At 44.1% G+C, this 144179-nt stretch overlaps 3 protein-coding genes across 10 annotated transcripts in view; 1 reads left to right on the top strand and 2 right to left on the bottom strand.

Moving 5' to 3' along the window:
- Positions 1 to 27409: 27409 nt before the first annotated feature.
- On the bottom strand, positions 27410 to 62723 carry LOC130297228 (oocyte zinc finger protein XlCOF7.1-like). 2 transcript variants are annotated; one of them, XM_056549439.1, is made up of 8 exons: positions 62563 to 62723; positions 49918 to 50044; positions 49155 to 49283; positions 47095 to 47221; positions 46944 to 47011; positions 46326 to 46653; positions 46155 to 46208; positions 27410 to 29443 (listed from the first exon to the last, which is right to left on the bottom strand). In XM_056549439.1, the coding sequence occupies exons 2-8, from the start codon at positions 50011 to 50013 to the stop codon at positions 28893 to 28895; spliced, it is 1353 nt and encodes a 450-aa protein (XP_056405414.1). In that variant the 5' UTR covers positions 50014 to 50044; positions 62563 to 62723; the 3' UTR covers positions 27410 to 28892. The 2 variants fall into 2 exon arrangements, with proteins under 2 accessions (XP_056405414.1, XP_056405424.1); XM_056549449.1 differs by lacking the exon at positions 46155 to 46208 and having other exon boundaries at positions 27412 to 29443; positions 62563 to 62721.
- A 215-nt stretch (positions 62724 to 62938) lies between these two features.
- On the top strand, positions 62939 to 115018 carry LOC130296575 (oocyte zinc finger protein XlCOF6-like). Of its 6 annotated transcripts, XM_056548284.1 has the most exons (7): positions 62939 to 63049; positions 68451 to 68556; positions 69111 to 69208; positions 69407 to 69533; positions 69617 to 69684; positions 73439 to 74006; positions 78771 to 80419. In XM_056548284.1, exons 4-7 carry the CDS (start codon positions 69446 to 69448, stop codon positions 80369 to 80371), a joined length of 2325 nt encoding a protein of 774 aa, XP_056404259.1. In that variant the 5' UTR covers positions 62939 to 63049; positions 68451 to 68556; positions 69111 to 69208; positions 69407 to 69445; the 3' UTR covers positions 80372 to 80419. The 6 variants fall into 6 exon arrangements, with proteins under 6 accessions (XP_056404259.1, XP_056404241.1, XP_056404278.1 ...); XM_056548266.1 differs by lacking the exon at positions 69111 to 69208; XM_056548303.1 differs by lacking the exons at positions 68451 to 68556; positions 69111 to 69208; positions 78771 to 80419 and adding an exon at positions 113725 to 115018 and having other exon boundaries at positions 62940 to 63049.
- Positions 115019 to 140993: 25975 nt separating this feature from the next.
- LOC130297039 (zinc finger protein OZF-like) overlaps positions 140994 to 144179 on the bottom strand; it is a 9414-nt gene continuing 6228 nt past the window's right edge. The window contains exon 7 of one of the 2 annotated variants that reach the window (XM_056549230.1): positions 140994 to 142286. In XM_056549230.1, the coding sequence (XP_056405205.1) occupies positions 141286 to 142286 (1001 nt within the window). In that variant the 3' untranslated portion in view covers positions 140994 to 141285. The remainder of the gene's footprint in view (positions 142287 to 144179) is intronic. The other variant, XM_056549219.1, reaches the window with a different exon arrangement.

The following is a 144179-nucleotide window of genomic DNA, read 5'->3' as shown; positions in this document are numbered from 1 at the left end:
TAATACAAAAAAGCGAAAAAAAAACTGATAAACAATAAACATATTTGTTATCGGTGCGTGCGTAAATGTCCGAACTATAAAAATATGTTAATGATTCCCTGCAGCGAACGGCATAAACGGAAAAAAAAAAATCAGCTTTTCGTCAAATCAAACTGCAAAAAAGCAATCAAAAAGTCACATATACGCAAACCTGGTACCAAAGCAAACTACAGATCATTGCGCAAAAAATGAGCCCTCAAACATCCCTGAATACGGAAAAATAAGAAAGTTAGAGGTCGTCAAAATAGGGCAATTTTAAACGTACTGATCTTGTAAAAAAAAGTTTGAGATTTTTTAAAAGTAGTACAATAATAGAAATGTATGTAACCATGGGTATCACTTTAATCATATTGACCCTGAGAATAAAGAAAACATGTCGTTTTTACCATAAAGTGTACGGTGCGAAAATGAACCCCCCCAAATTTGCTAAAGTATGATTTTTTTGGGGGGGGGGGGGGGGGGGGGGTTTATACATACATTTTAGGGTAAAATTAGTGATGTCACTACAAAGTGCAACTGGTCATGCAAACAACAAGTCCTCATATTTGTCTGGGAATGGAAATATAAAAGTTCAGAATTTTAGAAGGCGAGGAGGAAAAAACTAAAATGCAAAAATAAAATTGGCTGTGTCCTTAAAGGGGTTATCCAGGAAAAAACTTTTTTTTAATATTTCAACTGGTTCCAGAAAGTTAAACAGATTTGTAAATTATTTCTATTAAAAAATCTTAATCCTTTCAGTACTTATGAGCTTCTGAAGTTAAGGTTGTTCTTTTCTGTCTGAGTAATCTCTGATGACGTGTCTCGGGAAACGCCCAGTTTAGAAGCAAATCCCCATAGCAAACCTCTTCTAAATTGGGCGGTTCCCGAGACAGGTGTCATCAGAGATTACTCAGACAGAAAAGAACAACCTTAACTTCAGAAGCTCATAAGTACTGAAAGGATTAAGATTTTTTAATAGAAGTAATTTACAAATCTGTTTAACTTTCTGGAGCCAGTTGATATATAAAAAAAAAAAGTTTTTTCCTGGAATGCCCCTTTAAGGTCAAAATGGGCCTGGTCCTTACCTTAAGGACTGAGCGTTTTTCTGTTTTTGCACTTTCCTCCTCACCTTTTAAAAATCATAACCCTTTCAGTTTTCCACCTACAGACCCATATGAGGGCTTGTTTTTTGCAGCACCAATTGTATTTTGTAATGACATGATGGGTGTGGACACCTTGGTAATAGTGACCACAATATAATTACTTTTGGCTTAAAGTGTAGAAATCAAAGATATGTTTTTTTTTGTTTTTTTTTGGGGGGGGGGAGGAGTTGTTTTTAAATATCTATCTCATATTTATCTATCAAAAAGTAATGCAGCACTACTTATCCAAGTAAAAAAAAGCGCAACATTCCTCCAAATAATGTAGAAAAGAGGCGAATTTATTGGCTCACATAACAGCAATCTTTCTGTCCTACCATAGGACCATTTTCAAGCTTAGTGATACAATTCAGGAGGAGCTGAGGAAAGGAGCTATGGTGATCCGGAAACGCGTCCAGCCTCCCTATAACTAAGACTTTATCACTATCTAGTGAGGTCTGCTGCTGTTGAGCAATTGCCACTTCCTCGGATCTTATTAGACAGATTATACTCTGTCCATCTGCGAGCTCCTCGTGCTCAATTACTACACGAGGACGCCGAAGTTATCCTCATCTGCCACAGAGCAGAGATCCATCACCGTCAACTTGACCTACACGGATCTTTAACCCCTTAAGGACCAAGCCTTTTTCAGTTTTTGCACTTTCGTTTTTTCCTCCTTACATTTTAAAAATCATAACCCTTTCAATTTTGCACCTAAAATTCCATATGATGGCTTATTTTTTTGGCCACCAACTTTACTTTGTAATGACATCAGGCATTCTACCCAAAAATCTACGCCGAAACTAAAAAAAAATCATTGTGTGACAAAATTGAAGAAAAATGCCATTTTGTAACTTTTGGGGGCTTCCATTTCTACACAGTAAATTTTTTGGAGGTAAAAATGACACCTTCTTTTTATTCTGTAGGTCCTTACAATTAAAATGATACCCTACCCTATGATACCCTAGGTTTGATTTTGTCGTGCTTCTGGAAAAAATCATAACGACATGTACGTAAATTTATACGTTTAAAATTTCTATTTTCTGACCCCTATAACTTTTTTTTTATTTTTACACGAATGGGGCTAATTTTTTGTGCCATGATCTGAAGATTTTATCGATACCATTTTAGTTTTGATTGCTTTTATATATTTTTATGGTTCGGACATTTTTACGCACGCGGCGATACCACATAAAATGGGAAAGGGGGGCGGGTGATTCAGATTTTTATTAGGGAAGGGGTTAAATCACATTTATTAACTTTTTTATGCAGTGTTATAGCCCCCTCTAGTGGCTATAAAACTGCATGCACTGATCTTTTACACTGTTCAATGCATTGCCATAGGGATGCATTGATCAGTGTTTTCTGCGCTTGATTGCTCAAGCCTGGATTTCAGGCTCGGAGTAATCATATGCCGATCGGACAGCCGGGAGCAAGGTAAGACACCTCCAGCTGTCCTGTCAGCTGATCGGGATGCCGCGATTTCACCGCGGCCATCCGGAACAGCTCAGCTGAGCTAACCGGCAGCGTATTCTCTCGTTTTAGACGCCACGCGACTAAAGGGTAATACCGGACATCCGCCCGATCGTCGCTGTCCGGTATTAGCCGCGGGTCCTGGATGATGATAGCAACCGGGACCTCACAGATACAAAGCGTGCTCAGCTTCTGAGTGCGCTTCACAGATCGGGAGCGGCCACAGGACGTAAATATACGTCCGTGGTCGTTAAGGTGCGAAGGAGACAGCACTACAGCACCGCCACAGCACTACAGCACCGCCACAGCACTACAGCACCGCCACAGCACTACAGCACCGCCACAGCACTACAGAACCGCCACAGCACTACAGCACCGCCACAGCACTACAGCACCGCCACAGTACTACAGAACCGCCACAGCACTACAGCACCGCCACAGCACTACAGCACCGCCACAGTACTACAGAACCGCCACAGCACTACAGAACTGCCACAGCACTACAGAACTGCCACAGCACTACAGCACCGCCACAGCACTACAGCACCGCCACAGCACCGCCACAGTACTACAGCACCGCCACAGCACTACAGAACCACTACAGCACCGCCACAGCACTACAGAACTGCCACAGCACTACAGCACCGCCACAGCACTACAGCACCGCCACAGCACTACAGAACCACCACAGCACTACAGCACCGCCACAGCACTACAGCACCGCCCCAGCACTACAGCACCGCCACAGAACTACAGAACCGCCACATCAGTTGCGCTGACAACTCCAGGAGCTGTAAGTATTCGTTGCTATACCTGCACCAAGGCAGAACCGGCTTCATACAGCCCGGACTTGCGCCGCCGACTCTAGGAACTGCCAAAATCACTGCCGCGATCTACACCCCCGGCTCCACCGTTTTGTTATTCGCTCCTAAAAACCCAGTTACAGTTATTTCCTTGTGGGACATAGGTGCTTAGCACCACTGTAACATTTCTGCAGTTACATTGTTGCATTTACTTTTAAAATTAATTTTTTGCCGGATTAAAAACATCTGCAGGTCATTTTGCCGGATTACTGGACATTTAAACATTTTTTGCTCTAATTACAGACTATTGCGTCAATACTATACAGTCGTCCCTCAACATACGATGGGAATCCGTTCCAAATGGACCATCGTTTGTTGAAACCATCGTATGTTGAGGGATCTGTGCAATGTAAAGTATAGGACAGTGGTCTACAACCTGCGGACCTCCAGATGTTGCAAAACTACAACACCCAGCATGCCCGGACAGCCAACGGCTGTCCGGGCATGCTGGGAGTTGTAGTTTTGCAACATCTGGAGGTCCGCAGGTTGAAGACCACTGGTATTGGAGGTTGTACTCACCTGTCCCCGCCGCTCCGGACTGTCACCGCTGCCCTGGATGTCGTCGTCCATCGCTGTCGCCGCGTCCCCGTGGTGTCCCCGACGCTCCGGCAAGGCCTCTGCTTCCCCGGCATCTTCTCTTTCCGTCGCCGTCATCACGTCGCTACGCACTCCGCTCCTATTGGATGACGGGACAGCGTGCGCAGCGACGTGATGACGACGATGGAGAGCGCCGACGATGCAGGGGATCCCGAAGAGGACGCACCGGAGCCCCGAGGACAGGTAAGTGATCGTCAGCGGACCACACGGGGCACCGTAAACGGCTATCCGGTGGCAGCTGAAGCAGTCTGCACTGTCGGATAGCCGTTTATGCGATGGCCCCGACATACAAAAGCATCGTATGTTGATGCTGCCTTCAATATGACCTCTGAGAGGCCATCGCATGTTGAAATTATCGTATGTCGGGGCCATCGTAGGTCGGGGGGGGGGGTCACTGTATAGGGTTATAAGAATTGCATTTTAATTCAGCAGCAGTCCTCAATATATTGTATTCTATTTTTATGCTTCATATTTTAGAACTTCCTTATACGTCATCCTATAGCTTGAAGTAAGTCACAAGGGCCCTGCGGCTTTTCTAGACAGCTATATATATATATATATATATATATATACATACATATATAACATCGATATATTTTTAACAGCTCTGTGTATTGGGATTTTTTTAATAAATACAATTTTTTAATACATTTATTTACAATTATTGAGACTCAGTATCCATTTAACTTCGAGCACCGTCACTTTCTATTTGTCCATTTTAGTATATTTTCACCTTAAGGACCAGGCCAATTTTATTTTTACGTTTTCGTTTTTTCCTCCTCGCCTTCTAAAAATCGTAACTCTTTTATATTTTCATCCACAGACTAGTATGGGGCTTGTTTTTTGCGCGACCAGTTGTCCGTTGTAATGCCATCACTCACTTTACCATAAAATGTATGGCGCAACCAAAAAAATACTATTTGTGTGGGGAAATTAAAAAGAAAACAGCAATTTTGCTAATTTTGGAAGGTTTTGTTTTCACGCCGTACAATTTACGGTAAAAATGACATGTGCTCTTTATTCTTTGGGTCAATTCGATTAAAATGATTCCCATAATTACATACTTTTCTATTACTGCTGCGCTTAAAAAAAATCGCAAACTTTTTACCCAAATTAGTACATTTAAAATCCTATTTTGACGACCTATAACTTTTTCATTTTTCCGTATAAGCGGCGGTATGAGGGCTCATTTTTTGCGCCATGATCTGTATTTTTTATTGATACCACATTTGTGTGTATAAAACTTTTATACATTTTTTTAATAATTTTTTATTTAATAAAATGTGACAAAAAAAGCTGCAATTTTGCGTTTTTTATTTTTTTTTTTACGTTCACGCCGGTCACCATACGGGATCAATAACATTATATTTTGCAATACCAAATATGTATATTAATTTATTTTTTTACACTTTATGGGGGTAAAATGGAAAAAAAGGACATTTAAAATTTTTATTGGGGAGGGGATTTTTCAAATTTTTTCCATTTTTTTAAAACTTTTTTTTACTTTAATTTTACTCTTTAATAGTCCCCATCTATAGCTATCCTTTGATTGCTAATACTGTTCAGTGCTATGTATAGGACACAGCACTGATCAGTATTATCGGTGATCTGCTCGATCTCAGACCAGAGCAGAAGACCCCAGGAGACGGCCGGAACCTCCGGCTGCCATGCTGGATGATCGGATTGCCGCGGCAGCGATGTGGGTGATCCGATCATCCGTGCAAAGTACCGCACTGCCGCAGATGCTGTGATCTGTATAGATCATGGCATCTGAGGGGTTAATGGCAGACATCCGCGCGATTGCGGATATCCGCCATTACCAGCGGGACCCTGGCTGCTGATAGCAGCTGGGACCTGCCGCGCATGACACGAGCACCGGTCCGGTGATCGCGGTCATGGCGGAGCATAAATGTATGCCATGGTGCGTTAAGTAGCACGGCACCATGACGTACATTTTCGTCCATTGTCGTGAAGAGGTTAAAGGGGTACTCCGGTGGAAAACTTTTTTTTTTTTTTTTTTTTAAATCAACTGATGCCAGAAAGTTAAACAGATTTGTAAATTGCTTCTGTTAAAAAATCTTAATCCTTCCAGTACTTATTAGCTGCTGAATACTACAGAGGAAATTCTTTTTGGAACACAGAGCTCTCTGCTGACATCACAAGTGTTGTCACGCCCCCTCCCATAGACTTGCATTGAGGGGGCGGGGCATGTCATCATGAGGGGGCGGGGCTATGGCGTCGGGAGCTCCAGCGTTCGGAGCAGTTTGTTCCAAATGCTGAGCAGCGGAGTACCCCTTTAAGTGTGGGGCCACATTTATAGATGACATTTGACCCCTGTGTTAAATAGAGTTTCAAAAGTGGATCGGATAGCAGAATAGGCCAGTGATTTGTTTGTGTGCATTTGTGTAAGTGGTAACGCAATTCGGATTGATTGACAGTATTTGTTGGCCTTTGGCTTGGATACAGTTTTAGGGGGTAAACAATAGTTTTAAGTTTAGTAATCTTTTTTTTTTTTTTGGGGGGGGGGGGGTAACTTTTCTCCTGGAACCCCTGCTGTAGAATCTTTGCTTTGTAGTTTTTGGGGATTTTTATGCCATTTAGGCAGGTGGTAATAGTGTGGGATTGATGGATTAACCCATTAAGGACTCAGGGTTTTTCCGTTTTTGCACTTTCGTTTTTTCCTCCTTACCTTTTAAAAATCATAACCCTTTCAATTTTCCACCTAAAAATCCATATTATGGCTTATTTTTTGCGTCGCCAATTCTACTTTGCAGTGACATTAGTCATTTTACCCAAAAATGCACGGCGAAACAGAAAAAAAAATCATTGTGCGACAAAATCGAAAAAAAAACGCCATTTTGTAACTTTTGGGGGCTTTCATTTCTACGCAGTGCATATTTAGGTAAATATTACACCTTATCATCATTCTGTAGGTCCATACGGTTAAAATGATCCCCTACTTATATAGGTTTGATTTTGTCGCACTTCTGGAAAAAATCATAACTACATGCAGGAAAATTTATACGTTTAAAAATGTCATCTTCTGACCCCTATAACTTTTTTATTTTTCCACGTACAGGGCGGTATGAGGACTCATTTTTTGCGCCGTGATCTGAAGTTTTTATAGGTATGATTTTTGTTTTGATCGGACTTTTTGATCACTTTTTATTCATTTTTTAATGGTATAAAAAGTGACCAAAATACGCTTTTTTGGACTTTGGAATTTTTTTGCGCGTACGCCATTGACCGTACAGCTTAATTAATGATATATTTTTATAGTTCGGACATTTACGCACGCGGCGATACCACATATGTTTATTTTTTTTACACTGTTTTATTTTTTTTATGGGAAAAGGGGGGTGATTCAAACTTTTATTAGGGAAGGGGTTAAATGACCTTTATTAACACTTTTTTTTTACATTTTTTTTGCAGTGTTATAGGTCCCATAGGGACCTATAACACTGCACACACTGATCTCTTATACTGATCATTGTTATCCCATAGGGACCTCTAACACTGCACACACTGATCTCTTATACTGATCATTGTTATCCCATAGGGACCTCTAACACTGCACACACTGATCTCCTATGCTGATCACTGGCGTGTATTAACACGCCTGTGATCAGTGTTATCCGCACTTGACTGCTCCTGCCTGGATCTCAGGCACGGAGCAGTCATTCGTCGATCGGACACCGGGGAGGCAGGTAAGGGCCCTCCCGGTGTCCGATCAGCTGTTCGGGACGCCGCGATTTCACCGCGGCGGTCCCGAACAGCCCGACTGACCAGCCGGGTCACTTTCACTTTCACTTTAGAAGCGGCGGTCAGCTTTGACCGCCGCTTCTAAAGGGTTAATACCGCACATCGCCGCGATCGGCGATGTGTGGTATTAGCCGCGGGTCCCGGCCGTTGATTAGCGCCGGGACCGACGCGATATGATGCGGGATCGCGGCGCGATCCCGCTTCATATCGCGGGAGCCGGCGCAGGACGTAAATATACGTCCTGCGTCGTTAAGGGGTTAAAGGGGTATTCCAGGAAAAAACTTTGCATAGATATATATATATATATATATATATATATATATATATATATATATATATATATATATATATATATATATATATATCAACTGGCTCCAGAAAGTTAAACAGATTTGTAAATTACTTCTATTAAAAAATCTTAATCCTTCCATAATTATCAGCTGCTGAAGTTGAGTTGTTCTTTTCTGTCTGGCAACAGTGCTCTCTGCTGACATCTCTGCTTGTCTCGGAAACTGCACAGAGTAGAAGAGGTTTTCTATGGGGATTTTCTTCTACTCTGGACAGTTGGTGTGACGTCATTGCGCCGGCCGGCCGTGGATGGCGTCCCCGCGGTCCACACTGCATGAACGGAGCAGCATGTGAGATAGGTGAGGGAATGGTGGAGCGGGACAGCTGACAGCTCCCGCTCCACCATGCTATAGGACAGGAGGGGCAACAATCTCGGGTGGGGGGGGGGTAATTGCCTTGGATACGCCACTGGCCGGAGGCCGAGCGGTTTTAGTCTCTGCCTCCCATCCCGCTCCAGGCTCTCGCACTGCTGGCCCAAGACAGGTGTCATCAGAGAGCACTTAGACAGAAAAGAACAACTCAACTTCAGCAGCTCATAAGTACTGAAAGAAATAAGATTTTTTTAATAGAAGTAATTTACAAATCTAAAACAAAGATTAACCACACCTCTAGAATGCCACCCTTCTGGGTACACAATGAGTGATTTTTGGAGACAGATAGTTTTGAAAAAAATGCAAGAACTTATTAAAACAACAATTAGAATAACATGGGTATAAAAAAACCTATTGGTATAAAAATTCAGAGCAATATATCGATAATAGCTTATACTGTCATTGGGCCCTAATGACAGAATTAGAATAATATTTAGAAGCAACTACCGATTTTAAAGGGGTACTCCGGCGCTAAGACATCTTATCCCCTATCCAAAGGATAGGGGATAAGATTCCTGACCGCGGGGGTCCCGCCGCTGGGGACCTCCGTGATCTTGCGCGCCGCACCCCGTTAGAATCAGCCCCCGGAGTGTGCTCGCTCCGGGTCTAATTACTAGCGATCATAGGGACGGAGCATAGTGACGTCACGCCTCTGCCCCCGTGTGACGTCACAGCTCCGCCCCCTCAATGCAAGCCTATGGATAATCATTCTACAAATATGGCACGTTCAGAGAACACACATACAACAATTCAGACAATATATTTTGAGTCAAGACAGCACGCGAGATATGGAGCATTTAATCAGTTTTGGCATTAAGTCTTTCATTTGCGGTGCACACCAGTTGCTCTAGATGTCTAAGTGCTCGCGCGCGATGTTGTGCGCAGTTGGATATGTGCGCCCGGCCGGCACAAGCACATGAGTATGGCATACTTATCCCTCCGTCCTTCTAAGTACTTGCGCACGAGATCACGCGCAGCCGGAAGTGCGCCGGCACCCGATAGGCTGTAGCGCATGCGTATATCTGTCCACTACAGGACCTGGAAACCACTTATTTCGCGCAGGTTTTTCTGCGCGGAGTGCCGGGACCGGACCGGCAGAAATGGAGATGTTGATACGGGAATTTAGCTGTCAATCAGGGAATTTGACCCTGGATTGGCAGACTTGATATCTAGTGCTTGATATTTTGTGACTTTGATAAAGACTTTTCTTTTCCATCACTCCTGTGTTCACTCTTCTCCTCTCTTTCCTGCAGCAGCAAAGTCGTGTAAGCGTAACTAATTACTAAAGAAAACTTAATCCAAAAACAGACCTAATCCTACCTAAACAAAACTTATTTCTAAACAAAACTTACCAAAACCTACTTTTAAAAACAAAACTTCACACTATTTAAATAGAATTAACTTACTGAGGGCCAGGAAGAGTGGGAGGCCGCAGCTGCACCAATGGTATCAATGGTGGGCCACACACGGTCCATCATCGAAAGAATTGGTGCATTCTGGCGCCATCTTGTGGAAGGCTGCACATTTATTTTCTATTCTCTTTTGTTAGGCAAGAGAGTTCGTTCTTGTTAGGCAAGAGGTTCATTAATGTTCAGTTACTTGAAAAGAAAGCAGAAAAGAGAAAGAAGAAAGGCGCTCCCTGTGGAGTATAGCTGGCACGAGGGTGGGAAAAGAAAAATTTCCGTGCTCACGCTGCTAAGTTGTGTAGTGGCATACACAACAATGCTGATCGCGTGTGATTTAAGGATCACAATCCGGTAGTCTGCAGCCTTCCTGAAGAATTATGGAATAGAAAAGGACTTCAAAAGGACCAGGATTTTCAGCGCTGACCACGGAGGGATAGACGGAGCCCAGGTAAAGGAATCAAGGTTTAATAGCAACGCGTTTCACCGCGCTTGCGCAGTGAAACGCGTTGCTATTAAACCTTGATTCCTTTACCTGGGCTCCGTCTATCCCTCCGTAGTCAGCGCCGAAAATCCTGGTCTTTTTGAAGTCCTTTTCTATTCCTTGAAAAGAAAGCAGGGTACAGAAGACAAAAATTGAGGATTAAAGGGTACCTCTCATCAAATAAACGTTTGATATATTTTAGATCGATGAATGTTAAATAACTTTCCAATAGCATGTTAATGAAAAATATGCTTCTTTCTATTGTATTTTTCCCAATCAGTCCCGTCAGCAAGCATTTCTGACTCATGCTGGAGTCCTAAACACTCAGAGCTGCCAGCCTGCTTTGTTCACAGCCAAACAGGCTGTGAACAAAGCAGGCTGGCAGCTGTGAGTGTTCTCCTTTGTGAACAAAGCAGACTGGCAGTTCGTAGTGTTTAGGACTCCAGCATGAGTCTGAAATGCTTGCTGCCAGGACTGGTAGGGAGACCCCTAGTGGTGATTTCTTCAAAGTGGAAAATGTAATAGAAAGAGGCTTATTTTTTAATAACATGCAATTGTAAAGTTATTCTGCATACATTAAACTATAATATATCAAAAGTTTTTTTGATGAGAGGTACCCTTTAAGCAGGGGCAAGTACAGAGAGAAATAGAGGGCCAAGGATAGAAAGAATTGAATCAGGATGAAACACAGATGAGTGAGAAAAAGAAAACACGATTATACAGCGACAGATAGTGAAAAGGCTCAAGAGGTGAGTTATTTAGTAGGGAGGGGGTAGTTGCCAAAACAAACTGAAAAGTCACACAATTGCCGTAAAGTTCAATACTGCCTCCTTGCAAAATGAAAGTGAGATACATACTAGGAAGGAAAGTGGGAATGGTAATGGAAAAGTACTTTACTGGTCTAATTATATTGAAAATGTAATGTCCAAAAAACTGCCGAACAGTAGGTTGTCCATTCAAGTTGATGAATTAACAGATGGCTTATAAAGAAGGGACATCATGGAGTAGCTGTTTGAATTTACACAGATGCTGCTCCCTGAATTGGTGGGTCTATAAAAAGGCCAAAATGATCAACATCCCCCTTCAAACAAGTTCTCAATGCCACCATGGACATGGTCAACCTCATCAAACCACGTCCCCTCCAGTTTTTGCTTTTTCCTCCTTGCCTTCTAAAAATCATAATTATTTTGTATTTTCATCCACAGACTAGTATGAGGGCTTGTTTTTTGTACGACCAGTGAAAATTTTGGAAGGTTTCATTTTCACGCTGTACAATTTACGGTAAAAATGACATGTGCTCTTATTCTGTGGGTCAATACGATTAAAATGATACCTATGATAATATACTTTTCTGTCAGGCCCAAGGCCTGATTATGGAAACATACATGTGTTTTATAATCGTATCTGTGTATAAACTAAGACCTGGGGGTGAGAGGTCATTCAGCCTGTGGGTTTGTGTATTGCATTTTATTGGGGGTCTGGCTGTTTGGTATCTCCTTTGAAGTCATGCACTCTGGTCCCATCATATAATCAAACAGATAAGGGGTCAGGAAGAGAGATGCCCCACCTGGTGGGATCAGAGAGGAGGGGGGGAATGGAGTTTCCCTCCAAAGAAGCAGATAAGACTTAAAATGCTGGACTCAACTGTTGTTCAAGGCTGTGCCACAAGCTGACAAGACCATCCTAAGAACAGCTGGAACTCACTCTCATGGACTGCTATATCATCATGCTGTAAGAACTTCATCTTTTTGTTTTCTGAACTTGTCTTGCTAAACTCTTTTAGATATTTTTATACCTGTATGTCATTTGTTTCTGTATTTTTATATATTTAGCACTGTGATACCTTTTATCAGATTAAATGTTTAATTAATCAGCTCTGGTCTTTGATCTCTAAATATATGAGCTCACCTTTCTGAAGGAAGCTCTGGTGGAAACACGTTTATCTAAGGGTTAATTTGGTGACTTGCTGGGACTAGTAGTGTATACCCAGAGGTCTGGTACCATTCCCTCTCCCCCTCCCCCATCATCTTCACCTCAGGTACCATTCCCTCTCCCCCATCATCATCACCTCAGGTAGCATTCCCTCTCCCCCTCCCCCATCATCATCACCAACTCAGGTACCATTCCCTCTACCCCTCCCCCACTATCTTCATTATCATCACCTCAGGTACCATTCCCTCTTTCCCTCCCCCATCATCTTCATCAGTATCACCACCACCACCTCAGGCACCAGTAACTCCCCAAATCATCATCATTATTATCAGTATGACCACCTTAGGCACCATTAACCACCCCCAAATCATCATCATTATCAATATCACCCCCCCCCCCACCCCTTTCATCATTATTAGTATCATCACCACCTCAACATCAACCCTTCTGGCAATGAACGTACTTTGAAGGCGCCATTAACACCCCCGCCACCACTCATCATTATTAGTATGATCACCACCACCTTACCCCCAACCCCTCTGGCAAAGAATGTACTTTGGAGACTGTGGACGCCGGGCAGGAAGACTGGCAAGAGGCTAGACAATACTGCGGCTGCTCATGCAAGCGCTCCTCTATAGCGGGAAGTGTCCTGTGTCGTGGGCGGAACAACCACAGGCGACGCAACGCTCCGGCCTTTAAAGAGGTACTCCGGTGGAAAACTTTTTATTTTTATTTCTGGTGTCAGAAAGTTAAACAGATTTGTAAATGACTTCTATTAAAAAATCTTAATCCTTTCAGTACTTTTTAGCAGCTGTTTACTATGGAGGAAATTCTTTGTTTTTTAAATTTCTTTTTTTGTCTTGTCCACTGTGCTCTCTGCTGACACCTCTGTCCATGTCAGGAACTGTCCAGAGCAGGAGAAAATCCCCATAGCAAACCTATCCTGCTCTGGACAGTTCCTGACACGGACAGAGGTGTCAGAAAGTAAAGAATTTCCTCTGTAGCATACAGCTGCTAAAAAGTATTAAAAGGATTAAGATTTTTTAATAGAAGTAATTTACAAATCTGTTTAACTTTGTGGTACCAGTTCATTTAAAAAAAAAAAAAAGTTTTCCACCAGAGTACCCCTTTAACCCCTTAAGGACCGGGGTTTTTTCCGCTTTTGCATTTTCGTTTTTTGCTCCTTGCCTTTAAAAAATCATAACTCTTTCAATTTTGCACCTAAAAATCCATATGATGGCTTATTTTTTGCGCCACCAATTCTACTTTGTAACGACGTCAGTCATTTTGCCCAAAAATCTACGGTGAAACGGGAAAAAAAATCATTGTGAGACAAAATTGAAAAAAAAAAACGCCATTTTGTAACTTTTGGGGGCTTCCGTTTCTACGTAGTACATTTTTCGGTAAAAATGACACCTTACCTTTATTCTGTAGGTCCATATGATTAAAATGATACCCTACTTATACAGGTTTGAATTTGTCGCACTTCTGGAAAAAATCATAACTTCATGCAGAAAAATTTATACGTTTAAAATTGTCATCTTCTGACCCCTATAACTTTTTTATTTTTCCGTGTATGGGGCGGTATGAGGGCTCTTTTTTTGCGCCGTGATCTGAAGTTTTTAACGGTACCATTTTTGCATTGATAGGACTTATTGATCGCTTTTTATTCATTTTTTCATGATATAAAAAGTGACCAAAAATGCACTATTTTGGACTTTGGAATTTTTTTGCGCGCACGCCATTGACCGTGCGGTTTAATTAACGATATATTTTTATAATTCGGACATTTCCGCACGCGGCGATACCATTTATGTTTATTTTTATTTACACTGTGTTTTTTCTTTTATGGGAAAAGGGGGGTGATTCAAACTTTTAATAGGGAAGGGGTTAAATGATGTTTATTCACTTTTTTTTTGCACTTTTTTTTTGCAGTGTTATAGGTCCCATAGGGACCTATAACACTGCACACACTGATCTTCTATGTTGATCACTGGTTTCTCATAAGAAACCAGTGATCGATGATTCTGCCGCATGACTGCTCATGTCTGGATCTCAGGCACTGAGCAGTCATTCGGCGATCGGACAGCGAGGAGGCAGGTAGGGGCCCTCCCGCTGTCCTGTCAGCTGTTCGGGATGCCGCGATTTCACCGCGGCTATCCCGAACAGCCCACTGAGCTAGCCGGCATGCTTTCGGTTTCACTTTAGACGCGGCGTTCAACTTTGAACGCCGCGTCTAAAGGGTTAATAGCGCGCGGCACAGCGATCAATGCCGCGCGCTATTAGCCACGGGTCCCGGCCGTTGTTAGAGGCCGGGCCCGAAGCGCTATGATCGGGAGTGGACACGGGAGTGGACACATGACGTTCCAGTACGTCATGTGTCCTTAAGGGGTTAACCCCTACAAGACCCATGACGTAACGGTACGTCCCGACACCCTGGGTCTTAAGGACCAGGGACGTACATTTACGTCATGGGCAGTTTTAGTCCCCGCCGTGCGCTGGGCGGGGATCGGAGCGGGATGGCTGCTGAAATCATTCAGCAGGCATCCCGTGCAAATGCCCAGGGGGGTCATCAGACCCCCCCATGTCGGCGATCGCGGCAAATCGCAAGTGAATTCACACTTGCGATTTGCGCGATTCCGGGTCATTACGGGTCTATAGTGACCCGGTGACCCGGAATGTAAGGGGGATCGCGGGTGTCTAAGACACCCACGATCCCCCTGAAGCGATAGGAGTGAGGTGGCACGGGTGCCACCCCTCCTATCCCTGCTATTGGTGGTCTAGACGCGACCACCAATAGCAGATCGGGGGCGGGGGGGGTTACTTTCGTTTTCCCCGTCCTGCCCTCCCACAATAGGCAGGGCAGGACGGGGAAACGACGGGGACCGGCGCCGAAGATCCACTTACCGATCCGGGCGGGCGTCGGAGGCTGCAGGCGACGGAGATCGGCGGGCGGCGATGATGTGCGGCTGGATCCGACGGAAGCCGGTGAGTTGCCTAGCAACATCTGGAGGGTACAGTTTGAGACAATTATACAGTGGTCTCTAACTGTAGCCCTCCAGATGTTGCAAAACTACAACTCCCAGCATGCCCAGACTGCTGTTTGGGCATGCTGGAATATGTAGTTTTGCAACAGCTGGAGGGCTACAGTTTGAGACCACTATATAGTGGTCCCTAAACTGTAGCCCTCCAGATCTTGCAAAACTACAACTCCTAGCATGCTCAAACAACTGTTTGCTGTCAGGGCATGCTGGGAATTGTAGTTTTGCAACAGCTGGAGGTCCACAGTTTGGAGATCACTTTGCAGTGGTCTCTAAAACTGTAGCCCTCCAGATGCAAAACTGCAAATCCCAGCATGTCCAAACAGCAATCAGCTGTCTCGGCATGCTGGGAGTTGTAGTTGCGTACCTCCAGCTATTGCATAACTACATCTCGCAGCATGCCCTTCGGCGATCAGTACATGCTGGGAGTTGTAGTTTTGCAACAGCTGGAGGCACACTGGTTAGAAAATACTGAGTTAGGTAACAGAACCTAACTGAAGGTTTTCCAACCAGTGTGCCTCCAGCTGTTGCAAAAGTACAACTCCCAGCATGCACGGTCTGCCAGTACATGCTGGGAGTTGTAGTTTTGAAACAGCTGGAGGTTTGCCCCCCCCCCCCCCCCCCCATGTGAACGTACAGGGTACATTCACACGGGCAGGCTTACAGTAAGTTTCCTGCTTCAAGTTTGGGCTGCGGCAAATTTTTCGCCGTAGCTCAAACTTGTAGTGAGAAACTCACCGTAACACGCCAGTGCGAATGTACCCTAAAAACACTACACTACACTAACACATAATAAAGAGTAAAACACTACATATACACCCCCTTACACTGTCCCCCCAATAAAAATGAAAAACGTATTGTAAGGCAGTGTTTCCAAAACGGAGCCTCCAGCTGTTGCAAAACAACAACTCCCAGCATTTCCGGACAGCCACTGACTGTCCAGGCATGCTGGGAATTTAGCAACAGCTGGAGGCACCCTGTTTGGGAATCACTGGCGTATAATACCCCTATGTCCACCCCTGTGCAATCCCTAATTTAGTCCTCAAATGCGCATGGCGCTCTCTCACTTTGGAGCCCTGTCGTATTTCAAGGCAACAGTTTAGGGCCACATATGGGGTATCTCCGTACTCGGGAGAAATTGCACTACTAATTTTGGGGGGCTTTTTCTCCTTTTACCCCTTAGGAAAAGGAAAAGTTGGGGCTACACCAGCTTGTTAGTGTAAAAAAATAAAAAAAAATTACACTAACATGCCGGTGTTGCCCTTTACTTTTTATTTTCACAAGCGTTAAAAGGAAAAAAAAGACCCCCAAAATTTGTAACGCAATTTCTCCTGAGTACAGAAATACCCCATATGTGGGTGTAAAATGCTCTGTGGGTGCACAACAAGGCTCAGGAGTGAGAGCGCACCATGTACATTTGAGGTCTAAATTGGTGATTTGCACAGGGGTGGCTGATTTTACAGCGGTTCTGACATAAACCCCCCCAAAAAAATACCCACATGTGACCCCATTTTGGAAACTACACCCCTCACGTAATGTAATAAGGGGTACAGTGAGCATTTACACCCCACAGGTGTCTGACAGATTTTTGGAACAGTGGTCCGTGAATATGAAAAATTTTATTTTTCATTTGCACAGCCCACTGTTCCAAAGATCTGTCAAACGCCAGTGGGGTGTAAATACTCACTGCACCCCTTATTAAATTCTGTGAGGGGTGTAGTTTCCAAAATAGGGTCACATGTGGGGGGTTCCACTGTTCTGGCACCACGGGGGGCTTTGTAAACGCACATGGCCCCTGACTTCCATTCCAAACAATTTTTTTTCCCAAAAGCTCAACGGCGCTCCTTCTCTTCTGAGCATTGTAGTGCGCCAGCAGAGCACTTGACATCCACACATGGGGTATTTCCATACTCAGAAGAGATGGGGTTACAAATTTTGGGGGGTCTTTTCTGCTATTAACCCTTGCAAAAATGTGAAATTTGGGGGGAAACACACATTTTTGTGAAAATTTTTTTTTTTTTTCACATATGCAAAAGTCGTGAAACACCTGTGGGGTATTAAGGCTCACTTAATTCCTTGTTACGTTCCTCAAGGGGTCTAGTTTCCAAAATGGTATGCCATGTGTTTTTTTTTTTGCTGTTCTGGCACCATAGGGGCTTCCTAAATGCAACATGCCCCCCAAAAACCATTTCAGAAAAACGTACTCTCCAAAATCCCCTTGTCGCTCCTTCGCTTCTGAGCCCTCTACTGCGCCCGCCGAACACTTTACATAGACATATGAGGTATGTGCTTACTCGAGAGAAATTGGGCTACAAATACAAGTATACATTTTCTCCTTTTACCCCTTGTAAAAATAAAAAAATTGGGTCTACAAGAACATGCGAGTGTAAAAAATGAAGATTGTGAATTTTCTCCTTCACTTTGTTGCTATTCCTGTGAAACACCTAAAGGGTTAAAACGCTGACTGAATGTCATTTTGAATACTTTGGGGGGTGAAGTTTTTATAATGGGGTCATTTGTGGGGTATTTCTAATGGGAAGACCCTTCAAATCCACTTCAAACCTGAACTGGTCCCTGAAAAATAGTGAGTTGGAAAATTTTGTGAAAAATTTCAAAATTGCTGCTGAACTTTGAAGCCCTCTGGTGTCTTCCAAAAGTAAAAACTCATCAATTTTATGATGCAAACATAAAGTAGACATATTGTATATGTGAATCAAATTTTTTTTTATTTGGAATATCCATTTTCCTTACAAGCAGAGAGCTTCAAAGTTAGAAAAATGCAAATTTTTCAAATTTTTCATCAAATTTGGGGATTTTTCACCAAGAAAGGATGCAAGTTACCATAAAATGTTACCGTTATGTTAAAGTAGAATATGTCACGAAAAAACAATCTCGGAACCAGAATGATAACTAAAAGCATCCCAGAGTTATTAATGTTTAAAGTGACAGTGGTCAGATGTGCAAAAAACGCTCTGGTCCTGAGGTGTAAAATGGCCTGGTCCTTAAGGGGTTAATTCACCAATGGGTAAGCAGTATAAGGGGGTGGGGGGAACAATGGGGTGGGGGAGCAGGGAATGAGTTGATGCCGGAGGCGAGAGGGGAAAAAAAATCTGCCGCATAAAAAAAATAAAAAATAAAAAATTTGACTGTAAAATCCCGTGGCACCCCGGTTGGGAATCACGGGCTTAGACTTTGGTAAACGGCACTCTCCCCATTTTATATGTTTGCAAGAAACTCATATAACTGGTCAGAAGGTGTTGGGCCGTACGGGTACGTTCAGACAAGCGGATTTACAGCGTGTATTTCGCTGCGGTCCCGCCGCTGAAGGACCTCTGTATGCTGCCTTTACATGTGCAGAGCAGCAATACGCCGCTACAAGCAGACACACTGCAATGTGAGAGTCGCCGCGCGCATGTGCAGTATACTCGCACATCGTGGCAGCTCTTGGCCTAGCTCATTGAGCAGGGGGAGCGGCTGCGATGTGTGCGAGTACACCGCGCATACGCATCGACTCGCACATTGCTTCAGTGTGTCTGCACGTAGCGGCGTATTGCCGCACTGAGCAAATACATGTAAAGGTCCTTCAGAGGCGGATCCGCAGCATAAAATACGCTGTAAATCCGCTCGTCTGTACGTACCCTAAAAGAGCATGGATTGTCAGGGGTTATCACTCTTCCTATTCTACCTTTGCGAGAGAGGTTTCTAAGGTGCTGCCCCGGTGGTATCCTAGGTTGTGTTTGACAATTTTGGTAGATTCGTGATCTTGCACTGCTCCCTTCTATCTTTTGGTTTCACGTTGGTGTCTGTGTATGTTCCTCCTCCCTGTCAGGTTGATGTACTTGAAGTGATTACTGAAAAACTTGTCTCCTTTCCTTCTGACCCTGTTCTTTTTGTAACATAGTAACAGAGTCCATCGAGGCCAACCTAGGTGACTTCACTATGGTTCCTGATCCTGTGATTGATCGCACCAGTGCTGTGGACCCTGGCTCTCCTGTCCTCACCTCCTAGCTTGATGTGTGGATTTGGAAGTACTCTCAGGTCATAAATAATTTTCTAGGATTGACCTTGCCTTTGGTGGCGGTAACAGATGTTTTGTATACTAGTAGAGGGATCTCAGACCACTCTGCCTTAATACTTACCCTCAATTTAGGCCCCTGTGCTTCCTCTAGACTTTGGCGGATGCATCCTGGATGGCTTCAGGCTTAGGCCGTCTCCGAGGCCCTGGAGGTGGCGAACTTTGATTACTGGGCATATAACGCTAGTCATTTGGACACTCTGGTGCAGTGAGATACCTACAGGGCTATGATAAGGCAGTACATGTAGCTCAGGAGTGGGCCCTGCAGTCGGAGATTAGTGTTCTTGAGGTGGCGGTTATCCATCACACATCCCCTGCTAACAAACTATCTTGGGCTAAGGTGCAGAGAGCTTTGCTGATCTTTTAAAAGGCACGGGTGCAAAAGAAATATGTTGATCGGGAGACGGCCCTATTTGAGGACAATAAAGCAAAGTTGGTGGCTTACTTAGCGAAAGCAAGTTTCCCTAAGGCTTCAGTTCCTTGCATATGGGGTGTGGATGGATTGCTGATATCTGACTCTGTAAACATTAATAGGGTGTTCAGGGACTTCTATGTAACCTTAAAAGTCCATGAACAGGCCATGGTCCATGAACCATTTCTTGAGTTTGCCCCTCACACTCCTGAACCCTACTCATTACTCCTCCTTAGATGCTCTGTTCTCTGTGGAAGAAGTTGTCCAGGCCATTTGGGACTTGCCTCCGGGGAAGACCCCGGGTTTAGACTGAATGGTGGGGGACTGTTACAGGATGAATGAGAAAAGATAGATTCCCATTCTGTGGAATCCCTACCTAACAGGGCACTCTCCCTGACTCAATGAGGGAAGCCTTAATTGTAGCCCTCCTCAAGCCTTGTAAGAATACCGACCTATATCTCTGTTTAACATTGATATTAAAATTATGGCCAAGATTCTCGCTAATAGACTTAACAGAGTCATCACTTCCATCATTCATCCTGACCAGATTGGGTTCATGCCGGGCAAGGCAACGGACATTAATGTTCGCCGGCTATAGCTAAATATTGCTGTGGCTCATGATGATGCCTCTGCGGGCTACCCTGGACATTTACAAGGCTTTTGATTCTGTGGAGTGGCATTATCTCTGGAGTTTGCTGTGTATCCTTCACTTTGGTCCTAAGCACTTAGGTTCGACTCCTATATGACCAACCTAGGGCTCGGATTTGCAAGAATCTTGATGTCTCTGATGCGTTTGCTCTGGGCAGGTGACACATGAGGGATACCCATTATTCCCTCTCTTGTTTGCTCTGGCGGTCAAGCCCTTGGCTGTGGCTCTCCGTGACTCTTCGTCTATCCATAGTATATGTAGGGGTTTCCTGGTGGAGAAAATTTTCATGTATGCAGACGATACCCTGGTCGAACTGGTGGACGCTGAGGGTTCCCTGGGTTCATTGTTTAGCCTCCTTGATCAGTTTGGCCTATTTTTCGGGCCTAAAGGTCAACTGGGCCAAGTCGTCCTGGATGACACTCTCTGGTGGGTCTGCCCTTCCCTCCCACTTGGGTTGCAGTTGGTGGACAGGTTCTGGGGGTGGAGGTTTCTGCCCCCTTGGCGGAATTTGGAATTGTCCCTTTATCTAGAACCTCTCCTGTCCAGTACTGAAGCTTCCGTCCTGGTCTTCCCTGCCTTTCTCATTGGCGGGTAGGGTGAATATATTTATAATGATCTATCTCCCTAAATTCCTTTACTTGCTTCACTTTGCCAATATCCCTGCCAAACTCTTCTTTAAACAGCTAAACAGTGCTCTGAGATTCTTCTACTGGCAGGGTAAGCCTCCTACACTTGGTCAGGCTCTTCTCCAGGCACCAAAGCAGTATGGTGGGTTAGCGGCTCCCAATATGTATGACTACTTCCTTGCTTCTCAGCTGGTGTACGCTGACTGGTGGATTAACATGGACCTTGCTAATGTTGCTACGTCCCTGTCTGGGGCTTTCATGGGCTCGTATGAAACCCTCACTAACACATTGTACAGGTATTCTCCCTCCTCTTCTTTCCTGTGTCCTATTAAAACTGTTCCTTCTGTTTGATCTGCCTTGTCCTGGTGCTTCCCACAACCCGTTGTCTCTCCTAGAACCCTAAGGGCGAATGTACATTTCCCTCACCTTAGGGAGCTAGAGGCAGCTGGTTTCTGGGGCAATCATGGAGTCAAGTTTGCTAATAATTTGTTGGGAGAGGACCAATCATTTCTGTCCTTTGCTATGCACTCAAGAGTGCCTTTTATAGGTACCTCCAGCTGAGACATGCGGTACAAGCACACTTTGGCTCTTTAGAGGTTGCTCCTGGGCACCGCTGACCTTTCTAGGCCACTCATGCAGACATATACTTTGCTTCAGTCTGTAGGGCCCAATCCATTTGTAGTTGCCTATTTGAAGCGGGTGGAGGATGTGCCGGCTGTCTAATGACCAGTGGAAGGAGCTGGAGCAGACTCACTACTCTACAGCAGTCAGTGCCAATTCAATCTTGTTTCATGCTCCACCTATATTATACCCCTCTGAAATTGAAGCGGATTGTTGTCTCCTCTTCGGATGTAGGCTTTAGATGTGTGTTGGAGGTGGGGGATATTTCTTCATGTAGTTTGCAGCTGTCTGTTCGTTGTCTCTTCCTGGAGGGAGGTGATGCAATTTTTTGACGGAACATTTAGATTTCCCGTTCCTTCTGGTCTCTGAGGTCTGTTTACTAGGTCTTATTAATGAGGTGGAGTTAGGGTCTCACAGACACATTCTGATCGGTTTACTTCTATTCTGTGCCCGTAAGGTGGTGGTTATGACCTGGAAGGATAATAATACCCCTCCTCTTTCACGCTGGATTAACATGGTTGTATCAGACCCTGTACATTAGTCAAAGTGTCCCAAAAAGTTTGACAAGGTTTGGATGCCTTGGTTGGTTCTGGAGGCCTCAACAGATACTCCCAAATGATCTTAGCCTGTGTAACTCTGTATTGGGATCACTCTGTGGTGCTGGATGGAGGGGGGCTCTGTGGGGTGTTTGTTCTGTTGTTGTCAGGCTGGTTATGTGCCGGGGGCCTCTGTATCCTTCTATTGCCACTGCTAATATATGATTATCTTTGTATCCTGCCAGTGCTGACGGATTTATTGTGGATTTCCTTTTTATGGCATGTTATCATTGCTGTCTCATCACCTGGGTGTTTGCGGTTGTGGCTACATGGAGACTTGTTATGCTTTGTTATCTCTTTTCATTGAAAAAAAAATGCAAAAAAAAAAAAGCACAGACCTGAATCCCATTGAGAATCTACGGCAAGACTTGAAAATTGCCATTTACAGACGTTCTCCATCCAATTTTACAGAGCTTCAGCTTTTTTGGCAAGATGAACAGACAAACATTTCCATCTCCAGATATGAACTGAGAGAGACATCCCCCAAATGACTTGTAGCTGTAATTGCAGCAAAAGTTGGTTTTAGTATTGAGTGCATGCACAGTCTTTTGTGCCGGCAGAAATAACGGACATTAGTAAAAACGGACATACCTGAGGCAAAAGGATGGTCAAAACACGCCATTGACATGAATGGGATTTTTTGACTGCCATTTTCAGGACTTTTTGCCGGGAGTAATAACGGAGGTTTTTATAGGATGATACCTGTAGTTTGAAAGGGACCTTATACCTCACAATCAGTGTGGGTCTAAGGAGTGAGCCCCGATACGATTTTAACATTTGACATTTCTGGACAACATCAAAAGTTGTTTTAAGTAGAACTTGTTTACCGATTTTGCATCATCGCATACTTAATGGTCAAACATTTTTGATGTCATAACTTTTTTTTAATTCCTATTTTGAAGCAGCCGTGTGTAAGGTTATTTTTTGCAGGACAAGTCATTTTTTTTCTATAAAACTATTTAAGCTACATATAAATTATATTAAATTGTATTTTAGTGTTCTTTTATGGTTTCGTATTTTTTTGCATTTTTATTTTTTAAAAGCCTTCACTGTTCAGTAAAAAAAAAAAAAACACAACATCGTGTAAACTTTATTGTACAGGTAATACCAATGGATACATTACATAAAATACCTGGGTGGTACAGTAAGGCTGGTTGGAGACACACAGTATTTTGGTCAGTAATTTTAGGATACTGCTGTCTCAGCCTTCTGACTTTTTAATTAAATGTGACAGTAATTTTTATAGGTGCCATTTTTTTTGTTATTATTTCAATACCCCCTGCATGTTTACGATCTAGGAAGAGCTTCAAAGTGGCACAGGAATAACCTTGGCGCTGATCGGGATGAATGGAGCTGGAGTCGCAGTACTTGTCACAAAGATTTTATTTGGACCAGGATGCAACGCGTTTCACTGGGCATGTGCAGCGTTTTCAGGCATGAAAGGTAGGGCAAGCCCTCTAGTATATATACTTGAGGGTATTTACCCTTACAGCATAAGCTAACAAAAACTCCCAGTAAACACTTTACAACAGTAGTAAAAATCTATATAAATACATTGCACATACTAAATATTGCACTGAATTAACGGATCACAAATCCAATTACGCACAACATAAAAACACATCAAAAACGCTAGTCCTTGTTCACATTATACATTGTAGAAATTACATAAATAATACAGAAGTACAAATAATTACATTCCTTAAAATAAAAAACACAGAATAGTAATATCAACATAGAATGTGTCGGCAGATAGGAACCATTTGGCCTATCTAGTCTGCCCAATAATCTGAGTACTATGAACAAATAGTCCCTGGCCCTATTTTATATGAAGGATAGTCTTATGTCTATCTCTATCTTATATGAAGGATAGCCTTATACCTATCTTTATCTTATATGAAGGATAGCCTTATGCCTATCCCTATCTTATATGAAGGATAGCCTTATGTCTATATCTTATATGAAGGATAGCCATATACCTATACCTATCTTATATGAAGGATAGCCTTATACCTATCCCTATCTTATATGAAGAATAGCCTTATGTCTATCTCTATCTTATATGAAGAATAGCCTTATACCTATCCCTATCTTATATGAAGGATAGCCTTATGTCTATCCATATCTTATATGAAGTACAGCCTTATACCTATCCCTATCTTATATGAAGGATAGCCTTATGTCTATCCATATCTTATATGAAGTACAGCCTTATGCCTATCCCTATCTTATATGAAGGGTAGTCTTATACCAATACCTATCTTATATGAAGGATAGTCTTATGCTTATCCCTATCTTATATGAAGGATAGCCTTATGCCTTTCACTATCTTATATGAAGGATAGCCTTATGCTTATCCCATGCATGTTTAAACTCCTTCACTGTATTTGCAGTTACCACTTCTGCAGGAAGGCTATTCCATGTATCCACTACTCTCTCAGTCAAGTGATACTTCCTCATATTACTGCAGAAACCTTTGCCCCTCTAATTTAAAACTATGTCCTCTTGAGGTAGTTTTTCTTCTTTTAAATCTCCTCTCCTCCTTTACCATGTTGATTCCCTTTATGTATTTAAAAGTCTCTATCATATCCCCTCTGTCTCTTCTTTTTAACCTTTCCTGGTAAGTTTTATCCTGCAATCCATGTACTAGTTTAGTATCTTCTCTGAACTCTCTCTAGAGTATCTGTATCCTTCTGGAGATACGGCCTCCAGTACTGCGCACAAAACTCCAAGTGAGGTCTCACCAGTGTTCTGTACAGCGGCATGAGCACTTCTCTCTTTCTACTGCTTATACCTCTCCCTATACATCCAAGCATTCTGGTAGCCTTTCCGGATGCTCTATTACATTGTCTTCCTACCTTTAAGTCTTCTGAAATAATTACTCCTAAATTCCTCTCCTCAGATACTGAGGTCAGGACTGTGTGAAATATTCTATATTCTGCCCGAGGGTTTTTACGCCCCAGGTGCGTTATCTCGCACTTATCCACATTAAATTTCAGTTGCCAGAGTTCTGTCCATTCTTCTAGTTTTCCTAAATCCTTTTCCATTTGGCGGATCCCTCCAGGAACATCACCCCTGTTACATATCTTTGTGTCAACAATAGTACATCAGTGAACATTTTCAATGGTTTAATTTAAACTGTGCGGAACCAACGTCAACAACTTGTGAATCCAAAAGGATTCACGGTTAATTAGAAGTTGGTATCGGTTCGGCATATCCACAGGAATGGATTCCAAAATAGTTAAATTTAAGGAATCCATAGAATTATGATAGGTTACTGTAAAGTGTCTTGAGGCACTATGACTCATGAAACTATGTTTGATGTTCCATCTGCGTTTATTTATACGGGATCGCACCATCTGTACCGTGCGACCCACGTACTGCAAATTGAAATCACCAGATAAATAGATCACAGTGGAATATTTTGAACTTTATTGCACTTTAATCAAAAAAGCATTGGATATGTCCTTATTGGATAAGAGGGAGCACGTTTCTATCTATTAAAAATTATAATTTACCCAATTTAAATTTTTTGCCCAAGTTACGTAAAAGCTTAATAAACCTCCTGGTCATCCTATTATTTCAGGTGTTGGGTCCATGACTGCAAATCTTTCCCACTTTATTGATCTTTTTTTTTTTACAACCTTATGTTTTACAACTACCATCATACTTGAGAGATTCTGCCCAACTTATACCGGAAATTAGTTATCTTAGTTTACCCTTATGTTTTTCTTTTTTGACGCTAGACGTGTGCTCCAATATTGACACCACTCTCTACTTCAATATTGACACCACTTTAGGAGTTGCTGCTATTCATGATTGTTTGTATGAAGAGACTGTAGCCTTGGCAAGGAGCAATCTGAGTTTTTGATAGAGGCCATTTTATTCATTTTAGAACACTATTTTTTTCTTTTAATGAAGTATTATATAGACAGACCAAGGGCTGCGCCATGGGGACTTGTTTCGCCCCAAGTTATGCAAATTTATTCATGGGGCAATTCGCGTCTCAATACATGGCCCAGTCTCCATTTTTTAACAGTTTTTTTTTTTTTTCGCAGATTTACAGATGATTTGTTTCTTATATGGTGAGGCACTGAGGCACAAGCAGAACAATTTGTAGAGGAATTAAATCATAACTCATGGGGTCTACAGTTTACTATGCACTATTCGAGTAATTGTATACAATTTTTGGATCTGGAAATTTTTAAAACCATTACAGGGCAGATAGCAACCAAGACTTTTTTCAAGCAGGTCGACATTAATAGCTTCTTAAATTTTAATAGTGCACATTACCCCAGTTGGCTAGAGGGGGTAACCTACAGACAGTCCTTAGGGACAGATTTGTAGAAAAAGGTTATCTGAAATCTATCTTGACATCAGCTTACAAAAGAGTAAGAAATAAAAAACAATCAGATCTAGTAATCACGAAAAAAAACAAAAAATTAAAAATACACGAGAAACCAATAGATTCAGATTTCATTTTGTAACGAACTATAACAGCGAGGCTATGAATATTTTAAAAAATTCAACAAAAAAAATTGGTTTATATTTTAAGTGACACTATACTAAACCATATGATAACGCATACCCCTAATGCCACATTTAGGCATCCGAAAAATCTCAAAAACACCTTTGATGCTGCTGTTCAGACTGTCCCGTGTTATAAAAATTGGTGTCTTTGTTGTACTTTGATTACGAAGACATGGGGTTTTTCATCATTCCAGACATAAAAGAACTATGCAGTGAAAGGTAACGACCTGTGAGACTAATTATGCGATCTATTTGTTATCTGGTGATTGCAATTTGCAATATGTGGGTCGCACCGTACAGACGGTGCGATCCCGTATTAATAAACACAGATGGAACATCAAACATCGTTTCATGAGCCATAGTGCCTCGAGACACTTTACAGTAACCTATCATAATTCTATGGATTCCTTAAATTTAACGATTTTGAAATCCATTCCTGTGGATGTGCCGAACCGACAGCAACGTCTAACTAACCGTGAATTCTTTTGGATTCACAAGTTGTTGACGTTGGTTCCGCACGGTTTAAATGAAACCATTGAAAATGTTCGCTGATGTACTACTGCTGATATTACTATTCAGTTTTATATTTTTAGGAATGTTATTATTTGTACTTCTGTATATTTTTTAATGTCATTTTTAGAATGTATAATGTGAACAAGGACTAGCGTTTTTGATGCCTTTTTATGTTGTGTGTAATTGGATTTGTGATCCGTTAATTCAGTGCAATATATTGTATGTTCATTTGGCGATATGTGTGTGTGCAATGTATTCATTTAGATTTTTCTATTAATGTTGTAAAGTGTTTACTGAGAGTTTAATGGTTAACTTTTGCTTTAAGGGTTAATACCCTTCGGTATATATACTAGAGGGTTTGTCCTGTCATGCCTGAAGAAGCTGCACATGCTCAGCAAAACGCATTTATCCTGGTCCAAATAAAGTCTTTGTTTTAAGTACTACGACTCCTGCTCCATTCATCCCGATCAGCGCCAAGGTTATTCCTGTGCCACTTTGAAGCTCCTTCTAGATCGTATCTACCTACCAGGAAGGCCGCTGAAGGAACATCATGCCAATACAAACCTTATCGATTGTTGTGTATGCAGGTACACAAGTTGTAGTGGTAAGTGGCTGCTCACCCCTCCCCAACCCCTGGTTTATCATTATACCAGTGATACTCCACTATGGAGTGCCGTTGTGTTTAGGCCATGCTTATTTAGAATGATCTGTCATTCATTCCAGTCCCCAAACCTACTGTTATAATAGGATTCCCTTAGAGATTAGCCCTTCCCCTTACAGTAGCAGTAAACTAAGATAAGGCCACAGAGGGACATGATTTTGTATTACGTTCAATAAACACTACTGAAATATATTTAAAAAAAAATTAAAAACAAATTCTAAAAATTTTCCAGGCATATTAAGTTAGTTAAAAAATAACCACATCTGATGGAAGTGTCCCTTTAAGAAGATTAGTGAGAAATTATTTCTGCATTCTAGTCCTGAAAATATTTTCCTGTGCGAGTTATTTGATGTGTAAGAAGATTTGATTTCAGAGTAAAAAAATTTCCACATTCTGGGCATAAAAACAGTTTCAGTAGTGTAAATTCTCTGATTTACAATAAAACATTTCCTTCAGAGCATGTGTGAGTTCTTTGATGATTAGGAAGATTCGTTTTGATAGTAAAACATTTCCCACATTCTGAGCATTAAAAATTGCCTTCCGCTGTGTGAATTCTCTGATGTTCTGCTCAAAACACTTTCCATATTCTGGCTATGTTCCCGTGTGTGAAGCTTAACAAAGGTCGATTTTGCAGGAAAACATTTTCCACATTTATGGCATGAAAATGGCTTCTCCTCTGTTTGAATTCGCTGATGTTCAACAAGATTTAAATCCGTAGTAAAACACTTCCCACATTCTTGGCATGAAAATGGCATTGTTCAAGTGAATTTTCTGATGGTCAAAGAGGTGTGAGTTCGCTGGAAAACACTTCCCACATTTTGGGCGCAGAATTGGCTTTTTTCTTATGAGTTACCTGATGTCTGACAAGACTTGATTTCACGGTAAAACGTTTCCCGCATTCTGGGCATGAAAATGGCTTCTCCCCCGTGTGAGTTTTCTTATGTTCAACAAGATTTGATTTCAGAGAAAAGCATTTCCCACATTCTGCGCATTGAAATGGCTTCTCTCCTGTGTGAATTCTGAGATGTCTTACAAGACTGGATCTCACAGTAAAACTTTTCCCACACACTGGGCATGGAGTTGACTTCTTCTCTGTAGGAGCCTTGTTAGGTCGAACATCGCTCCTGTGACATTTATTTTGTATAACAGCCTGTGATGGATCAGTAGACAGGACGGGTATAACAGGATGAGATGACAGATCTTGGCTGTGAAGGGCTGAGGGTGTATCTGGGATGATGTAATAATCTTCATATGTATCTTGAGTGATATCATCCTCTGTTTTAAAACCTGAAGATATAAGATTCTCCTCTGATCTCCTGGTACAGTCATCTGCCAAGAATAAAACAGATTTTAATATTTTTGAGCAATATAAGCTTAAAGGATACTCCACCCCTAAACATCTTATACCCTACCCAAAGGATAGGGATAAGATGTCTGACCACAGTCCGGCTGCTGGGACCCCCGCAATCTCCAGCGCAGCACCCCAGTCATCTATTGGACAGAGCGAATTCCGCTCCATGCCGGGTTCCCGGTGATCACAGCTGTCACATCCCCTCCATTCATGTCTATGGGAGGAGGCGTGACGGCTATGTATTAGCAGTCATGCCGCCTCCAATAGACATGAATGGAGGGGGCGTGGTGTGACATCATGAACACAGAAGCACCAAGTTTCTGTGTTCAGAACGCCACGGTGCCGATCAGACATTTTATCCCTATCCTTCAGTACACGTTTAACAATTTTACACATATTTATAGTTTGTACTTTTTGCGCAACACCCTTAACTGTAACTTAAGATTTATACCAGAATGTTACACTACACTGAATATTCTCACCATCCTACCATCACTGCTATACTGCCTAATGGACCTGAAGAAGAAAGGACTTTGACTTTCAAAACGCGTTGTCCAAGCTTATATACAGATAAATATTTTGCTTATTGCACCCCCAATGCACTGTCCTAGACTTATTGGAGAAGCGCTACCAGCCCTGGTCAGTTTTTAGGGGCATTCCCTGCTAGGAACACCCCACACTTTTTCTACAAATCTTCTACCACTCCAGTACGGATCTGGTACTGGTGGGCCAGCCGATCCAACGACTACTACAACGTTGAATGCTTTAAACAGTGTTGTACCTGCCCGCACAACATATAAAAGTGAGCATACCTATTGTTCCACATTCTATTATACACCCGCCCGAGGGTAAGGTAATTATAGAGCGCCATCTATGGGTTTTCTTTTTCTACACTTCTACACTTTGTGAGACTATGGGGATACTTCCCCCCCCCCCCCCATCAAGGACATACAAGTCATAATTTTACCCTTAAACAAAACACCACCTTAGCCGTGTCCCAATATAGTTTTGGTTTCCACATACGAGCTGCATTGTACGCCGAGTACTCCGTCCACCACCCTTTCAATAAGGATCAGAAACTATCATCCCTTGCTAGAGCTATGGGAACTCTGCAAATGAAGTATGTATATCCCTCTAGGGAACACCTTAAACAAATGTGAACAGAAGAGGAGCCTGGTCAGAGACCACCAGGTCTTTCATCAAGTGTTGGAGTAATCTAAGTAACAGAGGAGCCAATACAAACACATAGTAGATTCGAGACCAGGGGTCATGGAAATAGTGGGGAAACTCGAGCAAGTCGGGATGAAACAGTTGCCACGAGGCAGTGATCTGTGTCTGTTCCACCCACCTTACTAAGAAATTGTCCCTATATCTCGTGTTAAAATCCCGTTATTTTAATATTTTGTAGGAAACTGAGCTTATTATTTGCAAATGTAAGCTCCCTTATGTCCTAACCAGCAGCGTGGGGTATATCTGAGAGGATCCCCCTAAACCACACTGGGATTTTTTTTTGGTCCTGCACATAGACGCGGTGGTCTGCCTCAAGACCACTATATATTTTTCACACTATGTTTTTATACATGTATTAAACTTATCTATGCCTCTGTTGCTTCTGCGGTACGGGTGTGGGCAGATCAGTTTTCTTGCCGATCAACTTGCTGATGGAACTTATTCTGGTTTGGTCACAGTTGCAAGTGGGGACCGCAGGGGGCAGAACTGGGGTCACTTCTTTTCAATAGGTTTATTAATGACCTCGTAGAGGGATTACAGAGAAGAATTTCAATATATGCAGATGACAATAAACTGGGAAAGGTGATCACCATAGAGTAGGACAATATAATATTACAGAGGGATCTGGGGAAGCTGGAGGCTTAAGCACAGACATGGCAAATTAAATTCAATGTGGAGAAATGTAAAGTTATGTGCTTGGACCGTAAAAAAAAAAAAGTACAACTATGTGCTAAAGAATAAGACATTAGGTAAAACTTCTACAGAAAAGGACTTGGGGGACTGTAAACTCTACTTTAGTGGTCCGTAATAAAAAGAGTAAACCAGTGCTCAAAAGGATCATGAAGAGTTTAATATGGATAGATAAATAGATAAATGGAGAGAAAAGGATGATAGGATTATCCAGTGTAAATGTCACAGTAAAATGTTGCAAATCAGTATTCTGGACCTGAGATATGGCTAATTAAGTGTACAATATTTCTTATACATAAAAAAGTAAAATAAAATGGTAATCCACTACTATGCAAGCAGGACCCTTGCTATGGAAGTAGTAAGATAATAATTACAAATAAATATGACGACAAGTGTTAAATGGAATAAAACAAATAGAATATAATAAAACCACTAAAAGGAATCAAATGTCCATAATCAAATGCCTCAGTCTCTTATGAAATTCACTCAAGATAAGTCTGGGACAAGTCCCTTAAAAGCAATTAGAAGGTTGATGCCTGGCACCACTCACCACCTTGTAGATCGCTCTGCACTTGCAGGTTGCCACGGAGCTGCGTCCGGCCTCCGGTTAGTGGATTTGATGCAGTCGGAGTACTGGAAGTCCCAGAATTTCCTGATACAGTTGACCTGTGAGCGTACGTCAGGATCGTCAGTCTCTGCGCTCGCTGTGCATAGATGGACGGGCTGGCTGAGAGCAATGTCTGACCTGGATGTATACAGTTGTAGCAAGTACAGCAGGTAAAAGGCGAGCTGGCAGATGGTGTACAGGCTGGCACGGACCTGCGTTTGGCCTATGGGAACAAGGATGTTGGTAGTAGATAACAGAACAATAGTCTGTATTATAGAGTCCTCGTGTTGGCAGTAAGGTGCGTGGTTGAGTGGTACCAAATTAAGGGGGTTACAGCGCTTACAAATTAGGGTTGAAGCAAGAGAGTCATAGGAGGTAGTGGTTATGGAAAGGTAAAACAGGCTAGACACGTTTCAAGGCTGCGGGCCTTTTCCTCAGTAGCTTAATAGAGTAAAAATATATTACTAATGACCTGGATAACTCAAATGTAAAATCTTGAAGGAAGACCGATGAAATAAGAGAGCGGGATCAACACCAGGGTCCATCATCGCGTAGGTAAAACGACCTGCCGATGACGGGCAGTGAGAGACCTGACTCCAGTAGTTTACAGGAAACCGAAGATTTCCATTTCAGCGTAGAGTCCTCTCGGTATCAGTGTGTCAAACTCAAATATTTTCTTGGCTTCGGCTTGTGACATACGTGAAATATATTTACTGCCTCTCCAACATTTCTTCACACTAAGAATGGCTGTGAAAGTAAGATCAGACGGGTCTTGGCTATGGAATTCATTAAAGTGTAATGATAGGGATGTGTTTTGATGCTCTGCTATATGGTTTTTTTAGTTGTCTCTTTGTGCGACCGATATATTGTTTGCCACACTTGCATTGGATTAGATAGAGGACCCCTTTGCTGTGGCATGTAAGGCATTCCGAAATCTTACGTGTGAAATCATTAGATGTAGATGAAATTTCCACCATTTTTTTTTTTAAGGAAAATTTGTAGTTTTACAGCCAGAACCGAATCCACATCTGTGAAAACCTTTTGTTTGAAGCCAAGTGGAAAATGGATGAGAGGGGAAATGGTGCCTTATTTCAGGGGTTACCTTAATGCCCAAATTGGTTGCCTTAGTATATACGATGGGTGGGTTAATGGGGATGTGCTGTCCAATCAATTTGTAGTTTCTCAAAAAATGCCAATTTTTCTTTACAATTCTTTCAATTTGCTTGTGATCTTTATTAAAAGGTAAAACAAGTTCCGAATCCTGGTCATGTGATTGAGATTCAGTGACGTTGCATATGAAAAAACATGGATTTATCTAATTCCCGCACTTTACTAATAGATTGATCCAAGATGTGTTTAGTTTTTCTCCAGAAACTTGTCAGTCAGGGCATTGGCCTCTATTTCAAATTGAGACTCAAGGGTACAATTCCTCTTGAGTCTACGATATTGGCTCAAGGGAACTTTTAAAAGCCTTCTTGGTAGAAGGCAGCTGTTAAAAAGAATAAAACTATTTTTGGAAACGGGTTTATGGTAGGTGCTACAAATCAGATTTGGTGGTTTGACTGAAATTAAAATATCCAAAAATTCTAAAACATCTGTACTAATGTGTGGTGTAAAATTTTTAAGAATTAGTATTCAGTTCCTGGATAAAAACCTCCAAATCATTCCTGGATCCTTTCCAAATAAAAATAATGTCAATGCCAATCCTGGGAGAGATATTTTGATCCTCCCAAGCTGCCATAAAAGGTTGGCATAACTTGGTGCGAATCTCGTGCCCATAGTGGTACCGGTTAACTGTAGATAAAAGTCATCCGCAAAATAAAAATAGCTGTGCGTTAAAATGAAATAGATTGTAGGATAAAATCAATTTGTTCTGGTAAAATGTCCCCTTTAATTAAAAATAGTCTGACCGCCTCTAGGCCAGCTTCATGTTGTATTATTGTTTATATGGAGCTTATGTCTAGAGAGGCTAGTATATAGTCTGACTACCATGTAACACTTTCCAAAATTTAGATGGCTTGAGTAGTGCCTTTTAGGTAAAAAGTGGTGTCTTGTACAAATGGTTGGAGGAACCGGTCTATAAACTGTCAAAGATTGGAGGTTAATACCAGATACAATTGGATGGCCAGGGGGCTTAATGCAATCTTTATGTATCTTGGTCTTCCCTGCGTTCCCAAGATAAAGTCATGTTCTTTACTTTTAATGACTTCTGACGAGAGTGCATCGTCACAAAGTGTCTTCAATTCTTTGCTGTATTCGGCTGTGGGATTCAACCTCAGTCCGTGCCAGCCTGTATACCATCTGCCAGCTTGCCTTTTACCTGCTACAACTGTATACATCCAGGTCAGACATTGCTCCGTGCCAACAGCAGCCAGCCCGTTCATCTATGCAGAGCGAGCGCAGAGACTGACGATCCTGATGTACCACTCACAGGCCAACTGAATCAGGACATTCTGGGACTTCCAGTACTCTGACTGCATCAAATACACTAACCGGAGGCCAACCTGCAAGTGCAGAGCGATCTACAAGGTGGCGAGTAGTGTCGTGCATCCACCTTCTAATTGCTTTTAAGGGACCTGTTCCACACTTATCTTGAGTGAATTTCATAAGAGACTGAGGCATTTGATTATGGACATTTGATTCCTTGTAGGGGATTTTATTATATTCCATTTCTGTTTTATTCCATTTAACACTTGTCATCATATTTATTTGTAATTTTTATTATCTTACTACTTCTATAGAAAGGGCCCTGCTTGGATAGTAGCGGATTACCATTTTATTTTATGTATAATAAATATTGTACACTTAATTAGCCATATCTCAGGTCCAGAATACTGATTTACAATGTTTTACAGTGACATTCACACTCGATATCATCCTTCTCTCCACTTATCTATTTATCTATCCATTTTTCACTCTTCACTATCCTTTGAGGACTGGTTTACTATTTTTTTAAATAAAATTTTAGTTCTTTTTTGGGTTTAGATTACACCAGTTAACTTTGGGAACGCTCTTATGCTTTAGTGAGCTATACCACCTCTTCATCTACTTTAGTGATCAGTGCCAGGCAGCGGCTGCCAAGGCTAATAAAGTTATGTGATGTTTAGAGGAGCACAGAGGCTACCTCCATGTAAATCATTAGACCACATATGGAGTATTGTGTACAGTACTGGGCCCCTGTATATATGTATACAAGAAGGACATGGCTGAACTGGAGAGGGTGCAGAGGAAGCAACAAAGATAATAATTGTATGGGGGGGGGGGGGGGGTTACAGGACCAAGACAGGTTATCACTTGGGGTTATTTAGTCTGCAGTAAAGACATCTTAGGGGGATCTGATCACAATGTACAAATATATGAACGGACAGAACAGAGATCTTTCTAGTGATCTTCTTATACCTAGGCCGGTAACTATGACAAGGTGGCATCCTCTACCTCTACAGAAAAGAAGGTTTCACAACCAAAAAGTTTACGTTTTTTAATAAAGGAATCTTTTGGCATCACATCTGGGGGTCAGGGGTGGGTGGACGGCTTCCCTGATATTGCCAAAAGTTTTTTTTAAACACCTCTAAGTCTCTCAGGTGGCCTCTTAGAGTGCAGTCTGTTATACTGGTTGTTCTGTTGCGTAAAGGGTGCTTATATAGTTTTCTTGCTTGTCCTGCTTCTCATATTTTTATACAGCTTTTAATTGTAATGCTGGGTAGAAGAAGTTTTTCCTTACTTTCTTGTAAAATAATAACATTTCCCTCTCAGTATGTTTTACTCTGCTCTCTTTAGAGACTGTCCTCCGTGGGTTTAGTGAGCATGCCACAAAAGCTAAGTAGAGATTAAACATGCAGGGTATGCGATACTCATAGGCATCGGGAAGTGGAGTATGTCAGGTATAGCAGCTGCTGTTGACATCCCACCCAGAGCGGTCTTTTCAAGCAGTCATCATCTGGGTGAAAGCCTTTGTATAGTTAAAAGATTCTCTTTATAAAAAAAAAAGACCAATCATCAGTCCCACTAGAGGTCTGTTCCTATAGAAAAAGATGGGTTCCAGACTGTCGAAGAGGTACACTTCTCGTCATATTTGTCATTTGAAGAATGAGTTACAGCCTGTTACTTCTTTCTGATCTACATGACCCAAAATTTGCTTAGATCCATCTAGTCGATGGACCAGGATGTTCATCCAGGGGAAGCTCCAAAGTCCCCCTCTAGGCGGCCTAGAACCTTCAAAGTGGTCTCTATCCAAAATGATGGACGTGGAATGGAGACACCCTCAAAAGGGTCCCATTATACCCAAACAGTTGGCTTGAATTTGCAGGACAGGCATCTGGAATGTACGCCGAGAAGGGCTTACTTTGCTGCATCAGCCTCTGCATTGGTGGTTCTCCGAGTTTGCCAACTCCCTTCGTAAACGCCTGTACTTAGTCCAATCTGATATTGACTTGGAGGTGTCCAGGGATGATATCTTGGCCCAGTTTAAATCTGTATCTCTGGTAGTAGAATTTCTGTATGATAGCACTTTTCAAAGTCTAAAGCTGGCGTCTAAAACAATGGCTCTTTTAGCAGCTGGCAGGCAACCCATGTGGCTAAAACTGTGGGTGACCGATAACATTTTCAAATATAATTTCTGAGGTCTCCCTTAGGAACCTGGCAGGCTGTTTGGGTCGGAGTTAGACTGCATAATGGAGAGGTTGGCAGACAAAAAAGAAAATACTTTCTCAATCCTTTCGGGTAAAGGAGCTAGGTCCTTTCTGGGTCAGTCCGGTCCCCATAGGAGCCAGGACAAGTGACAAGGCTCGGTTAACCCCTGTGGTGCAAAAGAAAAAAAAAAAAAAAAGAAAAAGAAACCCCAGGTTTCCCTCCAAGTCACTTCTCAGTCTTGCAGAATGTCTTCACTTAACGATGCAGGACGTATATTTACGTCCTGCGCCGGCTCCCGTCATATGAAGCGGATCGCGTCGGTCCGATCGCGGCAATCTGCGGTATTAACCCTTTAGAAGCGGCGGTCAAAGCTGACCGCCGCTTCTAAAGCGAAAGTGAAAGTATCCCGGCTAGTCAGTCGGGCTGTTCGGGACCGAACAGCTTACAGGACACCGATAGGGCCCTTACCTGCCTCCTCGGTGTCCGATCGACGAATGACTGCTCCGTGCCTGAGAGCCAGGCAGGAGCAGTCAAGTGCCGATAACACTGATCACAGGCGTGTTAATACACGCCAGTGATCAGCATAGGAGATCAGTGTGTGCAGTGTTATAGGTCCCTATGGGACACTGCAAAAAAAAAAAAGTAAAAAAAAAGTGTTAATAAAGGTCATTTAATCCCTTCCCTAATAAAAGTTTGAATCACCCCCTTTTCCCATAAAAAAAATAAAACTGTAAAAAAAAAAAAAAAAAAAAACATATGGTATCGCCGCGTGCGTAAATGTTCGAACTATAAAAATATATCATTAATTAAACCGCACGGTCAATGGCGTACGCGCAAAAAAATTCCAAAATCCAAAAAAGGGTATTTTGGTAACTTTTTACACCATTAAAAAATGAATAAAAAGTAATCAAAAAGTCAGATCAAAACAAAAATTGTACCGTTAAAAACTTCAGATCATGGCGCAAAAAATGAGCCCTCATACCGCCCTGTACGTGGAAAAATAAAAAAGTTATAGGGGTCAGAAGATGACATTTTTAAACGTATAAATTTTCCTGCATGTAGTTATGATTTTTTCCAGAAGTGCGACAAAATCAAACCTATATAAGTAGGGGATAATTTTAACCGTATGGACCTACAGAATAAAGAGAAGGTGTCATTTTTACCGAAATATGCACTGCGTAGAAACGGAAGCCCCCAAAATTTACAAAATAGCGTTTTTTCTTCAATTTTTTCCGTTTTGCCGTGAATTTTTGGGTAAAATGACTAATGTCACTGGAAAGTAGAATTGGTGATGCAAAAAATACGCCATAATTTGGATTTAGGTGGAAAATTGAGAGGGTTATGATTTTTAAAAGGTAAGGAGGAAAAAACTAAAGTGCAAAAACGGAAAAACCCTGAGTCCTTAAGGGGTTAAAGAGGCAGTCATTGTTAAAAACTTTTCATATATTGCAGGACTCATTATAATATGAAATTTCACAATATACACCTTTTAAAAAAAAAAAATTACAATCTCAATTCAAGCTCAAAATAGCCACCACTAGGGGTCGCCTGTCTTTTAGCCAGACAGACTAGTCTAGATTTTACAGAATACTGGATACCGGCCATAAAGCATACCGGTATCCAGTATAGGAGATTTCTATTGTGTATGCAAAACTACAGATAAAGGATGTGTGGACATGCTGGGAGCTGTAGTTTTAAAACAGCTGGAGGCAACACTGCTCTAACACCGTTATTTACAAACATTGCAGCTTCAGTTGTTACATTTTATCCCGCTATGAATTCACCATAATGTCTTCTAATTACTGCAGGCAAGCTCCAAGTATCTTCCTCTGACACATGACACATCATAAAACCAGAGAGGAAAGGGTTACAGAGTAGAGAATACTGATTGGCTGACTGCCCAGGCTTGCTCCTGTGAGGGAGACAGACTGACACGCCCCCTCCAGCCTGCACAATGAAAAAGTAACTCACCAGCAGATAAATGCTTATATCTCTGGATATATCGGTCCGAGACACATAAAAATTATATGCACAGGATCAGGATTGGGTCCTGAGTAACATATCACTTTTTTTCTTTTTTTTGCACTATGACAGGTACGCTTTAAGCTTCTTTCTGAATACCTGTGACAGTTTTCATCCCAGATTCTGTTTCAGATTCTTAAACCTTGTCAGGTCAGGGTACAGAATAGATTTCCGTGCCGTAAAGTTTCTTCAGACCAGGAGTCTCCCACTCAAGAAGCAGATGATTCTGGAAAAGGCTGTCCAAGATTACATTTGGAAAGGAGCACTGGAGTAAGTACTTCCAAGTAGTGCTGGGCGATATGACCAAAAATGAATATCCGCGGGTCATGTGTCCGCTCCCAATCTATAACGCGGGGCCACGGCTAATAGCGCGCGGCATTGATCGCAGTGCCGCACGCTATTAACCCTTTAGACACGGCGTTCAAAGTTGAACGCCGCGTCTAAAGTGAAAGTGTGCCGGTTAGCTCAGTGGGATGTTCGGGATAGCCGCGGTGAAATCGCAGCAACCCGAGCAGCTTACAGGACAGCAGGAGGGTCCCTACCTGACTCCTCGCTGTCCGATCGCCGAATGACTGCTCAGTGCCTGAGATCCAGACATGAGCAGTCAAGCGGCAGAATCATCGATCACTGGTTTCTTATGAGAAACCAGTGATCAATGTAATAGATCAGTGTGTGCAGTGTTATAGGTCCCTATGGGAGCTATAACGCTGCAAAAAAAAAAAAAAAAAAAGAGTGAATAAAGATCATTTAACCCCTTCCCTATTAAAAGTTTGAATCACCCCCCTTTTCCCATAAAAAAAAAAAATTCAAAAAAATATTAAAAACACAGTGTAAATAAAAATAAACATATATGGTATCGCCGCGTGCGGAAATGTCCGACTTATAAAAATATATTGTTAATTAAACCGCACGCTCAATGGCGTATCAGGAAAAAATGAATAAAAAGCGATCAATAAGTCCTATCAATGCAAAAATGGTACCGTTAAAAACTTCAGATCACGGCGCAAAAAATGAGCCCTCATACCGCCCCATACGCGGAAAAATAAAAAAAGTTATAGGGGTCAGAAATGACAATTTTAATCGTATTAATTTTCCTGCATGAAGTTATGATTTTTTCCAGAAGTACCACAAAATCCAACCTATATAAGTAGGGGATCATTTTAACCATATGAACCTACAGAATAAATATCCGGTGTCATTTTCACCGAAAAATGTACTACATAGAAACGGAAGCCCCCAAAAGTTACAAAACAGCGGTTTTTTTCTTTCAATTTTGTCTCAATTATTTTTTTTCACGTTTCACCGTAGATTTTTGGGCAAAATGACTGACGTCATTACAAAGTAGAATTGGTGGCGCAAAAAATAAGCCATCATATGGATTTTTAGGTGCAAAATTGAAAGAGTTATGATTTTTTAAAGGCAAGGAGCAAAAAACGAAAATGCAAAAACAGAAAACCCCCCGGTCCTTAAGGGGTTAAGTTTCCATTATTCCCAGTATGTTCTCTTAACCTATCACCCATTTCTCTGTGAATTCTCTTTGGGCTTCTTACATTTTGGTTTCTGCACTCTACAGAACCTGCTTTTTCTACAGTTTTAGATTATCTACAGACGGCTAAAAGTAAATTCTAGCCCTATACTGGGGATTTTCCTGGTCACTCCAGATCCTAATACCGCTTCTGTTAATGGCTTCCACCTCATGGGTTCTCTTAGAAGTAAACTTGTCACCTGCTGGATAATAAAGTCACATAGGAGCCCTCCATGATGCCCGTTTGACAGGTATAAGCGTATTGTTCGGGGGAATCCAAGATGGCGCCCGGAGTCTTCACGATTTCTGTCAACTTTTCAAATTCGCTACAAATGTAGCCTGGGGCTGCCCGATGCCTTACTTTCATGGGTCGAAAATCAACGTGAAATCAACGCAATCAACCCGAGAGCCTCTTTTGTGTTCAAGAAAAAGCTTAAAAGATCTAAGCCTACATCACCTGAACCTTCCACCTCACCACCTATATGCAGGTAATGTCTGACAGCGGAGGACTTAGGAATTTTGTCTTTCTGAGCAGGTACAGATAATCCACCACTTCTCTGTCTAAGCAGTGATAGCAATCAATAGAGTTTTGGAGTGCAGAGATGTATTTTGGATCCGTTGTATTTTTTTCCTCCTGCTCAGCCCAGTATGGTGCCATTTCATCCACTAGAAGTTGGGATGTTCCAACTAAGGTGGATTTGGCGTCTGCACGTCTGGCGAAGAGGACGGTCTTTCCCTTAGAGGAGTCAACCATGTTGCCAGATCCTATGGAGAGGAAAGCTACTTCTCTCTGCAAGAAACCTTATGCTGCAGCAGCATCATCTTCTAAGGTGGCGATATCACCCCTACCAGTGGCAAGAGTGTCGTGCCTATGGCTAAGCCATCTCTCACAGGATATAGAAGATGGTGTACCCAGGGAAGAGTTTAATTAAAAATAAAGCCGGCAAAAACTTTTAAGATGTTAATTAATGCATTAGAAACAACTTTCTAATACAATGTCATTAAAAAATATTTATATATTTATTTTGACTGGTAAAAACGGACCACTAGGGGTCTCCCTACATGTCCCGGCTGCAAGTCTCTCATAGAGTTCAGACTCATGCACGAGTCCTAACTCTCATAGTGCAGCCTGGACACTGATGAAAACAGCGCAGCTTCTTGCCTGTCAATCAGACGGGAGCGAGCGCTGCGCACGCTGCACGATGCACCCCAGCTAAATTGAACACTGCCTAAAGTGCGCAAGCTTTGACAGAGGATATCTAAAAGGGGAATTTTATTGCTTCCGTAGACCTATAAAGTTGCATACCTGCACATACCCATCCTGAAGAGCCACAGAAAATATCTTCGGGTAGCAGTGAGAGATCAGGCTCGAGTTCATCCCCTGCAGTTCACTTGCCTCCCCTTTGGCTTCACATTGGCACCCAGGGTGTTCACAAAAGGTTGTCATGGTGCTCACGTCAGCACTCAGGTTACAGGGAATGAGTGTTACACCATACCTTGAGGACCGGCTGGTGAGTGCCACATCCAAAGCTCTTCTCAGCCAGCATCTACAGATTACTATGCAGTTCCTGCAGAATCACGGGTCCCAGATAAATTTCAGTAAGTCACAACGGACTACCACAACAAAGATTTCATATTTGGGGTTTGTAATATGCTCGAGGAAGATGCTCCTATGTCTCACCAGAGACAGAATATTGAATATCCAGCACTTTATTAGGCTCCTCATGTAACTGGAAAATTGGGTTTGCTATGTCCTAAGCCTAGGGCTACTCCCTTCGACAATACAAGCAGGCCCATAGGCCAACGTCCACATCTGGGTTTTACAAAGCCATATCCAGAGGAACTTGGACGAGTCCCAGGAAAGTCTGGTTCTGCATATGCCCATTCATGCAGCCGTCAAGGAAGATCTCAAATGGGGGCTACAACAGAGTTGCCTTTTCCAGGGCAAGTGTCTCCTGGCTTCTCAACTGGTAGTCCTTACTACGGATAGGTGTGCGCATGTGGGGGGGACTCCTGGGTGCAAAACACCTGGACTTCTGCAAAAAAGAACTTTTCTTCCAATCTTAAGGAACTGAGAGCAATGAAGAAAGCGCTCATCCACTTCCAACCTCTTCTGTTCCACAGGCCAGTATTGGCTCTTTAGAACAATCTACCCTCAGTTTATTATGTTAACAAACAGGGCGGGACAATAATACGGATCCAGAGAGAGTGTACCTAGATGATGTTATGGGCAGGAGACAACTTGATGTTAACAACAGCTGTGCATATCAAAGGCTCGATGACAACCACTAGAGATAAGCAAAGTTAACCCCTTAAGGACTCAGGGTTTTTCCGTTTTTGCACTTTCGTTTTTTCCTCCTTACCTTTTAAAAATCATAACCCTTTCAATTTTCCACCTAAAAATCCATATTATGGCTTATTTTTTTGCGTCGCCAATTCTACTTTGCAGTGACATTAGTCATTTTACCCAAAAATGCACGGCGAAACGGAAAAAAAAAATCATTGTGCGACAAAAAAAATGCCATTTTGTAACTTTTGGGGGCTTCCGTTTCTACGCAGTGCATATTTCGGTAAAAATTACACCTTATCATTATTCTGTAGGTCCATACGGTTAAATTGATCCCCTACTTATATAGGTTTGATTTTGTCGCACTTCTGGAAAAAATCATAACTACATGCAGGAAAATGTATACGTTTAAAAATGTCATCTTCTGACCCCTATGACTTTTTATTTTTCCACGTACGGGGCGGTATGAGGACTCATTTTTTGCGCCGTGATCTGAAGTTTTTATCGGTAGGATTTTTGTTTTGATCGGACTTTTTGATCACTTTTTATTCATTTTTTAATGGTATAAAAAGTGACCAAAATACGCTTTTTTGGAATTTGGATTTTTTTTGCGCGTACGCCATTGACCGTACGGCTTAATTAATGATATATTTTTATAGTTCGGACATTTACGCACGCGGCAATACCACATATATTTTTATTTTTATTTTTTTTACACTGTTATTTTTTTTATGGGAAAAGGGGGGTGATTCAAACTTTTATTAGGGAAGGGGTTAAATGACCTTTATTAACACTTTTTTTTTACTTTTTTTTTTGCAGTGTTATAGGTCCCATAGGGACCTATAACACTGCACACACTGATCTCTCATCCTGATCACAGGCGTGTATTAACACGCCTGTGATCAGCATTATCGGCGCTTGACTGCTCCTGCCTGGATCTCAGGCACGGAGCAGTAATTCATCGATTGGACACCGAGGAGGCAGGTAAGGGCCCTCCCGGTGTCCGATCAGCTGTTCGGGACGCCGCGATTTCACCGCGGCGGTCCCGAACAGCCCGACTGAGCAGCCGGGTCACTTTCAGTTTCACTTTAGAAGCGGCGGTCAGCTTTGACCGCCACTTCTAAAGGGTTAATACCGCACATCGCCGCGATCGGCGATGTGTGGTATTAGCCGCGGGTCCCGGCCGTTGATTAGCGCTGGGACCGACGCGATATGATGCGGGATCGCGGCGCGATCCCGCTTCATATCGCGGGAGCCGGCGCAGGACGTAAATATACGTCCTGCGTCGTTAAGGGGTTAAAAGAATTCCATTTGTCACAAACCTCTCGGCTCGGTGGTTGCTGACTTTAGCCTGCATAAATTAGTTAAACTTTCAGGTGCTCCGGTGGGCTGGAAAAGGTGGATACAGTCCTAGGAGAGTCTCCAGCCCACCGGAGCACCTGAATGCAGAACTAATTTATGCAGGCTAAAGTCAGCAACCACCGAGCCGAGAGGTTTGTGAAGAGTCGAATTACTGTAACTTGCAACTTGAACACTCCTTACTTATAAGTGAAGGCCTGTCTCACGAAGTTGTTAATACCTTACTGGCTTCCAGAAGGTCAGCTACCTTAAAGGGGTACTCCGCCCCTAGACATTTTATCCCCTATCCAAAGGATAGGGGATAACATGTCTGAACACGGGGGTCCCGCTGCTTTACCCCTTTAAAGTTCCGGTAGGAAGGCTTCGATAAAGGGCTTAGGCCAAATACTCTAACACTAAAAACCCAGCTGGAAGGTGTCATCTGGAGGTCACATCTGGCCTCAAGATTCATCAAAACAATAAAGCAGCTAATGCTGTCTTTCCATAATCCAACGCCAGGATAGGACTTGTCCCTGGTACTAAATTAGCTTTAAGAATTTAATTTTGAGCCAGCCACCTGGTCTTTCTTGAAGTATTTGTCATTCAAAACTCTAAGAGGATCGACTGGTAATCCAAGCATCTTGAAAGTGGTATAACCCTCCCTCTTTTTTTTTTTCTACTGGCATATATTCTTGCCGCCACAGGACGACAAGAAACTCTGAAAATGTATCTAAAATTTCAATTTCCTGGAGTCCGGAGGTGGCACAAGTATCCCCACAATAAAATGTTCCTACTGCTGCATACTTTACGAGTCCTGAGTGTTTTTGAGGGAGTCTTATAGAAGAGGTCAGTGGGCAGTGCTGTAATTAATCTATTCTTGATGTACTGCTAGTTAACCCCTTAAGGACGCAGCCCATTTGGGCCTTAATGACGCAGACAAATTTATTTTTACATTTTCATTTTTTCCTCCTCGCCTTCAAAAAATCATAACTCTTTTATATTTTCATCCACAGACTAGTATAAGGGCTTGTTTTTTTGCGCAACCAGTTGTCCGTTGTAATGCCATCACACGCTTTACCATAAAATGTATGGCGCAACAAAAAACATACTATTTGTGTGGGGAAATTAAAAAGAAAACCACAATTTTGCTCATTTTGGAAGGTTTCGATTTCACGCCGTACAATTTACGGTAAAAGTGACATACGTTCTTTATTCTTTGGGTCAATACGATTAAAATGATATCCATGATTATACACTTTTCTATTACTGTTGCGCTTAAAAAAAATAAACTTTTTAACTAAATAAGCACGTTTAAGATCCCCCTATTTTGAAGACCTACAACTTTTTCATTTTTCCATATAAGCGGCGGTATGGGGCTAATTTTTTGGGCTGTGATCTGTACTTTTTATTGATACCATATTTGCTTATTTAAAACTTTTAATACATTTTTTATAAATTTTTTGGGGAATAAAATGCTATAAAAAAGCAGCTATATTGGACTTTTTTTTTCCGTTCACGCCGTTCACCGTACGGGATCATTTACATTTTATTTTAATAGTTCAGATATTTACGTACGTGGCGATACCAAATATGTATATAACACTTTTTGGGGGTGAAATAGGGAAAATGGGGCAAATTACGTTTTTATTGGGGGAGGGGTTTTTTTACTTTTATTTTTACACTTTAATAGTCCCCATAGGGGACTATTTAAAGCAATCATTCGATTGCTAATCCTGTTCAGTGCTATGTATAAGACATAGCGCTGATCAGGGTTATCGGTCATCTTCTGCTCTTGTCTGCGGGAAGGCAGATCAGAGCAGAAGACTCCCGGAAGACAGCGGGGGCAGGTGAGGGGACCTCCGGCTGCCGTGCAGGATGATCGGATCGCAGCGCTGAGGGCGATCCGATCATCCAATTAAGTGACCGCGATGCTGCAGATGCCGTGATCTGTATTGATCACGGCATCTGAGGGGTTAATGGTGGACATCCGCGGGATCGCGGATGTCCGCCATTACCGGCGGGTCCCTGGCTGCGATCAACAGCCGGGACCTACCGCGCATGATCCGGGCATCGCTAAGTGCATTAATCCAGTGCGTTAAGTACCGCATCACCAGGACGTACATTTACGTCCTTCGTCGTTAAGGGGTTAAACCGCTTCTACTCTGTTAACCCCTCATTTATCTCTACTCAGTTAACTCCATTCATGTGTCACCTACGGACTTGAGGAAATCAAAATGTAACTCTTATGACATAACTCTTGCACTACTACTTAATGCAACTAATGTACTTGAATGCCTTGATGCTTAAAATTTCATCAGCAGAAACATTAAATTAATACTCTAAGGGTATGTTCACACGTACATAATCCACTAGGGGTTCTTTGCAGCTTTATCCGGAATTTCTGCAACAGAAAATCTGCAAGCCGATTACGTTGCTACTCATTACCTTCACCTTTGTCCTCTTCAGCTTAAAAATAAAAAAAAATAAAAAAAAATCTGTGACTTTTCTCTGCATTTAGTGGTTACTACTCACCTGGGCGGTTACCTGTAGGAATGTCCTCCTTATACTGCTCATCACTGCTCACATCTGTCTCTTCTTCTTTTACCCTTATTTCTGAAGCATTAATATAGTTGAGATCTTTCCCGGTAGGAATGTCTTTTATGTACGGCTTGTCTCCCCACATATATGTGTCGTCTTCTTCTTCCTTAACCCTTATGTCTGTAACATTTACATAGATCGGATCTTTCACTGTAGGAATGCCCTCCTTAAACGGCTCATCACCGCTTATATCCGTTTCTTCTTTTTCTGCTCTTATGTCTGGAGCATTAATTTTGTTTGCATCTTCCTCCTGATTCATAAACTGTGAAAGAAATAGTACAATAGTTAACAGACAGTAGAGGAAGTCACATGGAATGTTTTCGATAAGTATCATAAATAATGTGACAATAATAGTTTTCTATGATCAGAATGAGGTACTGAGCTACAAATAATAGTTGTTTTTTTGTGGGATCTGACAAGTAGGTTTTAATCCTGTCATCTCCACCTTTTTCATACCACAAGTATAAAGCATATAATACTGTAGGATAAAACAAGACTGAACACAAGAGCTTCACAGCCCTTCTACAGATCATAGGGAATATCTCCATCTACCTGATCCTGATCCTGTGGAAGAAGAGGACGGGGACACCTCTCTGCTGCTGTTCTCTTACTGGATCTGACTGTAGGGAACACATACAGAGACTGAATTCATTCTTTACATACAAATAATGAGAGGACGTGTGTATATAGTCATGTCTATTACCTGCTGATGTGAGGGGCTGCTGATCCTCCATCATCACCTGATCCTTGTACTGATCCTTGTGTCCTTCTACATACTCCCACTCCTCCATGGAGAAATAGACCGCCACGTCCTGACACCTTATAGGAACCTGACACATAATGATACAGTCATCACCCCGACCCCTCCAGTGGTGTTACTGTATAATGTCCCAGCATTCCCAGCAGTGTCACCTCTCCAGTCATCACCAGACCCCTCCATTACTGTATAATGTCCCAGCATTCCCAGCAGTGTCACCTCTCCAGTCATCACCAGACCCCTCCATTACTGTATAATGTCCCAGCATTCCCAGCAGTGTCACCTCTCCATTCATCACCAGACCCCTCCATTACTGTATAATGTCCCAGCATTCCCAGCAGTGTCACCTCTCCAGTCATCACCAGACCCCTCCATTACTGTATAATGTCCCAGCAGTGTCACCTCTCCAGTTCCCCACCATTCCCAGCAGTGTCACCTCTCCAGTCATCACCAGACCCCTCCATTACTGTATAATGTCCCAGCATTCCCAGCAGTGTCACCTCTCCAGTCATCACCAGACCCCTCCATTACTGTATAATGTCCCAGCATTCCCAGCAGTGTCACCTCTCCAGTCATCACCAGACCCCTCCATTACTGTATAATGTCCCAGCAGTGTCACCTCTCCAGTTCCCCACCATTCCCAGCAGTGTCACCTCTCCAGTCATCACCAGACCCCTCCATTACTGTATAATGTCCCAGCATTCCCAGCAGTGTCACCTCTCCAGTCATCACCAGACCCCTCCATTACTGTATAATGTCCCAGCATTCCCAGCAGTGTCACCTCTCCAGTCATCACCAGACCCCTCCATTACTGTATAATGTCCCAGCATTCCCAGCAGTGTCACCTCTCCAGTCATCACCAGACCCCTCCATTACTGTATAATGTCCCAGCATTCCCAGCAGTGTCACCTCTCCAGTCATCACCAGACCCCTCCATTACTGTATAATGTCCCAGCAGTGTCACCTCTCCAGTCATCACCAGACCCCTCCATTACTGTATAATGTCCCAGCAGTGTCACCTCTCCAGTCATCACCAGACCCCTCCATTACTGTATAATGTCCCAGCAGTGTCACCTCTCCAGTCATCACCAGACCCCTCCATTACTGTATAATGTCCCAGCAGTGTCACCTCTCCAGTCATCACCAGACCCCTCCATTACTGTATAATGTCCCAGCAGTGTCACCTCTCCAGTCATCACCAGACCCCTCCATTACTGTATAATGTCCCAGCAGTGTCACCTCTCCAGTCATCACCAGACCCCTCCATTACTGTATAATGTCCCAGCAGTGTCACCTCTCCAGTCATCACCAGACCCCTCCATTACTGTATAATGTCCCAGCAGTGTCACCTCTCCAGTCATCACCAGACCCCTCCATTACTGTATAATGTCCCAGCATTCCCAGCAGGGTCACCTCTCCAGTCATCACCAGACCCCTCCATTACTGTATAATGTCCCAGCAGTGTCACCTCTCCAGTCATCACCAGACCCCTCCATTACTGTATAATGTCCCAGCATTCCCAGCAGTGTCACCTCTCCAGTCATCACCAGACCCCCCCATTACTGTATAATGTCCCAGCAGTATCACCTCTCCAGTCATCACCAGACCCCTCCATTACTGTATAATGTCCCAGCATTCCCAGCAGTGTCACCTCTCCAGTCATAACCAGACCCCTCCATTTCTGTATAATGTCCCAGCATTCCCAGCAGTGTCACCTCTCCAGTACTGTATAATGTCCCAGCAGTGTCACCTCTCCAGTCATCACCAGACCCCTCCATTACTGTATAATGTCCCAGCATTCCCAGCAGTGTCACCTCTCCAGTCATCACCAGACCCCTCCATTACTGTATAATGTCCCAGCATTCCCAGCAGGGTCACCTCTCCAGTCATCACCAGACCCCTCCATTACTGTATAATGTCCCAGCATTCCCAGCAGGGTCACCTCTCCAGTCATCACCAGACCCCTCCATTACTGTATAATGTCCCAGCATTCCCAGAATTGTTACCTCTTCAGTCAGCAGCTCCATCATCTTTTTGGTGAGCTCTAGGATCTTCTGTTCATTTATTTTCTTGTGTGCCTCAGAAACTGGGGCCCGACAGCGCCCACTAGAGGACTTCTTCACTACTGTGTAATCCTGTGTATGGAGAGACACATTAATATCACTACATACATTCCCAGAATCCCTCACCTCTCCAGTCATATCCATCTGTTATTACATATATAAGAATGAGGTCATGTGACATCACTCCCAGAATCCCTCACCTCTCCAGTCATATCCATCTGTTATTACATAGATAAGAATGAGGTCATGTGACATCACTCCCAGAATCCCTCACCTCTCCAGTCATATCCATCTGTTATTACATAGATAAGAATGAGGTCATGTGACATCACTCCCAGAATCCCTCACCTTTCCAGTCATATCCATAGATAAGAATGAGGTCATGTGACATCACTCCCAGAATCCCTCACCTCTCCAGTCATATCCATCTGTTATTACAGAGATAAGAATGAGGTCATGTGACATCACTCCCAGAATCCCTCACCTCTCCAGTCATATCCATCTGTTATTACAGATATAAGAATGAGGTCATGTGACATCACTCCCAGAATCCCTCACCTCCCCAGTCATATCCATCTGTTATTACATAGATAAGAATGAGGTCATGTGACATCACTCCCAGAATCCCTCACCTCTCCAGTCATATCCATCTGTTATTACATAGATAAGAATGAGGTCATGTGACATCACTCCCAGAATCCCTCACCTCTCCAGTAAGCCGGAAGAGTATCTCTAGGGCGAGGCTTATTATCCTGTCGGCCATGTTGTTTCTGTCTCTCTCCATCGTTGATCGGTCAATCATAAAAATACATAAAAGATATCGGCAGTGGAGTCTGAACGGAAGGAAGATAAGAAGATAATTTAAAACCACATATAAAACACAAGCTAAAACTCTACATCATCTTAACAGTTTCCATCCCGATGTAGTTTTGTTACATGAAACTCATCCTACAGAGGAGGATTTGTTTATTTTTTTATTATAATATTTTTTATTGAATTTTTTTTTACAATGTTATACATCAAACAAAAAATAAAAGGAGCATAGAAACAAGGCACATATACAATGGTTGGTTTGCAATCTGTAAATACAGTTAGTACATAGTAAATAGTTAGTATGGTCGAAAAAAGACAGACGTCCATCAAGTTCAACCAAGGAATTGAAGGGAAGGGGTGTGGTTGGATGAACATAGCTCTGGCAGTACCAAAACATAGGGTTCAGCATAATAAAGATGGATATAGATCCGGATTGTACTCTACTAGATACATATTAAGCTTCAGTAATAAAAAAAAAAATATATATATAATATATATATATATATATATATATATATATATATATATATATATATATATATATATATATACATACACACACACACACACACACACGCACGCTGGGGCAAAAAAGTATTTAGTCAGCCACCAATTGTGCAAGTTCTCCCTCTTAAAAAGATCAGAGGCTGTAACTGTCATCATAGGTGATAACCTCAACCATGAGAGACAGAATGAGAAAACAAATCCATAAAATTAGATTGTCTGATTTTTAAAGAATTTATTTGCAAATTATGGTGGAGAATAAGTATGTGGTCAATAACAAAAGCTCATCTCAATACTTTGTTATATCCCCTTGTTGGCAATGACAAAGGTCAAATGTTTTCTGTAAGTCTTCACAAGGTTTTCACACACTGTTGCTGGTATTTTGGCCCATTCCTCCATGCAAATCTCCTCTAGAGCAGTGATGTTTTGGGGCTGTTACTGGGCAACATGGACTTTCAACTCCCTCCAAAGGTTTTCTATGGGGTTTAGATCTGGAGACTGGCTAGGCCACTGCAGGACCTTGAAATGCTTCTTACGAAGCCACTCCTTCATGCCCGGGAGGTGTGTTTGGGATCATTGTCATGCTGAAAGACCCAGCCATGTTTCATCTTCAATGCCTTTGCTGATGGAAGGAGGTTTTCACTCAAAATCTCACAATACATGGCCCTATTCATTCTTTCCTTTACACGGATCAGTCGTCCTGGTCCCTTGGCAGAAAAACAGCCCCAAAGCATGATGTTTCCACCCCCCATGCTTCACAGTAGGTATGGTGTTCTTTCGATGTAACTCAGAAATTTTTCTCCTCTAAACACGACAAGTTGAGTTTTTACCAAAAAGTTCTACTTTGGTTTCATCTGACCATATGACATGCTCCAAAAATACTCTTCTGGATCATCCAAAGGCTCTGTAGCAAACTTCAGATTGGCCCGGACATGTACTGGCTTAAGCAGGGTGGCAGGTCTGGCACTGCATGATTTGAGTCCCTGGCGGCATAGTGTGTTACTGATGGTAGCCTTTGTTACTTTGTTCCCAGCTCTTTGCAGGTCATTCAGTAGGTCCCCCCGTGTGGTTCTGGGATTTCTGCTCACTTTTCTTGTGAACATTTTGACACCATGGGGTGAGATCTTGCATGAAGCCCCAGATCGAGGGAGATTATCATTGGTCTTGTATGTCTTCCATTTTTTTTTAAAATTGCTCCCACAGTTGATTTCTTCACACCAAGCTCCTTGCCTATTGCGGATTCAGTCTGCCCAGCCTGGTGCCTGTCTGCAATTTTGTTTCTGGTGTCCTTCGACAGCTCTATGGTCTTGGCCATAGTAGAGTTTGGAGTGTGACTGTTTGAGGTTGTGGATAGGTGTCCAGGGGTGTGGAAATTTTATAAAAAAAACTACTTGTCCACGGGACTAAAATGGAGCAAAATCTACTTGTCCCTCATGACGATCCACTTGTCCGGGCCAATTTTCGCTTTTACGCTCTCATTTTTTCCTCCTCGCCCTATAATAGCCGTAACTACCTACTATAATGATACCTTTTAATTTTTCAATAACATTCTCTGAACCAAAAAAAATATATAAATATATATTAAGGGAAGTGAAATTGAAATAGTAAAAGATAATTTAGCAGATTTGGTGGTTTTCGTTTCTGCGCCATTTACCTTGTGGTTGAGGTAACAGGTTAGTTTTATACTTTAGGCGCCTGATTACAGCAATACCTGATTTGTATCGTTTACGTCATGTTTTACTAATTCTGGACTTTTTCTAATTTTTTTTAACTGCCATATTTTAACCCCTGCAGCTTTATTTTTTTTCCGCATACCAGGCTGTATGAGGGCTCATTTTTTGCGCCATAATCTGTTTTTTGTATCGGTACCATTTTGGTATTGATCTGACTTTTTAATCGCTTTTTAACTTTTTTTTTCTGGGATAATATAAAAATTTCAAATCTGTGGTTTGGTATTTTTTTTTTACATTTACCATATGGGATACATAATGTTATATTTTCATAGGTTGTACAATTACGCACGAAGCGATACCAAATATGTTTATTTTTATTATGTTTGCATGTTTTTATATAGGAAAAGGGGGTGATTTGAACTTTTAACATGGAAGGGGTTAATGCAGTGGTCTTCAAACTGTGGCCCTCCAGATGTTGCAAAACTACAACTCCCAGCATGCCCGGACAGCCAACGGCTGTCCTGGCATGCTGGGAATTGTAGTTTTGTAACATCTGGAGGGGCACAGTTTGAAGACCACTAGGTTAATGTGTGTCTTTAAAACTTTTATTAAAACTTATTTATTATTATTATTATTTTTTTGACATTTTATTAGACTTATGAGGAATCATTAGATTCCTCAGACAGATGAATAGATTCTATTGAACTCCATTGATCTGTGTGCTCTGTGATCCATTGATAGAGCCTGGTCCAGCCAGGATCTATCAATGACAGAGCCGGGACAGGAGGAAGCAGAGGTAAGCCCTCCGGCTACCTCTATAGTGGATCGCCCCCCTGCGATCGCGCTGCGGGGGGCGATCCACCCCACTAGCCCACCAGGGAGCGTTCACATCTACCTTTAGACGCCGCTGTCAGCTTTGATAGCGGCGATCTAAAGGGTAAATAGCCAGCCGCGGCGATCGCCGCATGCTGGCTATTAGCGGCGGCCCCCGGCTACTGAGAACAGCCGGGGGCTGCAGAGTATGGAGCGGGCAGGAATCCCGAGCCCACTCCATACTCCCCTGTGAGCGCCGCATACAGTCTCCCCGTGCAGACGTGCGGGGAGTGAAGACAGAGGACGCAGGTCTGCACGGGGAGAAATAAGCCACGCCCCCTCATCTCCCTCCCCCCCGCACGTCTGCAGAAGACACATACACAGCTTCTCATCTCCCCTGCTCTGCTACACAGGCTGCAGAGTATGGAGCGGGCAGGAGTCGGCAGCCCGCTCCATACAGACTGCAGATCGCCGCACTTGTCAGGTCCGGCCCTGCTTGCCCGAAGCCGGGCTAAGGGCCTGACAAATTCACCTGCCCGGCGCCCAAAACTGCTAGTCCCGGGCATCGGGCGATAGAAATTCCACATCCCTGGGTGTCTTTTATACTGATAAGTTCAAACAGGAGCCATTAATACAGGTAACAAGTGGAGGACAGAGGAGACTCTTGAAGAAGTTACAGGTCTGTGAGAGCCAGAAATCTTGCTCGTTTGTTGGTGACCAAATACATTTCCCACCATGATTTGCAAATAAATTCTTTAGAAATCAGACAATGTGATTTTATGGATTTGTTTTTTCTCATTCTGTCTCTCATAGTTGAGGTTATAACCTATGATGAAAATGACAGGCCTCTCATCTTTTTAAGTGGGAGAACTTGCACAATTGGTGGCTGACTAAATACTATTTTGCCCCATTGTATGTATATTTAATCAAAGTAACAACAATAACTTAGTTGATGTAATCTTGAAATAGGATATGAACGCAACACTCACCAGGTTCTTTTCGAGCATGTATCCTCTCTATTCGGACATAAAGTGCATCGGCATGTACAGGCGGGGAGTAGGTGAATACACACGCAGGGGAAAAGGAGAAGGCAACGGACCTTCGTCTCCTCCTTTCCCCCTGCGTGTGTATTCACCTACTCCCCGCCTGTACATGCCGATGCACTTTATGTCCGAATAAGAGGATACATGCTGGAAAAGAACCTGGTGAGTGCTGCCTTTATATTCTATTTCGAAATTGCATTATCAGAAGGCTTGGTTTCCTTCACGCTACGGCACGTCAGTTACCATTAAGGCTATATCGCTGTCATGTCCCGCATAGTGCAGTTCACGTCTTACTGAGTAGAAGGGACCTTTTTGGTGGCGCCGGGTATTAACTCTATATGGCTACTGTCTCAATAACTTAGCTGAATTCACGGACCAAGACATGAAAATCTTTGAAGGAGTGGGTCACCTATTAGTTTGTGTGGAGATAATATAAATCAGTTAAATTCTAGAGTAACTATTAACCCAAATTTACATTAACTATTAATCCTTTTTAACAAGGAATCAGTATCCTTATTCAATGTAGAGGATATTTTGTACTCGTGCCAGCAGTTGGCGTTGCAGGGATATTCCCCTGTGTTTGTAAAATTTAGGTCCGAACGCTCGTGCGGGCTTCGGGGGTCGCCACGCCCACTCGTGGCATCACGCCCCGCCCCCTTGATGTAAGTCTATAGGAGAATTCACAGAAATAGATTATTATTTATAATGTACCAGTCAAAATTGAAAATCACAGAAAACATTAAAACTTTGCTTTAATTATATCACTTTAAAATATATAGACCATCAAAAAAAACACATAACAATTCTGGTGTTGTACCCAAATATCGTACATCCAACCAGAAGAGACAACATTTTTTACATCTCGGTCATTCAGACCACTTTATGCTGCACCGTGACTAAGATAAGTTGGCCATTTGCAGCCTTACAGAGAAGAAAACACAATCCCCCGATCCAGCAGCAGTAAAGCAATTGTAAACAAATTATAAAGGATATAAACAATATAAACAGGGTATCCTAGAATAAAGGATGGGTGTGAGGGCAGGGTAGGTAGGGGTGGGACCTGGGGGTAGCACGGGCTGGATATTGAGTGCCCCTGTGGCTATCCTGACCCTAGGTGGTCACCCTACTCTAGGCCTAAACCTAGGCGGAGTGAACGGGCAGCCCCGCTCTGGAACCTACCCTGATGTGCCCTAGAACACCCTATTTCAGAGACTGGGGCGCCCTGTCTAACTCGGTGGACAGGGAGGATGTCCTAACCTAAAATTAGGTATCAATGGCAATGCTGCTCCACAAATCACTGCTCATTACACAAAGCTGGAATACCTAGTTGCTATAGACAACCGCAGCAGATGTTAATGGCAATGCTGCTCCACAACTCACTGCTCAATGCAGACCAGTGAGGAAAAAAATTTAACCATTGGTTGCTACGGGCAACCAAAATGGTTCACAGCTCAAGGTAGATATCAACCGGGTGGCTTTCTGTGTAGCTCACCATTCAGAACCACAAGAATCAGGGTACAGAGTCATACAGGACATAAAGTTGCAGATATAGGTATACACAAAGGAAAGAGCCGTGGGATACTTATCAAGGCTGCTGGAGGACCGCAGTCCCTACGCGTTTCACCCCCAGTTCTTCAGGGGACAATGGAGGGGTGATATGATGCAAGTGGACAATCCCATAATGGCGGATGGAGAACAGTAGGGTGGAAGACTGCTGGTGGCCATGTTACACTGTGCCTCCCTGAGGCTTAAATGGAGATCCCAGACCCTCCCCTAACAATGCTTTGTCCAATCACGCTGCTGTTTGAAAGCATCGGACTTACCTGATATTTCCGTGCCGGCAAATGCATTATACTGCGGAAGCGGCTTCAGACGCCGAAGTCCCGCTGGTGTGAAGCGCGAGATTCCGGAAGTAAAGAAACAGCACGTGTATGTGCGCATCAGATGACCAGGATCCTCGCGTCATGCGATACGTAACGTGGGACACAACTCCCATAGTGGGCGGGTATAATGGAAGTGGCCTACTAACAGAGGTAGGTTAGAAGTGCGCATGCTCCATCCACAGTCCAAATGCTAAGTGTGAATATAAACCTGTTGTTCATAGAACTGAGGATGCAATATTGTGGATCATAATTAGAAGTTAAAAGATGTAGAGAAAACCACCTTAGATGAAAAAATTGACAAAAATATGAATATGGGGGATATAGAGGTACTGGCTCACAGAGTAGGCACAGTTTCACGTTTCCACAAATAGGACCTTCTGTCCCTACTGTTACTCAAGGTCCAGCCTATAATCATAGACAGAACATAGATGGGTCTGTTGGTTCCGATTTGCACCAACTGACACTTTTAATAAGAAAAATAAACGTAATATTGTAAAAGATATAAGGTGGACCTAAAATGTGTCCAACATAAATACAGAAAATGGCACCTTTTTCGTGCCAATGGGCATGGAGTTTTGGGAAACTGGTGGCCCAATGGTGCCTAGGCATTATCTGTCATAATACCTATTAGGGCTCACCTATGCCATAGAATCTAGGATAAAGATAGACTGTTTACAGAACTGACCATTAAATGTAAGACGTGAAGGATAGAATTTCATTTGAACCTAATGGGGCAGTGGATTTAAATTTATATATCCAAAATGTTTCTTTCTGGAATAGGCGACGATCCAAATTCCCTCCTCTTGGAGAAGGACGCACTACTTCCAGAGCTGAGAAAGAACAGGTTTTTGGGTTCCCACCATGTACTTCATGAACATGTCGTGCAATTGGAGTGTCCCGTCTATGGGAAATGTCGTTTATATGTTCGCAGATTCTGCGGCGAAACTCTCTTGTGGTTTTTCCAATGTAGTCCTTAGGACATCCACATTGGCATAGGTACACCACCCCCTTTGTGCGGCAGTTCACGAAATCCCTCAAAAAGAATTGTTCACCAGTGACTGAGCTAGTGTAGCTTTTAGTTTTTCTCATGAACTCACAAGCTTTACAGCCACTACATCTACAAGCCACTACAAGTCTATAGGAGGGGGCGTGGTGACCCCTGAAGCCCACACCAGTGTTCGTAACGAAATGTTATTAATGCTGGGGAGTGGAGTACCCCTTTAATACCATGAACTATTTCTTTGATAGTTGGGATCATCGCTGTGTTCCATTTTTTAAGTATACCTTGATAGACAGTTATAAGGGTATGAAGTATGGTAGTCCTATGGTAATAGGAACGAATATTAAAATGTTTACATTGAGTAGTGCCAAAGGGGCATTAAGAATCACCGGGAATCCACAGTGTAGATAGAAACCTGCCCACTTTCCCCCCAAAATTCAAGTATTTTTTGGCAGAACCACCAGACATGGATTCCAACCTCCTGACACCTCCAACACTTATCTGAAACATCCGAGAAATGAACAAGTTGAGATGTTGTAAGATACCACCAGTACATGTCGAAATGGTGTAATATACCACCTGGATAGACGTTTTTTGGAGGTTTCTCTTTTTTTTTTTTATTAGAAATTTTTATTGAAATTTTTTTTTCAAAACGAGCAGCATACAAAAACAGAACAAACAAATAAACCCAGAAAACCCATCCAACCCACACAGAAATCTCCCCCTCCCCCCCAACCCCCGTGTCCGTCCTTCACAGCAGGGAAAACAAAAACAGTGCAATACAATGACTTGTCTCACAAGCGAGAAGCATGGCAAAGGCAAAAAACATATATAGAAATACCGTATGAACTTCACATGAGAGAAAATGCAAGATCAAATAGCACAAAAACGGGGGCTATAAGCAAGTGACATATGTAACCCGAACACAGAAAGCAGGAAATTATACGGCAGACACCACATCAAGGCAAGCACAAAACAGAAGTGTAAACAAGACAAGGATAATCTACAAGCCAAACACAGACAATATTAGTGGTGAGATCCCCCTAAACCCTCCCCCCAGGAAACACCTCGATGGGATTTCTTTGCAAGTAGGTGGATTGCAGACCAGGGGTATCAATCCATGGCCCCCATACGGATCGATTTTACGCTTGCCTTTTCTCTTAAAATATACACCCTTTTCCAGTCTAATATGATTTAATTTTGCAATCAATTCGGATATAGTGGGTGAGGAAGCCCGCAACCAAATGCTGTGCAATTAGTTACGAGCTTGGTACAAAATCCTACTAATACCAATGTATAAGCCACCATCCTCATCCAGCCCCTCCAGATATCGCAAAGCACTTGTCAGAGCGGACAAACCTAACGGACAACCAAACACCCGGCAAATCAGTTGACAAACATTATTCCAAAAATGTGTAAGGTGAGTACAGTCCCACATCACATGAAGGAAGTGAGCATCGGTCAAGGAACAACAGGGACAGCAGGAATCCGGCTGCACCCCAATCCTATGCAAGAAGGCAGGAGTACGATACACGCAGTGTAGTAGAAATATTTTGGACAACTGGGGGGCTTCCGACACTGCAAGCCGCAGGGTCATAGACATAATATGTGTCCATTGCTCATCCGGCATAGGACCCATATCCACCTCCTATTTATCCTTAATACTCAACGGATAGGCCTCAAGATAAGAGGACAGCAGTTCCCTATACAACACAGATATCACACCTTTAGTAGAAATTTGAGTGAATAACTCATTTACCACCACGGATCACAAGCTCGAGACTGTGCATCAAGGGCATGTCGCAGTTGTAGATAACGATTAAAAAAAAAAAAATTTAAATAAAATGAGTGAGGCAGAATAAATTCCTCCCATAATTGAGCAAATTACTTCAGGATCTGCCCATCATATAGCTGTGAGAGATATAAAACCCCATGGGTAATCCAAAGAGAAATATGAGGTAACAAACACAATTCAGGTAAACCAGGATTATGCCAAAGAGGAGAATATGTAACAAATTTAGGATAATGCATAAGGGGCCCTAAATTTCATCCACACTTTTCGAATAAGTACAAAAGGTAGGAGGGAGATCCTGGGGCCATGTCCATGTAGCCATTTCCAGCAAATATATAGGGGCCACTTTACCAACACGCCTTGAGACTAGATCACCTGTACGCCCCATAGTAGCAAAATGCGCCCACCCCTTCAACTGCTGAACCTGCGACTCTTAAGAGTATAGCCAAGGATTTGGAATAGACAAACCACCCGCCTCTTTGCCACGTTGCAATGTTTCAAGACGAATCCTAGCCGACTTGCCATTCATAATAAGCTCCCTAAACAATGACTGAATCCTAAGAAAATATTTCACAGGAATCCAAACAGGTGTATTATGTAGAATGTACAACAACTGAGGCATAAGAACCATTTTAACTAGATTGGATCTACCGATCATGGAGAGAGGAAGTTTACACCAAGTAGCTACTTTACGAGAACTACGGTCTAACAATGGCGTAAGATTAAGGGTAACATAGTCCAAGGGGAGGGCCGTAACATACACACCCAGATATTTAAACTGTGTAACCACGGGAAGACCAACCCTAGCAATAACCGGTACAGAGGGAGTGGGTCAAGGGGAAGGATCGTGGACTTATCCCAATTGATAGATAAACCGGAGTGACTACCATATATTTCTATAAGGGCCATCAAGGGGGGCAAGGAGTGTCCCACATCTCCCAGGAAAAAGGAGCATATCATCTGTGTAAAGGGCAATACGCTCCTCCAGATCCCCATAACAGAAACCTTTAAATTCTGCAGAAGCTAGTGCTGGGCGGTAAGACCAAAAAAGTGTACCATAGCATTTTTCAAACTTATGGCGGTTCCACGGTATTTGTTTTCACTTATTTCCCCCTTTTCCACCATGCTCCCCCCCCCCCCTCGAATGAATTATCAGCCACAGTGCACTGGGGAACTACTCATATGACCCGCAGGTGCTGTCCTGCTTTTCCTCCCCCCCACCGAATGAATGAACTATCAGCTGCAGCGCTGTCCCCACATCAGGTACTAATCATGTTACCCGCAGGCGCTGATCTCCTTTTCCTCCTGTGAGCCGCGGTGCTGGAAATGAATGAGTTGTGAGGCGCAGGACGGAGAACAGAAGCTGTCACCTCCCCCTGCAAGCGATGAAAGCCAGTGGGCCGCGGGCGCTGTAGAACTTCTGATCAGGTTGCTGACTCCTCCTACCTGGACGTTATAGGAATTACTTATACCACATTAGAGCCCTGGGGCGGTACTGTTTTCTTTTTTTTTTTTATCCTGCCCCGGTGGATTTCTAACCATTACCGCCCGCTCCCGCAAGGTGTGTTCCACTCTCGCCCGCTCTCACAAAGTGTCTGTTGTCATTTCATAACCCCCCATGCCATTTCATAACCCCCTTGTGGCATTCCAGAGGTTTGAGGGACTGCGCAGGATTTTGCAAGATCCGCTGTATGTTCTGTGACCGCTCGCAACCACCTCATTACCGCCTGCAAGTTTTTTCTCTGGTCCAGCGGGATCCCAATCCTGATGCAGGACTGTACCCCCTCCGCATTTCCATCTGGATGTTCGTCGACAGCTCAATGAAACTCCACCGGAATGTTGGGTCGGAAGTCACCAATGTTGCTTCAGCCTCCACGATCACCAGATCCAACACGCTGCGACTCCTTTTTGTGGGAAGTACATGAAGGACTCCGTGTATCTGTCCCAAAATCCGAATGACCCCATAAATCATTAAAACAATGGAGTCCACATCCGAAGATCTGCTGGCTGCGTCTGGACAGAACTGGACCACCACCTAGATGTCTGCTGTGTCACCGATGGAAATCCCTCATTTGTAGTGTACAGATAGAACTTAGACAGGTAGTGCGTCTCTTCATCATCGTCTTGTGTTACGTTCTTTCGGTTATCAATACAGAGGCTAGGATTTTGCACCATCCTATCCGAATTATTCTGTCTATTCTTACACAGTTATTCGAATGTCAGAATCTTGAAACTTGGCCCTTCCTTAAACTCTGTTACTCCATAAGTACCTCTGCAATACGCAGGCCCGGTATTGCCCATAGGCAACTTAGGCAGCCGCCTAGAGCGTCCTCTTGATGGTCGCTAAAGACGACATGTTCTCCTTATTCTGTAGGTTGGTGTTTTCCAACCAGTGTGCCTCCAGCTGTTGCAAAACTACAGGTTGTAGTTTTGCAACAGCTGGAGGCACACTGATTGGGAAGCACTGCTGTAGTTCAATACAATAAAAAAATAACTTTATACCCAATTTATATTGTTTTTCGATGACTGTACTTTAAAAAAAATTAAATAAAACTTTTGTAACAAAATAAATGTTTACATTTCCCTATTCTGACTCCTATAATACTTTAATTTTTCCATATACGGGGCCGTATGAGGGCTTATCTTTTGCGCTGTGATTTGTAGTTTTTATCTGTTCCACTTTTTATTTATTTTTTTTTGGGTTGTGATGTGACCAAATAAAAAAAAAATTAAAAAGCAGGGCTTATTTATATTTAAAATCATTTATTATTCTTTTTACGTTTTTCTTTCTGTTTTTATAAAATGAGAAAAAGGGGCGGTCTAATTTTTTAATGGGGAGGGGCTTATTTATAAATATATATTATTCTTTAATTAAATAAAATGAGTAAAAAGGGAGGTGATCATAAATCTCATAGGGGACTATTAAAGGAGATCTACAGGATTGAACATTTTATCCCCTATCCTAAGGATAGGGGATAAGTTTCAGATCGCGGGGGATGCGACCGCTGGGGCCCCCCCGGGATCTCCCGTACGGGGCCCCGGCTCTCTGCATAGAGAGGGCGTGTTGACCACCGCACGGAGCAGCGGCCGTCGCGCCCCCTCCATTTACTGCTATGGGAGAGCCGAAGCGCTGCCTTCGGCAATTTCCAGCTCTCCCATAGCAGTGTATGGAGGGGGTGCGACGGCCGCTGCTCCGTGCGGTGGTCAACACGCCCTCTCTATGCAGAGAGCCGGGGCCCCGTACGGGAGATCGCGGGGGGGGCCCAGCGGTCAGAACCCCCGCAATCTGAAACGTATCCCCTATCCTTAAGATAGGGGATACATTTTTCAATCCCGTAGTTCGCAATCACTCGATTGCCATAAATATACATATAGACAAAGCACTGATCAGTGATATCTGCGATCTACTTGTACAGTCTGCCAGAAGGCAGACCATAGAGATGGATCCAGATGAAGCGGCATAGCGCAGGCGAGGAGACCTCCCTCCGGCGGCCATCTTGACTCATTGATAAGCGTCAATAAGCCCCTCTTTAGATGAAGTGATCGGCATTGATTACAGCATTTAAGAGGTTAACTGTGGACATCAGCGCGATTTCAAGTGTCCGCCATTAGTGGTGGGACCCCCGGTTGCTCATAGCAACTGGGAACCGACGCCTATGAATCGAGCGTAGCTCCATTGTTCACTATATAGATTAATGTAAATATATAACCTGGGGAGCTAAGATAACAGGCAGAAATTTACACCCTGCGTCCTCAAGGGGTTAAGTCTGAATATAGTCAAGTCCTGAAGGGGTTAACAATAACAATGGCGGCCTCAACCGCACACATACCTTCACTCTCGCAGAGCTGTACAGCAGCCGTGTGCTTACCCTGTCCTTACACCACCTGCCATGATGTCACAGTCATGTGATCAGTCACATGGAGAAAGAGGAGGAGGAGTCACATGATCAGGGGCTGCTGCTGTAAGCGTTAGAGCTATCTGCAGACTGGGACTCTATGCTAGAGAGGAAGCATGTGACCTCCACTTTTTTTTTTTTATTAACGCAACTTTAATATAACAAACAACATGTTTCACTATTCTGCTGAGCTCCGCCCACTGCAGTCACATGACTATCATCACAGGTCCTTCAACCACAATCTCTTTTATCCTGCTGAGCTCCGCCTCCACATGTACTGGTCACATGATTATGACATCATCACAGGTCCTAAACCTCCAGCATTTAGCAGATACATAGCAGGTCCTGGTCGATGTTGTGTGTGGAGATCTCTGCTCCTCAGTGTGTGATCCCAGTAGTAAGGAGATTACATGAGGAGGAGGTTTGTTACAGTGTGTGATCCCAGTAGTAAGGAGATTACATGAGGAGGAGGTTTGTTACAGTGTGTTATCAGTGTGTGACCCCAGTAGTAAGGAGATTACATGAGGAGGAGGTTTGTTACAGTGTGTTATCAGTGTGTGATCCCAGTAGTAAGGAGATTACATGAGGAGGAGGTTTGTTACAGTGTGTTATCAGTGTGTGATCCCAGTAGTAAGGAGATTACATGAGGAGGAGGTTTGTTACAGTGTGTTATCAGTGTGTGACCCCAGTAGTAAGGAGATTACATGAGGAGGAGGTTTGTTACAGTGTGTTATCAGTGTGTGATCCCAGTAGTAAGGAGATTACATGAGGAGGAGGTTTGTTACAGTGTGTTATCCGTGTGTGACCCCAGTAGTAAGGAGATTACATGAGGAGGAGGTTTGTTACAGTGTGTTATCAGTGTGTGATCCCAGTAGTAAGGAGATTACATGAGGAGGAGGTTTGTTACAGTGTGTTATCAGTGTGTGATCCCAGTAGTAAGGAGATTACATGAGGAGGAGGTTTGTTACAGTGTGTGATCAGTGTGTGATCCCAGTAGTAAGGAGATTACATGAGGAGGAGGTTTGTTACAATGTGTTATCAGTGTGTGACCCCAGTAGTAAGGAGATTACATGAGGAGGAGGTTTGTTACAGTGTGTTATCAGTGTGTGATCCCAGTAGTAAGGAGATTACATGAGGAGGAGGTTTGTTACAGTGTGTTATCAGTGTGTGATCCCAGTAGTAAGGAGATTACATGAGGAGGAGGTTTGTTACAGTGTGTTATCAGTGTGTGATCCCAGTAGTAAGGAGATTACAGGAGGAGGAGGTTTGTTACAGTGTGTTATCAGTGTGTGATCCCAGTAGTAAGGAGATTACATGAGGAGGAGGTTTGTTACAGTGTGTTATCAGTGTGTGATCCCAGTAGTAAGGAGATTACATGAGGAGGAGGTTTGTTACAGTGTGTTATCAGTGTGTGATCCCAGTAGTAAGGAGATTACATGGGGAGGAGGTTTGTTACAGTGTGTTATCAGTGTGTGATCCCAGTAGTAAGGAGATTACATGAGGGGGAGGTTTGTTACAGTGTGTTATCAGTGTGTGATCCCAGTAGTAAGGAGATTACATGGGGAGGAGGTTTGTTACAGTGTGTTATCAGTGTGTGACCCCAGTAGTAAGGAGATTACATGAGGGGGAGGTTTGTTACAGTGTGTTATCAGTGTGTGATCCCAGTAGTAAGGAGATTACATGGGGAGGAGGTTTGTTACAGTGTGTTATCAGTGTGTGATCCCAGTAGTAAGGAGATTACATGAGGAGGAGGTTTGTTACAGTGTGTGACCCCAGTAGTAAGGGGATTACATGAGGAGGAGGTTTGTTACAGTGTGTTATCAGTGTGTGATCCCAGTAGTAAGGAGATTACATGAGGAGGAGGTTTGTTACAGTGTGTTATCAGTGTGTGACCCCAGTAGTAAGGAGATTACATGAGGAGGAGGTTTGTTACAGTGTGTTATCAGTGTGTGATCCCAGTAGTAAGGAGATTACATGAGGAGGAGGTTTGTTACAGTGTGTGATCAGTGTGTGATCCCAGTAGTAAGGAGATTACATGAGGAGGAGGTTTGTTACAGTGTGTTATCAGTGTGTGATCCCAGTAGTAAGGAGAATACATGAGGAGGAGGTTTGTTACAGTGTGTGACCCCTGTAGTAAGGAGATTACATGAGGAGGAGGTTTGTTACAGTGTGTTATCAGTGTGTGACCCCAGTAGTAAGGAGATTACATGAGGAGGAGGTTTGTTACAGTGTGTTATCAGTGTGTGACCCCAGTAGTAAGGAGAGTACATGAGGAGGAGGTTTGTTACAGTGTGTTATCAGTGTGTGATCCCAGTAGTAAGGAGATTACATGAGGAGGAGGTTTGTTACACTGTGTTATCAGTGTGTGACCCCAGTAGTAAGGAGATTACATGAGGAGGAGGTTTGTTACAGTGTGTTATCAGTGTGTGATCCCAGTAGTAAGGAGATTACATGAGGAGGAGGTTTGTTACAGTGTTATCAGTGTGTGACCCCAGTAGTAAGGAGATTACATGAGGAGGAGGTTTGTTACAGTGTATTATCAGTGTGTGATCCCAGTAGTAAGGAGATTACATGAGGAGGAGGTTTGTTACAGTGTGTTATCAGTGTGTGATCAGTGTGTGATCCCAGTAGTAAGGAGAATACATGAGGAGGAGGTTTGTTACAGTGTGTTATCAGTGTATGACCCCAGTAGTAAGGAGATTACATGAGGAGGAGGTTTGTTACAGTGTGTTATCAGTGTGTGATCTCAGTAGTAAGGAGATTACATGAGGGGGAGGTTTGTTGCAGTGTGTTATCGGTGTGTGATCCCAGTAGTAAGGAGATTACATGAGGAGGAGGTTTGTTACAGTGTGTGATCCCAGTAGTAAGGAGACTACATGAGGAGGAGGTTTGTTACAGTGTGTGATCCCAGTAGTAAGGAGATTACATGAGGAGGAGGTTTGTTACAGTGTGTTATCGGTGTGTGATCCCAGTAGTAAGGAGATTACATGAGGAGGAGGTTTGTTACAGTGTGTGATCCCAGTAGTAAGGAGACTACATGAGGAGGAGGTTTGTTACAGTGTGTGATCCCAGTAGTAAGGAGATTACATGAGGAGGAGGTTTGTTACAGTGTGTGATCCCAGTAGTAAGGAGGTTTGTTACAGTGTGTTATCAGTGTGTGATCCCAGTAGTAAGGAGATTACATGAGGAGGAGGTTTGTTACAGTGTGTTATCAGTGTGTGATCCCAGTAGTAAGGAGATTACATAGGAGGAGGTTTGTTACAGTGTGTTATCAGTGTGTGATCCCAGTAGTAAGGAGATTACATGAGGAGGAGGTTTGTTACAGTGTGTTATCAGTGTGTGATCCCAGTAGTAAGGAGATTACATGAGGAGGAGGTTTGTTACAGTGTGTGATCCCAGTAGTAAGGAGATTACATGAGGAGAAGGTTTGTTACAGTGTGTGATCCCAGTAGTAAGGAGATTACATGAGGAGGAGGTTTGTTACAGTGTGTTATCAGTGTGTGATCCCAGTAGTAAGGAGATTACATGAGGAGGAGGTTTGTTACAGTGTGTTATCAGTGTGTGATCCCAGTAGTAAGGAGATTACATGAGGAGGAGGTTTGTTACAGTGTGTGACCCCAGTAGTAAGGAGATTACATGAGGAGGAGGTTTGTTACAGTGTGTTATCAGTGTGTGATCCCAGTAGTAAGGAGATTACATGAGGAGAAGGTTTGTTACAGTGTGTGATCCCAGTAGTAAGGAGATTACATGAGGAGAAGGTTTGTTACAGTGTGTGATCCCAGTAGTAAGGAGATTACATAGGAGGAGGTTTGTTACAGTGTGTTATCAGTGTGTGATCCCAGTAGTAAGGAGATTACATGAGGAGGAGGTTTGTTACAGTGTGTTATCAGTGTGTGATCCCAGTAGTACGGAGATTACATGAGGAGGAGGTTTGTTACAGTGTGTTATCAGTGTGTGACCCCAGTAGTAAGGAGATTACATGAGGAGGAGGTTTGTTACAGTGTGTTATCAGTGTGTGATCCCAGTAGTAAGGAGATTACATGAGGAGGAGGTTTGTTACAGTGTGTTATCAGTGTGTGATCCCAGTAGTAAGGAGATTACATGAGGAGGAGGTTTGTTACAGTGTGTGATCAGTGTGTGATCCCAGTAGTAAGGAGATTACATGAGGAGGAGGTTTGTTACAATGTGTTATCAGTGTGTGACCCCAGTAGTAAGGAGATTACATGAGGAGGAGGTTTGTTACAGTGTGTTATCAGTGTGTGATCCCAGTAGTAAGGAGATTACATGAGGAGAAGGTTTGTTACAGTGTGTGATCCCAGTAGTAAGGAGATTACATGAGGAGAAGGTTTGTTACAGTGTGTGATCCCAGTAGTAAGGAGATTACATAGGAGGAGGTTTGTTACAGTGTGTTATCAGTGTGTGATCCCAGTAGTAAGGAGATTACATGAGGAGGAGGTTTGTTACAGTGTGTTATCAGTGTGTGATCCCAGTAGTACGGAGATTACATGAGGAGGAGGTTTGTTACAGTGTGTTATCAGTGTGTGACCCCAGTAGTAAGGAGATTACATGAGGAGGAGGTTTGTTACAGTGTGTTATCAGTGTGTGATCCCAGTAGTAAGGAGATTACATGAGGAGGAGGTTTGTTACAGTGTGTTATCAGTGTGTGATCCCAGTAGTAAGGAGATTACATGAGGAGGAGGTTTGTTACAGTGTGTTATCAGTGTGTGATCCCAGTAGTAAGGAGATTACATGAGGAGGAGGTTTGTTACAGTGTGTTATCAGTGTGTGATCCCAGTAGTAAGGAGATTACATGAGGAGGAGGAGGTTTGTTACAGTGTGTTATCAGTGTGTGATCCCAGTAGTAAGGAGATTACATGAGGAGGAGGTTTGTTACAGTGTGTTATCAGTGTGTGACCCCAGTAGTAAGGAGATTACATGAGGAGGAGGTTTGTTACAGTGTGTTATCAGTGTGTTATCCCAGTAGTAAGGAGATTACATGATGAGGAGGTTTGTTACAGTGTGTGATCCCAGTAGTAAGGAGATTACATGAGGAGGTTTGTTACAGTGTGTGACCCCAGTAGTAAGGAGATTACATGAGGAGGAGGTTTGTTACAGTGTGTTATCAGTGTGTGATCCCAGTAGTAAGGAGAATACATGAGGAGGAGGTTTGTTACAGTGTGTGACCCCTGTAGTAAGGAGATTACATGAGGAGGAGGTTTGTTACAGTGTGTTATCAGTGTGTGACCCCAGTAGTAAGGAGATTACATGAGGAGGAGGTTTGTTACAGTGTGTTATCAGTGTGTGATCCCAGTAGTACGGAGATTACATGAGGAGGAGGTTTGTTACAGTGTGTTATCAGTGTGTGATCCCAGTAGTAAGGAGATTACATGAGGAGGAGGTTTGTTACAGTGTGTTATCAGTGTGTGATCCCAGTAGTAAGGAGATTACATGAGGAGGAGGTTTGTTACAGTGTGTTATCAGTGTGTGACCCCGGTAGTAAGGAGATTACATGAGGAGGAGGTTTGTTACAGTGTGTTATCAGTGTGTGATCCCAGTAGTAAGGAGATTACATGAGGAGGAGGTTTGTTACAGTGTGTTATCAGTGTGTGATCCCAGTAGTAAGGAGATTACATGAGGAGGAGGTTTGTTACAGTGTGTTATCAGTGTGTGACATATCACTGTTCCTCATGACTTAAATAAACACCAAGGGTCGTTAAGGGGTTAAAGTATTAAAGCGCCAGAATATAAAAAAAAAACAGGAAATGGAGAATCACCATAGAGTCTGAATTGTGGTTTTGTCCTGATGATCTTCTGCGCTGCAGAATATCATCGGCAGGACTCTGCTTTCAATCACAGCCAGGATCCCACCACAGCTGCCGAGACTAAGATCGCACTGGTGCTGACACTGTTAACCCCATAGATGCTGTGGTCAGTATATACCATACTTCTATAGAACAGTGGTCTTCAACCTGCGGGCCTCCAGATGTTGCAAAACTACAACTCCCAGCATGCCTGGACAGCCGTTGGCTGTCCGGTCATGCTGGGAATTGTAGTTTTGCAACATCTGGAGGTCTGCAGGTTGAAGACCACTGTTCTATAGGATTGACAGGCGAAGGGGGCTCACCTTGTCCCCCATCAGCAACCACAAAATGCAATCACGGGGTCCTAATGGTTGCCATTAGAGATGAGCGAACTTACAGTAAATTCGATTCGTCACAAACTTCTCGGCTCGGCAGTTGATGACTTTTCCTGCATAAATTAGTTCAGCTTTCTGGTGCTCCGGTGGGCTGGAAAAGGTGGATACATTCCTAGGAAAGAGTCTCCTAGGACTGTATCCACCTTTTCCAGCCCACGGGAGCACCTGAAAGCTGAACTAATTTATGCAGGAAAAGTCATCAACTGCCGAGCCGAGAAGTTCGTGACGAATCGAATTTACTGTAAGTTCGCTCATCTCTAGTTGCCATGGTCTTCTGTCTGCCAAGTACGGTAGCTGTGAGGTCCAGCCATAGGCCGGATCTGGGAGGCTGAATATCTGGTAATACTGACCCTTATACTGCAGATGTACAGTATAGTATAACAGGTAAAAAGTATAATAATAAAAGGTTTTTCAATAAAGTAAAAAAAAAATTTTTTTTTTTTAAATAATAATAATAATAATAAATGCCCCTCTACAAATAAAGTCCTATATTGTCACCAATAAAAAATCCTGCAAACCTGTACATAAGTCTTGGGGCCATATTCGAGGGGTCGGGGTGATGACTGTATCATTGTGTGTCAGGTTCCTATAAGGTGTCAGGACGTGGCGGTCTATTTCTCCATGGAGGAGTGGGAGTATGTAGAAGGACACAAGGATCAGTACAAGGATCAGGTGATGATGGAGGATCAGCAGCCCCTCACATCAGCAGGTAATAGACATGACTATATACACACGTCCTCTCATTATTTGTATGTAAAGAATGAATTCAGTCTCTGTATGTGTTCCCTACAGTCAGATCCAGTAAGAGAACAGCAGCAGAGAGGTGTCCCCGTCCTCTTCTTCCACAGGATCAGGATCAGGTAGATGGAGATATTCCCTATGATCTGTAGAAGGGCTGTGAAGCTCTTGTGTTCAGTCTTGTTTTATCCTACAGTATTATATGCTTTATACTTGTGGAATGAGAAAGGTGGAGATGACAGGATAAAGCCGACCATAGACATTACATGTCGTGATCTTTATGAGCGCGGCCGACGCGGAATACCCCCTCCCCATCATAGTCACCACACCGAACACAGTCCATGTTATAGTAATTGTTCCTATCCCGACGATCATGCTATAAAAAGATTTGGTCATCCCCTTCCTCTTCCTCCCCAAGCAAGGGGTATTCCAGGAAAAAAACTTTTTTTTTTTTGTTATATCACCTGGCTCCAGAAAGTTAAACAGATTTGTAAATTATTTCTATTAAAAAATCTTAATCCTTCCAATAATTATCGGCTGCTGAAGTTGAGTTGTTCTTTTCTGTCTGGCAACAGTGCTCTCTGCTGACATCTCTGCTTGTCTCGGGAACTGCACAGAGTAAAAGAGGTTTGCTATGGGGATTTGCTTCTACTCTGGACAGTTCCCGAGACAGAACAACTCAACTTCAGCAGCTCATAAGCACTGAAAGGATTAAGATTTTTTAATAGAAGTAATTTACAAATCTGTTTAATCTTCTGGAGCCAGTTGATATATAAAAAAAAAAGTTTTTTTTCCTGGAATATCCCTTGAACCCCTTAAGGACGCAGACAATTTTATTTTTACGTTTTCATTTTTTCCTCCTCACCTTCAAAAAATCATAACTCTTGTATATTTTCATCCACAGACTAGTATGAGGGCTTGTTTTTTGCAGGACCAGTTGTCCGTTGTAATGCCATCACTCACTTTACCATAAAATGTATGGCGCAACCAAAAATACTATTTGTGTGGTGAAATTAAAAAGAAAACTGCAATTTTGCTAATTTTGGAAGGTTTTGTTTTCACGCCGTACAATTTACGGTAAAAATGACATGTGTTCTTTATTCTGTGGGTCAATACGATTAAAATGATACCCATGATAAGATACTTTTCTATTACTGTTGCGCTTAAAAAAAAAACGCAAATTTTTTAACCAAATTAGTACATTTAAAATCCCCCTATTTTGAAGACCTATAACTTTTTCATTTTTCCGTATAAGCGGCGGTATGAGGGCTCATTTTTTGCGCTGTGATCTGTACTTTTTATTGATACCATATTTCGGTTGCCGTTCACCGTACGGTATCATTAACATTTTATTTAAATAGTTCAGATATTTACGCACGCGGCGATATCAAATATGTATATAAAATATATTTTTTTAACACTTTTTGGGGGTGAAATAGGAAAATGGGACAATTTCCGTTTTTATTGGGGGAGGGGGGTTTTCACTTTTTTTTTTTTTTACTTTTTTTTTTACACTTTAATAGTCCCCATAGGGGACTATTTATAGCAATCACTCGATTGCTAATCCTGATCAGTGCTATGCATATGTATAGCACTGATCAGGGTTATCGGTCATCTTCTGCTCTGGTCTGCGGGAAGGCAGATCAGAGTAGAAGACACCGGGAAGGCAGCGGAGGCAGGTGAGGGGACCTGGTGTGGGACAGACAACTGACCGCGTAGACTAGAAGGAAGTAAACTGGGTTCATTGTCAACCAAATATTGAAAATCGTCTGGTACCCAAACCCCGGATTTCTTTGGGTAAAAGTCAGGAATAGATCATTTAAACTAAATATCCTCATCCCTCATCTTTGGTTATCTTTCTGTCTTATCCAACAGGAACTTTAGCAGCAATCTGTCCTACAGTTATGCTTCAATGTCATTGGATGGCTTTCGCCAGCCCCTCTCCTTCCCACCCCCCTCCCACCCCCCAATCATATGATCGCGTCACCTACCTAATCGGACTTGGCTTTAAAAGGGTACTCCGGTGGAAAACTTTTTATTTTAAATTTTTATATCAACTGGTGCCAGAAAGTTAAACAGATTTGTAAATTACTTCTATTAAAAAATCTTAATCCTTCCAGTACTTATTAGCTGCTGAATACTACAGAGGGAATTCTTTTCTTTTTCGAACACACTGCTGGACATTTCTGTCCATTTTAGGAACTGTCCAGAGCAGCATATGTTTTCTATGGGTATTTTTTCTCCTACTCTGGACAGTTCTTAAAATGGACAGAGATGTCAGCAGAGAGCACTGTGGTCATGATGTCAGCAGAGAGCTCTGTGTTCCAAAAAGAAAATAATTTCCTCTGTAGTATTCAACAGCTAATAAGTACTTGAAGGATTAAAAATTTTTAATAGAAGTAATTTACAAATCTGTTTAACTTTCTGGCACCAGTTGATTAAAAAAAAAAAGTTTTCCACCGGAGTACCCCTTTAAAAGTCTCTCAGATCCTCAGATTCTTACTGTCACGCCTGAGGTAGGGAATCACTGTCTCTACCTACTTATGTGATCCATCCTAAATCGAAGCCCTTAAAGGGGTACTCCGGTGAAAACCTTTTTTCTTTTAAATCAACTGGTGGCAGAAAGTGAAACATGTTTGTAAATTACTTCTATTTAAAAATCTTAATCCTTCCAGTACTTATTAGCTGCTGAATGCTACAGAGGAAATTCCTTTCTTTTTGGAACACTGATGACATCATGAGCACAGTGCTCTCTGCTGACATCTCTGTCCATTTTAACAACCATGAATAGCAGAAGCATGCTAAGGGTAGCATGGTGGCTCAGTGGTTAGCACTACTGCCTTGCAGTTCTGGGGACTTGGGTTCAAATCCCACTAAGGACAACAATAAATAAAGCTTTTTTATTATTATAATAATGTCAGCAGAGAGCACTGTGCTCGTGATGTCATCAGAGAGCATTCCAAAAAGAAAAGAATTTCCTCTGTAGTATTCAGCAGCTAATAAGTACAGGAAGGATTAAGATTTTTTAATAGAGGTAATTTACAAATATTTTAAACTTTCTGCCACCAGTTGATTTAAAAGAAAAAAGGTTTTCACCGGAGTACCCCTTTAACTGAGCGACAGTCCTTATACAGGGTTGTAAGAGAAGTCCGACAGGACAGGTCAGCCACAAACACGCAAAACCGTATAAACTCGGCAGCCAATGGGCTTAACAGAAACAAGTTATATTGAGTCCCAAACTAAAGAGGAATGAATTAACAACGTCAGAAGCAAAGTCAGGATAGGCAACAGGTCAAACCTAGAGAGCCGCAAAGTACAAAGTCAGAAGTAAAAGGCAGTGTCAGGTCACAGGCAGATGTCAAATCAGTTCAGGTACAAAAAAAATAAGGGTCATGAGCGCTAGTGAAGGGAGTCATCTACAATAAGGGGCATATAACTGCAGCAGCTGCTTAGTTTATATATCCCACCCTCAGAAGGTGTGAGTGCCAAAGCCGCAGCTGGGTCGTCTGACTGTGTGAGTGTAATAGTGACCAGCTCTGCTCATCGACTGAAAGCCCTGCCGACCTAGGTCGGCAGGGCTGTCAGTCGATGAGCAGAGCTGGTCATAATAACACTCACACTTGCCTATTTTTCCTACTCCCACCACACAAACTTGAAGAACGGCAGTTCACTTCACGCTAAAAAAAACCATCCCCCCCCCCCCCCCCAATTTCAGGCGCCATTGTCACCAAAAATCAATGTTCTTCAATTCAGATAACTCCTCCTGTCATTTTTTGTCCTCATGATAATTATTGATCTTTTCTGCTCATATAAAACCTCCCAGCTGACTTTTACTCTCTGAGTTTTACAATTTTTCCTTTACATCCTTTAAATCAGGGAGAAGATCTGAACAATATTAAAGCTCCAGAGACAGATGTGAGAGGTGATGAGCAGTATAAGGAGGACATTCCTACAGGGGAAGACCTGATTTATATTAATGCTACAGACATAAAGAAAGAAGAGACAGATGTGAGCAGTTATGAACAGTATAAGGAGGCAATTCCCACAGGGAAAAATCTGATCTATAATAATGCTACAGACATAAAGGGAGAAGAAGAGACAGATGTGAGCGGTGATGAGCAGTATAAGAAGGACATTCCTACAGGGAAAGATCAGATCTATATTAATGCTACAGACATAAAGGGAGAAGAAGAGACAGATGTGAGCGGCGATGAGCAGTATAAGGAAGACATTCCTACAGGGAAAGATCTGATCTATATTAATGCTACAGGCATAAAGGGAGAAGAAGAGACAGATGTGAGCGGTGATGAGCAGTATAAGAAGGACATGCCTACAGGGAAAGATCAGATCTATATTAATGCTACTGACATAAAGAAAGAAGAAGAGACAGATGTGAGCGGTGATGAGCAGTATAAGGAGGACATTCCTACAGGTAACTGCTCAGGTGAGTAGAAGCCACTAAATACAGAAAAGAGTCACAGATCCCTGATAAGTCTAAGGGCAGTTGAATAATAAAGCAACCCCTCTGGGGAAAAACCCCTACAAATAAATACTTCTCTACAGTGTCTACAGCCATAGACACTAGATTGACAGACACGCCCCCTTCGTACAGCTCTATGGGAGAGGTGGAGATGCACGAATATTACATCTCCGCCTTTCCCATAGAGATACATGGCCATGGCATCATGCTGCGGCCTATACACCTCCTGCATCGGAGAGCCGCAGCAGAGCCAGGGCCCCATACAGGAGATCGCGGGTGCCCAGTGTTCGGAGCCTCCGCCATCAGACACTTATCTTCTATCCTGCGGATCCTGCAGATCTCCTTTAACTTTTAATAATGCAATAAAAAGGTTTATTTCTTAAAGGGGTACTCCGCTGCTCAGCGTTTGGAACAAATGACGTCACGAGCTCCCGGCTCCAGCGTTCGGAACAGTTTGTTCCTAACGCTGAGCAGCGGAGTACCCCTTTAAGAAATAAACCTTTTTAAGACTTGCATTGAGGGGGCGGGGCGTGATGGCACGAGGGGGCGGGGCTATGACATCACAAGTTCCCAGCTCCAGCGTTCGGAACAGTTTGTTCCAAACGCTAAGCAGCGGAGTACCCCTTTAATACTTTCAGTACTTCTGAGTTCCCGAGACAGGTCTCTGATTACACCTGTCTCGGGAACTGTCCAGAATAGAAGCAAATCCTCATAGCAAACCTCTTCTACTCTGTGCAGTTCCCGAGACAAGCAGAGATGTCAGCAGAGAGCACTGTTGCCAGACAGAAAAGAACAACTCAACTTCAGCAGCTGATACTTATTGGAAGGATTAAGATTTTTTTAATAGAAGTCATTTACAAATCTGTTTAACTTTCTGGAGTCAGAGTGTGTGTGTGTGTGTGTATGTGTGTATATATATATATATATATATATATATATATATATATATATATATATATATAAAGACAGCAGCACACAAAAATAATTCAAATCCACGTGTGGTTTATTTCATCCTCAGCACAAAAACCAGGTGCTGAGGATGAAATAAACCACACGTGGATTTGAATAATTTTTGTGTGCTGCTGTCTTTTCCTGTGGATATTTGCTTCATTGGGATCCCTAACCAAGACCCAGATGACAGCGTGCACCAACTAATTTTATTCTCTTTGGATGTGCTGTTCTTACGTCATATATATATATATATGTATTGCAACAAGGAAGATAGTCCGGCACAGAAATGTAGTATGCAGTTAAGAACTCAGAACTTTATTTCAGCATAACGCAATACACAGAAGCCTGACGCGTTTCGCACCGGAGTGCTTAGTCGTAGGTCCTACGACTAAGCACTCCGGTGCGAAACGCGTCAGGCTTCTGTGTACTGCGTTATGCTGAAATAAAGTTCTGAGTTCTTAACTGCATACTACAGTTCTGTGCAGGACTATCTTCCTTGTTGCAATTTGTGTGAGCCGGAGGCGGTACCGGCGTGTCCGCAGCACGGACTAAGGAGCAGTTGCGGGTGTGGTGAGCGGTAATCCATTGTTGTGCATATATATATGTATGTATATATATTTTATTTAAAAAAAAAATAATAGTGTTTTCCTGGAATACCCCTTTAATGCTACTCTCTACTGACCTTTCGAGAATGATATGCAGAGTTGTACCCTATTGATACCTCCAACGCTGCTGTTGCTGGCCCTGGATCTCAGTATAGAATAGTTCCGGTTGTCCTTTTGCTTCAGTTGGTTCCTTGCTGCCTTTCTTGGTCTAACTTTATAGGCCAACTCTGTCCCCCTCTTCGAATTCCCTAAAACAATTACACACGGTCTTTCTGCATTCTCATATGGTCCCTGTTTTGGGTTACCCGGACTTTTCCCTTTGTGTGGAAGACCCTTTGTTCCATGTCTGGACTCGAGCTGGTTGGTTCAAAGTGAAGACTTTTCGCTCCCCCCAGGGATGATGGTTGGTGCGCTCTGATCTCCTTGCTATGGAGGTCTACTCTACTTTGCCATTATCTTGTTTCCCTCCACCCTCTCATTTTGACTTAATCTGTGCTGCCTCTCGTGCTTTTTGACGCAGGCTTTCGATAGCCTACCCCCCACACCCAACCCCCCCACAGACCATCCAGCTCCAACTTTAACAAAATTTTAAGTAGATTTACAGTTTCAGTGATCTGTAAGCAGCGCTCCCATATCCCATCCGATCCACTTCTCTTCCAGGAAGCAGGATATAATATCTAGTCCAGATGGTACAGGCTGACTACCCGCCTCCATGCTATCTGGCCACATGTGGATCCATTGTGTTGGCAATGCGGTTCCTTTACATGTGGGCTCTTTTCTCCACAATTTTTTGGTTTTGCCCAACCCTCTCCTTTATTATAGGATGGAGTCTCTATATTTTGCCAAGTTACTGGGTTATGGATGGCATGGAAACCTGCTCGTCTGCTGCATCACTGTGAGGTCTCCACGAAAGTCTATAAAGGCTCCCTGTTAAGGGTCCTAGTCCTGATAGGACCTGTATTCCTTTACAGACAGCCCGTGGCTCAGTCCTTATCACTTTTGGTGCCTTAAAGGGGTACTCCGCCCCTAGACATCTTATCCCCTATCCAAAGGAGGGGGGGGTCAGTGCCTTCACTGTCTACTGGGTGGTTGGTCCCTTCACTGTATTATTTGACTGATCTGCTTTTTTATAGTACAGTAGCAATGCTGTCTGGTCGATTCCTTTTCATGTTGTCCGCCATGTTGCCTTGTTTGTATTTTTATGCACTGAGGTTTTTGTATTTTACTTTTTCTGAAGGGGTGTGACCCCGCTTGTTGATGCCCTCTTGGGCTCGTACATAAATAAATTTATATATAGTGACACTGTGGCAAGGAAAGAGTGTATTTCCCAGACTCACCCAGGAGAGGCCTCCAACTGTGGCCTAATTAATGAAGAAGCAGAAAAGGGGAAGTGTCTTTAAAAAGAAGAGAGACAGAATAGTTGTGGCTCTCCCTAGGAGACAGTAGGCTGGCTGTAGGGGAGAGACTGAGGTCCTGCTGAGGAACACACAGCCTGAGCTGTGAGTGGCCCCAAAGTGTGGCGTAAACAGTGAGTAGAAGGTTGCAGGAGGCATAAGTTTAACTGGCCGAGAAAAGCTCACCAGTTGTTAGTCAGAGCATGCTGATCTGTTTAGTTAGTGACCAGATGGTCTAGGATTTTGTTTGTTCCTGCTTTATGTTTATTTAACCTGCAACCTATCTAATAAAGCTGGTGAGGTGCCAGACTTGCATAAAGAACTGCTGTTGCTGGTTTATTGAGAGGAAACGTGTCCTGTGGCGGTGTCAAGAACAATCCCAGAGCTATCCTCAGTGAGGAATCCTCACTATAAAAGTCCCATTTACCGACTAACTTTTCTCAGGACTTAGGCCTACAAAATTTACTTGTGTAGGATCCAGCTACACTCTGCTTTCCAGCTAAACTTTACTGTCGTACAAATACACTTACTAATAGGGTTGTGTGCATGACCAAGATGGAGGCAGCCATTCACCCATACTTACAATACAAAAAACTTATCCAAATAAGTGTTCAGGTGTGTTAATGTTAACGCGGATTAGCGGCTGTTTCTGTATTGTAAATTACTCAAAAAATAGAAAGGGAAGGTCCAGCGCTATACCATACGATCTTAAAGGAGTATTCAGTCGAAAAATAACTAAAATAAATCGGATCTTATTAGACATCAAAGAAATCACACAGGGGAAAAGCCATTTTCATGTTCAGAATGTGGGAAATGGTTTTTCTCACAAATCCACTCCTCACTGAGCGCCGAGTCCCGACCCAGTGATTTCCCCAGTGGGCAGACCCCCGCGATCAGCTACTTATCCCCTATCCTATGGATAGGGATAAGTTATTTTTTGCCAGAGCTCTCCTTTAACTCCTTACTGTAGTAAAAGCCAACTTCACAAATCGGGTATGATCAAGCGAAGTCATGTGACGCGTGTTGCCACTATTAAAGGGGTACTGCATCCAAAATTAACTTGGTCTTTCCACAGGATAGGGGATGAAGTAGCTGATCGTGGGGGGGTCCACCCACTGGGGATGCCCGCAATCACTGGGACAGAACCCGGTGCTCAGTGAGGAGTGGATTTGTGAGAAAAACATTTCCCATATTCTGAACATGGAAATTTATTTTCTTTTCCCCTGTATGATTTACTTTGTGCCCCCCCCCCCCCCAACATGGTCTCCTGAATGGTGCCCGGCTCTTAGTTAGGACTGTGTGCAGTAGACGGCACGCCCTCCATTGAAATGAATGCTCCATAGACGACACCCACTTCTCACTGAGCAAGATGGGTCCTGTTCTAGAGATCGCGGGCATTCCCATCAGTTGGACCCCCCCCCGCAATCAGCTACCTATCCCCTATCCTGTGGATGAGGGATAAATTAATTTTGGCTGCAGTACTCCTTTTAAGTTGAGATTGCTTAGTTCTGCGCTGGACATTTCCTTTCTGTCTATACCAGTGGTCTCAAACTGTGGCCCTCTAGATGTTGCAAACTTAAACTCCCAGCATGCCGTTGGCTGTCCAGGCGTGCTGTTAGTTTTGCAACATCTGCAGTGCTACAGTTTGAGACCACTGGTCTATACTGTGGGTGGGTACTTGGCCAACACCATCGGCTCCTAGAGGGAGAGAGGAGATGAACTGGAAGCACAGTGTATTCATTACTGAAAAATAATACAATCTGTTTTCTTCTTGGCAGATTCTTGTACCAGGAGATCAGAGGAGAATCTTATATCTTCATATTATAAAGCAGATGATGATATCACACAAGATACATATGAAGAACATTCCATTATCCCAGATACACCCTCAGCCCTTCACAGACAAGATCTGTCATTTTACCTTCTTATACCCATCCTATGTACTGATTCATCTCAAACTGTAAAGCAAAATATAAGTAACAAAACCAGCAATGAACACCAGAAACCCCACACAAGAGAGAAGTTCTTTTCATGTTCAGAATGTGGAAAATGTTTTCCCTATAAATCACATCTTGTTGCACATGAAAAATCTCACACAGGGGAGAAACCATTTTCATGTACAGAATGTGGGAAACGCTTTACTCGAAAATCACGTCTTGTTGACCATCAAAAAACTCACACGGGGGAGAAGTCATTTTCATGTTCAGAATGTGGGAAATGTTTTACCATAAAATCACATCTTGTTAAACATCTGAGAACTCACTTAGGAGTGAAGCCATTTTCATGTTTAGAATGTGGGAAGTGTTTTACTTATAAATCGGATCTTATTAGACATCAACGATATCATACAGGGGAGAAGCCATTTTCATGTTCAGAATGTGGGAAATGTTTTTCTTACAAATCTACTCTTCTTGAACACCAGAAAACCCACACAAGAGAGAAGGCATTTCCATGTACAGAATGTGGGAAATGTTTTACTTATAAATCAACTCTATTTGCACATAAAAAATCTCACACAGGGGTGAAACCATTTTCATGTTCACAATGTGAGAAATGTTTTACCCGAAAATCACATCTTGTTGACCATCAAATAACTCACACAGGGGAGAAGTCATTTTCTTGTTCAGAATGTGGGAAACGTTTTAGTGTGAAATCACAACTTGATAGACATCTGAGAACTCACATAGGAGTTAAGCTATTTTCATGTTTAGAATGTGGAAAGTGTTTTACATATAATTCCGGTCTTATTAGACATCAAAGGACTCATACAGGGGAGAAACCATTTTTATGTTCAGAATGTGAGAAATGTTTTACTCGGAAATCACTTTTAGTTGAACACCAAAAAACTCACACAGGAGAGAGGCCATTTTCATGTTCAGAATGTTGGAAATGTTTTTCTCAGAAATCAACTCTGGTTGATCACAAAAAAACTCACACAGGTGAGAAGCCATTTTCATGTCAAGAATGTGGGAAATGTTTTCCCCATAAATCAACTCTTGTTGCACACAAAAAAACTCACACGGGGGAGAAACCATTTACATGTACAGAATGTGATAAATGTTTTACCCGAAAATCAAATCTTGTTGACCATCAAAAAACTCACACAGGGGAGAAGTCATTTTCATGTTCAGAATGTGGGAAACGTTTTACTCTGAAATCAAATCTTGTTAAACATCAGGGAACTCACTTAGGAGTGAAGCCATATTCATGTTTAGCATGTGGGAAATGTTTTAGTCAGAAATCATTTCTTGTTAAACACCAAAAAACGCACACAGGGCAGAAGCCATTTTCGTGTTCAGATTGTAGGAAATGTTTTTCTCAGAAATCACATCTTGTTAGACATCAAAAAATTCATACTGTGGAGAAGCCATTTCTATGAACTGTATGTGGAAAGTCTTTTAATAAAATGTAAAATTAGATTTTGCATCAAAGAACTCTAGAAAAATGTAATGTTCAAAATATGGAATGAGTCTTGCCCACAAATCACTTTTTTTTACAAATATCTGCAACGGGTGTGTCTGTCTCTGGTTATGGCAGCAGTTCCAACTCCACCTGTGGCGTGCCTTGTTTTCTTGATGATGCCTGAGCCAATCAGGAGGCCGAACAACGAGCCATTGCCTGTAATATAGTGTCTTCCTTGTAGCTAGCTATGTATCTTCTGTATTCCTGTGTTATTGCCTTGGCTTGTGACCTGACTAGACTCTTAGTTTCTGACTCTGTACCTCGCTGCTACCAAAGAGAACATGAGTCCGGTGTGAGGTGTAGACTGGCGTCCCGGGCAGGTCTTCGTCTGCTCCTCCCTTCAGCTCTCCTATGCTAAAGCTGGGGGGAGGGCAGAGAGAAGTCAGAGCAAGGGGGAGAAATAGGACGTACACGCCTCCCTGATCTCCTCTCCCTCAGCGCTGCCTGCTTGCACGGGCTGGTTTAGTTTTGACAGCCCAATGTAGGCTTACTCGGGCTGGACAGAGGGACAAGTCTGTGTACTCCCCCAGCACAGCACCCTATGAATAAAGAAACCAGCCCGTGCACTGTGCAAGTCTACATCCTCCCCCCGCCTACCCTCTCCGTGTCCAGCCGGTATCGGATTGTCAAAACTAAACCAGCCTGTGAAAGCAGGCGGAGCAGAGGGAGGGGAGATGAGGGAGTCGTGTACGTCCTCTCTCCCCCATGCTCTGCCTTCTCTCTGCCCTTCCCCCCAGTTTTAGCTTCGAAAAGCTTCGGGGAGGAGTGGACGCATACTTGCACGGGACGCAAATCTGCACCTCACACCGTTACTCCGGTAGAGATGCATGGAGCAGGCGTGTCGACCACTGCTTTGTGCGGTGGTTGACAAAGCTCAGTGCATGGAGTGGTGGCCGCTATGTGCATGTGGAGAGCCAAGGCGCCAGGCAGGGAATCGCGCGGAGTCCCAGCAGTTGGACACCTCCCCCCCACCCCCCCCCCCCCCCCCCCCCCCCCCCCATGCTCAGACACAAATCCTCTATCCTGTGGATAAGGGGCAACTGAAGTATTTTACCCAACATTCTGCACTGACGGAGGACTGGAGTCCGAGGATGGATCAGGAGGGCGGGCACGACAGAAATATTGATATGAATCGGGCAGTGGCGTGCCACACGTAGCAAGCACGATGCTTCTGCCTAGGGGCTGATTTTCTGCTGCCGGAACCTATATCCGATCCGCAAGAAGACCTTTATGGAAGAACAAAAAAGTCTCTTGTAGAATGGAAGCGTGCAAAGTAGAGATGAGCGAACTTACAGTAAATTCGATTCGTCACGAACTTCTCGGCTCGGCAATTGATGACTTATCCTGCGTAAATTAGTTCAGCCTTCAGGTGCTCCAGTGGGCTGGAAAAGGTGGATACAGTCCTAGGAAAGACTCACCTGAAAGCTGAACTAATTTATGCAGGAAAAGTCATCAACTGCCGAGCCGAGAAGTTCGTGACGAATCGAATTTACTGTAAGTTCGCTCATCTCTAGTGCAAAGCACAAAAAACTCTCAAGGTAATAACAGCACCTTAAAGGGGTCCTCCGGTGCTCCAGGGTTCTGAACATTTTGTTCAGAACGCTTGGAGTCGGAAGCCGTGATCGTGACAAACGTCGGGTTCTGCGACAGTGGTCGTGACCTGATGGCTGCGCCCTTCGTGACGTGACGCCACACCCCCTCCATTCATGTCTATGGGAGGGGGCGTGTCATTCGACACGCCCCCTCCCATAGACATGAATGGAGGGGGTGTGGCGTGACCTCACGAAGGGCGCAGCCGCCATCACGTCACGACCACTGTCGCAGAACCCGACGTTTGTTAAGAACGCCGAGTGCTGCGGGAGATCGCGGGGTGCCCCAGCAGCAGGACCCCCGCGATCGGACATCTTATCCCCTATCCTTTAGATAGGGGATAAGATGTCTAGCAGCAAAGTACCCCTTTTCAGGGTATGTTCACACAGCGGAATTTCCGCAACTCTGCAGAAATTACATTTGTGGTCGTGGCCCATGTATAGGAAATGTGCGTACTTACCAACCCTCCGTCCCGATCTGCTATTCAGTTCGTCCACCTGAAAAACACATCCTACCACTAAATGCATGTCATAACCTAGGTTGGTTCTAACTGACCCTATCACTGCTTCTAACAGCGGTTGAATTGTGCCCAAACCGCGAACGAGGGCACGCCTATAGAGGGCATACCCTATAATAAAGAATAGAGAAGAAGGGCTTTGGGAGGGTGGGCAACGCTGTACAACGAACGCCCCGGCTGCAGAGAGGCCGGGCGTTAAATACCCCTGGCCCCTCCCACAAATTCAGCCGATAGGCTTCCCACTTGTGGTCGTGGCCCATGTATAGGAAATGTGCGTACTTACCAACCCTCCGTCCCGATCTGCTATTCAGTTCGTCCACCTGAAAAACACATCCTACCACTAAATGCATGTCATAACCTAGGTTGGTTCTAACTGACCCTATCACTGCTTCTAACAGCGGTTGAATTGTGCCCAAACCGCGAACGAGGGCACGCCTATAGAGGGCAAAAAATGACACAGATAGGTTCAATGATGCAAGCAATTAATTTTATTCCTTATAAAACTAACACTCTGAATACATCCGCCATTTCCAGCTGGGGGTTCGGAATGTATGTAGTGTAGGCATTAGAGTTCCATCTACCTAACTTTTTTAGTACGAGTACTGGTACTCCGTGCTTGGAGGCTGCTGAGGCTGCCCCTATGCGGAATGAATGTCCCGAGTAGCAGCGTGGGTCAAGACCCAACAGCCTAACCAATGTGCGCACGTGACTGACAAATTGCGAAGTAGTGAGTGGTGCAGAATCAAACGGCAGCAACGGCCTTACCTCTGATCGATTGTCCATGATGCTTGCCCACTCGGAAAGTACCACTAGCGGACACCAGGGATTGCCGGAGCGATAGTACCGTATTGCAGTAGCCTTCCTGCAAGTTTTGGTACCCCGTAATGTCAGCTCTGCATAATCTTGTCTGATGCTAAGTTGCGTTTTCTCTACAAACGGTGCTGCTCGTGACGCACAAGTGAACTCCCCAGGCCTCAGAAACCCATAGAGAGCTAAGTATATGCTGACCTTGATGACCTTGCTGTGAAACCATCCGAATGGAGCGGAGTCAAGTAGAGCCGACATGTCCCTAAACATTTGCCCTGTGATAGGCTGCCTTGGACTCACACGCGGGATGCTGCTGGAATTGACCCCCTTCAAAGCGGCTTTGATAACATGTGTGGAGCATATGGAAGGCTCGCTGGGAAACTGTAACGCGTGGTAGTGTTGAATCCCGGATAAATGTAATTTAATGGTGTTGTATGACAAGCCTAAGTCAGAGTGGCAAAAGGCCAAGAACTGCAGTATGGTGGGAATGTTGAAGCCCCATGGTAGAGCGTGTCTGTCCAGGAATGAGCTGTACAGCCTGATGGCCGCTGCATAAGCCTTTCTTGTCCTCGGGGCTAGGGAACTTCTCACTAAGGTTTCTGCTAACAAGGAGTAACGCCTTAATCCAGCGTCAGCACCTGATGTGGAGGCACTGGGGTTGCTACTCGGTCCGCACCTGGTGTGACCTGAAAAAAGAGATCATAGTTACCCCTGGATAAGGCGTCAGCCGCTGTGTTGCAAGTGCCCGCTATGTGACGCGCTGTGAAATTGAAATTATGCTGTAGTGCTACCCATACCAGTCTGCGCTAGTAGCTCATAACCTGTAACGACTTGGATCTGCTCTTATTAACTGCCTGTACTGTGGCCAAATTATCACAGAAAAACGTGACCGTGGAGTTCGACCATAAGGGCCCCCAAACCACTGCCACAGCCACGATGGGATATACTTCAAACAAAGCGGAAGTGCGACCAAACCCCGGGACCCCCAGAACCTCTGGTGGCCATGGGCCGGCCATCCACCGACCGCCGTGTATTGCTGCAAAACCCAACGTACCCGTAGCATCCGTGTGTACCTTAGGAGAATCGTCCGTGACTGCTGGCAAAAACATGGACACCCCATTCCACTGGCTGATGTGGTTGTGCCACATGTGTAAATCAGCCAGTGCCTCGGGACCCAACTTGACCTGACTACTTGGCTTGGTTGCTGAAGACAGTAGTGCTAACAACCTAGAAACAAAAGATCTACCTTGTGGAATTATCCGCATGGCGAAGGCCAACATACCTAACAAGCTCTGGAGTTCCACCCTTGATGTCACCCTGGTTCTCACAAATTTCTGGATGGTCTCCTTGATCCTGCTTAACTTGTCTGCTGGCAGGCTAGCCTGCATTTTCTCCGTGTCTAATATCACGCCAAGGAACGTGATAGTGACCGCTGGACCTTCTGTTTTTTTGGGAGACACAGGTACACCAAGGGTATGGAACAATGACCTCAATGTGGACAGGCTGTCGGGAACACACCCTGGGGAATCTAACAAGAGGAAATCATCCAGATAATGTATCACATGTCTGCAAGCTGTTACATTGACCAACGCCCAGTGTAACGCTCGTGCCAGCTGTTCGAACAACCAAGGGCTGCTTTTTGAGCCGAACGTTAATTTCGACGCGAAATAGTACATGCCTTGCCATTTTATGCCATACCACTTCCACAACTCTTCGGCCACTGGTAACAACTTGAAAGCATCGGTAATGTCCGCCTTCGCCAACCATGTGCCTGGTCCCAACTGAAGAATGACCTGTATGGCCTGGTCTATGGAAGCGTATTTCATAGAAAATTCCTCAGATGGGATCAGGGCGTTTAAACTGGGTACCACAGAGGAATACGGGGCAGATAAATCGTAAATTAGACGGTTTTTATTTGAGAATTTTCCCGTCACCACCCCCACCGGGCTGACCCTCCAAACTTCAAATGGTGAGGACTGAAAAGGCCCTATGATATAGCCTTTCGCTAATTCCTGTTGTATCAATTCCGTAACCACCTGGGGCTGTTTTGTGGCTGACGCTAGATTCTCACACTCAAAAGTGGATTGGGGTAACGCCACTAACCCTGTGTGAAAACCCGTCCTGAAACCTGTGAGTAACCATTGTACCCAGTCTTGTTCCGGGTGACCAGCCAACACACAAGCCAACGCATCGACCTGAACCCCGTCTAGTCAAGACTGCTGAGACCTCTGGGAGCACAACGAGCTGGGATGGGCCCGGAAGCAAAGTAAGCAGACGTGCAACAACCTACAGTTACTGAAATTACAACTCGACAAATTGTAGTTGTTGCACACCTGGCTCTTGCCCAGGAATCTCACGGGGCGCCCCAGTTTGTCTACTGCAGACGAGAACTTATGACCGGGAGCAGGTGACGCCATGATACTCCTGCTGGTGCTTGGCTCTGGTTCTTGGCTAACGCTGGAACACCACGGGGCAGTGTGGGAAATGGATTGGCAGATCGTGCAGGTAGGTGCCTTCAACCCAGCGAAGTGCTTACAATACAGTTCGGTGTCCACGACACTCCAGTCTGTCTCGTAAGCAAACTGGCTGACCCCTGCCGCTGCCTTTGCCGCAAAGGACTTGTGGTACTCGTAAAAATAGGACCCACCATACTTGTATGCGAACTCAGACAACTTGTATAAGTACAGATCCAGCTCCTCCCTTCTTTCTGGTTTTTCTGTGCAAACCACATCTCTGTATAAGCTGAAAGCAATGACAAATTCAACTATTGTAAGCTTACGATTTAACCTGGCATCCTTGCTCTTGAAGACAACTGAGACCTCCCCACACGCCACTGTCTTGGTCTCAGTGACGTCCTGGGTACTGATAAGCAAGGATGCCAGGTTAACGTCCTTGCCATCGAGAATATCTCTGCGAATGGCAGCAGGAATGAAGTGGGATGGTGTAATCTTTGGAGGCATAGTTCCCCTACCTAAAGGCACTGCCACCGTAGAAGTAGCTGGAGCTGCTGATGCAACTACCGTAGGAGGGACTGATGCTTGGGATGCACCACCCTTCTCCATTGTGTCCATTCTGGATTGCAGGCTGGACAAAGAAGACATCACGCTGTTCATCATGTTGTGTAGTTGTGCCAAAGACGTGGCCACAGTCTGCCCTGACATGTCCTGTTGACTTCCGCTAGCTTCCTCTCCTGACATTAGCAGCTTGTACAATTCCGCTTTCCTGGCTGAAGCCGGAAATGGAATTCCCTTCTTGCGGAGTTCCTCCATCAATCTGGGAATTGTCCATGACCTATAAGCAGTACCCACTCCCTGCTCGGAGCTCCTGGCAGGGGTCTCCGGGACAGACAAGGTCTCTTCAATGTCTGATGCGTTTGACATGATGCTACCACCTGTCCGGGCCGTAACGGGTGCCGGGGAAAGATTGATGAGACATGAGAATCACATACGACTATCAACTCCACCTAAATACACGCCCTAACTACTGACCTGCAAACAACCAGCGCCAATCGTCTGGCCAGGACCTAAAACAACATTATATATTAGCATACTACCATGTAACAACTTGAACTCAAGTGCCTACCACCTCATTGTGTACCAAGCGGCTGTCCTAGTCGATGATCCGAGCAACTGTGAACCGTCCCAACTGCAGTGGTACCCTTGTTTATGCAACCATCACCCTCATCCTATCATAACACCATGCGCGAGTGAGGATCCGAGCGCTTGACGTTGGCGCCGGCCCGTGTAGAATGTGGTAATGAATGTGTTACACCGTGCCTAAGAATCATGCCATTGCTCTGACAACCGCGTCAATCGCCACCTTGTGGCCCCCTCCTTACGGATGTGTCAGGAGACAGTCGCGTATACCAATACAGTCGAGTGTTGCTCTGAAGACGTGTCAGCAGCAACCTGATCGTTGTTACCCGCCCCTTGAGTGTGTCAGGACAATGGTAGAATATGTACTTATACTTAACGTATGGTATACTCTGAAGACGTGTCAGCAGCAACCAATCGTAGGTTGCCCCCCTGAAAGCGTGTCAGGAACACGGGCGATCGCCTACTACAAAGTATGCCGTAAAGTAAGCTCTGAAGACGTGTCAGCAGCAAACCAGCCGAAGCTACCCCCTGAAAACGTGTCAGGGTAATGGGTTGATATCTACCTGCATGTGTTACGTGTGGTATGCTCTGAACGACGTGTCAGCAGCAACCAAGTGTAGGTTGCCCCCCTGAAGGCGTGTCAGGAACACGGGCTAACGCCTACTTAACAATGTGCTGTAAGGTAAGCTCTGAAAACGTGTCAGCCGCAAACCAAGTAGGTTACCCCCCTGAAAAGCGTGTCAGGACAACGGGTTAAATGCCTACTCATTGATAATTTGTGACTCCGTGTCAGTAGTCATAGACGTATGTAAAAACAAAAGGTGTCAGTAGTGCCGGAATCGCCTGCTCCTAAGACATCTGACGTGTCCTAAAATGTACGTTGTGAGACCAGTCGTGGTAAAGTGAACAACATTTATTTATTTTTTTTATTACTATTTATTTTTTTTTACATCGGTCACCAGCCCAGCAATTTGCCTCGGCGTCCGATCCATACACTGTTTGTGACACCACTAACGTTTGCTCGAAGAAGACACGGCTGACGGCTGCTCTGGAAACATGACCACGGCCTAGCTGTGCGGTCCTGCCATAGCCATGTCCCCAGAGCAACCGCAGCACGTGCACCGCCCGATCCATCCGCGTGCGTCAGAATGGACAACAACCTTGCATCATTATAACCACCTCTACCCCAAGTGCTGTTAAATACTCTTAAAACATACCTACCAGTCTAGAATGACGACAGGACTTGTACCAAGTACTCCTGTACCTGTGAAGTACAAATGACATGACAACCCCTTGCCAATTGATATTACCCCTGTAACATTGTGACAACTGCGGCTCAATGATTTAACAGCATCCTGGTGCAAATGCTGCGCTTATTACAGAAATCCCCGTCGTAACGTCTGTGGTGTAAAACCCACGCGGCACTGCCGAACCAACCGCCCCCCTCCCCCTGTATCATGCTCGCTATTCATTACCCCACTCTAGTATACATAAGGATCCCACGAATCCACCGCATATGTGGATTAACTCTCGGTCGGCAGATGCCCTTGCAGCGGACTACGTGCTTTGACAGGTGCCGGGACCCGGCACTTACCCGATCTTCTCGTTAGAGTCTGGAGACGTACACCGCCCGCTCGCTGTGCGCCGCTGTCAGAACCGGAAGTCCCTGATTGATGACGTCACCTTCCTCCGACGTCCACCAACGCTGTACAACGAACGCCCCGGCTGCAGAGAGGCCGGGCGTTAAATACCCCTGGCCCCTCCCACAAATTCAGCCGATAGGCTTCCCACTTAGCAAAACTTGCTGAGCGAAATTGCGGCGGAATTTCTATGTTCTCAGAAAACAAAATTCTGTCGAAATTCAAGCCCCATTGATTTCAATAGGATTCCACTTCGGAAATTCTGCCTGGTCTTGTATTTTTGCGGAAAGCAACATTTCTCCTGTCCGAATAGGACAGCGGAATCTCATTTAAAGCAATAGACAGTAAATCACGGCGGAATTTCTTTTTGTTATTTTCTTGCATTTTTTATTATTTTTTTTTTTATAAATTAGTTATCACTGTGATCGTACTAATGTGCTGCATAAAGATAACTTCGGTTTTAGTGGAAAGTGCAAAAAAAATTTTTTTTTCAATTAATGACCACAATTTGTTTCGTAGGACATATTGTGGTTAAATGAAGGGAAATGGCAGGAAGGGGTTAATCTTTACCATATAATTTGTTATTACTCACTTCTGAAGATATAGGGCTTTTTGTTTTCTAAACAATCACTGGTGCCAATAATGTTGACCACAGCTGCATATGCATTTAAAGCGTATCTGTCATATCCCACAAAAATACCCAAAATGTAATATGTCACTCAGTACTTAATATTGATCATGTACATATACTTTTTATGTGTCTAGCACCTATATTTCTCTCGCAAATACCTTCTATCTGTTGCTCACTTGCTTTGTTATTCTGTGCTTTGAAGGAGGCATGTCCTCACTCTGCATGACTTATCTTCCTCCCTGAGTCTGCTGTGCTGTGCTGTGTCTCTTCATCCAATCACTGCAGGCCGCTCTGTAACCCCTTCCTCTCTGTTTTCATGCCACAGTCTGATAGGACAGGAGAGAACACAGAGGAGTGTTAGTCCCGCCCTCACTTCCTGGACTTTGTCCCAGCGTCTGCTTCAGCTTGGACAAAGGTGATGCTGCAGCCGGACGGGATTGTGTTTTGGATGGTATGGGGACCCCTAGTGGTGTTTTTTTTATTTTTTATTTTTTATCAGCCATGATTTCTGTAAAGCATATCAAATAATATCAGTAAACGTTGGATTATATTCAGATGCATTACTGCTATAACTTACTATATGTGTAAACTGAAAAAGAGGGGGGGGGGGGGCGATTTAAACTTTTATTAGGGTAGGGGTTTATTCACATTAACATTTAACACAATTAGTCCCATAGGGGACTATAACATGGAATTTTTTTTTTACATTTATTTTTATTGCTTTTAACACATACCAATTATACACAGAATCAAATACAGACATAATCCCTTGAAGAAACCAGGGAGAGAAAAACAGATAGATAAAAAAACAAAAAAACATAAACTAAGTTAGTATAAACCATTCGCATCTATGGCGTCCATTTTAGGACATCGTTAGCCGTAAATCCGTCCCGCGTCAGCGAAACAGCATCCCGCCTCCTCCCTAGGACCAATCACCGTTATCCTTCAGCCACAACTCCCTCATCTAAAACGCCATCATGCCTCAGACGATTCTCCCTTAGGCGCAACTTCCTGCCGCATAGCAGAGCCAACGCCGCTCAGCATGTACGGCAGGCCCGACGCCGCGCAGCATGTACGGCAGGCCCGACGCCGCGCAGCATGTACGGCAGGCCCGACGCCGCGCAGCATGTACGGCAGGCCCGACGCCGCGCAGCATGTAACTGCGAAACTTGCACGTGTAGTACAGACACTACATGGGCTACAGAGACTGTATAGCAGAGCTGACATTGAATAGCGTGTACAGTAGAACCTGTATAGCAGAGAGCCGACACTGACTTGGCTCTGCTACACGGCAGGAAGGTTTTTTATCTGAAGGATGATGGAGGAGGGAGTTGTGGCTGACGCCTGGCGGAGATTAGTCTGAGGAAGGAGGTGGGACGATGTTTCGCCTGACGCGGGACTGAGATACGACTGACGATGTCCTAAAATGGACACCGTACACATCAAAACACACACTAATCTGTTCCATACATTGTAACCAGATGTTATTCTATAATTAAAGGGGTACTCCGCTGTTCAGCATTTGGAACAAACTGTTCCGAACGCTGGAGTTGGGAGCTCGTGAGGTCATAGCCCCGCCTCTCATGACATCATGCCCTGCCACTCAATGCAAGTCTATGGGAGGGGGCGTGACGGCTGTCACGCCCCCTCCCATAGACTTGCATTGAGGTGGCGTGATGTCATGAGGGGGCGGGGCTATGACGTCACGAGCTCCCGGCTCCAGCGTTCGGAACAGTTTGTTCCAAACGCTGAGCAGCGGAGTACCCCTTTAATGTCTGTATTTAATAAAGAGATGGATCTGAAGTTTGCTGGGTTTGCCGGTGGGTTAGGAATGGTAACAACAATTGCCTCTATCATTTCGGCGGGTATATTCCCTGTAGTCTGAATCTCTATAAATAGTTTATTGAGTTGGGGAGAGTGTCTCAATATGAACTCTATAAAATCATTAATAAGGCCATCCGGACCGGGGGCTTTCCCAGTCTTCAGGGTCTTAATAGCTTGTGTTACTTCTTCCTCTGAAATTGCTCTTGACAAGTTAGGAGTTTGTGCTGATCGGAGAGTGGGTGCCGAAATTCCAGATAAAAAAGATTCAATTAGTGATGGTGCAGGATGATTAGTGTTACATAGGGTTGAATTATATGCTAAAAAAGAATCTAATGTGGCTTAAAGGGGTACTCCGGTGCTCAGCGTTTGGAACAAACTGTCTCGAAAGCTGGAGCCGATACCGGGAGCTTGTGACCTTATAGCCACGCCCCCTCATAACGTCACGCCAAGCCCCCTCAATACAAGTCTATGGGAGGGGGCGTGATGACTGTGACTACATGTACATTACACATATACAGCTTTATTGTGTACACATACAGCTCAGCTACATGTACATTACACATATACAGCTCTACTGTGTACACATACAGCTCAGCTACATGCACATTACACGTATACAGCTCTACTGTGTACACATACAGCTCAGCTACATGCACATTACACATACAGCTCTACTGTGTACACATACAGCTCAGCTACATGTACATTACACATATACAGCTCTACTGTGTACACATACAGCTCAGCTACATGTACATTACACATATACAGCTCTACTGTGTACACATACAGCTCAGCTACATGTACATTACACATATACAGCTCTACTGTGTACACATACTGCTCAGCTACATGTACATTACACATATACAGCTCTACTGTATACACATACAGCTCAGCTACATGTACATTACACATATACAGCTCTACTGTGTACACATACAGCTCAGCTACATGTACATTACACATATACAGCTCTACTGTGTACACATACAGCTCAGCTACATGTACATTACACATATACAGCTCTACTGTGTACACATACTGCTCAGCTACATGTACATTACACATATACAGCTCTACTGTGTACACATACAGCTCAGCTACATGTACATTACACATATACAGCTCTACTGTGTACACATACAGCTCAGCTACATGTACATTACACATATACAGCTCTACTGTGTACACATACTGCTCAGCTACATGTACATTACACATATACAGCTCTACTGTGTACACATACAGCTCAGCTACATGTACATTACACATATACAGCTCTACTGTGTACACATACTGCTCAGCTACATGTACATTACACATATACAGCTCTACTGTGTACACATACAGCTCAGCTATATGCACATTACACATATACAGCTCTACTGTGTACACATACAGCTCAGCTACATGTACATTACACATATACAGCTCTACTGTGTACACATACGGCTCAGCTACATGCACATTACACATATACAGCACTACTGTGTACACATACGGCTCAGCTACATGCACATTACACATATACAGCTCTACTGTGTACACATACGGCTCAGCTACATGCACATTACACATATACAGCTCTACTGTGTACACATAGGGCTCAGCTACATGCACATTACACATATACAGCTCTACTGTGTACACATACGGCTCAGCTACATGCACATTACACATATACAGCTCTACTGTGTACACATACGGCTCAGCTACATGTACATTACACACATACAGCTCTACTGTGTACACATACAGCTCAGCTACATGTACATTACACATATACAGCTCTACTGTGTACACATACAGCTCAGCTACATGCACATTACACATATACAGCTCTACTGTGTACACATACGGCTCAGCTACATGCACATTACACATATACAGCTCTACTGTGTACACATACGGCTCAGCTACATGCACATTACACATATACAGCTCTACTGTGTACACATACAGCTCAGCTACATGCACATTACACATATACAGCTCTACTGTGTACACATACAGCTCAGCTACATGCACATTACACATATACAGCTCTACTGTGTACACATACGGCTCAGCTACATGCACATTACACATATACAGCTCTACTGTGTACACATACGGCTCAGCTACATGCACATTACACATATACAGCTCTACTGTGTACACATACGGCTCAGCTACATGCACATTACACATATACAGCTCTACTGTGTACACATACTGCTCAGCTACATGCACATTACACATATACAGCTCTACTGTGTACACATACGGCTCAGCTACATGCACATTACACATATACAGCTCTACTGTGTACACATACAGCTCAGCTACATGCACATTACACATATACAGCTCTACTGTGTACACATACAGCTCAGCTACATGCACATTACACATATACAGCTCTACTGTGTACACATACAGCTCAGCTACATGTACATTACACATTTACAGCTCTACTGTGTACACATACAGCTCAGCTACATGTACATTACACATATACAGCTCTACTGTGTACACATACAGCACAGCTACATGCACATTACACATATACAGCTCTACTGTGTACACATACAGCTCAGCTACATGCACATTACACATATACAGCTCTACTGTGTACACATACAGCTCAGCTACATGCACATTACACATATACAGCACTACTGTGTACACATACAGCTCAGCTACATGCACATTACACATATACAGCTCTACTGTGTACACATACAGCTCAGCTACATGCACATTACACATATACAGCTCTACTGTGTACACATACAGCTCAGCTACATGCACATTATACATATACAGCTCTACTGTGTACACATACAGCTCAGCTACATGCACATTACACATATACAGCACTACTGTGTACACATACAGCTCAGCTACATGTACATTACACATATACAGCTCTACTGTGTACACATACAGCTCAGCTACATGCACATTACACATATACAGCACTACTGTGTACACATACAGCTCAGCTACATGTACATTACACATTTACAGCTCTACTGTGTACACATACAGCTCAGCTACATGTACATTACACATATACAGCACTACTGTGTACACATACAGCTCAGCTACATGCACATTACACATATACAGCTCTACTGTGTACACATACAGCTCAGCTACATGCACATTACACATATACAGCTCTACTGTGTACACATACAGCTCAGCTACATGCACATTATACATATACAGCTCTACTGTGTACACATACAGCTCAGCTACATGCACATTACACATATACAGCTCTACTGTGTACACATACAGCTCAGCTACATGCACATTACACATATACAGCTCTACTGTGTACACATACAGCTCAGCTACATGCACATTACACATATACAGCTCTACTGTGTACACATACAGCTCAGCTACATGTACATTACACACAGCTCTACTGTGTACACATACAGCTCAGCTACATGCACAGTACACATATACAGCTCTACTGTGTACACATACAGCTCAGCTACATGTACATTACACATATACAGCTCTACTGTGTACACATACAGCTCAGCTACATGTACATTACACATATACAGCTCTGTGTACACATACAGCTCAGCTACATGCACATTACACATATACAGCTCTGTGTACACATACAGCTCAGCTACATGTACATTACATATACAGCTCTACTGTGTACACATACAGCTCAGCTACATGCACATTACACATATACAGCTCTACTGTGTACACATACAGCTCAGCTACATGCACATTACACACAGCTCTGCTGCAGACATATATAACACACACATACACAGCTCTGCACCACGCACATCACACACACACAGCTCTGCTGCATACACATAACTTCAGCTCATCCAGCAGCGATCACAACCAGCACAGCAGAGTCCTGCATACACTGAGCAGATGAGCCTAGAGCAGCAGCCCCTGATCATGTGACTCCTCCTCCTCCATGTGACTGATCACATGACATCATCGCAGGTCCTGTGACAACAAGTCAACCACAGGCTGAGGTATGTGTGTACAGTGTATATACAGTATATGTAGATCTGGGGACACTACTTAGTATAAAAGGATTAGGTATATATATTGGTTACTCTCTTTTTTACCCCTTTAGGACCTAGTGGTTTGGAGCTTTAACCTCTTAAGGTCAAGGCGATTTTATTTATTTTTAGTTTTTTCCTCCTCCTTCCTTTTATCGTCACAATGCTTTTAGGTTTTCCCCCTATAGACCCATATGTTTTTTTTGCCAATTGTACTTTATAATGACATCAATCATTTTATCATAAAATCTACGCTGAGGTAACATAAAAACTTTTGAGGGGTTTTGTTTCTACTTACGGTTAACCTGTTGGGGATGGAGGGTGTACTACACTCTCGTGTCCTGGTAGTTAAGGACGAATCGTAACGTATTTCCAATCACCACCACTCGCCGGACAGTGATCGGACCGGAATGACTGCTGATATCCATCCCCCTCATGTCAATTCAGACCGGCGACTCCTTGCCCATCGGGTCACTGGTGACCCGATTGCCCAGAAAATAAGAGTGATCAGAGCTGCCAGAGACAGCTCCGACCATTCTAAAGGATAGGAGCGAGGTGGCAGGGGTGCCCCCTCCTCCTATCCCCTGCCATTGGTCAATCAGTACTGACCGGCGAATGACATTTGGGGGTGGGGGTTAAAGTTCATTTGCCCCGCTCTGCCCACCGCTTGAATTCCAGGCAGAGCGGGGGGGGGGGGGGGGAAATGGCTGGCCTACCGGGGCAGCGGCGGCGGCACGACAGCGGGGGCAGCAGCAGGATGAGGCAGGACTGAAAGTGCGGCGGTGGAGAAGGCTGCAATGAAGATCGCTGGTAAGTGATCTTCACTTTGGCCTTCTAAGAGTTGCAAAACTACACCTCCCAGCATGCCCAGACAGCCAAAGGCTGTCTGGGCATGCTGGGAGTTGTAGTCTTACAACATCTGGAGGGTCACAGTTTGGAGACCACTGTGTAGTGGTTTCCAAACTGTGGCCCTTCAAATGTTGCAAAACTACAACTCCCAGCATGCCTGGACAGTCTGGGCATGCTTGGAGTTGTAGTTTTGCAACATCTGGAGGGCCACAGTTTGGAGACCACTGTGTAGTGGTCTCCAAACTGTGGTCCTCCAGATGTTGCAATACTACAACTTTCAGCATGCAATGACTGTCTGGGTATGCTGGGAGTTGTAGTTTTGCAACGTCTGGAGGGCCACAGTTTGGAAACCACTACACAGTGGTCTCCAAACTGTGGCCTTCCAGATGTTGTAAAACTACAACTACCAGCATGCACTGACAGACCGTACATGCTGGGAGTTGTAGTTTTGCAACAGCTGTAGGCACACTGGTTGGAATCACTGAGCTAGAGTCTACAACTACAACTCCCAGCATGTACAGTGGGTTTCCTTCTACAAGTTTGAGCTGCAGCAAATTTTCCACCGCAGCTCAAACTCCCAGCAGAAAACTCACTGTGAACTCCCGCCTGTGTGAATGTACCCTAAAAACACTACACTACACTAACACAAAATAAAGGGTAAAACACTACATATACACCCCCTTACACTGTCCCCCCCCCCCCCCCCCAATAAAAATGAAAAACTTCTCATACGGCAGTGTTTCCTAAACAGAGCCTCCAGCTTATTTATATAGGGGGCTATTATTTTGTTCAGAACGTTCGGAGCCGAAGGCTGTGGTCGTGACTTCACAGCCACATCCCTTGTGATGCCACGCCCCCTCTATTCATGTCTATGGGAGAGGCGTGTTGGTAGACATGCCCCTCCCATAGACATAAATGGAGGGGACATGTCGTGGCCGTGACAACACGACCACTGCCGCAGGATCCCAACGTTTGTTTATAACGCTGTGTGCTGCGGGAGATCGTGGGGGGCCCCAGCGTTGGGACCCCCGCGATCAGACATCTTATGCCCTATCATTTGAATAGGGGATAAGATGTCTAGCAGCGGAGTATTCCTTCTGGAGGGAGGACGGGGGTACTCTCTTTACTCCAGAAAATAGGTCACATGATGCGGAAGGTCCTTGGTGTAGCGTCCCCCTTCATCATGTGCGGTCGAGATATAGAATAATGTATCTGCTCCAGTCATGGACAATAAAGCCTTTTCAGTCACGATGGAACAACAGCTGCTTTTAGCTATGGGGTCTTTAAAGGTAGTAGGAGGCGACTTTAACTCTGTATGCTCCTTGACGGATGGCATACGGCGATGCTCAACTCTCTCACGATGGACCGAACCAAGGACAGGATATTGCGACAATTTCTGCATGTGGTACATCTTTATGACACCTGGCGTCCTGGACACGTCTCTGATAATATTTTTGATAAGATTTTTCCAAATTTTTCCCACCTGTACCATGTCATTTCTCTATGGATATTTTTTTCCCGACAGGTATTTTTCACGGTATTTTACTAATTTGTCACTTTTTCCTATGTTTTGCTTTTTTATTCACCCCTGCTCTGTGTTGTTGGATTTTCCTGAGCTTAAAGGGGTACTCCGCTGCTCAGCGTTTGAAACAAACTGTTCCTAATGCTGGCGCCGGCAGCTTGTGACGTCATAGACCCGCCCCCTCATGACGTCACACCCTGCCCCCTCAATGCAAATCTATGGGAGGGGGCGTGACAGCTGTCACGCCCCCTCCCATAGACTTGCATTGAGGGGGCAGGGTGTGACGTCATGAGGGGGCGGGTCTATGACGTCACAAGCTGCCGACGCCAGCATTAGGAACAGTTTTTTTCAAACGCTGAGCAGCGGAGTACCCCTTTAAATTCACCACATCTTAACATTCGAAAAATCCCAACCTATTTACCAAACTGTAAGGGACGCCCCCTTTTTCAGATTTTCTGAGTAAAATCGAGAGTTGATTTGGGTTTTTCAGATTCCTTGGTCACAAATGTTGATAAACAAAGTGTGCGACACAATTTGGCCACAAAACCTGAGAAAACACAGTCGAGATTACTTCAGTAAATGACCCCCAATAAATATGGCGTTTCCCTTTTTATCTTGCTAAAGATGAAGGTCCAGATTTATCAAACTGTGTGAGAGAAAAAATAGTGATATTCCCACAGCAACCAATCACAGCTCAGCTTTCACTTTACCACAGCAACCAATCACAGTTCAGCTTTCACTTTACCACAGCAACCAATCACAGTTCAGCTTTCACTTTACCTCAGCTCGTTAGCTGAGCTGTGATTGGTCGCTGTGGGAAAATCTCTCCACTTTTTCTCTCACACAGTTTGATAAATCTGGGCTGAAGGGTTTATAAAAGCTCTAAAATTGTGTGTTCTAATAATTCTATGCATAATGCAGAACATAAATCCAATGCGCCTCTCTATTGGGAGATTGTCTATGTTTCTGGGGGAAGGAAAAACATTTGGGGAGATTTATCAAAACCTGTGCAGAGGAAAATTTGCCCAGTTGCCCATAGCAACCAATCAGGTTGCTTCTTTAATTTTTAACAAGGCCTCTGAAAAATGAAAGAAGCGAGCTGATTGGTTGCTATGGGCAACTGGGCAAATTTTCCTCTGCACAGGTTTTGATAAATCTCCCCCATTGAGAGTTCTTTTAGGAAGACCAAAATTTACCTTGTCTTATGCAACTTTTTTGAAGTGTCCGACAGACACTACCAAAGCTTAGTGGATTCGGCCAAACAGGATTTTGACCTATGGACAGATCAACGGGAATGGGACATTGAGCTTACGATCAGGTCACCATCTATCATTTTGGTAATAAAATTCGGACTTATGTTAGCAAGACTGGTTCGGGGCGTTATGAGCTGACTCTCACATTACAACTATTCGCACATCCATGGGAAAGGTGGTAAATGATGACTATACACTTAAAAGGGTATTCCAGGAAAAAAACACACACATATATATATATATATATATATATATATATATATATATATGTATATATATATATCAACTGGCTCCAGAAAGTTAAACAGATTTGTAAATTACTTCTATTAAAAAATCTTAATCCTTCCAATAATTATCAGCTGCTGAAGTTGAGTTGTTGTTTTCTGTCTGGCAACAGTGCTCTCTGCTGACATCTCTGCTTGTCTCGGGAACTGCACAGAGTAGAAGAGGTTTGCTATGGGTATTTGCTTCTACTCCCTCTGGACAGTTCCCGAGACACGTGTCTTCAGAGAGCACTTAGACAGAAAAGAACAACTCATCTTCAGCAGCTCATAAGTACTGAAAGGATTAAGATTATTTAATAGAAGTAATTTACAAATGTGTTTAAATTTCGGGTGCCAGTTGATATATAGAAAAAAGTTTTTTCCTGGATAACCCCTTTAAAGGGGTTATCAACCATAAGGTGATTTTAGAACTTACCTGCCAGACAGTATTGGACATGCTCAGGAAGGATCCGCACTTTTCTTGAAACTAAATGGCTATGTTCTGAGTCAACCATAACTCTGAGGCAAATTTTCCACTTTTTTTTTTTTTTTTTTTTGGGGGGGGGGGGGGGGCGTTTTGCCCATAAAAAACACCAAAACGGCCCCCGTTATTTTTTGTCCATTGAAAAAAAACGCTGTGGCCAGATGTTAGCTGTAAAACAATGAAAAAACGCAAAATTCTTTTTCCACTTTGCGTTTTTCAGTTTGGCGTTTTTTTTACTCTTTTTTTGGCGTTTTTCAGCTCTTTGGTGGTTTTGCAAAGTCACAGCATGTTGAGCCTATGGCATTTTTTCCCCTGAAATCGTGACGTTTTTTTCCCATAGAAGTCTATGGGAGTAAAAAAAAAAACACCAAGAAAAACGCCATGTGGGTTGGCATTTTTGCAGGCAGTTTTTATCCTTTTTTCTACTTAAGCAATCCAAAAAGTGATGCGTATACCTTTTTTAATAACATATCATAGGGTAGCATTAAAAAAAATAATAAAAAAAGATACAGTAGTAATGGAAAACTTGTATTTAATGAAATGTATCTTTTTTATAACTAAATTTTTATAAATTTTTAAACAGGGATCAATTTATGTGGGCGGGCAGGGACCTAAAAATGTAGTGTGTGTGTGTGTGTGTTTTTTACCTTTTTTATTTCTTTATATTTGACATTTTTTTATGTAATACTACTACTCCCAGCATGGAACATACTGTTCCATGATGGGAGTAGTAGTACCTGTACTGATTGACAGATGGCCCCAGGTCCGTTGCGATCTTCCTGTATAATGTATAGATGCAGCAGCCGCTCTTCTATGGTCCCCTGCACTGCCCTATATATACACCTATTCATATTTCCCGCAGAGAGCTGTGATTGGCCAGATGGTTCCAGCCAATAACAACTCTGTGGTAAATATGAATAGGTGTATATATATCTATACGGCCGTGCAGGGGACCATAGAGGGGCGGCCACCCGCATCTATACATTATACAGGGGGATCGCAACGGGTGTCAGGAGTGACATCCACTGTGATCTCACCTTAACTGCATGTACTACTATTCCCAACATGGAGCACACTCTGCTCTATGCTGGGAGCTGTAGTACCTTTAGTAATAGACAGATAACAACAGGTGTCAGATGTTACACTCGCTGCGATCTGTCTATTAATGCAGGTACTACAGCTCCCAGCATGGAGCAGAGTGTGCGCCATGTTGGGAGTAGTAGTACCTGCAGTTAAAGGAGTAGTCCAGTCCTGAAAAATGTATCCTCTATGCTGAAACATAGGTACAGACATACAAAGGTACAGACACAATATTGTGAACTACACTAAGTTTACAGCCCCTGTAACATAGTCAAATAATAAAAGTTCCTGGAATACCCCTTTAACCCCTTCCCGAGCCAGGACGTACCGGTACGTCCTGGGTCCCTTTCTATAACGTGGGGCCACGCAGTAGCGGGTCGGGCCCAGCACCTAGCAACGGCCAGGACCTGTGGCTAATAGCACACGGCACTTATCGCTGTGCCGCGCGCGATTAACCCTTTAGACGCAGCATTAAAGTGAGAGCTAATAAGTGCCGGTTAGCTCAGTGGGTTGTTCGGGACCGCCGCGGCGAAATCGCGGTGTCCCGAACAGGTGGAGGACACGTGTAGGGTGCCTTACCTTCCTCCTCCTTGAATGACTGCTCAGTGCCTGAAATCCAGGCAGGAGCAGTCAAGCGGCAGAAACACTGATCAATGCCATGCTGGGGCATAGCATTGAACAGTTTGAGAGATCAATGTAGTGCATGTTATAGTCTCCTATGGGAGCTATAACACTGCAAAAAAAATGTGGGGGAAAAAAAGTTAATACAGATCATTTAAGCCCTTCCCTAATAAAAGTTGGAATCACCCCCCTTTTCCCATAAAAAAAAAACGGAGTAAATAAAAATATATGTGGTATCACCGCGTGCGGAAATGTCTTAAATATATACTTTTTATATCATGAAAAAATAAAAAGTGATCAAAAAGTCCGATCAATACAAAAATTATACCACTAAAAACTTCAGAACACGGCACAAAAGATAAGCCTTCATACCGCCCCATATGCGGAAAAATAAAAAGTTATAGAGGTTAGAATATGACAATTTTAAACGTATACATTTTCCTGCATGTAGTTATGATTTTTTCCAGAAGTGCGACAAAATCACCTATATAAGTAGGGGATCATTTTAACCGTATGGACCTACAGAATAAAGAGAAGGTGTACATTTTTACCGAAAAATGTACTACGTAGAAACGGAAGCCCCCAAAATTAAAAAAAATTGTGTTTTTTCTTCATCTTTGTCGCACAATGATTTATTTTTTCGTTACGCTGTCGATTTTTGGGCAAACTGACTGATGTCATTACAAAGTAGAATTGGTGGCGCATAAAATAAGCCATCATATGGATTTTTAGGTGCAAAATTGGAAGAGTTATGATTTTTTAAAGGTAAGGAGGAAAATACGAAAGTGTAAAAACAGAAAAATCCCGGGTCATGAAGGGGTTAAAGAGGTACTCCACTGGCCAGCGCTCGGAAGTGAATGTTCCAAATGCTGCTTTTGCACTGTGGAGGTTGACCACGCCGCCTTGTGACATCAGAACCATGCCCCCTCAGTGCAAGTCTATGGGAGGGGGCATGGCGGCCATCACGCACTCTCCCATAGACTTGCACTGAGGAGGCGTGGCCGGGATGTCACGAGGGGCGTGGCTGACCCACGAAGGTCGAAAGCAGCATTTGGAACATTTACTTCCGAGCGCTGCCAATGGAGTACCCCTTTAAGACTTCTATTCCATGCTATTTACCGAAACCTCCGGGGTGCATACTTTCAGTACAGTTTTTTACAGAGGAGCAACAGGATTTTTAAAATAAGTTCAGAGGAAATTCAGACGGCGATAAAAGGCGTCGCCAATGGCAAGGATCCCGGACCCGATGGGTACACCAGTACATTTTACAAAGGGCCAAGCCAAGCTAAGTGCTCCACCAATATTATTGGCATTTGATGCCGAAAATGTGTTTGATGTTATGTGTTGGGTCGGGCTGGACACGGTCATTTTCCAACCTTTTTATCATGGTTACATGCTACCCGGGTGCTGTAAATCCATACTTTAGGCGTCCTCTCCGCCCACTTCCCTTTGCAGAAGGAGACAAGACAGAGTTATCCCGTCTTCTCTCTTATTTATGACTGGAGCCATTTGGAGAATTTGGGACTGTATCTCTGTGAATACCCTGTACAGTCCTCAGGAATCAGTAATAGTGGTAGAAAGAGCTTTACAGGCTTCTCTTTCAAAAGGAATGGGGCCACCCTAACTTTTCACAGGGTCAAGACAATAGTGACTATCGGGTCTGACAGGACAAGACTATAATGGTTGCTGGTGACCTTATGCATCCAATAATGGAAGTTTGTTGACTGCCTGTGAAATAAAGTCTAGGTTTGGGCTCAGATATATGTCTAGAGTCTTAAAGGGGTACTCCGCCCCTAGACATCTTATCCCCTATCCAAAGGATAGGGGATAAGATGTCAGATCGCCGCGGTCCCGCTGCTGGGGAGCCCCGGGATCCCCCCTGCGGCACCCCGCTATCATTACAGCACAGAGCGAGTTTGCTCTGTGCGTAATGACGGGCGATACAGGGGAAGGAGCCGCGTGACATGGCTCCGCCCCTCGTGACATCACGGCCCGTCCCCTTAATGCAAGTCTATAGGCCGCCACGCCCCCTCCCATAGACTTGTATTGAAAGGGGCGGGCCGTGATGTAATGAGGGGCGGAGCCGTGATGTAACAATGCTCCGGCCCCTGTATTGCCCGTTATTACGTGCAGAGCGAACTCGTTCTGTGCTGTAATGATAGCGGGGTGCTGCAGCGGGGATCCCGGGGCTCCCCAGCAGCGGGAACGCGGCGATCTGACATCTAAGATGTCTAGGGGCGGAGTACCCCTTTAATGCTTGACCTTTTTTTCCTTCTAAAAAATATTCTTATCTTAAAGGGGTACTCCCCTGGAAATTATTTTAAAAAATTTAATCAACTGGTGCCAGAAAGTTAAACATATTTTAAATTACTTATATATAAAAAATCTTAATCCTTCCAGTACTTATCAGCTGCTGTATGCTCCACAGGAAGTTATTTTCTTTTTGAATGTCCTTTCAGTCTGACCACAGTGCTCTCTGCTGAGACCTCTGTCCATTTTAGGAACTGTCCACTCCTGGAGAGGTTTGCTATGGGGATTTGCTCCTACTCTGGAGAGTTCCTAAAATGGACAGAGGTGTCAGCAGAGAGCACTGTGGTCAGACTGAAAGGAAATTCAAAAAGAAAAGAACTTGCATACAGAACATACACCAGATGATAAGTACTGGAAGGATTAAGATTTTTTAAATAGAAGTAATTTACAAATCTGTATAGCTTTCTGGCACCAGTTGATTTAAAAATAGTTTTTTTTTCCAGTGGAGTACCCCTTTTAAGTCAGTGTTTCCCAACCAGGGTGCCTCCAGCTGTTAGAATAATGCAGACATTAGCAAAAAATAGGTGTGGGCCAATACCAAAAAAATAAAATGATGGTGGGATTTAAAAAATCCTCACAATTAGTGGTACCTATCTATAGAAATAGCTAATAAGCTCCCATAAGCTTATGATAAAGCACAAAGAAGATTGGAGCCATTTAAAGAGAAATACAAATAATACTTTATTAAAAAAAAAAATACACAAACACATAAAAGCTGAGGACTCTCACCCAACATGGGGGGACAAAAACAGCAAGGGGGACCCCTCAGGTCACTGAGGGAGCTAATGAAGCAAAATGCATGAACACAATGAAAGTACTAAAACACAGAGGTTCAAATAGTGTCCAAAAGGACTACAAGGGAAAAAAAACAGACAGGAAGTACAAGTACAGCCTTTGGCTGTCCAGGCATGCTGGGAGTTGTAGTTTTGAAACAGCTGGAGGCTCCCTGGTTGGAAAATACTGTCTTAAGTAATGACTATTGGCCAGGTACACTCTCTCATACTGTATATATAACCCGCCTCAAGTACACTTATCTGTTTTGTTCTCCAATATTTTCTGTCTTTCTTATATTTGGGTCACAGACCGAAAAAAAAGGCCCTAGAGGACTAGAGCGCCACCACTGGACCAGGAGAGGTGAGTGCCCTAGGACGCTGCATTTCGGTTTTTAGGTTAATCAGTTAACCTCTGTAATGTCTCCTCCAATGTTATCTCCAGGAAATGTATTTTATTTCTCCATAGAATCTGGTGCGGTTTATAATCGTCTCCTCTTCTTCCCTTCAGGTTTCTCCAACCCAGGATCCTCTGCTGATATCTTCTATATAAGAGAAGTTTCCTGATCAACCATGGAGAGAGACAGGAACAAGATGGCCGACAGGATGATAGACCTCACCCTACAGATACTCTTCTGGCTTACTGGAGAGGTGAGGGATTCTGGGAGTGATGTCACATGACCTCATTCTTATCTATGTAATAACAGATGGATATGACTGGAGAGGTGAGGGATTCTGGGAGTGATGTCACATGACCCCATTCTTATCTATGTAATAACAGATGGATATGACTGGAGAGGTGAGGGATTCTGGGAGTGGTGTCACATGACCTCATTCTTATCTATGTAATAACAGATGGATAGGACTGGAGGGGTGAGGGATTCTGGGAGTAATGTCACATGACCTCATTCTTATCTCTGTAATAACAGATGGATATGACTGGAGAGGTGAGGGATTCTGGGAGTGATGTCACATGAACTCATTCTTATCTATGTAATAACAGATGGATATGACTGGAGAGGTGAGGGATTCTGGGAGTGATGTCACATGACCTCATTCTTATCTATGTAATAGATGGATATGACTGGAGAGGTGAGGGATTCTGGGAGTGATGTCACATGACCTCATTCTTATCTATGTAATAACATGGATATAACTGGAGAGGTGAGGGATTCTGGGAGTGATGTCACATGACCTCATTCTTATCTATGTAATAACAGATGGATATGACTGGAGAGGTGAGGGATTCTGGGAGTGATGTCACATGACCTCATTCTTATCTATGTAATAACAGATGGATATGACTGGAGAGGTGAGGGATTCTGGGAGTGATGTCACATGACCTCATACCTATCTATGTAATAGATGGATATGACTGGAGAGGTGGGGGATTCTGCGAGTGATGTCACATGACCTCATTCTTATCTATGTAATAAAAGATGGATATGACTGGAGAGGTGAGGGATTCTGGGAGTGATGTCACATGACCTCATTCTTATCTATGTAATAACAGATGGATATGGCTGGAGAGGTGAGGGATTCTGGGAGTGATGTCACATGACCTCATTCTTATCTCTGTAATAACAGATGGATATGACTGGAGAGGTGAGGGATTCTGGGAATGTATGTAGTGATATTAATGTGTCTCTCCATACACAGGATTACACAGTAGTGAAGAAGTCCTCTAGTGGGCGCTGTCGGGCCCCTGTGTGTGAAGGATGGGGGAGAACCCTGAGCCCAATCCCGGGGCCCCCACCTCACTCCCTGATACATGAGGAAATGGATGAACAGAAGATCCTAGAACTTATCAACAAGATGATGGAGCTGCTGACTGGAGAGGTGACCCTGCTGGGAATGCTGGGACATTATACAGTAATGGAGGGGTCTGGTGATGACTGGAGAGGTGACACTGCTGGGACATTATACAGTAATGGAGGGGTCTGGTGATGACTGGAGAGGTGACACTGCTGGGAATGCTGGGACATTATACAGTAATGGAGGGGTCTGGTGATGACTGGAGAGGTGACACTGCTGGGACATTATACAGTAATGGGGGGGTCTGGTGATGACTGGAGAGGTGACACTGCTGGGACATTATACAGTAATGGAGGGGTCTGGTGATGACTGGAGAGGTGACACTGCTGGGAATGCTGGGACATTATACAGTAATGGAGGGGTCTGGTGATGGCTGGAGAGGTGACACTGCTGGGAATGCTGGGACATTATACAGTAATGGAGGGGTCTGGTGATGACTGGAGAGGTGACACTGCTGGGAATGCTGGGACATTATACAGAAATGGAGGGGTCTGGTGATGACTGGAGAGGTGACACTGCTGGGAATGCTGGGACATTATACAGTAATGGAGGGGTCTGGTGATGACTGGAGAGGTGACACTGCTGGGAATGCTGGGACATTATACAGTAATGGAGGGGTCTGGTGATGACTGGAGAGGTGACACTGCTGGGACATTATACAGTAATGGAGGGGTCTGGTGATGACTGGAGAGGTGACACTGCTGGGAATGCTGGGACATTATACAGTAACACCACTGGAGGGGTCGGGGTGATGACTGTATCATTGTGTGTCAGGTTCCTATAAGGTGTCAGGACGTGGCGGTCTATTTCTCCATGGAGGAGTGGGAGTATGTAGAAGGACACAAGGATCAGTTCAAGGATCAGGTGATGATGGAGGATCAGCAGCCCCTCACATCAGCAGGTAATAGACATGACTATATACACACGTCCTCTCATTATTTGTATGTATAGAATGAATTCAGTCTCTGTATGTGTTCCCTACAGTCAGATCCAGTAAGAGAACAGCAGCAGAGAGGTGTCCCCGTCCTCTTCTTCCACAGGATCAGGTAGATGGAGATATTCCCTATGATCTGTAGAAGGGCTGTGAAGCTCTTGTGGTCAGTCCCCTCACCCTCCATGACTCCTCATCTTCTGCTCATCTATAACATTCCACATGAATTCTCCTACTGTCTGATGACGTTTACAATATTTCTTTCACATCTTATGAATCAGGGAGAAGATCCGACCAATAATAATGCTACAGACATTCGGGTAAAAGAAGAAGATACAGGTAATCACTCAGGTCAGTAATAACCACTAAAGGCAGAGAAAAGTCACAGATTTTATACTATACTGTTCTACTATATACTATACTATTAGGTGGAAATCTTTTGTAAACTAAAAAATATTATTTTATTTCAGTTTTGCTTTACATTTTATGGTAAAATGGAAGATGTCTTTAGAAAGTAAAAATAGGGGGCGTGGGTGAGTGGATGCACAGAGTTTCTGCTCCTCGGCCTCTTTACTGGGAGGTTTGGCCCAATCCCCTTATAAACTGTCCCACTGTGTTTCCACCTGCTTTCCTGGATTGCCTCCTCACTTTTTATTTTTTTAAAGTATTTATTTAAGGCATTTTCAAAATCAATACAATAACACTCCAGAGAGCACCACGACGTGCCCTACTACAACAGGAACAATCAGAACTGTACAGAGGTAAGTAACAGTATGGTTACAGTAAACTCCCCTAAGGGGAGAGGTTCCGAACAAACAGTAGCATAGTACTGGAACTGGGCCAGACATGAGCCCCTGGAGCAGAACCGCCTGACAATGATGAACACAGAACCACAAGCACACAACAACCCAGAGCATCCTCCCACCTCCAGCAGAAACACTACAACCACCCACGCCTACTGAGGGGATCCAATACGTTCTGAAGGGACCACTCATTCTCCCAAAATCAACCAGGTTATCCAGACTTAGTCAAATTTCTTTGGGCACTTGCGACTTATGTAAAGAATCCTATATAACGGAACATATTTATTGACCAGATTGAACCATCTATTAATGGGAGGAGGCAAAGTGTCTTTCTAGGCCATAATGACAACTTTGTGGGCACAGAACAGGAAAAACTGGATGATGAGAACCCGACTCCAAGCCATTAATGAGACCCAACAAACAAACCTCAGGGCTCAACACAAATGGAAACTCCAGATGATCCGCCAGAAATTACATCACATCTCTGCAAAAGGGAACAACACAAGAGCAACTCCGCACCGCATGTAGAAACGATCCTCTATCAATCAGACAATGAAAACAGACATCCGAAGGGGAAACGCCAATACAAAAGAGTTTAACTGGGGTACAATAAAGACAAAGAATAAATCTTGACCGAATAAGCATATCTCGGGCGCTAACCACCGTGGAATAGTAACCTCTTTTTACTGCTCCTCTGAGAGATCAGGGATATCCTCCATCTACTTTAGATAAGCCCGGGCAAATGGGTCTGGACCCGCAGACTGAAGCAAGGCATACGCTTGTGTCAGTGGCTTGGCGAGGTCGGTGGCACCCAGGAGCAACTCCACCTCAGAAAAGGCCAGGTCAACATCCAGGGAGCCAAACTGCACCACCCCACTGCTCCTGCGCCTGGAGTAGAGTCAGGCCCAGTCTCGGAGGTTTGTCCTGCCAGTAGAAGGATCTCGGCGCACCATTCAATCACACAAAGAAACTCTTAGGAGGAATCAGAGCCAATAGGTGGAAGACATACAGAAATGTTATCATTAATAAATCATTTAAAAGATATTGGCCCAGATTTATCAAGCAGTGTGAGAGAAAAAATGGAGTGATTTTCCCACAGCAACCAATCACAGCTCAACTTTCCCTTTACCAGAGCTTGATAAATCTGGACTATTAACTCTACCCGCCAATGACAAGGGCAAAAAATGACCATGCCCGCAACCGAACCTCAGTGGAAGCCACAACAGGTTCTAAATTAGGGGCCAAAAAATCACCTAGACATTCCTCCTCAATTTTGCCCAATATCAAGCAACCTGGCTCGTGATGTCATTGTTGGCCCCTGAGCAGCAGAACACAAGGAGAGGAAGACTTGACTATGCATCCAGCACACCATCCCTGCAGTCCTTGACCGTTCCACCTGCCTTGCTGGATTGCCTCCTCCCTTGGTGGCGAGAAGCCTGGCTCGTGATGTCATGAATGATGAAGACTTGACTACACATCGACCTCCCAGCTCTCACGGCAAGTGGCAGCTCTGTAAATACAGCCGCCCAAGCTGCTGCTGCTGGACACCTGCTTCTTATAAGCCTGGGGCACTGGGCATCCTGGTCAAAGCATCCGTCTGCCAACACAGACTGTATGATAAAGTGGGATTGAGCCCCCAGACTTCACTCATCCCCCACCATCGATCAACATCACCTGTGCTGGGAGCTCCTCACAGAACTCACATAGGGGAGATGGCCATTGTTTTGGACACCATTATTACTTTGTGGGGATTCCTTCAAGCCTTTCTTCTGCTTTTTCCACTATTGCACAGTTCTGCACTGGTGACCTACAAGAGTGGGACTTGTCCAGATAACTGATTCATCAGTCTCATGAACTTAGGGTCACGTGTTTCTCCATACTCCTTCTCAAAAGAAAGAAATTTGTCTTTATTTTCTATGCTTCTTTTCATGACCCGTGGTCGCTGTCTGCCACATAGTGACCCACTAGCAGTAATACTACATTTTCAGAGTGTGTGGTTTTTCCACCGCCTGCTTCTTTGCATTTCTTGGGACTTTGCTCTGTTTTCACTGACCTGCTCTGTGGTGTAGTCCCCGTCATGTGACCACACTGATGAGAATCCCGACCTCACCGAGCTATGGTTGATACTCCGACAACTCTGTCTTCACGGGGAAGAAATCTGCAGCTAAATCCATAATCCATGTACTCTGACGCTCTCTGCCTCCACTTGAGATCTTTATCCTCCAAACACATGGAGCCTCAACACCATTTTCTTCCCCATCACCTGCCCATGGCACCCTGCCAGCTCTCCCTGAGCTCCCAACTTCTGACGAGGACTGTACCACCTTGTCCTTACCTTCCTTGTCCTCTCCCAAGAGATACCACCTCTCGTCTGCTGCCAGGAGCACTTTTTGGTCCCTGAGTAACTTTGGCGAAAGGGGACATTGTACCTGGAACCTTGCAGGTGCCTTTTGGGCCAGAGGCAAAGGGTTTGGTTTATTGGGGGGGGGCCTCTCTCCTTTCTTAAAAGGGCTTGAGATGGGCCGAATCCTCTTGCACATTTTATTGTGTGAACACTTACACTTGCACTTTTTACTTGCAGTTGGGTGAATTGAGAGCACGGACCTCACAACTGCCTCCTCTTACATCTGTCCACTGGCAGGCCTCCCAGGGGATCACATGGACGCTATAGAGCCGTTGGCACCTAACACTTTTAGCGATAGCTTTTGGGATTGACTCCCATTGTTGTTTATTGACCACTGAACGTCTTTCGCATTGTATGCTATTTGATGGATATTATTTCTGTTTGTTCTGTTTTTCTGACACTTTTGTTTATCATTTGTAATGTCTTTTGATTATGGTTAACTCACAAAAAAGTATAGAAAGAAGCTGAGGAGTGGATCACCAGTAGAGAGGATCTTTTGATCCACAAGCAGCTCCCACAGTTTTCTTGTCTACCATTCCGACACATGTGGCCCCATCATCACACCATGGTCTCCTCATTACACACCTCAATCTCATTATTACCCCTCAGATCTCTTTATTACACACTCTGGTCTCTGCCCAGACTATTTGGTGTGACTGCACACATTACACGTCCTGCCATTGACAGCACCCACCGTCACTTTAGCTTGCAGTGGTGTCGTCAACAATAAACCCAGACTGCCATGGACTGGAACTGTATTGTCTTTAACAACAAATCCAGATTCTGTTTGGGAACTGATGACGGTCGGGTTGGAGAACGGAGGCCTTGTGGTGAGCGCTTCAATAATGCCTTTACTGTGTAGCCACACACTGCCCCCTGCTGGTGTGATTATCTGGGGAGCCATCATATATGACAGTCGGTCACCCCTAGTAGTGATATGAAGAACACGAACAGCTCAGAGATATGTGCAGGACATCTTGCAGCCACATGTGTCGCCTCTCATGACTTCTTACTAACATTTTTCAGTAAAACAAGGCCCGTCCAGACACAGTCAGGGTCTATTCATACAGCAGAGTTACTGCTTGTGGACTTCTGCCTCAAATTAAAGCCCATAGACTTCTATTGGATTACGCACTTCCATTCACACTTCTGAATTTCTGCTTGCAAACGGAAATTCAGAAGTGTGAATGGGCATGCAGAATCCCATAGAAGTCTATAGGCTATAATTTGAGGCGTAATCCCGCAAGCTGAAATTCTGCTGTGTGAATAGACTCTTACGGTGAGCCTGATATTTGCTGTTGCTAGAGTCACGCGCATACTCTCTCTTTGCTTTTTGAAGGGTCCGTAGGAGAACCCACACCCTTTCCTTTTCCAAATGGCTTCCACCTCTGGGGATATCAGATAGCCACACCTGCTCCTCCTTTCCTACGCATAGGTTTCCAGCTTGTTTAGTGGTTCAGTAAGGCCGGGTTCACACCATAGAATTTCCGAGCCAAATTCTGTTTTGAAATTCAGTCTGCAAATTCCGGTGCAGCAAGGGGAACCCGCTGCACAGTGCACACTGCAGAGTTTTCTAGGCGGACATTCTGCCCGAAAAATCCCCACAAAAAATTCCACTAGAACATTGAACTTGTCCTGGTGGATCTCCACTCTGCAGATATTACCGTTTATGGGGGCGGCAATGTCTGTGCGGTCCTAGCGCCGGCTCATTCACTTGGAATCACCAGCTGGAAACCCGGCCTAAGACCACGGCTCGTACCTGGACTTGGCTCTGCCTGACCCCTGGCTGCTGTTCATCCGTCTGTCCATCAGCTGTTAGACAAAGAAACATTAGGCAGCCATATGTAGTATTAACACAAGTGGGGGAGATGTATAAGAACCTGTCCAGAGGAAAAGTTGCCCAGTTGTCCACAGCAGCCAGTCAGATCGCTGCTTTCATTTTGCATTGGCTTTGTTAAAAATGAAAGCAGCGATCTGATTGGTTGCTATGGGGAACTCGGCAACTTTTCCTGTGGACAGGTTTTGATAAATCTCCCCCTATGTTTTGGTCCTTGTTGAACCTTTTTCATGTGTAGTGTGTATGAATGAAAGAAAATAGAGATAATAAAATATTAGTAAGTAGATATATCTAATAGTTTTTAAATTGTACATACAGTCAGGTCCATAAATATTTGGACATCGACACAATTACAACATTTGAATATGGATTTGAAATGAAATGAGCAAGATTTGCTTTAACTCCAGACTGTCAGCTTTAATTTGAGGGTATTTACATCCATATCGGGTGAACGGTGTAGAATTACAACAGTTTGCATATGTGGCTCCCACTTGCTAAGGGACCAAAAGTAATGAGACAATTGGCTTCTCAGCGGTTACATGGCCAGGTGTGTGTCATTCCCTCATTATTCCAATTACAATGAGCAGATAATAGGTCCAGAGTTGATTTCAAGTGTGCTATTTACATTTGTAATCTGTTGCTGTCAACTCTCAAGATGAGATCCAAAGAGATGTTACTGTCAGTGAAGCAAGCCATCATTAGGCTGAAAAAAAAAAAAAAAAAAAACATCAGAGAGATAGCCAAAACATTAGGCATGGCCAAAACAACTGTTTGGAACATTCTTAAAAAGAAGGAACGCATCGGTGAGCTTAGCAACACCAAAAGTCCCGGAAGACCAAGGAAAACAACTGTGGTGGATGAGTGAAGAATTCTTTCCCTGGTGAATTGGTGAAGAATTCTTTCCCTGGTTGGTCAGATCAACAACACTCTCCAGGAGGTAGGTGTATGTGTGTCAGAGTCTTCAAAAGAAGACTTCACCAGAGAGAATACAGAGGGTTCACCACAAGATGGAAGCCATTGGGGAGCCTGAAAAACAGGAAGGACAGATTAGAGTTTGCCAAACGACATCTAAAAAAGCAACCTGTTGTAATTCTACACCGTTCACCCGATATGGATGTAAATACCCTCAAATTAATTTTCTTCAAGATAGATACAGTAAGTCGGCACTACTGATTCAACGATGTATTGCAGTGTGGGTCCAGTCCCGGTGATATAAAGTGAGGATGTGTAGCTTCCGTGGGGTGCACTAATATGTAGGTAGCAGTTCGCTGTACACAAATGGCAATATATAGAGAAAAGGCACTCACCACGTCTGAAGCTTTTTCTTACTTTATTCGTGCGGTAGAAAACATACAGTCAGGTCGGGTTAGGACGCCAACAGAAAGCCGTAGTGACAACGCTGTTTCACACCAACCGGTGTATCATCAGACTACCCTCAAATTAAAGCGGACAGTCTCCAGTTAAAGCAAATATTGTTTGTTTCAAATCAATTGTGGTGGTGTATAGAGCCAAACATGTTAGAAGTGTGTCCTGACTGTGTGCGTGTGTGTGTGTGTGTGTATATATATATATATATATATATATATATATATATATATATATACACACACAATGTCATCTTCAAAAAGATACTACTAAGATATTACTAAGAAATAATATCTGTTTTATCCTTGGCAGATGACTGTACCAGGAGATCAGAGGAGAATCTTATATCTTCAGATTATAAAGCAGATGATGATATCACACAAGATACATATGAAGAACATTCCATTATCCCAGATACACCCTCAGCCCGTCACAGCCAAGATCTCTCATCTCATCCTGTTATACAAGTCCGACCTAAAGATTCATCTCAGTCTGTTAAACAAAATAGAAGGAACAGAATGAGTAATACACATCTGAAAACTCACACAAGAGAGAAGTCCTTTTCATGTTCTGAATGTGGGAAATGTTTTACTTGTAAATCGAACCTTGTTCAGCATCAGAGAACTCACACAGGGGAGAAGCCATTTTTATGTACAGAATGTGGGAAATGCTTTACTCATAAATCAAATCTTGCCGACCATCAAAGAACTCACACAGGAATGAAGGCATTTTCATGCCTAGAATGTGGGAAATGTTTTACTCAGAAATCAAGTCTTTTTCAACATAAAAAAACGCACACAGGGGAGAAGCCATTTTCTTGTCAAGAATGTGGGAAATGTTTTATTTATAAATCACGTCTTGTTCACCATCAAAGAACTCACACAGGGGACAAGCCATTTTCATGTCAAGAATGTGGAAAATGTTTTCCTCAAAAATCTAATCTTCTTATCCATCAACGAACTCACACAGGGGAGAGGCCATTTTTATGTACAGAATGTGGGAAATGGTTTACTCATATCTCACATCTTATTGAGCATCAAAGAACTCACACAGGAGAGAAGCCATTTTCATGCCCAGAATGCGGAAAATGTTTTACTCAGAAATCAAGTCTTGTTCAACATAGAAAAACTCACACAGGCGAGAAGCCATTTTCATGCCCAGAATGTGGGAAATGTTTTATTGTGAAATCATCACTTGATAGACATAAAGCAATTCACATAAGGACGTAACCATTTTCATGCCCAAGATGTGGGAAATGTTTTACTTACATATCAAGTCTTGTTGGACATGTAAAAGCTGACACTGGAGAGAAGCTATTTTTATGTTCAGAATGTGGGAAATGTTTTACAAAAAACAAACAAAATGTAATAAACATCAAAATTCAATACTGATTTTTTAAAACTTTATCAACTCTGATAAGTCAGCACTGGAGGGGTTAGTACAACCATGACCTTACCTTACACCCTAAAAACTTGTAGAGAGGTCCGTTTTAACCATTATTACTGCGTAAATCATATACTGAATCCCAAATTTTGTTACCAATGGTTTATAAACGTTTACTATAGATCCATCGCCTCAGAATAGTGTTGCATTCTCGAAAAAAAAAAAAAGTCTCATGGAGCAATATATGGTTATGTTGTTGCTCCACATCAAGAAGACCCAACAGGTATATTCCATGGGTCGCTGGTACTGAAGATCAAACAACCACAGAGAGAAGCACAATCATTGTAGTCCAAAAAGTCCACTGTCACAGGACCGGGTTACACATATAAAGTCACGATTTATCTTCTACCATTTATTACATTGTGATGTAGGAACTCTTCCCATCCTAAAGGGGTAGTCCGGCGAAATACACATTATCCCCCACCCACAGGATAAGGGATAAGTGATCGCAGGGGGTACAGCACTCGGGTCTTTCCGTCAGTCCCATAGAAATGAATGGAGAGCGTGTCGAATGTAGCACCCGCTCCTTTCAGATTGCCGGGCATGGGATCAAGGGGGGGGGGGGGGAGGGTCCCAGCAGTCAGACACCCCCCCCCCCCCATGATCAGACAATTATCCCCTATCCTGTGGATACAGGATAAGGTGTATTTCGCTGAACTACCCCTTCAAAGGGGTGCTCCAGCGTTCTGAACATTTTGTTCAGAACACTTGGAGCCGGAGGCCGTGATCGTGACATCACGGCCACCCCCCCTCGTAACATCATGGCCACATCCCATCCATTCATGTCTATAGGAGGGGGGGGGGGGGCGTGTCGGCTGTTGATAGGGGATAAGTTTTTTTTCGCTGCAGATGTCCTTTAACCCCTTAAGGACTCAGGGGTTTCCCGTTTTTGCACTTTCGTTTTTTCCTCCTTACCTTTTAAAAATCATAACCCTTTCAATTTTCCACCTAAAAATCCATATTATGGCTTATTTTTTGCATCACCAATTCTACTTTCCAGTGACATTAGTCATTTTACCCAAAAATGCACGGCGAAACGGAAAAAAAAATAATTGTGCGACAAAATCGTAAAAAAAAAGCCATTTTGTAACTTTTGGGGGCTTCCGTTTCTACGCAGTGCATATTTCGGTAAAAATTACACCTTATCATTATTCTGTAGGTCCATACGGTTAAAATGATCCCCTACTTATATAGGTTTGATTTTGTCGCACTTCTGGAAAAAATCATAACTACATGCAGGAAAATTTATACGTTTAAAAATGTCATCTTCTGACCCCTATAACTTTTTTATTTTTCCATGTATGGGGCGGTATGAGGACTCATTTTTTGCACCGTGATCTGAAGTTTTTATTGGTATGATTTTTGTTTTGATCTGACTTTTTGATCACTTTTTATAAATTTTTTAATGTTATAAAAAGTTACCAAAATACGCTTTTTTGGACTTTGGAATTTTTTTGCGCGTACGCCATTGACCGTACGGCTTAATTAATGATATATTTTTATAGTTCGGACATTTACGCACGCGGTGATACCACATATGTTTATTTATTTATTTTTTTACACTGTTTTATTTTTTTTATGGGAAAAGGGGGGTGATTCAAACTTTTATTAGGGAAGGGGTTAAATGACCTTTATTAACACTTTTTTTTAACTTTTTTTTTGCAGTGTTATAGGTCCCATAGGGACCTATAACACTGCACACACTGATCTCTCATCCTGATCACAGGCGTGTATTAACACGCCTGTGATCAGCATTATCGGCGCTTTACTGCTCCTGCCTGGATCTCAGGCATGGAGCAGTCATTCGTCGATCGGACACCGAGGAGGCAGGTAAGAGCCCTCCCGGTGTCCGATCAGCTGTTCGGGACGCCGCGATTTCACCGCGGCGGTCCCGAACAGCCCAACTGAGCAGCCGGGATACTTTCAGTTTCACTTTAGAAGCGGCGGTCAGCTTTGACCGCCGCTTCTAAAGGGTTAATACCGCACATCGCCGCGATCGGCGATGTGTGGTATTAGCCGCGGGTCCCAGCCGTTGATTAGCGCCGGGACCCACGCGATATGATGCGGGATCGCAGCGCGATCCCGCTTCATATCGCGGGAGACGGCGCAGGACGTAAATATACGTCCTGCGTCGTTAAGGGGTTAATCCTTCCAGTACTTATCGGCTTATCAGGAAGTTGTGTAGTTCTTTCCAGTCTGACCACAGTGCTCTCTGCTGATACCTCTGTCCATGCCAGGAACTGTCCAGAGCAGGAGAGGTTTGCTATGTGGAATTGCTCCTACTCTGGACAGTTCTTGACATGGACAGAGGTGTCAGCAGAGAGCACTGTGGTCAGACAGAAAGAAAATTCAAACAGAAAAGAACTTCCTGTGGAGCATACAGCAGCTGATAAGTACTGGAGGTATTAAGATTTTTATATAGAAGTAATTTACAAATCTGTTTAACTTTCTGGCATCGGTTGATTTAAAAAAAAATTGTTTTCCACCGGAGTAACCCTTTAAAGGGAACCAATCTGCAGATTTTAGCATATATAATTCTTGGCAATGCGTTATATATGCTAAAATCATTATCCTCACCATCCCCGGGGGACGTTTGTGCCCCCAGGGATGGTGAAGATATTAAGTCCCAGTAGTACCCGGGTGGGGACTTCTACTTACCAGCACCCGTTGCTCCCCATTGCTTTGGCCGTGGCCCCGCCCCAATGGCTTGAATGACTGCTCACGTCATCGCTCTGCACCCTAAGCAGACGAAGCAGAGCGGTGATGCGAGCCATCAATCAAGGCGAGGGGGTGGGACAACAGCCGCAGCAACGGGAGCTGGTAAGTGTAAGTCCCCGCCTAGGGAACTACTTGCTGGGGGGACTTTATATCTTCACCATCCCTGGCGGCACAAACGTTCCCCGGGGATGGTGAGGATAATGATTTTAGCATATATAATGCGTTGTTGAGTGTTATCTATGCTAAAATCTGCTGATTGGTTCCCTTTAAGCACTTCTGGGATGAAATCTCTAGAGCCTTATCTGAAATCATGGGTAGGGGGATAGTTTTGACCCCACAACCTGCCCTAGGCATAGAGTCCTACCCCTGAAAACAGCGGAAGCTGCTATTTAAAATTTTGATTCGGGCCAAATTGGTTCTAACCAGATTTTGGAAAAAAAAGAGACATTTCGGGATTGTAAGAGGTGCTGACCACAACTGAGCGCTGTTTTACATGAGAAGAAATTGTTGCTATAGGAGGAGGTACCACGAAATCCTTCTATGCTCTCTGGTCTTCATGGACCCAATATCAGATTTCCTGTATCCCTCCTCCAGCCGGTTACTCTGTGTTCTCCCTGGGTTCTACTGTCCACCATGTTTGGTGCGATGCTGTTTGATATTATGGGCTATTGCTACTATATTGCATACTGTCAGGATTCGGCAGGCTGGAGGTGGATCCTCTGTGTCAGCGAGGGATTGGCGTGGACCGTGCTGGTGGACCGGTTCTAGGTTGCTACTGGTATTCACCAGAGCCCGCCGCAAAGCGGGATGGTCTTGCTGCGGCGGTAGCAACCAGGTCGTATTCACCGGTAACGGCTCAACCTCACTGACTGCTGAGAGTGGCGTGGGACAGGAGGACTAGACAGAGGCAAGGTCAGACGTAGCAGAAGGTCAAGGCAGACGGCAAGGTTCGTAGTCAAGGGTAACGGCAGAAGGTCTGGTAACACTGGTAAGGCAATCACAGAAAACGCTTTCACTGGGCACAAGGCAACAAGATCCGGCAATGCAGGAAAGGGGAAGTGAGGTAATATAGGCCTGGAGCAGGTGAGCAAATGACACTGATTGGGCCAGGCACCAATTAGCGGTGCACTGGCCCTTTAAATCTTAGAGAGCTGGCGCGCGCGCCATAGAGAGCGGAGCCGCGCGCCAGGACGTGACAGCCGGGGACCGGGACAGGTAAGTAGATTGGGATGCGATCCGCGAGTGGGCGCGTCCCACTATGCGGATCGCATCCCCGCCGGCAGTGTCAGTGCAGCGCTCCCGGTCAGCGGGTCTGACCGGGGCGCTGCATAGAGGAGAACGCCGCGAGCGCTCCGGGGAGGAGCAGGGACCCGGAGCGCTCGGCGTAACACATACGTGATGCACATTTAGTATGATTATTGCTATTATGGTTGTCTTTACCATTTTGCATTTGTACAATGTTTTATAAAAAAATAATAATAATGTCTTATTTTGGTCGGTGTTATGTATATTTAGTGCATATGATAGCTGTCCACTTTTCCAGTTCCCTTCTTTTCTTTTCTAGTTAGTTTTGTAGATGTGCGCCCAATAAAGGAGGCTCTTGTTTTTTCTTTGGCACATTTAGGGTAGGAGCACATGATGTTCTCACCTCCCGTTAATCGTATGTGTTGGCATCCCGCCAAAAACAGGATCCTGACGTATACTTTTAACAGGAGCAGCGCACCCCATTCACTTCTGCTGCCGAATGAAGTCACCCCTAGCGACTCTGTTCAGGACATATGCACTATTTTAAACGGACTCATGACAGGGGCTGTCACGCTTTTGAAATAGCGCACCCGTCCCAAAAGGAGTGACTAGATGACTCCTTTTGGCCATAGAATTGAATGGGGTCCGCTGCGTCCATTAACATTATATGTCAGCATCCTGTTTTGGGCGGGGTGCTGACAGATACGATTAACAGGGGCCAAAACGTAGTGGCCCTCATTTACTATTGCAAACCCAACAAGTCTTGTCGGGTTGTGCGACAGAAATTCTGTCTGCGCCAGAATTTGCGCAAGAATTTGCACCAGAGTTGCTAGGAAAACCCGAAAAATGGGCGTGGCCATCGAAAAGGGGCGTGTCACAAAACCCAACATATTTACTAAGGTTTCCACATAAAATGTGGTGGATTTGAGCTGAGGAAAACCCCACAGATCAGAGCAGGTGTAAAAAAAGCAAAATGTAGGGAAAGTGGAAAATGTAGGGAAACCTTAGTAAATACCGTGGAAAATAAATTGTAGGGAATTAAAACCCACAAAGAAACCTACATAACACTCTTAGTAAATAAGGGCCAGCGTGTTCCTACCATTAGGGTCTATTCACACAGCATAATTTCCGCTTGCGGAATTCCGCCTCAAATTAAAACCCATAGACATCTATGGGATTCCGCAAGCGGAAATTCAGAAGTGTGAATGGGAGTGCGGAATCCCATAGAAGTCTATGAGCTTTAATTTGAGGTGGAATTACTCAAGCGGAAATTCTGCCGTGTGAAAAGGGGAGATTTATGAAAACCTGTGAAGAGGAAAAGTTGGCCAGTTGCCCATAGCAAACCAATCAGATCGCTGCTTTCATTTTTAACAATGAAGCAATCTGATTGGTTGCTATGGGCAACTTTTCCTTTGCACAGTTATGATAAATCCCCCCCTTAGACCCCACAATTGTTTCACAGATTATTGAATCTGAAGGCTTTGGGGGGGGGGGGGGGGGAAAGACATATGTTACACTAACACATTGATGGAGCCCCAATTTTACTAGAGGTAGAAGTAAAAATAACCCCGCCCCCGCCCCCCCAATTCAGGAATCTGTGGCTTAAAGGGGTACTTTGGTGAAATTTTTTTTTTTAAATCAACTGGTGCCAGAAAGTTAAATAGATTTAGAATTTACCGTAAGTGTAGAAAAGAAGACGGCACTCACCCAGGTACGTTATGCTGACGATTAATTTATTTCATCCACAAAACCATGCGGGGAGGTGCAGTGTCAGGCTGGTGTGAACGGCAGGAACGCTGGTGCTCACAGCGTGATGGCTACAGCTGTGTCGTGCTTCCGCACTTCTTCAGACCACATAGCCACCCGTAATAACCTGCGTGACGTGTAGGGGGCGGGAATATACAAAAATAGGTGTATACAAAAATGTGATTAAAAACTATTAAAAACACAAAAATACACTGCGAGAAAAGAAAAGACATACGGTATGAACTACTATTATATAAATATACCTAAATCCAACTCATCATTCATGCCCAATCTTCCTTGGGCGCCGGTTCTCATTATCCATCGTGCTTCTACTTGTAAGAGATCCCTACGCCTGTCAATACCATCTCAGTAGTGCACTCTATCGATCCCAAAGAAGTGCAATTCTGAGGGGTTACTGTTGTGGATTTCCCACATATGGTCGATAACTCTAGGGAAACCTTTTTTGCTTTTTAAAGGGGTACTCCGCCCCTAGACATCTTATCCCCTATCCAAAGGATAGGGGATAAGATGTCAGATCGCCGTGGTGCCGCACAGAGCACGTAATGACGCGCAATACAGGGGCCGAAGCATTGTTACGTCACGGCTCCGCTCCTCGTGATGTCACGGCCCGCCCCTTTCAATACAAGTCTATGGGAGGGGGCGCGGCGGTCGTCACGCCCCCTGCCATAGACTTGCATTAAGGGGACGGGCCGTGATGTCATGAGGGGCGGAGCCATGACGTCAGGCGGCTCCGTCCCCTGTATCGCCCGTCATTACGCACAGAGCGAACTTGCTCTGTGCTGTAATGATAGCGCAGTGCCGCAGCGGGGATCCCCGGGGTCCCCAGCAGCGGCACCGCGGCGATCTGACATCTTATCCCCTATCCTTTGGATAGGGGATAAGATGTCTAGGGGCGGAGTACCCCTTTAAGGAATAGAGATGTTCCCGAAACCTGGTATGCATTGGTCTGGTAGTGCTGCCGATATAAAAATGGCCCCACTCACAGATCAAGCCATACACGATAAAATGAGTTCTGCAGCACCAAAAATCTTGCAATTGAACTTCTACTCCGCCAAGATTAAAGTTTTTCCCAGTAATCAATTGTGGGCACCATTTGTGGTTTCCTTGCAAAAGGAGCCAATTCTTCTTTTTGTTGTCGTCTGAGGTGGAAGAGAATTTACTATGGGTTAGAGAGTCTCCTAGGTTTTTGGCTCTACGGAAGGCTATCATGGGTTTGTTCTAGGTGATCTCGGCCAAGACCGGATCACTCTGCAACAAACTCCAATGTTTATTTATGGCAGCTTTTATAACATCACTCAAAGGATTAAAGGATTTAAAGGAAAAGGTGAATCTTTCTGATTGTTTCTTCTCCTTCTTATCCTTATGTCTTAGGAGGGATCTCCTATTTTGTGCCAAAGCCCGATTGAATGCTTTCTCCAAAATTTCAGAGGGGTAACCCCTATCTTCCACCCTATCAGAACGTTCCTTAGCCTGTCTTCCAAACTTATCATCAGTATTGTTAACCCTTCTGAGTATTTGCCCATAAGGAATAGCTGTTTTGACGTGTTCTGGGTGGTAACTGCTGTAATGCAGCAGGGAATTCCCTGCTGTTGGTTTTCTGTAGCCAGTAGTTACCAAACCTTCATCACACACAGAAACTAATACACCTAAAAACTCTAACTGGGACAAGCTTGTGTTAGATGTAAAACTTAGATTCATGTTATTGTGAGATATATGTGCCATAAAATCAGCAAAGTCTGCCTCTGACCCAGTCCATATGAAAAAAACGTCATCAACAAAGCGGGAATATCTACTGATAAATCTGACGAAGGGATTATCAGAAGAAAAAATAAATTCCCTTTAAAAAAAAAAAAAGCGACGAGCAAATTGGCAAAAGTGCAGGCCACCGGAGTGCCCATGGCCACCCCGGAGGTCTGCCTATACCATACGTCGTCAAACAAAAATGTGTTATTGGTTAGGGTCAGAGACAGGGCTTCGTAGATGAAGTCCACACACATCTCACTTTTATCGGTTTGTTCCAAAAAATTACGAATACAGCGTACACCCAAGTCCTGCGGAATATTGGTGTAGAGTGACTCGATGTCTATGGAAGCTAATAAGCTCCCCTCCTGCCACTCTACTTCTGAAAGGACTGCCAAAAATGTGTTGGTATCTTTTACTTACGATGGAACATTCTTAAATGGGCACTGTCGCCAACTTTATTTTTTGATATGTTGTAGTACTTATGTACTACAACATATCTCTAATATACTTTTATTATTATTTTTTTTCATTAAAAAGGTTTCATTTACATTTAAAAACCGGCTACTGAAAAAGGACTGATTTTGGAGTGGCAATCAGTCCTTTTTCAGTTAGGCTGCACTCGCTCCCTGCCTGTCAATCAGACAGGCGGGAGCGAGCGCATTGGCTCCCCGGTCACTGGCTGGGAGGCCACTCCTCCCGCACATCGCCGCCGCCTCGTTGCCGCCGCTGTCCCTGCACGCCCGCTGCCGGACTCTGCAGTAAGTGTAATGAGGGAACGGGGTATGCGGGGCAGGGGGGGGGAGGAGGGAACGGGCTAGTGCCGTAGCGGGGGGGGGGGGGGGACAGGCTAGCGCCATAGCGCCTCTTGTAACTAACTAATAGTTTATCTACACAGGGTGCCTCCAGCTGTTTCAATACTACAACTCCCAGCATGCCCTGACAGCCAATAGATGTCAGGGCAAGCTGGGAGTTGTAGTGGTGAAACAACTGGAGGCACCCTGTGTAGATGAACTAAGGGCGGAAGTCCCCCCCCCAGCAGGCATCAGTGACGTGGTGCCTGCTGGGTGCCTGCCTGATAGTGAGCTCACTGCCAGGCAGACAAAAGGCATTTTTAATATAGTAAAAATTAAAATTAAAAGCAGGGAGGGTGTTAGGGATAGATTGGCAATAGGCAGGGACAGAAAAAAAAATAGGATGGTGGGAGCTACCCTTTAAGTAGGGGTCTTAAAAGGAAATCAAAAAATTTAGAAATACACTCGGTGATGGAGCCCACCCCGGACACAATGGGGCGTCCGGGGGGGGGGTCATCCAAACTTTTGTGTATTTTTGGTAAAAAATACCAGGATGGGGACCTGGGGGGTGGAGGGACTAATTTTAGTGCCATTTCGGTGGAGAGGTATGCCCTTTTCCACTGCACTCCTGAGTACAGTTTTCAGGAAACTTTTTCGGTGAGATTGGATTTACATTTTTCATAATTCGCCGAATTGTGCAGTTGTCTCATAGCCTCGCCCACATAGTAATCTTTAGTGAGCAGGACTATGTTACCGCCCTTATCGGCTTTTTTCAAAGCGACATTATATAATGATCTAAGCCACTTCAAAGCTTTTCTCTCCTCACTATTAAAGGGGTATTCCAGGCAAAAACTTTTTTTATATATCAACTGGCTCCAGAAAGTTAAACAGATTTGTAAATTACTTCTATTAAAAAATCTTAATCCTTCCAATAGTTATTAGCTTCTGAAGTTTTCTGTCTAACTGCTCAATGATGATGTCACGTCCCGGGAGCTGTGCATGATGGGAGAATATCCCCATAGGAGCTGGACAGCTCCCGGGACGTGAGTCATCAGAGAGCAGTTAGACAGAAAACAACAACTCAACTTCAGAAGCTAATAACTATTGGAAGGATTAAGATTTTTTAATAGAAGTAATTTACAAATCTGTTTAATTTTCCGGAGCCAGTTGATACATTAAAAAAGTTTTTGCCTGGAATACCCCTTTAAGTTTGCTGCTGTCTGTGGGGTATTTAAGAGCCCTAACTTCTTCCATGATTTTATATGAGAAAAGGTATAGGTTACTCCCTGGTGCAATAGGGGGGCAAAAGGTAGATTTAATTCCTCCAATGAATGTATCATAATCCTCAGAAAACGCATTAGTGGAAAAATTTCCTCCCAAAAGTTCAGTGAGGTCGGCTAGGCAATGAATCTCCGCTTCGCCTGCCGCACTGAACGGGGTGACGCCCAATATGTTAATGGGGGAGGGGATTTCTGCTTCGTTTTTATCTCTGGTTTCCACACCTGTTTTATTTGCAAAAAAACTTACGTAGGTTTAATTTCCTTACTGATTTAAATAAATCAATTTCAAATTGCACAATAAATTAGCAATAAAGAAGTCGTCAGCATAATGTTCCTGGGTGAGTGCCGTCTTCTTTTCTACACTTACGGTTTCCTTGGATGAATTGTGCTATTTGGATTGAGCGCCCCCGTCTTGGTCGTTTAGTCTGTTCCCACACCTGCGCTTGTGTTCAGCGAGTTTCCACTCTAGCAGTGCCGGACTCTGTTTTCTATCTTACAAGATTTTGAATTGACTTCTATTAAAAAAATCTTAATCCTTCCAGTACTTATCAGCTGCTGAATACTCCAGAGGAAGTTGTGTAGTTCTTTTATGTCTGACCACAGTACTATCTGCTGCCACCTCCAGAGCAGGAGCAAAATACCCATAGTAAACCTCTTCTGCTCTGGACAGTTCCTGGCAGCAGAGAGCACTGTGGTCAGACAGGAAAGAACTACTTTCTGTACAGCAGCTGATAAGTACTGGAAGGATTAAGATTTTTTTAATAGAAGTAATTTACAAATCAGTTTGACTTTCTGAATACAGTTGATTTAAAAATAAATAAATAAATTCTACCAGAGTACCCCTTTAAAATTTTTGAAGGTGGGGGGTCCAGACTAGGTAACTTGTATGGGAGGGCTTCCTCTGGCATTGTCATCGGGAATCTTCTTGGGCACTCCTTATCAATACTGGACGATGAGGGGCAGGAGGAATGTGGAATCTCCCTCTCTGGCCTTATGGCGGGTTTCACACTCCGGAATTCTTGTGCAGTCACTAGGACCACGCAGACATTGCCGTCCCCATAGACGGCAATGTCTGCGGAGCGAAGATCCACCAGAACATTAAACAAGTTCAATGTTCTGGTGGAATTTTTAAGTGGATTTTCCAGATGGAAAGTCCACCTTAAAAACTCTGAAGTGTGCACTGGAATCCCATTGCCAGCTATGGGACTCTGCTGCACCGGAATTTCCATACGGAATTTCAAAACGGAATTCTGCTCAGAAATTCCGTAGAGAGGATTTTATGGGTTTGGGTGTAAGTTTGTAGCATTTAACATGTATGTTTTTTATTTTACTTTATTTCACAAGTGTGTAAATTTACTAAATCAAAAATGTGCAAGAAAAAAAATTACTAAATCTTAATGTCCACTCGGAAAGAATCCAGCTCACAAGGAAGTACCGCATATACTCGAGTATAAGCCGACCCGAATATAAGCCGAGGCCCCTAATTTCACCCCAAAATCCCAGGAAAAAAAAAATAAATTAAAAAAAAAAAAAAAAAAAAAAAAAAAAAAAAAAAAAAAACATTATTGACTCGAGTATAAGCCTAGGGTGGGAAATACATCATCCCCCCCTGTCATCATCCAGACCCCCGTCATTAACATCCTCATCATCATCACCGCCTGTCATCATCCAGACCCTCATCATCATCATCACCTGTCATCATCCCCTTGTCATCATCCCACACCCCCCCTTCATCGTGCCCTTGTCATCATCCCCTGTCATCATCCCCATCCTCCTTCATCATCCCCTTGTCATCATCCCACACCCCCCCCTTCATCATCCCCTTGTCATCATCCTCTTGTGAACTATCCGCCCTCAGTGGTCTTCAACCTGCGGACCTCCAGAGGTTTCAAAACTACAACTCCCAGCAAGCCCGGGCAGCCATCGGCTGTCTGGGCTTGCTGGGAGTTGTAGTTTTGAAACCTCTGGAGGTCCGCAGGTTGAAGACCACTGCGGCCTTCGACATCATCCAGCCCCCTCTCACCCCCTTTAGTTCTGTACTCACCTCCGCTCGGCGCTGGTCCGGTCCTGCAGGACTGTCCGGTGGGGAGGACGTCCGGTGGGATAGTGGTTCCGGGCTGCTATCTTCACCGGGGGCACCTCTTCTCCGCACTTCGGGCCCAGAATAGAGGCGTTGCCTTGACGATGACGCAGAAGACCGTTGGTAATGAACGTACCTCTGCGTCATCGTCAAGGCAACGTGACTATTCTGGGGCCGGGCCCGAAGCGCTTAGAAGAGGCCTCCCCGGTGAAGATAGCAGCCCGGAACCACTATCCCACCGGACCACCTCCTCTCCGGACAGTCCTGCAGCATCGAACCAGCGCCGAGCGGAAGTGAGTACAGAACTAAAGGGGGTGAGAGGGGGCTGGATGATGTCGAAGGCCGCAGTGGTCTTCAACCTGCGGACCTCCAGAGGTTTCAAAACTACAACTCCCAGCAAGCCCGGACAGCCGATGGCTGCCCGGGCTTGCTGGGAGTTGTAGTTTTGAAACCTCTGGAGGTCCGCAGGTTGAAGACCACTGCGGGTGGAGAGTTCACTCGAGTATAAGCCGAGGGGGGTGTTTTCAGCACGAAGAATCGTGCTGAAAAACTCGGCTTATACTCGAGTATATACGGTAGTCCCAAAATATCAAAAATATTTATTTAAGGCATACAGGATACAAAAAGTGAAACATATATTTAATAAACAAAACAAACAAAAACAAAAAAGACTGACGGGTTTCGGACAACATTTCCTTAGTCATAGTCACAAAATGATCTGAGACATGAAACCTTATATCCCAGTTTGCACTCATGAGTAGTGTCGAGCACGAATATTGGTAATGCAAATTTTTATCGCGAATATCATCACTTCGCGATATCGCAAATATTTTGAATATAGTGCTATATATTCGTAATGATGAATAATAATTTTTTTTTCACATGGGAATTTTTATGCAAATTTTTATGCACATTTTTCATGCGAATTTTCGCATGAAAAAAAAAAGTGAATGAACATTGCGAATATGCGAATTTTGCGAACATAGGACGAATAATCGTTAATGTATTCGCGAAATATCATGAATTCGAATATGGCCCATGCTTCTCATCACTACTCATGAGGAACTCCTACTCACATGCAATGCTATTTAAATCAATCACAGGTCATGATCATCCTTAAAGGGGTACTCCGGTGCTTAAACATCTTATCCCCTACCCAAAGGATAGGGGATAAGATGCCTGATTGCGGGAGTCCCGCAGCTGGGGACCCCCGGGATCATGCACGCGGCACCCCGTTTGTAATCAGTGCCCGGAGCGTGTTCGCTCCGGGTCTGATTATGGTCGACCGCAGGGCGGGCGGCGTGTGACGTCACGCTTCCGCCCCCGTGTGACGTCACGCTCCGCCCCTCAATGCAAGCTTACGGGAGGGGGCGTGATAGCTATCACGCCCCCTCCTGTCGGCTTGCATTGAGGGGCGGAGCATGACGTCACACGGGGGCGGAGGCGTGACGTCACACGCCGTCGGCCCTGCGGTCGCCGGACTCCCGCGATCAGGCATCTTATCCCCTATTTGGATAGGGGATAAGATGTTTAAGCACCGGAGAACCCCTTTAAAGGGGTATTGATCGTGGGGGGTCCTGCTGCTGCGGCCGCCTGCAATCTTTCGCAGTACCCGACGCTCTAAACAAACGCCGGGCCCCTGCGTTCAGGACACTCGGGGCTGGAAGCCGTGATCATGACGTCACGGCCACGCCCCCCTCGGGACACCATGCCCCCTCCATCATGTCTATGGGAGGGGGCGTGTCGGCTGACACGCCCCCTCCCATAGACATGAATGGAGGGGGCATGGTGTCACGAGGGGGCGTGGCCGTGACGTCATGATCACGCCTTCCAGCTCTGAGTGTCCTGAACAAAATGTTCAGAACGCTGAAATCCTTCCAGTACTTATTAACTGCTGAATACTACCCCTTTAAAGGCAAACAACTCTTAAAAAAACATAATACATAAGATGCATGGAAAAAAAAAAAGAGAAACACGTGCAGAGATTTTAACGTATAATTATCGACCCCCAAACTACACTGTATCTTGCGTTTGTGTACGTTTATAAACATGGAGTAATCCACTCCTATTTTTCTAAAAGAAAAATAGGAGTGGTTTATTCCATGTTATAACACCTTAACCCCTACAGGACCCATGACGTAACGGTACGTCCCGACACCCTGGGTCTTAAGGACCAGGGACGTACATTTACGTCATGGGCAGTTTTAGTCCCCGCCGTGCGCCGGGCGGGGATCGGAGCGGGATGGCTGCTGAAATCATTCAGCAGGCATCCCGTGCAAATGACCAGGGGGGTCATCAGACCCCCCCATGTCGGCGATCGCGGCAAATCGCAAGTGAATTCACACTTGCGATTTGCGCGATTCCGGGTCATTACGGGTCTATAGTGACCCGGTGACCCGCAATGTAAGGGGGATCGCGGGTGTCTAAGACACCCACGATCCCCCTGAAGCGATAGGAGTGAGGTGGCACGGGTGCCACCCCTCCTATCCCTGCTATTGGTGGTCTAGACGCGACCACCAATAGCAGATCGGGGGCGGGGGGGTTTACTTTCGTTTTCCCCGTCCTGCCCTCCCACAATAGGCGGGGCAGGACGGGGAAACGACGGGGACCGGCGCCGAAGATCCACTTACCTATCCGGGTGGGCGTCGGAGGCTGCAGGCGACGGAGATCGGCGGGCGGCGATGACGTGCGGCTGGATCCGACGGAAGCCGGTGAGTTGCCTAGCAACATCTGGAGGGTACAGTTTGAGACCATTATACAGTGGTCTCTAACTGTAGCCCTCCAGATGTTGCAAAACTACAACTCCCAGCATGCCCAGACTGCTGTTTGGGCATGCTGGAATATGTAGTTTTGCAACAGCTGGAGGGCTACAGTTTGAGACCACTATATAGTGGTCCCTAAACTGTAGCCCTCCAGATCTTGCAAAACTACAACTCCTAGCATGCTCAAACAACTGTTTGCTGTCAGGGCATGCTGGGAATTGTAGTTTTGCAACAGCTGGAGGTCCACAGTTTGGAGATCACTTTGCAGTGGTCTCTAAAACTGTAGCCCAACAGATGCAAAACTGCAAATCCCAGCATGTCCAAACAGCAATCAGCTGTCTCGGCATGCTGGGAGTTGTAGTTGCGTACCTCCAGCTATTGCATAACTACATCCCCCAGCATGCCCTTCGGCGATCAGTACATGCTGGGAGTTGTAGTTTTGCAACAGCTGGAGGCACACTGGTTAGAAAATACTGAGTTAGGTAACAGAACCTAACTGAAGGTTTTCCAACCAATGTGCCTCCAGCTGTTGCAAAAGTACAACTCCCAGCATGCACGGTCTGTCAGTACATGCTGGGAGTTGTAGTTTTGGAACAGCTGGAGGTTTGCCCCCCCCCCCCCCCATGTGAATGTACAGGGTACATTCACACGGGCAGGCTTACAGTAAGTTTCCTGCTCCAAGTTTGGGCTGCGGCAAATTTTTCGCCGTATCTCAAACTTCTAGCGAGAAACTCACCGTAACCCGCCAGTGCGAATGTACCCTAAAAACACTACACTAACACCTAATAAAGGGTAAAACACTACATATACACCCCCTTACACTGTCCCCCCAATAAAAATGAAAAACGTATTGTATGGCAGTGTTTCCAAAACGGAGCCTCCAGCTGTTGCAAAACAACAACTCCCAGCATTTCCGGACAGCCACTGACTGTCCAGGCATGCTGGGAATTTAGCAACAGCTGGAGGCACCCTGTTTGGGAATCACTGGCGTATAATACCCCTATGTCCACCCCTGTGCAATCCCTAATTTAGTCCTCAAATGCGCATGGCGCTCTCTCACTTTGGAGCCCTGTCGTATTTCAAGGCAACAGTTTAGGGCCACATATGGGGTATCTCCGTACTCGGGAGAAATTGCACTACTAATTTTGGGGGGCTTTTTCTCCTTTTACCCCTTAGGAAAAGGAAAAGTTGGGGCTACACCAGCTTGTTAGTGTAAAAAAATAAAAAAAATTTACACTAACATGCTGGTGTTGCCCTTTACTTTTTATTTTCACAAGCGTTAAAAGGAAAAAAAAGACACCCAAAATTTGTAACGCAATTTCTCCTGAGTACGGAAATACCCCATATGTGGGTGTAAAATGCTCTGCGGGCGCACAACAAGGCTCAGGAGTGAGAGCGCACCATGTACATTTGAGGTCTAAATTGGTGATTTGCACAGGGGTGGCTGATTTTACAGCGGTTCTGACATAAACCCCCCCCAAAAAATACCCACATGTGACCCCATTTTGGAAACTACACCCCTCACATAATGTAATAAGGGGTACAGTGAGCATTTACGCCCCACAGGTGTTTGACAGATTTTTGGAACAGTGGTCCGTGAAAATGAAAAATTTTATTTTTCATTTGCACAGCCCACTGTTCCAAAGATCTGTCAAACGCCAGTGGGGTGTAAATACTCACTGCACCCCTTATTAAATTCTGTGAGGGGTGTAGTTTCCAAAATAGGGTCACATGTGGGGGGTTCCACTGTTCTGGCACCACGGGGGGCTTTGTAAACGCAGATGGCCCCTGACTTCCATTCCAAACAATTTTTTTTCCCAAAAGCTCAACGGCGCTCCTTCTCTTCTGAGCATTGTAGTGCGCCAGCAGAGCACTTGACATCCAAACATGGGGTATTTCCATACTCAGAAGAGATGGGGTTACAAATTTTGGGGGGTCTTTTCTGCTATTAACCCTTGCAAAAATGTGAAATTTGGGGGGAAACACACATTTTAGTGAAAAAAAAAAATTTTTTTTTACATATGCAAAAGTCGTGAAACACCTGTGGGGTATTAAGGCTCACTTAATTTCTTGTTACATTCCTCAAGGGGTCTAGTTTCCAAAATGGTATGCCATGTGAGGGTTTTTTGCTGTTCTGGCACCATAGGGGCTTCCTAAATGCAACATGCCCCCCAAAAACCATTTCAGAAAAACGTACTCTCTAAAATCCCCTTGTCGCTCCTTCCCTTCTGAGCCCTCTACTGCGCCCGCCGAACAATTTACATAGACTTATGAGGTATGTGCTTACTCGAGAGAAATTGGGCTACAAATACAAGTATACATTTTCTCCTTTTACCCCTTGTAAAAATAAAAAAATTGGGTCTACAAGAACATGCGAGTGTAAAAAATGAAGATTGTGAATTTTCTTCTTCAATTTGTTGCTATTCCTGTGAAACACCTAAAGGGTTAAAACGCTGACTGAATGTCATTTTGAATACTTTGGGGGGTGCAGTTTTTATAATGGGGTCATTTGTGGGGTATTTCTAATATGAAGACCCTTCAAATCCACTTCAAACCTGAACTGGTCCCTGAAAAATAGTGAGTTTGAAAATTTTGTGAAAAATTGGAAAATTGCTGCTGAACTTTGAAGCCCTCTGGTGTCTTCCAAAAGTAAAAACACGTCAATTTTATGATGCAAACATAAAGTAGACATATTGTATATGTGAATCAAAATTTTTTTTATTTGGAATATCCATTTTCCTTACAAGCAGAAAGCTTCAAAGTTAGAAAAATGCAAATTTTTCAAATTTTTCATCAAATTTGGGGATTTTTCACCAAGAAAGGATGCAAGTTACCACAAAATTTTACCGCTATGTTAAAGTAGAATATGTCACGAAAAAACAATCTCGGAATCAGAATGATAACTAAAAGCATTCCAGAGTTATTAATGTTTAAAGTGACAGTGGTCAGATGTGCAAAAAACGCTCTGGTCCTGAGGTGTAAAATGGCCTGGTCCTTAAGGGGTTAAAAGGGGTACTCCGGTGGAAAACTTTTTTTTTTTTTTTTTTTAAATCAACTGGTGCTAGAAAGTTAAACAGATTTGTAAATTACTTCTATTAAAAAATCTTAATCCTTCCAGTACTTATTAGCTACTGAAAACTTTTTTTTTTTTTTTTTAGGTCAACTAGTACCAGGAAGTTAAACAGATTTGTAAATTACTTCTATTAAAAAAATCTTAATCCTTCCAGTACTTATTAGCTGCTGAATACTACAGAGGAAATAATTTTCTTTTTGGAACACAGAGCTCTCTGCTGACATCACGAACACAGTGCTCTCTGTGCTGACATCTCTGTCCATTTTAAGAACTGTCCAGAGTAGGAGAAAATCCCCATAGCAAACATATGCTGCTCTGGACAGTTCCTAAAATGGACAGAGATGTCAGCAGAGAGCACTGTGTTCGTGATGTCAGCAGAGAGCTCTGTCTTCCAAAAAGAAAAGAATTTCCTCTGTAGTATTCAGCAGCTAATAAGTACTGGAAGGATTAAGATTTTTTTAATAGAAGTAATTTACAAATCTGTTTAACTTTCTGGTACTAGTTGACCTAAAAAAAAAAAAAAAGTTTTCCACCGAAGTAAGGACACAGCCTATATATGCATGCATTTCGCCCACTTCCGTTCTGTGACCCCCTGAGTGCGCGCCATAGTGGATGGTCCCGGCAGGACCCGTGGCTAAACTCGGATGATGTCCGACATAAACGCTACAGGGTTGATCGCCGTGTCTGACATGTAAAAATGTAATCCCAGCTGCTCAGTCAGGCTGAGTGGTACCACCCCGGTGAATTTGCGTCGTCCCAATCAGAGAGAACGGCAGGAGGGCCCTTACCTGTCTCCTTGCTGTCCGATCGGTGCTCCTCATGGCAGGCTGGAGCAATGGAGCACAGATAACACTGACCAATGCTGTGATATGGCATAGCATTGATCAGTGTATGCAATCTGACGATTGCAAGCTGTATGACGTGTGGAGAATACAACATCCATCAGAAAAAGATTATACGTTAATCTCTCATCGACATAAGGTGTACACTAGGATCGATTATGTATTGGTTACTGAACCGCGCCTGGCAACGGTGGCGGGAGTCATGGATAGGAACAATACGTCTCCTGGATCTTTATAAATATATTTCTTGAAGGAGCAGGAATAGCCCGGGTAAGGCTCCCAAAGTATCCAAGGAAATTCAGCCGCACACTGATGTAGATGAATAGTGTCAGGTTTTATTCATCAAGAACATTACGGTCTTTGTCAAGCAAATAAGTGTACAGGTGCTACATAAATAGGTGGTGCATTTGTGACATCATCAAACATAATTAAAGGGGTACTCCGGTGGAAAACATTTTTTTTTTGTACTCAACTGGTGCCAGAAAGTTAAACAGATTTGTAATTACTTCTATAAAAAAAATCTTACTCCTTCCAGTACTTATTAGCTGCTGAATACTACAGAGGAAATAATTTTCTTTTTGGAACACAGAGCTGTCTGCTGACATCACGAGCACAGTGCTCTCTGCTGACATCTCTGTCCATTTTAAGAAATGTCCAGAGAAGGAGAAAATCCCCATAGAAAACATATGCTCTGCTCCGGTCTGGACAGTTCCCAAAATGGACAGAGATGTCAGCAGAGAGCACTGTGGTCGTGATGTCAGCAGACAGCTCTGTGTTCCAAAAAGAAAAGAATATCCTCTGTAGTATTTAGCAGCTAATAAGTACTAGAAGGAGTAAGATTTTTTTTATAGAAGTAATTTACAAATCTGTTTAACTTTCTGGCACCAGTTGATTGAATTTTTTTTTTTTCCACCGGAGTACCCCTTTAAGTGTACAATAATAATGATAAAAATGCAATCATTTGTGATCATAAAAACCATATAAAAATACATGTGCATTAAAACATCGTAAGACGCCGTAAGAGCGTGAACTACATGAGATTGCATATGTAATATTCGTTATACTCATAATAAAACATCAGAATTGTGACATGTGGGGGTGTAGTAAGGAGGGGTTATACTTTAGAGATGTCACTCACCAGGATAAATCATCTTCACATGCATAGTAGTGTATTTCCGGATGCCGGTCTTGCTTCCGCTTTCCCGGGGATAGCATGATGTAATGACTATCGCATGTGCCATATGATTTTTGCGCTTGCGCACTGAAAGTCTGTAGTCACAGCGGCCATATCTACTGAGGGTAAATTTGCCTGTTGAGCAATATAGTGCAAAAAAAGAAATTAAAGGGGTTTTCCAGCCCTAAGACATCTTATCCCCTATCCAAAGGATAGGGGATAAGATGCCTGACCGCGGGGGACCCCTGCAATCTTGCATTCGGCACCCACCTCTTTGAGCTGCTCGCAGCGCTGCCTGCTCACAAACTGCCGGGTGCCGACCACGGGGCCAGAGTATCGTGATGTCACGATTATGATGTCACGACCCACCCCCGCTATGCAAGTCTATGGAAGGGGGCGTGACGGCCGTCACGCCCCCTCCCATAGACTTGCATAGCGGGGGGCGGGGCACCTGGCAGTTTGTGAGCTGGCAGCGCAGGGTGCAGCTCAAAGTGGTGGGTGCCGAATGCAAGATTGCAAGTGCCGCTGCTGGGGACCCCCGCGGTCAGACATCTTATCCCTTATCCTTTGGATAGGGGATAAGATGTCTTAGGGCCGGAGTACCCCCTTTAATCAAGGTCCATTCTCATACATAAGACCATGCATCATAGACGCAGCAATGTCCCGGGTCCTCTGCACTAACCACTCCCGTGTGCATTGTCAGCGAGAGGTACATGCGCAGTGAAGACCTGTTAGAAGAGGCGGGAAGAGGGAGATCCGGACGGAAGGGGATGAATATTCATAAGTGGGCGGCGCCGACGTCACAGTGCCACTAGGCTCCTGAAAACCCCGCCCATGCCAGTCACAGCCACATTTGCATATATAGAAGAACTAAGATTGCGGGCGAACGGCCGGACGGATCCGGGCAAGGTAGGGATCATATGAATCAGCGTCCCCCGCACTATCCGTCACTACCTGTGTTTAGTGCGAGATTGATCATGTGACAGTTTTCCTTCAAGGCGGAACTATGCAAGTGGAATTTCAGAAGTGCGAATGGGAGTGCGGAATCTAATAGAAGTCTATGGGCTTTAATTTGAGGCGGAATTCCGCAAGCGGAAATTTCGCCGTGTGAATAGACCCTAAGGGTAGGAACACACTAAGTTTTGGCCCCCGTTAATCGTATCCATCAGCACCCCGCCGAAAACAGGATGCTGACATATACTGTTAACGGGCGCCGCGGACCCCATTCGATTCTATGTCACCACTCCTTTTGGGACGGGTGCGCTATTCTAAAAGCGCGACAGCCCCTGTCATGAGTGCGATTAAAATAGCCCATATGTCCTTGAACGGAGTCACTAGGGGTGAGTCCGTTCAGTAGCAGAAGTGAATGGGGTGCGCTGCTCCCGTTAACAGTATACGTCAGGATCCTGTTTTTGGCGGGATGCCAACCGATACGATTAACGGGGGCCAGAATCATGTGTGTTCCGACCCTAAATGTGCCAAAGAAAAAACAAGAGCCTCCTTTATTGGGCGCTCATCTACAAAACTAACTATAAAAGAAAAGAAGGGAACTGGAAAACATTGTACAAATGCAAAAATGGTAAAGACAACCATAATAGCAATAATCATCCTAAATGTGCGTCACGTATGCAATATAGTAGCAATAGCCCATAATATCAAACAGCATCGCACCAAACATGGTGGACAGTAGAACCCAGGGAGAACACAGAGTAACCGGCTGGAGGAGGGATACAGGAAATCTGATATTGGGTCCATGAAGACCAGAGAGCATAGAAGGATTTCGTGGTACCTCCTCCTATAGCAACAATTTCTTCTCATGTAAAACAGCGCTCAGTTGTGGTCAGCACCTCTTTCAATCCCGAAATGTCTCTTTTTTTTCCAAAATCTGGTTAGAACCAATTTGGCCCGAATCAAAATTTTAAATAGCAGCTTCTGCTGTTTTCAGGGGTAGGACTCTATGTCTAGGGCAGGTTGTGGGGTCAAAACTATCCCCCTACCCATGATTTCAGATAAGGCTCTAGAGATTTCATCCCAGAAGTGCTTAAAGGGAACCAATCAGCAGATTTTAGCATAGATAACATTCAACAATGCATTATATATGCCAAAATCATTATCCTCACCATCCCCAGGGAACATTTGTGCCGCCAGGGATGGGGAAGATATTAAGTTATAAAGTCCCCCCCAGCAAGTAGTTCCCTGGGCGGGGACTTACACTTACCAGCTCCCGTTGCTGCGGCTGTTGTCCCACCCCTTGCCTTCATTGAAGGCTCACTTACGGAGCAGAGCGATGACACAAGAAGTCATTCAAGCCATTGGGGTGGGGCCACGGCTAAAGTAATGCGGAGCAACGGGTGCTGGTAAGTAGAAGTCCCTGCCCAGGGACTACTGGGACTTTTCTTCACCATCCCTGGGGGCACAAACGTCCCCCGGGGATGGTGAGGATAATGATTTTAGCATATATAACGCATTGCCAAGAGTTATATATGCTAAAATCTGCTGATTGGTTCCCTTTATCCCCTTAAGGACGCAGCCCTTTTTCACCTTAAGGACTGAGTCCTTTTTCGCAATTCTGACCACCGTCACTTTACGAATGAATAACCCGAAAACGCTTTTACCGAATATTCTGATTCTCAGATTGTTTTTTTGTGACATATTATACTTTATTTTGGTGGTAAATTTTCGGCGTTACTTGCCTCCTTTCTTGGTGAAAAATCCCCAAAATTTTGCATTTTTCTAACTTTGAAGTTCTCTACTTGTAAGGAAAATGGATATTCCAAATAAATTTTATTTTTCTTCACAAACACAATATGTCCACTTTATGTTGGCATCATAAAATGGACATATTTTTGCTTTTTGAAAAAATTAGAGGGCTTCAAAGTAGAGCAGCAATTTTCAAAAATGTCATGAAAATTGCTAAATCTGAAGGGACAGATGTTACAGAACTACAACTCCCAGCATGCCTGGGCAGTCGAGGCATGCTGAGAGTTGTAGTTTGGCAACATCTGGAGGGCTACTGTTTGGGCACCACTGTAACAGTGGTCTCCAAACTGTGACCCTCCAGATGTTGCAAAACTACAACTCCCAGCATGCCCAGACAGCCTTTGGCTGTCTGGGCATGCTGGGAGTTGCAGTTTGGCACCCCTAGTGGTTGCCACAGTAAAGATCGATTTACTTTCACTTTCAATTCCCCCCCACTGTCGATTCCCTACCTGAGCAAAGATCCAGCAGGCTCCAGCGAAGATCCCAGGTCCCCAGGCATCTTCTCCTGCAGGTACGGCCTCATCTTCTTCCCAGAGCCCCTCGACATCCAGGGGCGGGCAGAACGGGGGGTTGCCATGGAAACCCCCTGTCCTGCGCTGCCATTGGTCAGAACTCCGTTCTGAGTAATGGCAGGGGATAGGAGGAGATCGCAGCTTTGCGATCTCACTCCTATCCTTTAGGCTGATCGGGGCTGTTGCTGACAGCTCCGATCAGCCCTATTTTCCGGGTGATCGGGTCACCAGAGACCCGATCAGCCCGGAATTGGAGAAAATCGCATGTTTGAATTGACATGCGATTTTCTCCGATCGCCGACATGGGGGGGTCTCAGGACCCCCCAGGGCGATGTGCCAGGGTGCCTGCTGAATGATTTCAGCAGGCATCCGGCTCTGGTCCCCAACCGGCTATCGGTGGGGACCGGATTTCCCACGGGCGTATGGATATGCCCTCAGTCCTTAAGGACTCGGAATGCAGGGCGTATCCATACTCCCTGTGTCCTGAAGAGGTTAAAGGAGTACTCCGGTGGAATATTTTTTTTTTTTTTTTTAAATCAACCGATGCCAGAAAGTTATACAGATTTGTAAACTACTTCTATATAAACATCTTAATACCTCCAGTACTTATCAGCTGCTGTATGCTCCACAGGAAGTTCTTTTCTTTTTGAATTTCTTTTCTGTCTGACCACAGTGCTCTCTGCTGACACCTCTGTCCATGTCAGGAACTGTCCAGAGTAGGAGAAAATCCTCATAGCAAACCTGTGTACTGTGGTCAGACTGGAAAGGACTACCCAACTTCTTGATAAGCTGATAAGTACTGGAAGGATTAAAGGACATCTGCAGCGTAAAAAACGTATCCCCTATCCACAGGATTGGTGATAAGTGTCTGATCGCCCGAACGGGGCCCTGGCATTGCCGCGCTGAACACCCACTAGTGCGCATAGCGTTGAGCTCACTAAGCTCGATGGACACGTCCTCCTCCATACAGCTCTATGGGAGAGGCAAGAATGCTGCATGTTGGCTGCAACGTTATGCTGCGGCCGAGACGCCTGCTGCACGGGAGAGACGCGGCAATGCCAGGGCCCCATGCAGGAGATCATGGGGGGCTCCAGTGTTCGGACCCCCGGCGATCAGACACCTATCCCCTATTTTGTAGATAGGGGATAAGTTTTTTTGGCTGCAGATTTCCTTTAAGATTTTAAAATAGAAATAATTGACAAAGTTGATTTAAAAAAAAAAAAAAAAGTTTTCCACTGGAGTACCCCTTTAAAGGGGTACTCCACCCCTAGACATGTTATCCAAAGGATAGAGGATAACATGCCTGATTGCAGGGGGTCCGGCCACTGGGATCCCCCATGATCTCCGGGCCGGTGCTGCATCATTCATGAACACAGAAGCCTGGGGCTTCCCTCTGCGTGACACCACGTCTCCTCCCATAGACATGAATGGAGGGGGTGTGGGCGCTGTGGTCACCAGTTATCTGACAGGGAGAAAAGTCAGACATCTTATCCCCTATCCTTTGGATAGGGCATAACATGTCTACGGGTGGAGTACCCCTTTAAGAAGAGGGCATGCCCACAGGGTGTGCAGCAACGTACCACTGCCGCCGCAGCCTCGCCAGCACTCACCACAAAATGTTGGATAAATGCGGGAGAGTCTAGGAGGAATGTTTTTAGCCCCCCCCCCCCAAAGTAGGGCTGGGCGGTATACCGGTTCATACCGAATACCGACACTTTTGTGCTGCATGATATGACTTTTAACCCATACCGCAATATCGGTTTGGCCCCTCCCCCTCGGGAATGAATGAATTTTCAGCCCAGCGCTGCGCTGTCCCCACATCAACTAATGATATGTTGCCCGCGAGCGCTGTTCTGCCCCCCAATTAATTATCAGTCCAGCGCTGTCCCCATCCCAATACTCCTGTTTGTTGCGGCCACCGGCGCTGACACTCTATACCAGTGGTCTTCAACCTGCGGACTCCAGATGTTGCAAAACTACAACTCTCAGCATGCATGCTGGGAGTTGTAGTTTTGCAACATCTGGAGGTCGGCAGGTTGAAGACCACTCCTCTATACTGTGTGGTGTCCCTATGCCCGGGCTGCAAAAAATAAAATAAACTTTATCATCTGCTTCCTAGGGAATGGAACATCGGAGAGCCGTCAGCCTATCACCGGCGATGTACCGCCTCGGCCGGTGATAGGCTGAGCGCACTGTCATGTAAGAAGCCGGCCAAAGCTCCTTACATGACAGTGGGCTCAGCCTATCAGCGGCCGAGACGGAACATCGCTGCGGCCGGTGATAGGCTGATGGCTCCCCGACGTTCCCGTCCCCAGCATAAGGCCGACATCGGAACATGCGTTAGTTTATTTTGTTTACCTTGTGTCAGCGCCGGCGGCCGCAACAAACAGCACGAGGAGGGCAGCGCTAGCGGGTGACATGTGAGTATTTACCCCGATGGGGGCAGCGCTGGGCTGATAATTAATTGGGGGGGGGCAGAACAGTGCAGCGCTGGGCTGATAATTTTTTTTGGGGGGGATGGGCGGGGGGGGGGGGGGGTGATGGGGGGGAGGAGGAGGAAATTATTATTTCCTTATTTATTTCCTTCACGGTTATTTAAGTGTCAGAACCACAAACTTAAAGGGGTACTCCACTGTCCAGCGTTCGGAACATTTAGTTCCATATGCTGTGTTGGTCCCGCCCCTTCAATGTAAGTCTATGGGAGGGGGCGTTTCAGCTGTCACATCCCCTCCTATAGACTTGCATTGAGAGGGCGGGGCGTGACGTCGCGAGAGGGCATGGCCGACCCCCGCAGCACGCGCATAGCGTTCGGAACTAATTCTTCCGAATGCTGGCCAGTGGAGTACCACTTAAACCCTCACTTAAGCACTGTTACCTTACACCTGGTAAGAATTAAATAGGTACTAGACATCTTATCCCCTATCCAAATGCCGGGTTTCTGCGGCAGTGGTCGTGATGTCATGGCCACGCCCCTCCACTCATGTCTATGGGAGGGGTGTGCCAGCTGATACGCCCCCTCCCATAGACATGAATGGAGGGGCGTGGCCATGATGTCACGAGGGGGCATGGCCGTAACATTACAATCACGGCCTCCAGCTCCAAGCGTTCTGAACAAAAGGGGTTTAAAGGGGTAGTACAGGGGATAATTGTCTGATCATGGGGGGGGGGGGGTTATGACCGCTGGGACCCTCCACCCTTCCCCCGCAATTCCATGCCTGTGGTTGTTTGATCTTCAGTACCATGGAATATACCTGTTGGGTCCTCTTGATGTGGAGCAACATCATAACCATATATTGCTCCATGAGACTTTTTTTTTTCTAGAATGCAACACTATTCTGAGGCGATGGATGTATAGTAAATGTTTATAAACCATTGGTAACAAAATTTGGGATTCAGTATATGATATACGCAGTAATAATGGTTACAACGGACCTCTCTGCAAGTTTTTAGGGTATAAAATCATGGCTGGACTAACCACTCCAGTGCTGACATATCAGAGTTGATAAAGTTTCAAAAATCGGTATTGATTGTGTGAATTTTGATGTTTATTAAAAAAAATGTTTTGTAAAACATTTCCCACATTCTGAACATAAAAATAGTTTCTCTACAGTGTCAGCTTTTACATGTCCAAAAAAACTTGATATGTAAGTAAAACATTTCCCACATCCTGGGCATGAAAATGGTTACTTTCTTATGTGAATTGCTTTATGTCTATCAAGTGATGATTTCACAATAAAACGTTTCCCACATTCTGGGCATGAAAATGGCTTCTCGCCTGTGTGAGTTTTTATATGCTGAAAAAGAACTGATTTCTGAGTAAAACATTTTCCGCATTCTGGGCATGAAAATGGCTTCTCACTTGTGTGAGTTCGTTGATGGATAAGAAGATTTGATTTTTGAAGAAAACATTTTCCACATTCTTGACATGAAAATGGCTTGTCCCCTGTGTGAGTTCTTTGATGGTAAACAAGACGTGATTTATTAATAAAACATTTCCCACATTCTTGACATGAAAATGGCTTTTCCCCTGTGTGCATTTTTTTATGTTGAAAAAGACTTTGTTTCTGAGAAAAACATTTCCCACATTCTAGGCATGAAAATGCCTTCTCTCCTGTGTGAGTTCTTTGATGATGAACAAGACGTGATTTATTAATAAAACATTTCCCACATTCTTGACATGAAAATGGCTTCTCCCCTGTGTGCATTTTTTTATGTTGAAAAAGACTTGATCTCTGAGTAAAACATTTCCCACATTCTAGGCATGAAAATGCCTTTTCTCCTGTGTGAGTTCTTTGATGGTCAACAAGAATTGATTTATTAATAAAACATTTCCCACATTCTTGACACGAAAATGGCTTCTCCCCTGTGTGCATTTTTTTATGTTGAAAAAGACTTGATTTATGAGTAAAACATTTCCCACATTCTGAACATGAAAAGGACTTCTCGCTTGTGTGCGTTTTCAGATGTTCATTACTCGTTCTGTTTCTTCTATTTAGCTTAACAGACTGAGATGAATCTTTAGGTGGAACTTGTATAACAGGATGAGATGAGAGATCTTGGCTGTGAAGGGCTGAGGGTGTATCTGGGATAATGGAATGTTCTTCATATGTATCTTGTGTGATATCATCATCTGCTTTATAATATGAAGATATAAGATTCTCCTCTGATCTCCTGGTACAGTCATCTGCCAAGGATAAAACATATTTTATTTCTTAGTAATAACCTTAAAAGAGTTTTAGATATTTATAGTCTTATATCATCAAGTGCAACTTTACACCCACCTGTCCTGCTGTCCAATAATCCCTTGTAGGACTCATTTTAACTTTGTATAGATTTGTTCCTTTCTTTTTGACACACTAATGCACAATTTAAACACTATTTTATATATATATATATATATATATATATATATATATATATATATATATATCTACTTACTAATATTGTATTATCTCTATTTTCTCTCATACACACTACACATGAAAAAGCTGATGGACAGACGGATGAACAGCAGCCAGGGGTCAGGCAGAGCCAAGTCCAGGTATGAGCCGTGGTCTTAGGCTGCCGGTATATTATCATGGTCAGAAACAAGCATTGAATGAGCCGGCGCTAGGACCGCACAGACATTGCGTCCTCATAAACGGCAATGTCTGCGGAGCAGAGATCCACCAGGACATTGAATACCATATACGCTCGAGTATAAGCAGAGTTTTTCAGCACAATTTTTCGTGCTGAAAACACCCCACTTGGCTTATAGTCGAGTGAACAACCGAAAAAAAATATCACTTTAGGCATACCGGTGGGGGTGGGTCGGGTCAGGCCATCCATCTTCACTGCAGGGACCATCCACATTCCAGTGGGGAGGGTGAGCTGGTCCGGGCCGTCAATCTTAACCGGGAGGCACTCTTCTCCGCTCCGGCCCGTCCATCTTCATTGCAGGGACCATCCGCATTCCGGTGTCAATGACGCGTCACTAGTCCGAGTATGGCCTGGAGCAGAGAAGAAGGCCTCCCGGTGAAGATGGACGGTCCGTACCGGCCCACCCTCCCACCGGAGTGCGGACGGCCCCTGCAGTGTAGATGGACGTCCCGGTTCACCCTCCCTGACGGTCCCTGCAGCTACTAGAGCAACAACTGGGGAGGTGAGAAGAAAACGAAAGGGGGGTCAGGATGATGACAGGGGGTCATATGGACAGGGGGGGGGATATTGACAGGGGGGTCTGGATGATGACAGGGGGTGATATGGACAGGGGGTGATATGGACAGGGGGGTCTGGTTGATTACAGGGGTGGGGGGATGATTGATGATTACAGGGGGGGGGGGATGATGCATTTCCCACCCTATAAAAGTTTTCCTAGGTTTTTGGGGTGAAATTAGGGGCCTCGGCTTATATTCGGAACGGCTAATACTCGAGTATATACGGTAAGTTCAATGTTCTAGTGGAATTTTTAGTGGGGATTTTTTGGGCGGAATGTCCGCCTCGAAAACTCTGCAGTGTGCACTGTGCAGCGGGTTCCCCTTGCTGCACCGGAATTTCCAAACTGAATTTCGAAACGGAATTTGGCTCGGAAATTCTATGGTGTGAACCCGGCCTTACTGAACCACTAAACAAGCTGGAAACCTATGTGTAGGAAAGGAGGAGCGGGTGTGGCTGTCTGATATACCCGGAGGTAGAAGCCATTTGGTAGGGGAAAGGTTGCGGGTTCTCCTACGGACCCTTCAAAAAGCAAAGAGAGAGTGTGTGCATGACCCTATGGGCAGATCTAGCAACAGCAAAGATCAGGCTCACCGTAAGAGTCTATACACACAGCAGAATTTCCGCTTGCACATAATGTGAAAGACGTTCAGTGGTCAATAAACAATAATGGGAGTCAATCCCAAAAGCTATCCCTAAAAGTGTTAGGTGCCAACGGCTCTATAGCGTCCATGTGATCCCCTGGGAGGCCTGCCAGTGGACAGATGTAAGAGGAGGTGGTTGTGCCAGAATAAATTTTAGGGCTGAGGTCCGTGCTCTCAATTCACTCAAGTGCAAGTAAAAAGTGCAAGTGTTCACACAATAAAGCGTGCACAAGGATGCG

This window comes from Hyla sarda, chromosome 1, assembly GCF_029499605.1.
Source record: "Hyla sarda isolate aHylSar1 chromosome 1, aHylSar1.hap1, whole genome shotgun sequence".
NCBI classification, from domain to species: Eukaryota; Metazoa; Chordata; class Amphibia; order Anura; family Hylidae; genus Hyla; species Hyla sarda.
Note: the sequence above shows the minus strand (reverse complement) of the source record. Positions and strands in the feature narration are given on the sequence as shown.

Coding starts and splice junctions, on each gene's coding strand:
- LOC130297228 (XM_056549439.1), bottom strand. CDS start 50,013: ATGATTGACCGATCAACGATGGAGAGAGACAGAAACAACATGGCCGAC. Junction 47,012..47,094: donor GCAGCCCCTCACATCAGCAG/GTAATAGACATG, acceptor TGTTCCCTACAG/TCAGATCCAGTAAGAGAACA. Junction 46,209..46,325: donor TCCTACAGGTAACCGCCCAG/GTGAGTAGTAAC, acceptor ATCGGCTTGCAG/ATTTTCTGTTGCAGAAATTC.
- LOC130296575 (XM_056548257.1), top strand. CDS start 62,981: ATGTTGTGTGTGGAGATCTCTGCTCCTCAGTGTGTGATCCCAGTAGTA. Junction 63,050..69,406: donor GGAGATTACATGAGGAGGAG/GTTTGTTACAGT, acceptor ATTGTGTGTCAG/GTTCCTATAAGGTGTCAGGA. Junction 74,007..78,770: donor TCCTACAGGTAACTGCTCAG/GTGAGTAGAAGC, acceptor TCTTCTTGGCAG/ATTCTTGTACCAGGAGATCA.